Source organism: Nothobranchius furzeri, chromosome 11 (assembly GCF_043380555.1).
Source record: "Nothobranchius furzeri strain GRZ-AD chromosome 11, NfurGRZ-RIMD1, whole genome shotgun sequence".
Lineage (NCBI taxonomy): Eukaryota > Metazoa > Chordata > Actinopteri > Cyprinodontiformes > Nothobranchiidae > Nothobranchius > Nothobranchius furzeri.
Window position 1 is genome coordinate 37343707 of NC_091751.1, and position 144179 is coordinate 37487885.

Sequence of the window (144179 nt, forward strand, 5' to 3'; positions counted from 1 at the left end):
AGCTGACGGGTACCAGCAGTCCAGGCAGAACATGGCTCGGGTGGTTGCCAAGGCAAAAACCCGGGCATGGGAGGAGTTCGGTGAGACCATGTAGCAAGACTTCCCTACAGAGAGTCTTGAGTCTTGAGAGTGTAGGAAAATAGAACATACGATCAGTCTTTATGCAGATGATATTTTACTCTTTCTCCAGAATTCTCAATCCTCTCTCTCCCATTCAGTAGAACTGATAAACTCTTTTTCAAGAGTTTCAGATTACTCTATAAACTGGTTAAAATCCACAGTTCTACCAATTAATTTTTCTTTTGTCAATTTGCTTAATACACAATTGGAGTCAGGGAATATCACATACCTGGGAATTAACGTCTCTCCCAAGCTGACAGATCTAACCAAACTAAACTACATCCCACTTTTAAAGAAAGTGGAAGATGATCTTGCAAGGTGGAAATCCTTACCGATATCACTCATGGGGAGGGCTGCTACAATTAAAATGATGGTCTTACCCAGAATAAATTACTTATTCTCGATGATCCCAAACAAACCACCAGCTGACTAGTTTAAATCTCTGGACTCCTCAATTACTAAATTCCTTTGGCAGGATGAACCTCCACGAATCAGCTTAAAAATGCTTCAGAAGACCAAAGACAGAGGAGGACTGGATTTACCCAACTTTTACAATTATTTCTCAGCCAACAAGCTGCAATATATACCAAGATGGTTGCAAGATAACCCACTAGATGAGTCTTGGTTAGACATAGAACAGACACTTTGCAATATGATAGAGCTTTCAGACTTACCATTTATTAGCTCAAGCATAAGAATACATGAAAGCTTCAAAAGTATTAGTATCAGCACCTCTCTGACAGCATGGTGGGAGTATCTAAAAATGACAGAGTCTTCACTAGTACCATGCAGACGCACACCTATCTGGAATAATCCTGACATTTTGCAAAATAACCAAATGATGAACCTTCCGGACTGGAAAAATAAAGGAATCCTATACCTGGAACGCATATATGAAGGATTGGACTTCATCCCAGTTAATCGAATAGTCTCCCAATTTGGAATGGATACGAATAGCTTTTTAGAATATCACCAAATTAAATCTGTAGTCAAACAAAAATTTAAGCTGAATAAAATGGAATTACAAACACCACCGAGGGTATTTGACTTCTATAATCTCAACCCCCCCAAACTACTGTCTAAAGTATATAAGACACTGTCCAAAATAGACGATAAAATTGCAATCCCTATTGAAAAATGGGAGGTGGATCTATCAGTTAGCTTTGACCAGGACTTCTGGTCCCAAACTTGTTTAAAAATGTTTAAAATGATCAGACACCCCCATTTACAATTAATTCAGTACAAAATTGTACACAGAGTACACAATACAGGTCATCGGATGTTCAAGATGGGGTTTGTGTCGTCTGACACCTGTACACACTGCACAAACAACATTCCTGACAATTACATTCACGCACTGTGGTCCTGTCCACCTGTCAAGGAATTTTGGGGTAGAGTATGTGAGGATCTGTCAAAATGTCTGAAATGTCATAGCCCAACTTCCCCCTCTCTTTGTTTACTGGGAAACCTGGACGATGTCCCGATTGAAACATCTTTGGTTCACGTGGTTCTGACTGCCATATGCATTGCTAAGAAAACTATCCTCTTGAATTGGAAAAATAGAGAAACTCTCTGCAGTAACCAGTATAGAAATCTTTTTTTTAGATCATATTACACTTGATTTAGCCTCTGCTTCTACTTCAACCCAATCTCTCTGGGCTCCTTTGATCGGTTCCATCACATAGCGATGATGGGGGACCATTGATATTGTCCTGCGGGATGATGTGGGTGGGGGGGTGGAGGGTCTGAGTTTGGAGTATCCGGATGTTCCATGGAGGTGGATTCACTGGGGGTGTCTGGGACTGGGGGGCCGTTGCCCCCCTCTGGAGGTGCTTGGGTTGCCTCAGGGGGTTGGACTACTGGCGGGGCCTTGGGGGTCAGGTCCTGACATGTATGCTGCCGGGAAGAAGGCAGGAAGATGCAGCAGTGCCTGGCCCGGGTTCAGGGGCCTCGGGTAGACCATGGCTCCTCTGCTGTCCCATCACAGGGGAGGGGGAGGTCCAGGAGGGGGAGGACCCAACCTGGATGTCCAAAGCTTATATATTCTGGAAGTTGTGCAAATGCAGGGATGGGCATAGATATTCTACGGTGGTGGGGCTGAGTTGGTGCCCTCGGACTCCGTGAGGCTCTGCAATGCTGCTGCTTTGGGCCCTGGCAGGATGGGCTGGGGTCTCCATGCCCTGGGTGGCAATTTGACAACAGAGGTGCCTATTGGGGCCAGTGGGGGAGCTGGCTCCCTGGAGGGCTAGGCCAACCAGCCATTCCTCCCCATCCCCGCATATTTCTCTCCTCCTGCTCCCTCACATCATCACACAAACATGCACATAGGACCATGGGCGGTGGACAAGTCAGGGAGTGATGGTATGGACCCCATTTCCGCATTCCTGTGGCAACCTGCCCCCCAATTTTGTTTGCACCTAATACACTTCCACAGACGACATTCCACGCAAACACATACTTAGGGCCTTGGGAGTGAGCACACTCAACGACAGTTGGCAGGGGGATTTCTCAGCCTCCTCCCGGGTGCCGGTGCCCACTTCCAATTTTAAACTGCACTTAGACACCGAGGGCTGTGGGTGCAAGTGGGGTGGTGCGGTGGCATCAGCTGGCATAGGCCAGACAATGCCCACACTGCCCGCTCTCCACAGCCATGGAATACCCCTCATCAACACACAACACTATATTGGAGCAGGCGGAGGGAGACTAGGAGTCTTAGCACACCTCTGTTGATCTGGCCATATGGATGGGGTCTGGGGTGGTGGGTTTCTGTGCTCAGCGTTGGGCTTGGAAGCCTGCTCATCAGCACCCCAGAAGAAAGGGTCAAACTCTGGTAACCGGTGATGGTTGTACCCAATGTGCAGCAGTACCGGGACCAGAGTGAATAGCGTGTGTATGGGGAGCATGAGTGGGTGTCCGGCGTGCATTTTTGTAAGTCTTTGGTTGTATGTGCATGTGTGAGCATGAGGGAGGGAGTGTGTGACTGTGTTTGTGTATGACTGTATATGTCAGGTGGGGCCTTTGACTCCTCTCTTCTCCTGGGACTTCTTTTGATGATACAGATCTTCGTCTCCCCTCCCCCTGCCACACCTGGTGTGGGGTGTGGTGCCTTGGACTGCCTGAGTGTTTGTGGCTCTCGGGTCAGGGGGTTTAAGATTTTTGGCGTCTGCCTGATCAATCCCAGTGGCTGCCTGGTGGGGTCTGGGTCCCTGGGCTCTGCTGGGTCCCCAGCGGGGGTGGTTGCCCCTGGGTCCCGGGTCGCTGGGTCCCGGGCTCGGCCGGCTAGGGGGTGGGAGGCTGCGGGCGGGCCTGTGGGCTTGCCGACGATATCTCCCGGGACTTTGCCGGCTGCTGGTTGTGGCCCCCCGGGGCTATCCTCTGCGCCTCTCGAGGGGAGCAGGGGCTTTTCTGGTTGCAGTCTCCCTGGTGTTCCTGTGCTCTGGGGCAGCTCCTGGATCTCTGGGACTTCGAGCTCCCTCCGTCTCCTGCACATCTTTTGGGGGCAGATCTTTGATCCCTCACACTCTCTATTGGACGCTCCTATAGAGAAACCTTACATAAACAAGCGCGTGTACACACACAGGTGCTCACATGGTGCTCTCAAAAGTATGGACTTGGGCACGTTCAACACATGTCTTAAGGCTATGGTGGGCACTTAATGCACTGTGATTTATTATCGTGTGATTGTTCAGTTAAACAATGTTGATTATATATTTCTTCATCAAGTTGACGCAGTGATAACTGGATGTTGTTGTATTGTTGTTGTGTCCTATTTTTTTTCTTCTCTCTTTCTGCAGGTCTAGAAGCAGACTCTTGTTCATTATTGTTTACTTTTGTGGAACCCCCCCCCCCCCCCCCCCCACACACACACACACACACACACCTTTTGTCTCTTCCTTTCTCTTTCACCTCTGACTCTTTGTCTGGTCGGAATTACAAAGCATTCAAAAACAATAACAATAAAGTTTTAAGTATCAGGCGTGACATTAAAAGCAGATGCTTTGATGCTCCACCTGAGAGTAAATCTGTAAGGCTTGTCACCAGCATTCAGACATCAATTCTGTTTGCTTCACAGCCAGACAGGACACACAAAAAAAAAAGAAAAAAAAAGAGAGCCAGTTCTTTTGGCTCAGCTCACCAAAAAGAGTCGGCTCTTTCAGCTCCTAAGTGGCTTCTGAGATTTTCTGTTGCGTAGAGTACATTTATAACCAAAAAAATGAAAAACTATATGTAAAATGATTTACTAATGTAAAAAAATGCAACATATCAAATATTTATCATTTCTATGGATTTCATAACCGAACACTTTAAGAAATGTCCACTTTCCGACTGCTAGCGCTCATTTTCTCACTGTCTTCGTTGCACTCTCCTCTCGCTCGCATTTTTCCTCCTCCTCATTCCCTCGCATCTCCCTCCACTCGCATGTGCTCTGTGTGTGGACAGTCTGGACATGCAGTTACACATGTTGACCAATCGCCTGTAGCTTTCACCAAAGCAAGAGGGGAGGGGGGGGGGGGGGGGGGGATGGCTCCCAATGACGAGCCGGCTCCCGTCGTTCATTTCAAAGAGCCGGCTCTTAGAGGCGGTTTGTTCGCGACTGACACATCACTACTGTACTGCTCTCAGTTGGCGCTAGGCTGCCTGAGAAGAGGTAGGATGTCTTTGGTGTGTTCTTGCTGTGTTGAAATTCTAATTCCATCTTCTAGTTCTTTTTAAAACACAGTAAGGTTTTATTTACCTGCAACGCTTTGTTTGCGGCTGCAAACTCGTCAGGCTGACGCTGATGGTGGTGTCACTTCCTTCTCCATTTATCCGCGGGCAGCAGAGGACGATTAACCATAGCAGAGGAGAAACCGCACGCCAACTCAACACACGAACAATAGAACATAGAAAGGAGTGCGAGAAAGAGGCAAGTCGAACTACTAACTAACTACACACACACACACACAAAAAACACACACACAAAAGCAGAAAAACAAGAAGCAGAAAACACAATAAAGAAGTCAGCCGTAACAGATCACTGCATAAGAGAAAACCATATAATGGACTGGGACAAAACAAGGATGATGAATGCATGTGTGTGGTAGACTACACACACAGCATTACTTTGTATTTGATATCAGTTGAGTGTTTCACCACCAGGCATCTAGAAATCCGTGTTTTTATAATGTGGCCATGTGGTCCAAATGAAAGAAAATATTCCTAAATTAAGGAACAGCTCTGACCATGCACACGAACATCATCTAGTGGTAGAACAGGGGAACTGCAGTGCTGAAGGTCTCAGTCGTCCACATGTGTTCGTCATTCATAAATTATTTTACCAAGTCAATGATTATGTCAGTGGAAAAACTTTTTTTGTACAACTGGTGCTAAAACCAATAAAAGACACGTGACAGATGGAAATCTGACATATCATGACTAATCTGTGTTATTGGAGGATTCAACAGAGCGTGCTCTCTGGAGGGAACACGTTCTCCGTGAGCACTCTGATCTCAAAGGAAATCCTTCTGCTATGCTGGGATTTGGGATCCTTTGTGGCGTGACAGACAAACCTCACGAATCTGATTCCAGAGAACCCCCCAGAACCTCCTCTGCTACCCGATCATACACACGTTGCCAAGGTAACCAGACTAAATGACAGCTCTGAGATTACATTTCCAAATAAAACTAACTCCAACCAGAACAACTCCTTAACAACGCGTTACTCCACAATTAATCAGATTTCATCTTTTATTTATTCCTGACAGGAACCTCTCCTCTGTCCCAACCACGTTTATAACTTCTGCTACTTGTTTGGTTCTTTTGCGCTTAGGCAGCCAGTGTCTCGATCTCACTGTCAATAAAGTTTTTCTTATTTTTCCAGGGAAAAAAAGAGAATTGCCTCACATGCTGAAGACATAGCATGACCAAATATGGTTAATTGAGGGTGTTTCTGTATGTAAGTGACTGAACGGACATGAGCACCTGGGTACGCACTGGTGGGATTTATCATCAAACAATTGCAGAGGAACATGCGTACGAGAGGCCACGCATGTTTCATAAATCAGGATTTTGACACATTCTAAATCTTATTTGTGGGAAGGAATATAGGACAGTTTCCACGAACGTTTGATACATGAGGGCCCTGAATTGCAAAAGCAGAAGACAGAATGAGTTTCCTCCTAGGATGTCCAGGATCAGCCTCATGGAAAGTGTGAGGATCTCACAAAGAGACCTGAAGGTACAGATGCTGCTGCTCCAAGTTCTGAGCTGAGATGGTTCAGGAATGCTGTTAGAATGTTTCAGACATGTCCTTCCATCAGGAGAGCCTGAGACCGACTCAAGAGAAGCTGAATGGATCATATATCAAGGCTTTCCTGGGAATGCCCTGGAATTTCCCCTGGAGGAGCTGGTGGAAGCATTTGGTTAGAGGGCAGTCCAGACATCCTTGTTAGGATCCGGATAAGCTGAAGATGATTAGAGAAGATCCATCCATTTTCAACTGCTTATCCAGAGTTGGGCCGCGGGGGCAGCAGCCTAAGCCGAGAGGCCCAGACCTCCCTCTCTCCAGCTACTTGGGCCTGCTCCTCCGGCGGAATCATAGGCATTCCCAGTCCAGCCGTGGGACATAGTCCCTTCAGCGTGTCTTGGTTCTTCCTTTGGGTCTCTTCCCAGTTAGACATGCCTGTAAAAACCTCACCAGAGAGGCGTCCTGACCAGATGCCCGAGCCACCTCAACTGGCTCCTCTCGATGTGGAGGAGCAGCGGGTCTACTCCGAGCCCCTTCCGGATGATCGAGCTTCTCACCCTATCTCTAAGGGAGAGCCCAGCCACTCTACGGAGAAAACTCATTTCAGCTGCTTGTATCCATGATCTCGTTCTTTCAGTCACTACCCAATGCTCGTGACCATAGGTGAGGGTAGGAACGTAGATTGCCCAGTAAATTGAGAGCTTCGCCTTCTGACTCAGCTCTCTCTTCACCACGACAGACTGGTACAACGCCCGCATCACTGCAGATGCAGCACCAATCCGCCTATCGATCTCACACTCCATCTTTCCCTCACTCGTGAACAAGACCCCGAGATACTTAAACTCCTCCACTTGGGGCAGGACCTCATCCCTGACCCGGAGAAGGCATTCTACCCTTTTCTGATTCAAGACTATGGTCTCAGATTTAGAGGAGCTGATTCTCATCCCAGCTGCTTCACACTCGGCTGCGAACTGCGAACTGAGACCCGATCCTCAGGCCATCAAACCAGATCTCCTCAACATCTTGGCTGCACCTAGAAATCCTGTCCATTTACAGAAGCCTGATGAGAGAAGATAAATAAATTAAATAACAGAGACAGATATTCCAGAACAGTGGTGCTAGAAGGACGTTGTGTATGGAATAAGAAATTCCCTGGAAGATGGGACCAAGTCTTTTAGTCTTTTCTGCCTAATGCCAAACTGACAACAGCATCCTGGAGTAGCTGCTATCGGCTGGTGCCAGGCGCTGGTAATTTGGAAAGACACGATAACAGCAGTCCAGTCACTGACAAGACAGTGACTCAGATTCTGATCCGCTTCCCTAATGAGGAGGAAAGGAATCCTGACGCCTCACAGAACCAACCCACATGGATGGAGACAAAAAGTTTCTACACTTTTCTAAAGAACTTTCCAGAATTACTAATCTGCAAAAATATCAGTCTCATTTAAAATCACATATCTGTATAAAGATGAGCAACTGAAAGAGACAGAAGGATGGAGCTGGAGGAAGAGAACATAACGACAGGATGATAGGAGGACAAAGTGGTGGGGGCTCCAATCATCAGCCTTTCAAACTCACTCCTCCATCAGGAAACCAACCATCCATAATGAATCACAAGTCTCCTAGCAACAGCTGGAACCTAGCAACAGGATCTTAGAAACTGCAACAAACTGCCTCCTCTCTGCATTTCAGCCAATAGGGGGAGAGATGTCTGACTCAGGGCAGCCAATCACAGGGCAAGGGGCCGGAACCAGAGGGGAAGGGGGCGTCGCTTCTCACACAGCTGATAGGGCACAAAAATGAAAACTAACACACACACACATCATATCACAACGGAGGAATTCAGCAGACCTGATGTTTTCACATCATTAGGATGCAGGTTTCATCCTGATGAGGGTTCAGTGATGTAAACAGAATTTTCCTTCTGATGTTCAAAAAGTTTTTCTTTTCTTAGAACTACAGGTGCAGGGCCCGTTCATCCTAAACGTACAGAAGGAAGAGCTGCAGGCATCTGGAGGGATGGGAGGGAGAACTGGTGTGTGTGAGTTCAACAACTCCAAACATAAAACCCACCAGCAATTAGGAACGTTTAAGCTGAGAAAGCTTCTGAAAGTGAACCAAAACGTCTGTAGGAGTCCAAAACAAGTCCAGCTGTCTTCACTGGAACTTGGTGGGTGAAAGAAAATGGACTCATACTTAAGATGAGATCAATCTAAACTCAACTAATAAAGCAGAGGAGATATTAAAAATGCTCCTGGGCTAAATTTATCTTAAAGAGGAAAAAAAAGCAGTTCTCTGACTTTAATCAATAATAATCAAACTCAACACCTCTATGCAGTCTGAAAATAACTCATCATCCTCCTCTTTTGGTTTTCGGTTTGACTGACGAGCTGCAAAAAGGAAGGTCAGGACTCATTTTTCATTCTTCCATTTCAAACCAGGAAATGAATCAGCAGATAACACACACCTTTGGTCCAGAGAACTGATAAGTACCAGTTTTACATGATGCAAGCCAGAAAAAGCTTCAACAGCTCAATTCATCTTCTTATTCTCTATGCTTTGTCTTCACAAGCCTGTGTGTGTGTGTGTGTGTGTGTGTGTGTGTGTGTGTGTGTGTGTGTGTGTGTGTGTGTGTGTGTGTGTGTGTGTGTAGAAATCATCATAACAGCTTTTTAGAAAGTCTCAGCACAATGTAAAAGTCATAAAGCCATTGCTGTGACACTAACATGGAGTGGACTTGCTCTGTTTTGTTAATGTTTTATACAAAAATATTGTTTAAAGGTGCAATATGTAAGAATGATGTAAGACTGCCAGCCTGTGGTCAAATTTGGTCACTGCAGTCCCTCTCTCACTCTGGCTGTTGCCAGTTACAGATCAGCACCAGAAGATTCTAGATAAGAAGCAAAGAAATTTTTCTATTCAAGTCTATTTATATAGCGCCAAATCAGGACAAGAGTCGCCTCAAGGCACTTCCCACTCCAATACAGGTCAGTTCATTAAGCCAGTCAGTAAAAAAAGTTCCTATATAAGGAACCCAACAGGTTGCATCAAGTCATTGACTAGTGGCAGAGTCTTTACAGCAATCCTCATACTAAGCAAGCATGTAGTGACAGTGGTGAGGAAAACTCTCTTTTAACAGGAAGACACCTCCAGAGGATCTTGGCTCAGTATAAGCAGCCATCCACCACGACTCACTGGGGATGGAGAAGACAGAGCAGACACACACACACACAACATATACAATAATTAGTGTTTCCATGGTTACATTGAGATTTCTGAGTAAATATTCTATTTGGTGAAAGAGAAACTTTATTTTATTTATCCTAGTGAATCTATAAATAAAAGTCACACACAGTAGGTTGATAAGCAGACAAATACATTGTTATATCTGATGTTAGCACTCTTGGGTGTTTTACGGTAGGGAGCCCTTACCACACCTATTATGGCACGTGTCACTGGCCCGCGGAGCATTTTTATGTGGCCCGCGAGATAAATATCAAAAATATATTAAAACTGACTCGCTGGCTGATTTTACAGCAAAGACTACAACTCCCATGATGCTTTGCAGCATTAGCGCGGAGCCGAAGCACCCCCTCCTTTGTGTTTTTTCCAGCGTCTGCTGCCGGTGTCTGCAGTTCCGCTGTCTTGGACAAACTAAACACTCCTCTCACTCAGCGCCGAGTTTACTCAGCTATTTGCTGATGTTGAAGCCCAGAAACGGAGATTTTAACCGCTCAGTAACGTGTTCACGACTGAAAGAGAAAGTTTTCCAACTGACTTCCAGACAGAGCTGATATAACTCCAGCGACCAGCGACACGCTCAAATCAGCATGACTCTGTGGCTGCTGTCGTTTTTATTTTTCCTCCCTGACACACAACAACGTGGTCAAGCTGCTCAGACATGTTCAGCAGCACAAACCTGTGTGAGCACCTGCTGTCATCTAATGTTGTCATTATTATGATGAATATGAACAAAGCCTCCTCCTCAGCTCAGAGCTCCTCAACCCCATGATGCAGGTATCTGGCTGGAAAAGGTGAGCATCACAGTAAATCAGTGGAGTAAACTGAGCTTTAAATATTTTGGTTTTATGCTCTTTTTCTGCTCCACAACATGAAAGTAAACAGGTGAGATGTTGCATTTTCATTTAATAAAAAACTATATTTTTATTTTGTTGTTGGCCCGTGAGAAAAGATTTAACCTACAGTAAACAGGAAGTGGAAAGGCTGCAGATAGATGAATAGAATAGAAAATCCCTTTATTGTTCCTCAGTGGTGAAAGCTAGATGTCACAGCAGCGATGACACGTATTACAGGAGAAAAAAGGAGAATAAAAAATAAGAAAAATGAATAAACAACAAGAAAACATAAATCCTGAATAGATTTTAAAAATGCTGAATAAACCACAAGTAATGAATACCACTGATGCGTTTTATTTAACATTGACTTGCTCGTGTGTAATTTGGTTATTCCACATTCAGTGTTAATCAAGCCCCCTCAATGCGGGACAGAAATTGAGGCCAATGCGGAAGTGAAATAAATTGCAGTTCCACCCTCATCCGCTGGGGGCTGGTGTCAGAAGCGAGCAAATCCTCATTGACTCCCATGTTAAAAATACGAATTTCACAGCAGAAATAAGCATGTTTACAGCCTGGTACCAAAACATGATTTTGGTTTAAATGATCTAGTTTACACTCATGACAACTCTCAGGGAGGTGAATTTTTTTCTCACTCTTCTATTTAAGTGTATTAAAAGTCTAAATTTCTGTATAATTAATGAGCATCAGACCCATGTGACCACAGAGCTAGCTCCAGGGAAAGGCCTCAGCCTGAGCCTCGGTCTCGCCTGAAAACTGTTGCGTCATTTTCAGTCTCTCAACTTAGACCATTAGTTGTAGCGTTTGTGCGTTCTTTTTTGGATATTATTTGTGCAATTTTTTGACAAAATGACTTGCTGTGGCATTAATTGCACTAATAGAGCGTCCAAGGAGTCTCCACTTCATTTTTTTCGGTAAGTAAAATTATATTTATGTATTTTAGGTCACTGCCGAGCTGAGCTTAGATTTTAACATGTACTGTTTAACCATGAAATTTAAATGTAATAGGGTAAAACCCAGTGCATTTAACATAATGCTGCACTTTAGAAAATGGGTTGAAATATAACATGTTGGTGGAGCTGGATTCCGACTATCGGCTTGTGGAGCTCTCGGGAGACCGATGTTTTCCACCCGTTTCTCCCCTGGCTTCGCAGCTTCTGTTTGCTGCGCGGAATGCCGGCTGTTTCTCCCTGCAGCTCGGCTCATTTCTGTCTGATCGCGGCTTCTGTTTGCTGCGCGGGCTGCCGGCTTGTGCAGCTCTGGGATGGAAACCTTTCCACCCGGTTCTCCCCAGCGGCAGCTCTGCTTATCTCAGATCGCAGTGGCGCTTGTCTGCTGTGCAGCTGCCAGCTTCTGGAGCTCTCGGGAGACCTCTGTGTTCCACCCGGTTTTACCCAGCGGTCAGCCCGGCATATCTCTGACTCAGAAGCTCTGGTGTTGTGCACAGTTAACTCCGGTTGTAGCTAGGTTGCTACCTCCGTTAGCTTAGCTCCCACCTCCGCGTTAGCTTTGGGTTAGCTTCAGGTTAGCTTGTAGCTAGTTCGACCGGGTGTCGTCAGTTGATCCCAGCCTTTCAGCCACACCCTCAGCTCCACCTCGCTTCCCTTTTCTGGAATTGTCTGGGCTTGACGGAACCTGTGACACGGTCAAAATGGTGGTGGTGGCCACCTCCCATTTTTCTTCAAAAACGTGTTATTGGAGCCTATGGAAACCCATTTTCCATATATGTACTGTATATGTCGATGGTGTTAATGCAAAAACAAGTTTGCTTCCAAATTAAAGGTTCAAAATTGCATGTATGTTGATAAAGAAAATATGCAAATTTGCCGTCACTTTTTCAAAAAATATTAAGTTTGGCCCGCGACTTCGTCCCAGATTTTAATTTCGGCCCAGTGTGAATTTGAGTTTGACACCCCTGTTTTACAATAATATTGTTCTGGTATTGGAGAAAGTACAGTTTGTCGTCTTGCTGTTATATTTCCGAATGACTCGTTAAAAGGAAGTAAAACACCACTATTGACTCGTTACTCTTTTTTCACTGTAATATCAAGTTGTTGGTAATTGGAAAAGTAGCTGGAGATATCTTAGAGCCGACTATTTGCTTCTAATTCAACTTAGCGTTGTTAGCTCAACGTTAGCCTCTAGGCTACTCCACCGAGTTTGGAGTAAAACATAAAGATGCCGTGGCTTCATGAGGGTACAAGAAAGAACTTCTGGATCGCTCCTGTTTCCTGGCTTTGGTTCTATAAACAACTCTGGAGCTTTATACCTGCCTCTGGTGTCAAATTACAAATGCCGGCACAGCAGTTAGCTCGCCAGAGATATGGCAACATCACAAACTCACTGATATAAACAGTAGCTATGTCCTGCTATCTTTTTAACGAGAATAACCAACAACCCCCCAGCCAGGTGACAATAAAATCCATTTCAGTATAACCTTCCAACATGACTGAGGCTTGTAAGTAAATGTAAAATTAATGAAAACAACACTGAAATGGGAAACTATAACTTTTGTTCAATGAAAATGTGATCTTTTATGTGAATTTCTTGAACATTCTCATGTTCTCAGACAGATAAAATTCAACAAACTTCAGATTAAGTATTTGTGCTTAAGTTTCTCTAATCCAAGGCTCTACCTAAAACTGGGTTAATTCCTTTAAAGTTGAGGTTTTCAGAAGAAACAAAATGATTATTTGGATTTGAAAAAATAATTTTGACACTAAAAGTAAAAAAAAAAAAAAGCCCCAAATACTAGATTCACACAAGATGAAATAAACCCAAAATTTCTGCCAGTAAACACAGAGCTATGGAGCTGTGCTTTGGCTCATCAGCACCAAAGAATATGTAAATTCACATCAACGTGTGAAACTCATAAAATCAGAAGTTAACAGCAGCTGTAAGATTTTAAAGCATACAGTATTAAACACAAGGAGAACCAGCTCTGCTGCAGTCTGACCAAAACTTTTCACGTCTGATCAACTCTGAACTGAACATCAACCCATTCATCTCAATGTTCGATGGCCCAGTTTTCTCTCAGTGTCTGAATATTATTAAATAATAATTGTTACGTACGCTTGCCACTAGATAGCCCCCGTAGCTCCCTCCTCATCCTGTTCCCTTTGAGCTGTTCTCCATTAGTCGCAGCTGTTCTCTATTAGTCATACCTGGTCACTCTGTTAAAAGGCTGGCCTCTCCTTTCATTAGGCGAGAAGGTACAGGGTAGTGTAGACTCTTCTTGAGTTTATACTATTCTCTTCTCCCCGTGTGCTTCTTTGGTAAACCTCGTATTGCTTGTTCATTTTCGACTACACACTCATTTAAGATTTTGGATAATAGGATTTGACAATTTGGCCCTTTTGACTTTGGAACGTATTTGACCTCGACTTAGGATCTCCCCCAGAGCTTTAGGAAAGCTCTTGTTCTTCTCGGTGTGTATCCCCATCCCCTCCTGGGTTGGCACTTTCCGTTATCCCCTTTTGTATATAGCTTCTTGTGTTTTGTATATATGTTGATAATATCCTTTGTAAATATTTCGTTTGTAACAAAATCTTGTTTTTATGCGACACTGCACTTTGTTACTATTTCCCCCGCACACCAATTTTGTTACTTTCCCATCCTCATCTCTCCTAGAGAGCCGGGGTCATAATATAATACTAACACGTGGGTGTTTGCAGGTTTGTTTTACTACATTAGATGTAAAGAAGCATCACTCGTGTACATCAAGAGAAGTCAACTCTGCATGGAGGCGAGCGAGTCACCCAGTTGGCATGACGTTCAATATGATGGATCACATTTGGACTTGTGGATATTAAATATATAAACCTTTTCTCTCACCTTGTTGAGAGAAATCTGAATTGTAAATCTGCAGGAGTAGCTGAAGGGTGCTGCAGTGTTTCAAAGGGACCCAGCGTTGTTTGTGTGTGAGAGGTGGAACCAGTGAGAGTGTAATGAGTCTGCACAGCCAGATGTAGAGCAGGGAAGAAATTCTACAGAAGAAAAAAGATGGTGAACCTTTCTCCCTGGTTCATGGTGTAGGGTTTGAGAATTGAGTGCTTTAAGAGCTCAATATATATTACCTCTACTTATGACCCATAAGCTGTGATACTCTATCTAAATATAGAATATCATCCTGCTTGGTCTTTACTGTGTTAATCAGAGGATTCTAGGATTCTTGTTTATTCAGGGATTGTAAACACCTCGTTTTGATTCAGGAAAGAGTCAGGTTTATAAAAGTAAGAATTTATTTTACAAACAATTAAAACATGACAAGTTAACTAACATTTACTGTGAGTGGATGGAGCTAGATGTGATGTATGAAACCTATGTGTGAATGTGATGTTATCAGAACTTCCATATCTAGGAGAGCTGAGTTCTGGATGTAAAAGAATTTGGTTGTGTTAAGCTATGAAGTTGATTATTATCAAAAGCACATCAGACGCTATCTGTGTGTCTACATACCCACTCGAAGACCCTCGTGATAGATCCGGAATGTCGAAGTCCTCGGATTTCCAGGCACCGAGGTCCGTAGAAGAAACTGCGGCGCTACCAGACCGGTCTTAGAGTTGTCTCCAGGTCACAACAGACGGATGGAACCGCGCGTCTGGTGGAGTCTAATCAATATCAGCTTGTTCTGCAGGAACTGTTTGCTGAATCAGCTTCACAGGTGAAAAAAGATTTTGAGGATGTGTCAAAAGCTTTGATGGGTTAAAGAGGTATTTTGCTTCAGATGGCCAGTCTGAAGCTTTTCATGTTATGATTTGTGTAGCCAACCAGAGGTTGGCAAGTTGAGGAATGGTTACCAAGACAACCTCAGAAAAACGTTTTACTTGATACTGGATGCACTGATCTGGGGTAAAGGGCTATCTATGTGTCACACGTTTAACTTAACTTTACTTTGTCCTTGTGTGCGTGCAAATGGTGTTGACCTCGTCATATCAACATGCTGAAACATATATAAATCTTTCAAAGTAATCATAACATAACATTCATTTCAAACTTCATTCATTGAGCACAGATTAATGAAACATTTCATTATATTATAATTATTATGCGTAGCAATAAACAAATGTTTATTTAATGATTATCTAGCTTATAAGAGTTAGAAGATCATGTTTATGTTTATTTATTTGGCAGACGCTTTTATCCAAAGCGACTTACAATTTATAACCTATAGGGCATGTTATGATCTGTGGGGGAAACCGGAGTACCCGGAGGAAACCCATGCATGCATGGGGAGAACACGCAACTCCACTCAGAAAGGCCGCAGCCGAGTTTTGAACCTACAACCTTTGTGCTGCGAGGCAACAGTGCTAACAACTGCACCACCATGCAGCCATATTTAATTTAAGAAATCATTCTTTGATTTAGCAACTAATCTGAGCTGTGAGTTTTCCTTGTTCAAAGGCATGAAGAATCCTGTAGGACGATAAGGGAAGCCTTGAGGAGAGAACATTATTGTTGACAATTCGTTTTCTGTGTTCAGAGCTGCAGAGCTCTGAGCTCCATGGAGCTGCAGAGGATGGGATGAAGGCAGGCCAATTTAAAGGGAACCAATGCAGTCTCGTGTCTCCTTTTGACCAGATGTTGAATGTCAAACAGTACCTAAAAACTGACCATTGCTGGACGTTACAGTGGTTAGAGTATCTGCTGCTGGTTTTCTTCCATGTAAATGGGGATGGGCGTGTCACTCAAGAGGATCTAACAACTCACCTGCAAGACTTCTAGCCTGGACCGGTGCAGGCTGGTGGAAGATTACATCAGTCTTGGGCAGATTTAACCTGAAAAAAAATTAACATAACATTGTTAGGTATTTTTAATGTATTACCATCTTAAATGTTCCTTTTTAAGTAATCATATGTTAATAAGTAAGCCACAGAGTTCTTTCTCCTTTCCTCTTACTGTGGAATGCGGCTGATAAGCCCTGATGTTTGTCTGGTATGCTGTGGGGGTTGGTGAAGTAGCCTGCCTAATAGGTATCCAAGGTTGCTGAGTTTCTGGCTGTCAGTCATAAATTAAGACTTCCTTTGTGGAATGCTCTGCTTGGCAACAGGGAAGCTAGCAGCCACCCCTGTAACTTGAGACTTCCTTTTTAGAAGGTCCCGCCTTAGATAGAAGTAACAGTGTTATTGGTTAAGTGTGGACACTGATGGATTGTCCTTTGTCTGTTTGCCTGTGTTTCAATAAAACCAGCTCGAGAGAGAGAACACGCCGGAGTTAATCGGACAAGGACCTTGGACAGGCTTTTGGCCGGTTGCTCTCCGCTGCCTCTTCACAGCATAAAAAACCTACTGACTTCTCACCTGTGTGGTTCATTTCAGGGTTCAATTTCAGAATATAAAAATACCCAACACACATTGTTGTGGGAGTTTATGTATATGTGCTTTATAACACGTCTGGTGAGTGATCGTACTGTTCTCAGAGCTAACTCAGTGTCCAGAATCAGACATGTTCTAATAAGAACCGGACTTAGCACCAGTTCAGAACCGGGTCAGGTCTGCTGCAGGAGGAGCTGCTCGTCAGTGTCCCTCCTGCGTTTCTCTGCATCAGTGCTGACATTACTAACTGGCACAAAAACTTAACCCGAACCAGTCTGTGACATTATAACACACACAACACTCGCTTCGAGCCTGTTGCAGTGTGGACTGATTGTCTAAATTACATGAACCACGGCCACATCTCTCTTACTTTGTAATTATAAATATAGCAAATATAGTGGCTTACTTACAGGTAAGGAACAATCTTTAGAAGCTGTTAAAAGTAATTATTTTGCGTACTCACCTCAAATTGGGCCCAAAATCTTCATTTTCAGGAAGCAGCAGGCAAATTACCGGAACGGCTTGGACTAATTTGTGAATTGCTCTTCAAACCAGCATAACCCGGTTCAATCTCCATCCCGGTTAAAACTCCGTCAAGTTGGTGAAAGAGTAGCATGTGAAAAACACGTAACTACAATATTAACAGCTAAGCTACTAGAACTAAATAATTATAATACTTGAAGCTTTGCTGGGATTCTGACACAATGCTAATGCTACAAGGCTGCTTGAGACCGTGGCGCTTTTATAACCTACAGCCACAGAGCTGCTACATAGTACTGTTCTTGGATACGTTGCATCGTTCTCGTTAGCCACTGGCTAAAACAGACTCAAAATAAATGTTTTCTATACTGTTGAGCTGAAGATGGCGCTAGACTGACATTTTTAGACAGAATTTAGTTTTCAAAGAAAATGCATCAAAATGTAAAAATAATAACTACACATGTCTACAACACTATTAGACACTCATTTATACTAGTTATCAGCTAAAAAGTTTATTTTGATGTGACTTGCTCATTAAGTGACAGTGTGATGTAGATCTGTCATGATTTTCTAATCCTAGAGTTTCACCATCTATTTTTATCAGAAGCTAATGGAGCAGATAAGTGTAGGAGGCTATTTTTATGTTCAGCCTGTATGAAACACTCAGAGTTACTGAATATATTTCAAAAATAACTATAAAAAAGTGGTTTCTCAATTAAGTTGGTCTTTAAAATCAAACTGAAGGAATACTTTGAAAAAGCTGATGAGGACTTATGTATGTGGATGGGTTATTGACCTAATTAAAAAGTCTATAGCATATTTTGCCTCCAACCAAATTCTCCTGATGTTTCATATTTATTTCCACATTCTGAATGTAATAGATCAACCTCATTCAACTCTGGAGAAAATGACAATTCAATTCAAATTCAATTGAAAGATACTTTATTAATCCCAGAGGGAAATTAGAGTTTCAGTACACACAATTCTAAGTTCAGACATACATAGGTAAAGACACATGAGAAGAATTGGTGACAGTGGTCATTCACAACCCGAGTCGCGCCACCTTAATAGAGAACAGAGGGGTTACATGAGGATTGGATCAGGCGGAGGAAAAAAAAGGCACTTCAGAGTTACCCTCCACAGGGAGGGCAGCTTTGCTATGCAAAAAACACCTCAGACAGAAATGCAACAGACTTCAGACATTACACAACATAAATGTCCACTAGGTGGGGTGGTAGGGTTTTGGGACTCTCCACACGTCAGCAGAAGCAGCCGCGATAAGCAGCGCTCTTCATCTCATTCTGGAAAGGGGTGGGAGGTCGTTGGGTTTACAGGGCACAGTGACTCCTGGAACGATTCAGCGGCCTTCACAGCTCGCAGTCCCACCCAGGCTGGGATAGGGAGACAGAGTTGCACATTCCACATTTCTTCGGGGGGGGGGGGGGGGGGGGGGGGGGGTATTCGATTCAGCCTCACAGGCTCAAGGGCACCAGATTCAGATAAGAAATTGTTTTGGGGCCAGACAGAGATAATTTCTTCTCTGTCTTCCGCTGGTCCTCAACCTCTCAAAGTCCAATAATGGCGTAGATTAATTTATCCCATTCCGTGCTGATTCGTCCACTCGCTCCTTGATCGCATCCATCTTTTGTGCCAACGCATGGATCTCTGCCAAAGTTCCAAGCTTACGACTCATCTCGACAATTACATGAGTCTGTGAATTCACAGCGCGGTGCAAACCATCTCTGAGCTCCAGGAGTGAGCCAATATTCCTCGACAGCTCATTAATTTTCCGGTAAGTCAGGTAACCTCCAAGGCCAAAGAGCAGGAAACCTGACACCAACACCACAAATATCCAGGCATCTTCAGAAACCTCTACAGACAGCTGAGATAGGCAAATCAGGTTCCACTGTTTCCAGGAGTCCATGATGTGCCCAACTGGATCTTTCCCAGAGGGGCACCCGGGAGCCCCTTCTCCCGTTGTCATTGTTGAGAAAATTTTGTCAATCCCGTTGAGTGGCCAGCTGACCAGGTCCATTTTTAATAATTTCCAGTTTCCAGAAAAAATGTAGAAGCTCTGTACACCCAAAGACAGAGAATGAGCCTTGGGGATAAGATAGGGGGAGAGGAGGAAAAAAGCATCTGTACTCTCCAAGAGCCGGAAGTAGAACTGGCAGAGGCTGTGACCAGCGGCTGCCTACAGATTTTTTCTGAGATAAAGTTATCTGCCCGAACACACAGTAGGACTACAACTCATCACACTTTTCTGCCCAAGGGAACAAAGTCAGTGAAGCATAGAGCAGAATCAATCAGCTGATACAGATGCCCTGTGGAAGGATTGGAGGATTGGAGGCGACCTTAAGGCTGACAGAGTGCACACAGGTGTGTTTACATGTCTTATCTGACCTGAGAAAGCAGCAGAGATCACCTCAGGGGAGCTGGAGAACATGACAGGTGAGAAGTACGCCTGAACTACCTGCCACTGTGATCCGAACCCAACTAATGGTCTCACACAGAACGGACAAGCGATTCCCAATTTGCCCAGAAAAAGAGAGAAGTGTTGGTTTCCTAAACAGCATAGGCTGTGTGTTTTTGTTTAAATCCAGTGTGGGCAGCAGGAGCGAGGAATCAATTTCTACCATTTATTTCTCCTTTGATATGGAAGTAAATGTCAGAGTAGCTAGGAGGCTGGATGTGTGCCGAAGCATAGATCAGACCTGTTAGTGAGGAAACACCCAACTGACCGTCTGTTCCTGGACTCGTTCCATGGCACGTTTTCTCTTCAAATTAAAACTGGATGCTCACCTAAAGCTGATCAACTATTGGAGCCAACCCAATTGAAAAAACAAAGCATTATGGGTTAACATAGAAAGCTGGCAGATATGGGCAAGATGGCAGACGTATTGAGATGCATCAAAGGACATCAGATATTGGCTGTTTCTCAGTCACCAAACTCGGCGATCCTCAGGTCTTTGTGAAACATCATCTACGTTGGCCCAAGATCCAATCCTGAGAACGCTTTCATGCAAGTATGCTCAGTTCCCGGATGTGTTCTTGCTCCGCCCCCTATATCGAGGATGCATTTAATGCATCCTTCTATGGAGGTGGCCAGCAAGGCATCCCACAATGCATTGCGTTGCAAACTGTTGTGCTTTGAATGGCTGAGGAGAAAGCTACTAGCTGTAGAGTTTTATATCAGAAATACAAATAAAGAAATATTGTAAATAATCGTGTGTCACCTGTAAAATTTGCAGTGTATTTGTTTTTTTAACCCACTATCAAAATAAAAGCAGTGGTGTCCTAAATAGCTGTTTTGATCATAAAAAAGAAACTTTTAGCTTCAATTACCAGCGTGAAATGCTGGTATTTTTTTTTATCAATTTTGATTCAAAGTGGGCCAAATCTTATACAAATATGTATTCATTGTTATTTTGTTACTTAGGGGACAAATTAAACTTACTTTTATGCCAGGTCATTTTTTTAACACGACGGAGTACAGTCCTGTTCCTAATGCCGTCCTTGTGCTCCCGTACTCGGTAGAACGGACCTTCTGGTGTCCTTACCGAGATCGTACTTGTATAGTACGCAAGAACGTTCTAGCGTCCTGAGTATTGAGAAATGGCTCTTTAATCTCTGAAGTTGAAACCGATTAATCTAGTAATCTAATTTTAGCATTCCGGAATTTTAATCTAGGGCTGCCAAAAATAACTCTGGTGACCATAAATGGCCCACGGGCCACTCTTTGGATTCCCCTGGCTTAATCTAAGTAGTTTTCAGGCCTGATTATTGGAGGAAATCAGCTGATTCAGCTGCTGCAGACAAATAAACCACAGAATAAAAAGGTTTTCCGGGTTTTCGTTTGGGCTTCCTCTCTCCTTTCCTCACACTCGCCTCGGTTCTCCATCACCGCTCAGGTTCATCTGCAGCTTCCTGCCAGAGCTTGACCGTTTTCTTGGAGATGGTCCAGATTCAAATCAGGCGGTGATGGACACCGACCCACTGTCCCGACTGTCTTTTCCGTTTGTGTGACATCGGTCTGCAGACTCAAACCGGAAGTCATTGGTTTCTCCTTTACAATCAAACTCAGGAGTTTAGGTTTCTCTGCAGCGTTTGGTGGTAAAATGAAACTTATTAAAACACTTGAACGTTTTGTGATAAAGTCTAATTCTGGCATTGCATAAATTTAACAGATTTTACAAGATTTTTTTTTCCTTTTCTCATCTCCATTTAGTTTTTGGACCAGCTCTGTTCTGTGAGGATATCCAGAATTTTAAGATTGGAACGCTTCCTTTCCTGCTCTGGCTGAGCGTTTTGTATCATTGTTGGAAGGTCAGATGAGTTTCTGAGCCAATTTCTTCTGCTTGAGATTTTCCTCTGAATGGACTGTTGTGCCTCACAAACATGTTGAGTAAAGTGTCTGGAAATGTCATGTATTTTTTAATATCTGGTGTTTTATCTCTTTGGGTTTTGCTACCCGTCTTCTTTGGGTGATTTCATGGATATTTGGCTCCAGAAACCTGATATAAAATATTATATTGTAAAATAACATCAAATAATATTATTATATAAAATAATTAAATACAATAAAATAATATATAACATTATACTATATTATGTAGTAAATTTACTAAAAAATGTAATGAATAAAATAAAACTAAGTGGTAAATCTTGGAAATCCTCACAAGTCCGCCCTGACAGCAAATATTCCAAAATTGTGAAAAATAAAATTCCCATAATGCTGCTTTTAATATTCCTAATCCCAGATTTAACCCATTTTGCGGACACATAAAACTTGAGGTTTAAGCAGCAATAATCTTGGAGAATTGCAGTGACTCATCCTGACAAAATGACTCCTTTTGTCCAATCAGTCAAATCAGCTCATATGAACTAAATAAACCACAAAAGTTAATTTTGCTCATTGAAACACAATCCCACCTGAAGACATCTTACGCCTGGTGTTCATCACATCTCATTACCACCTCGAACCTCTTACATCTTCCCCTTTAATTGCTATTCTGTGCTTCATCTTCCTTCCTCGCCTCTCTCTCCACTTATTTAATTTGATGTCACCTTAAGATTGCAGAGGAGAAAGTTAATTATGCAGCATTTTGAATTATGAATTGCAATCGTTTTTTCTCCTGCGGTCCGAAGCTGTGATGAGGATCTGGGTATCAAAGGTGCCATGTTCAGAGGAATCTTTAATATCAGATGAGTTTAATATGAACTTGATGTCTTGTGGCAGAAGGAGACATTTATTCCAAAACTATGTATAAATGAAATATGGAAGGGGACACGCTGTTGGGAATCTTTAGGTTACATTTTCTTTATGCTTAGGTACAACAGCTTGATCTTAGGTCTGCGTGGTTGGTAGCACAGCAAAAAGATGCAGGTTCGAATCCCAGCTGCTGCCTGGTGTTTCTGCACATTAGATTAAATATCAGGTGTGACTTTATTGTCTTAAAGCTGCGAATATCTATGAACTATAAAAAGTTCATTTCATGGCTGCAACTCTTTGAGACAAATGTTGTGATGTTTTGCCCAAATGGGTTTTTAGCTTGGTTGTGCCTCGTTCGTGTGTGTTTTGCACGAATGCCAAAAATGTCATCATTTTGTCGTAATGTCAACACTTGTAACGTGTAATTCAGTGTTAATCCAACTTTTTATCTATGGGGGTGGGGGGTGGGGGGGGGAGGTGTTCTTGCATTTTAAGGCAACATTTGTTTCGGGATGCAAAACAGTAAAATAAATCCTGCAATGCACACCTGTCCCTCTGAAAGTGAAAACTACACCTTCACAAACATTCCCCCACTAGAAGAACTTCTGTTTCAGTAATGTACAAGTGAACGGGACTGAATTTAAACCGATTTTGTGAGTTTAACTATCAAAATTTGCACAGTGAAGCTCTGAAGTCTGAAAAACTCTAATTTCCCTCTCTAAGTGGTACTTTGGTGACTGCAGACACCAACGGTTTGTGCTGTTCACAGCCCACATCCGACTTGTACACGATTTGAGAAACCTACGCAAACATAGCTGCAGATTTGAGGAGAAATTAAATACCCACATTGACACTCTATACTATTCCTGACCCCCCCCCCCCCCCCCCCCCCCCCAGTCATTTACATTTATATTGAATCAAAAGCCACGGTGGAGAGCAAGTGGAGGCAGCCGAGACTGATTATAATGGGAGATTATGGACCGACTGCACCACCATTATGTTGTGTAATTACAAACTGAGGGAGGAGGAAGGGGATAGGCTGGGGGGGGGGGGGGCTGGATTCCCCAGATGCCAGGATCTATTTCATTTAGGGAAATAATGCCTCTCCGCTTTTCCCCTCCAATTACTCTACCTGTAAATATCACAGAGACCCGGCTCCCCCATCTGTTACAGCGCTTTTTATGGGTCACAATTTATTGGAGACAAATATCACACAAGGCGTTAAGGAGGATGTGCGAGGTCCCCCTTAAGGCTTTCACCGCTGCATCTCCACCCGCTTTAGGGCTTCATTTGATTGCATTGATCCGCTGGCGTAATGCATGTAGGATTACCGGTCATGCACTCAGGAGACGATGTAATGGCTCTGACATAATGTAAAACCCATTGGAGAAGACCATCTATTCAGTTCCTCCTCATAAAAGCGCTGCAGGTGAAGGAGGAGAGTTTGGTAAACCCATCGACAGTTTGACTGATTCCTGTTTTACACAAAAGCAAAGCAGATTCGTTGTCGGCTTAAAAAAATAAATTATAGGAAGAGCAAATCAATTCCACATTTAAAAATTAAAAGGGAACTAATCTTCTAAGACTATTAACTCGTTTAAGACCAGCAGCTTTCATCAAACCCACTGAATTTAACTTGGCTTAATTGAGCAGTTTGACACTAAAAGTGTTTTTGAGCGGCACTCATCCTTCATTAGAATGGACCTGCGCTGTTGTCTTTAAAAGGAACTCTGGCTATGAGGATGTAATCGTCCATCTTTGACCTAAAAGGCCCTGCTCTATTTGCTCTGCCCAAGCAGAAACACAAGTTTCTGACACAAGCCTAATCTACAAGATATGGGCCAAGGCCACTCATGCTCTGTGCTCTTATCTAAACTGTTGCTTCTAGGACAGCACAAGACAGAAGAACTCTTTTAGAAACAGAACTATTTCTCTATTAAATAATAATTAAATAACGTCTGTTAGTCCAAATAATCATGTGAACCTAATGTTCAATCAATCTGTGAAATGAGAATATTAATTACTTGATATTATAATCCTATGATACTATTTTAATAAGTAATATAACTTTTAACTAGACACTAGACTGATCACACGTAATGTTAAAAATCACATGACACATTCCTTTTTCTGATCCAATCAGAACCTTCCAGATCTGACGCGAGGCGTGGTTTTGATGGTGCTTGGTAAATCCCCTTTTGTTGTCAAAGTCTGATTCGACCATAAATCAAAACATCCAAATCATAAAACTATGGCCCACGTCATCTTAACTTGAGTTAAAAGCGTTCTAGAGAAGTTGTCAGAGTGGCCAATCCGTAACTTTTCTCTTAAAGCCGAAAGAACCTAACGACAAGCTGGATTAAATCTGCTGCATGTTCCACCTGCTGCAACGGTTCCTTCATAATAAAAGCGGAACCATCACGACCCTTCAGGGTCTCGCTGACGCCAATAAACTGTCGTGACCTGGGAGTAAAGACTGGAAGGGTCGGCAACTGCTGCATATCTACAGGCGTCGGTTCCAAGAGGGTCCAAGCTGGACCCCCGACATTCCGGATCTAAACGGGGACTTCTGTTGGGGTACGTAGACTGACGGCGTCTGAATGTGTGTATTAATCTCAAGCCAAAGCTTAGAGCGAAACACCATTTCACTCCCACTCAGAACTAATAGTCTCTTCAGATTTGCTGGTTCTGAGCATATTTCACACACACACCATCCTCAGTCTTACTCCACCTTAGTTCATCATCACATAGTGTTTAAAGTTAGTCTTGTTTAATTTGTTTAGAAATAAATCTTTTAACTTTTTAAACCTGACTCTCTCTCTTTCTTAGAGTTGATACAAAGTGTTGGTCAATCCCTGCAATAAAAAGATCCAATCTTCTGGTTAAATTTACTCAGTGATCCATTAAGGTGATATTTCATATTTTATGATATTTCACATTCCATGGTTTCTAATTAAATGTAAGAGCATCTTCTCTACAAGGATGTGTATGCCCTAATAAGCCACAAAATCTTCTGTTGTTAGAAACACACAAAATATTGCTCTTTATTTATAAATCTTTAATATTTAGTACATTTTTTGACATACGTAGGACGCCATGTTTTCCGCACGCAATGTACTCTGGGGGCGATGACGTATATTGGTTGCTCTTATAAGAATAGCTATTGACGCTAGTGTTTGTTTACGCGCTCACCGTATTAATAATGAAGTAAAATGCCGCATTGTGCTGCTTTTCTGCTAGAGCGTAGAAGTGAAACAGAAGAAAACTTTTCTCACTCACCTCCGGCGAGTCCAAAGCAGCCAGATTCAGTTCCAGAAACGATGAAGGAAACATCGCTGAACATCCACAGGGGAAATCTTTAGTCATCCAGCTGATTCCTACAGCACCCCTAAAGTTTTCAGCTAGCCTCCCACATGGTTTTACAGTAGCAGTGTAAACTCATCCAGTTGCGTGCAGGATTAATTTTCCTAATTGACTCAATTTCCTGCACCTGTGAAGGTGGGGGACCGTCAGCTTGCAGAGGGGATTTTACAGCTGCAGCTCTCTGCCCATCTCCAGCTCATCTCTGTAGTCATCATGTTGCATGCTGGGAGCAGATAATAAAACAGGAACAAGCACTGAGGTCCCTAAAACACAAACTGCTGCTGCTGCCAAGGTGAAAATCCGATCTGAAACTGTTGGATTTAAAGGACAGTGAGAGAAACATGACAGCTGAGGAGTGAGAGACAAAAACAACAACAAAAAAAAACCTGAAACACGTGAGGCTAGTTCTGATTGTACAATGGCGCCATCTAGAGGTCTCTTAGTTGTTTCACCATAAAACCTTTTCAGCTGCTGGCGCAGACTCGCTTCATCTGCTTTTGAATATTCAAACAATAAAGCAAAATATCAACATTTAAAAGTATGTTTTCGTTTTGCGTTAAATTATACGTTACCAGCATATACGTGTTCTGCTTTTTGCAGCAATGAGTGAGCTCACGTTTGACGATAGGAGCTGAAAAGTAGTTGAAAATAATAAAATTACCACAAGTTAAATAAAAATGTAATTCATTTTCGTACGCTGACGGTTAAAAAAGTCAAAAACAGTTCAAACTAGTAGATAAGACTTCTGGAAGCACCCCACAATTCCACGTCTCACACCCGGGGGGGGGGGGGGGGGGGGGCAGTTACTTCCGGAAGTAAATAATTAGCTCCAACGCTGTTTCCGGTGTGTCTTTTGCAGAATTTACAGTTGAACTTTCACCTGATGAATGGGGTTTCAAATTTTCAGTGGAAAAAACTAAAAGTATGGGGTTTACAAAAGGCAAGAAAGTAATGGAGAATTTAACATTGTATGGAAAAGAGTTGGAGCAAGTAGATAAGTTTAAATATTTAGGAGTAATATTTGATAAAAAGTTAATATGGAAGGATAATATAAATGAAATAGAGGAAAGATGCAAAAAAGTAATAAATATAATGAGATGTGTGAGAGGATATGAGTGGGGGACTAGTGCTCAGGCATTAAAATACATGTACAGTGCAATGATACGATCAGTGATAGATTATGGGAGTATAGTTTATAGTTCAGCATCTAAAACATTAATGAAACGGATTGAAATCATGCAAAGTCAAGCATTAAGAGTGTGTTGTGGAACAATAAAAACTACACCTATTGTGGTACTACAGGTAGAAATGGGTGAGATACCAATAGCTTAGGATAAAACAGATAGCTTTAAATTATTGGGCAAGTATACAAGGGCGTGAGGACAACAAAAAGGGCACTGAGTCCGTGTTGGGAAAAAGAGAAAATGAAGAAGGAATATGGTAGCTGGAAAGTGCAAGATTGGGCAAAAGAGAGTAAGATCCGTGATAAAGTACAAATTAAAAAGTTTTTATATACAGTTAATCCAAAATGGATATTTCCGGAAGTGTGTGTTGATTATAGTACTTATGAAGCAGTGGAGGGAAAGGAAATTGGGATAAAATTACATAAAATAGATTAAAAAGCTATGAGTCTTTTGTGCAAATATTTACAGATGGATCAAAGGAACTGGTAGGGGGAAAAACCGGTTTTGCATTTGTAATACCACATATAGGAGTAGTAGTTAGGGAAAGAACTCCAGATCATTTGTCTGTGTAGTGGAGATGATAGCTATATTATTTAGTCTTCAATGGAAAGAACAAAATAGAATTAAAAAAGGAATTATATGTACTGATTCGTTATCTGTAGTAGTGTCCGTTGAATTAATGTCTACCAAGAGTCGAATAGATGTATTATAAGAAAAATATATGAGACCATATTTAGATTAAGGAAATTGGGTACGGAAGTTAAATTTTTATGGGTACCGGCACATGGAGGAGTGGAAGGAAATGAAATGGCAGATTATTTTGCAAAAAAGGCAATAAGAGAGAGAAAAATAATAAATATTGCATATAGTCCCGCTGAAATTAAATCTACCATTAAAGCACATATAATGGAAGAGTGGCAAAGAATGTGGGAAAGGGGAGAGAAAGGAAGATATTGATTTCAGATACAAGGGAAAGTAGGAAAATGGGAAAATATAAGAATGAATAGTAGAGATCAAAGAATAATATCAAGATTAAGAATGGGACATACTGGGCTTACTAATACGATGCATCTGATAGGGAAACATCCCACACGTTTGTGTGGATGTGGGGTGGGGGGAGAAACAGTGTAACATGTTTTATGTAACTGCATAAAATATGAGAAAGTAGAGGACAACTCAGGGAAAAATAAAAAAATCATGGGAGGTGGAGTGATAAATGTAAATAATTTTTTAAATGGTGAAGAAAGGAAATATAAGTTGGTTATTGAGTATCTAAAACACAGTGGTTTGTTGAATAGAATTTAGTTTTTTTATATTTATATTTTATTTTTTTACGCTCTTACTCCGACTCACACTCCAGCACAGTAGGTGGCGGAAATGTACCTAGCAGTTAAATGCCACCCGCCAATAAACACGAAGAAGAAGAAGAAGAAGAAGAAGAAGAAGAACTTTCACCTGTTTCTGTGTTGTTCTCTCTCCCCGAAACATCAGACTTATGAGTGTCGTTATACCTCGAATAGAGCAGCTTTCTGCTCGGGTTGTTCGGGTTCTAGGCTGCAACCCGGGACCGATGACGCTGCAGGGTACCAACACATACCTGGTCGGAACCGGAGTCAGGTGAGTGCTGACGTATCTACGGTGCTGGGTTCTCTAAACGAGTCTCTAAAGGGGGGCTTTGGATATTATTTTATAGCTAAACTTTCATTGTTTATGTGACATCCTACACCCTTTCTTTGACTAGTTTTAAATGACCTCACACCAAACTCAATAGAAAAATCCAGGTTTTCTGTTTACTGAGGTCCAATCAGTTTTTTGCTTTTCTTTTGGAAGCCATTTCACCATTGTTTGTACATATTTGTACAGTATTTTGTCGCAAATCCTCTCTCTGGACAATTTTTGAATTCAATTTAGAATTTTGAAAGTAGACCAAGGGAAAGTATAGTCACCTTATCGTGGTGGAGGAGTTTGAGTGCCCTAATGATCCTAGGAGCTATGTTGTCTGGGGCACTTAGTGCCCCTGGTAGGGTCTCCCATGACAAATTGGTCTTAGGTGAAGGGTGAGACAAAGAACGGTTCGAAGGATCTTTCATGGCGGTGAAAACGAAGAGTCGGAGTACCCGGCCCGGAGGGTTACCGGGGTCCCACCCTGGAGCCAGGCCTGGGGTTGGGGCCCGTGAGCGAGCGCCTGGTGGCCGGGCTTTCGCCCATGGGGCCCGGCCGGGCCCAGCCCGAACCGGATACATGGGCTCGTCCAACTGTGGACCCACCACCCGCAGGAGGAACATGAAGGGTCCGGTGCAATGTGAATCGGGTGGCAGACCAAGGCGGGAGCCTTGGCGGTCCAATCCCCGGACAAGGAAACTAGTTTTTGGGACATGGAACGTCACCTCGCTGGCGGGGAAGGAGCCGGAGCTTGTGGCAGAGGTTGAGCGGTACCGGCTAGATATAGTCGGACTCACCTCGACACATTGCATTGGCTCTGGAACCCGAGACCTGGAGAGGGGTTGGACACTCTACTTTGCTGGAGTTGCTCCGGGTGAGAGGCGGAGGGCTGGGGTTGGCTTTTTGTTAGCCCCGAGACTCTCTGCCTGTGTGTTGGGGTTTACCCCGGGGGACAAGAGGGTAGCTTCCTTGCGCCTTCGGGTCGGGGAACGGGTCCTGACTGTTGTTTGTGCGTATGGGCCAAATATCAGTTCAGAGTACCCACCCTTTTTGGAGTCCCTGGGACGAGTGCTAGATAGTGCTCCATCAGGGGACTCCATTGTCCTGCTGGGGGACTTCAATGCTCACGTGGGCAATGACAGCTTGACCTGGAGGGGTGTGATTGGGAGGAACGGCCCACCTGATCAGAACTCGAGCGGTGTTTTGTTATTGGACTTCTGTGCAAGCCGCAGTTTGGCCATAACGAACACCATGTTCGAACATAAGGATGCCCACCGGTACACTTGGTACCAGGGCAGCCTAGGTCACAGGTCGATGATAGATTTTGTAGTCATATCATCTGACCTGCGACCGTATGTTTTGGACACCCGAGTGAAGAGAGGGGCGGAGCTGTCAACTGATCACCACCTGGTGGTGAGTTGGATCAGATGGCAAGGGAACATGCCGCGTAGACCTGGCAGACCCAAACGCATAGTGAGGGTCTGCTGGGAACGCCTGGCAGAAGAACCTGTCAAGACGGTCTTCAACTCCCACCTCCGGCAGAGCTTTGACCACGTCCCGAGAGCAGTGGGGGACATTGAGTCCGAGTGGGCCTTGTTCCACTCTGCGATTGTCGAGGCGGCTGTTGCTAGCTGTGGTCGTAAGGTGGCCGGTGCCAGTCGTGGTGGCAACCCCCGTACCCGCTGGTGGACACCAGAGGTTCGGGGAGCCGTCAGGCTGAAGAAGGAGGCCTACAGGGCGTGGCTGGTCTGTGGGTCTCCGGAGGCAGCAGACAGGTACCGGATAGCCAAGCGGGGTGCAGCAGTGGCAGTTGCCGAGGCAAAATCTCGGGCGTGGGAGGAGTTTGGTGAGGCCATGGAGAAAGACTATCGATCGGCTCCAAAGAGGTTCTGGCAAACTGTCCGGCGCCTCAGGAGAGGAAGGCAGCAACTCGCTCACACTGTTTACAGTGGGGATGGGGAGCTGCTGACGTCAACTGAGGCTATAGTCGGACGGTGGAAGGAATACTTTGAGGAGCTCCTCAATCCCACCAATGCGCATTCCGAGGAGGAACCAGAGCTGGGAGGCCTGGGGATGGACTGTCCGATCTCGGGGGCAGAAGTTGCTGAGGTAGTCAAACAACTACACAGCGGCGGAGCCCCGGGGGCGGATGAGGTTCGTCCTGGGTATCTCAAGGCTATGGATGTTGTAGGGCTGTCATGGTTGACACGTCTCTACAACATTGCGTGGTCATCGGGGGCAGTTCCTAGGGAGTGGCAGACTGGGGTGGTGGTCCCCATCTTTAAGAAGGGTGACCTGAGGGTGTGTTCCAACTATAGGGGGATCACACTCCTCAGCCTCCCTGGAAAGGTCTACTCCAAGGTACTGGAGAGGAGGGTCCGATCGATAGTTGAATCTCAGATAGAGGAGGAGCAATGTGGTTTTCGTCCTGGCCGTGGAACTGTGGACCAGCTCTATACCCTTGCAAGGGTGATGGAGGGGGCATGGGAGTTTGCCCAACCAATCCACATGTGCTTTGTGGATTTGGAGAAGGCTTATGACCGTGTCCCCAGGGGCACCCTGTGGGGGACGCTCCAGGAGTATGGGGTGGGTGGCTTTCTGTTAAGGGCCATTCAGTCCCTTTACCAGAGGAGCGTGAGTTTGGTCCGCATAGCCGGTAGTAAGTCGGACCTGTTCCCAGTGAGGGTTGGACTCCGCCAGGGCTGCCCTTTGTCACCGGTTCTGTTCATCACATTTATGGACAGAATTTCTAGACGCAGCCGTGGTGTGGAGTGTGTCGAGTTTGGTGGCAGGAGAATCTCGTCTCTGCTTTTTGCGGATGATGTGGTCCTCCTAGCTTCATCCAGCTCTGACCTTCAGCTCTTGCTGGGTAGGTTCGCGGCCGAATGTGAAGCGGCTGGGATGAGGATCAGCACCTCCAAATCTGAGACCATGGTTCTCGACCGGAAAAGGGTGGCTTGCCACCTCCGGGTCGGGGGAGAGGTCCTACCTCAAGTGGAGGAGTTTAAGTATCTCGGGGTCTTGTTCACGAGTGAGGGTAGGAGGGATCGGGAGATCGACAGGCGGATTGGTTCGGCGTCTGCAGTGATGCGGACGCTGAGCCGATCTGTCGTGGGGAAGAGGGAGCTGAGCCAGAAAGCCAGGCTCTCGATTTACCGGTCGATCTACGTCCCAATCCTCACCTATGGTCATGAGCTTTGGGTAATGACCGAAAGAACGAGATCGCGGATACAAGCGGCCGAAATGAGTTTCCTCCGTAGGGTGGCCGGGCTCAGCCTTAGAGATAGGGTGAGGAGCTCGGACATTCGGGAGGGACTCGGAGTAGAACCGCTGCTCCTCCGGATCGAAAGGAGCCAGTTGAGGTGGTTTGGGCATCTGGTCAGGATGCCTCCTGGACGCCTCCCTGGGGAGGTGTTTCGGGCATGTCCTGCCGGCAGAAGGCCCCCGGGTCGACCCAGGACACGTTGGAGAAGTTACATCTCCAATCTGGTCCGGGAACGCCTTGGGGTCCTGCCGGAGGAGCTGGTGGACAAGGCCGGGGAGAGGACGGCCTGGAGCTCCCTAGTTGGGATGCTGCCCCCGCGACCCGGACCCGGATAAGCGGAGGAAGACGAGACGAGACGAGACCAAGGGAACACTATGAAAAAAACACTGTAGTCTTTAGCGGACAAAAACGTCCCATTGACTTCCATTCAAACCACAGTTTTTGTAACATCTGCAACAAATAATCATGCTTTCTGTGATATTAGGGTTTCAATTTGGAGAAAAGTTGTCAAATTTATGATTTTTACTGTTTACCACCACATTCAGTCATTTCTTCATATGTGGCCCAAAGTCTACACATTTCTTTAGATCTTCTGCTGTTTGTATTTAATTCAAAAGGCCAACCTGACCTCTGATAAGTAGATAAAAGACAGTGTGACTCGCTTACTGAACTTCAAAGTATAGAAAACCAAAACAATTAGTATGTCTATGCACCTGTCTGGAGCTCCAGCCAGGTGAACAGTAAAAATCATGAGTAATCAAAGGGTTAAAAATCCTCAAAATGATGGAATTTTTTATGTTTGAGCAGGGCTGAAGTTGTTTAAAAGATCTAAGAAAAAAAGCACAAAAAAAAGATTAATGTATACATTTTTATAGCCAACTTTTGTACGTTCTTGCTGTGTTTGTCTTCTAATTCCATTTTTAGTTGTTTTGAAAACACAGATAAGGTTTCTCTTTACCTTGCTGACGGATTCGTTATATAGTGTTTTTTCATTGTTGCTCTTATTTTTACTGTTATGCCTCTGATGTATGGTAGGGTTATCACTGGTTTTGGTTCTCGTCTTTCTGGGTTTCTAGTTCTTTGCTTAGGTTGTTCTTTTCTTTCTGTTGTTGTTTGTTGTTTTCCTTTGTTTATTGCCCATGTCGGGTATCCGCAGGTCTTTAAAGTGTGTTGTATGTGTTTGTCCTCTTGTTTACGGTCTCTCTCTTCTGTTATTATGTTTGCTCGGTGATATAATGTTCTGATTACTGACATTTTGTGTATGGTGAGGTGTTCTGATGTCCATAATAGATATTGGTCTGTGTGTGTTGGTTTCCTAAATGTGTTTATGTTTAGGGTCCCGTCGGTCTGCCTGGTTATTTTCATGTCCATAAATGCTATGCTGCCTTCTGGTTCTGACTCATAAGTGAATTTTATGTTGCCTGTGTCGTCAATGTTATTCAAGTGTTGTGTTAGGGTTTCTGTTTGTCCTTTTGGTTCCAGTATGTCATCTACGTAGCGTTTCCATAGTTTTATTTTGCAGTTTGGGGGGGCGGTGGCTATGGCTTTTTGTTCTAGATCTTCCATGAAAAACTCGCACAGGGTGGCTGATAACGGGTTACCCATGGCGAAGCCTTCCAGTTGTTTGTATATTGTGTCATCGTATGTGAAGTAAGTGGAGTTAGCCACCAGTCCTATCAGTTGTGCTATTTCATCTGCTGTGAGGTTTGTTCTTTTGTGTAAAGTCTTGTCCTGTCTGATTCTGTTAACTACTATGTCTACGGTTTTTTGGGTTGGTGTTTTTGTGACGTCATGTGAGATGAGTATGTCGTTATCTTCTATTGTAGTCTCTTTTTTTTAGTTCTTTTGCCAATTCTGTGCTGTTTTTGCAGTGTTGATCTGCGTTACTTAATAACGGGCTGATGATTTTGCTGATTTCTTTTTCCATGTTGTATGTCGGTGTACCTGTGCTGTCTACTGTTGGTCTAAGTGGAGTATTTTGTATGTATTTTTGGTCTTCCGTAGATTGTTGGTATTATATTTGCCGTAGGAATCCAGTGTTTGTACATTTTTTTCTGTTATTTTGCCTTTTTCTTGTAGAGGCTTCAGTAATTTTTTCATGTTTTTCTTAATGTTTTCTATTAGTTTTTTTTTAAGTATTTTGTATGAATTTTTGGCCTCTACCATCTGTTTCATCTGTTGTTTATATGTTTCTTTGTTCATTACTACTGTGGTTCTTCCTTTGTCTGCCTGTAGAAAAATTATCTGTTCATTTTTGGATAAAGCTGTCATGGCTGATTGTTCTTCTTTTGTAATATTGCTGTGTTGAATTTGGCAGTTTTTTTTAATCCCAACTACATTATTTCTGAGTTCTGCCTTCTTTCCCTCATCTGTGATCTGTTGACATGCTAGTTCTGTTGCTACAATAAATTCATCATATGGTATTTCTTTTGGTGTGACTGCAAAGTTTAAACCTTTTTTTAATATGCTCTCCTCTGCTTCTGTTAGTTCGTATTGTGAAATGTTACATACCCATGAGCTTTGTGTGGTGTTATCTTGTATTTCTTTTCTCTCTTTCTTGTTGATGAGTTTGTTTAACTTCTTTATGTGCCATTCTTTTACTTTTATGAATTCTTTTTCCTGTTGTTCCATCATGTGGCCTTTAATTAGTTCATCCATTTTTTTCATCAAGTTTGTAATTCCTTTTCAAGTCCAGGTGTCTTCTTTCCAGTTCGTTATCCACTTGCTTCTGTTTGGTTGCAACATTTCTTGTCCTTTCTTTGAGTAGTGCTCTCTTGTGTTCTTTCAACAACAGAAAGAAAAGAACAACCTAAGCAAGACAAGACAAGAACCAAAACCAGTGATAACCCTACCATACATCAGAGGCATAACAGAAAAAATAAGAGCAACAATGAAAAAACACAACATAAACACACCAACAAAGCCATACACAACAGTTAGAAACAGACTGGTACACCCAAAAGACAAGATACCAGCTGGACTTAAATGTGGAGTCATTTACGAAATCCCATGCAAACTCTGCAATAAAACAGACATAGGGGAAACCGGACGCCAACTCAACACACGAACAACAGAACATAGAAAGGAGTGCGAGAAAGAAACAAGTCGAAGACACACAAGAGCAGCAAAACAAGAAGCAGAAAGCACAATAAAGAAGTCAGCCGTAACAGATCACTGCACAAGACAGAACCATATAATGGACAACACAAGGATCATAAACAGCGAACAACAGAAATACAAAAGATGGATAAAGGAAGCTATAGAGATAAGGAGACGTGGATGTGGGACCATGAACAGGGACGATGGAGTTTACTCATTGGATCGTGCATGGGACTGCATCATCGGAGAGGGGAGAGCGGGCAGCAGAGGGCGACAACGTCATCTGCTGTCTGCCGATAAACAGAGTAGGAAGTGACGCCACCATCAGCGTCAGCTCTGAAAATGTTTGCAGCCGCAAACGAAACAGTCAGCAAGGTAAAGAGAAACCTAATATGTGTTTTAAATAAGAACCAAAAATGGAATTTTTATAGCCATTTTTACCAGCAGACGTTTTTGTCCTCTACAGACTCAAGTGTAGCCTGGGGTTAAGTGGTAGGTGTAGATATATAAGTTGTTTATTTTTGTTTTGTTGCTTCTTTGAGTTCTTCTTGTCTGTTTATTCTGTTTCCAGACGTGTGCTCATAGACACCGGAGAACCTGCTGTACCCGAATACATCAGCAATCTAAAGAATGCACTGGGCCAGTTTAACACCAGCATCCAGGAGATCATCATCACACACTGGCATCTCGATCACACTGGAGGAGTGGAAGATATCTGCAGAGACATAACTGGTCAGGACCGTTTCCTGAGTTTTGTGTGTGTTCAGTAATCTCTGTTGGTTATACGTAGATATGATTAGCAAGCTGTAAATAAAAAAAACACTATCTGACTTTTCCTGCAGGGTCTGAGGTCCGAGTCAGCAAGCTGCCACGCTCCACTCCGGTCACAGAGACAGCTGGGAATAAAAACTACTCTTACCTAAAAGATGGAGATGTTATCCAGACAGAGGGAGCCACTCTCAAGTCAGTTCAGTGTTGCAAAAACAGCCAAAAAGAAAAAGAAAACGTGTAAAAATGCTCATCACATGAAATGATTGTTTTGTGTCTGTTTCAGAGTGCTGTTCACCCCGGGCCACACTGATGACCACATGGCCTTGCTGCTGGAGGAGGAGCAGTCACTCTTCTCTGGTGACTGTATCCTGGGTGAGGGCACAGCCGTGTTCGAGGATCTCTATGACTACATGAAATCTCTGAAAATCCTGCTGAACTCTAAAGCTGACCTCATTTACCCTGGTGAGTGTGTTTGGCATTCTGCTGTGCTCTTGTTCTCCAAATGCATACATGTTTATGTCCACATAAGAAACTAGGGATGTGTGTTGGTATAGTTCTGGCAATACTGAATCCAGGGGCAGCAGTAGCTCAACAGGTTGAGCGGGTTGTCCAGTAATCGGAAGGTTGCAGGTTCGATCCCAGCTCCGGACAGAGAATTCTGCTGTTGTGGTCGGCAGCCTCACCTCTCAGTGCGCCCCAGGGCAGCTGTGGTTACATCGTAGCTCATCACCATCAGTGTGTGAATGGATGAATAATGCATTGTAGTGTAAAGCGCGTTGGAGTCCTTACTCTGAGAGGTGCTATACAAGTGCGGGTCATTTATCATTTATCAATATGATACGTATCACGATACAGGGGGGATGATACGATATATTGCGAAACATTGAGTCAGACGATCTTAGCGATTTTTTTTGACTGAATTTATTGTAGGAAAATTCAATAAACAGTCCCAACTGATGCTTAACGTGTTTAACATGACGTATCTGAACCATAACAGAGGCATTTACACTTCAGTGGTGGAAACAAAACCCATTGCACACTGCTGTCAACTAGTGGTCAGCATTTGAATTGCACAAAGAGAAAAGAAAATACACAAATGTTTGCATGGAAATTCTTCTTCTTTATTCGATACACAGCTTTTGAATATTGATATAATATTACAGAAAAATATCATGATATATTGCCATATCGATATTTTCTTACATCCCTATAAGAAATTGTTGTGTGGCAGATGCATTGAGGCAGTTATGGGTTTAATAAAGAGAGGTGGTTGGAGAGGACTTCATATAAATGCACCGATTTCAGTTTTCTTGACTGATTCACATAAAATCAGCAGATGTTCCTCTTTAGAAAATCATTATTTCCTGTTTGCAGATTTGTATACCTGTTGTTTCCTTTAAATGGGTTTTAAATGCCTTCCTGACAAATGGAAACAATCTAACTAGATCACCTCATCACCGAGCTTAAAATGTTTTATTCTGAACACGACAAACTTTTGCTTTCATGATGAAATGCGCTGAATAGATGCATTTTTTTTATATAAATTTGAATAAAATGACCGTTTTGTGTTGAGAGATCAGCTTTTCATTTCATTTTAGAACAGAAAATAAGATTTTTATGGAAAATATTTGGCATAAGTAGCTGAATTTAAAAGCATACAAATATCCTGTAATTTACCTGTTTTCATAGCATGATCCACTTTTATTAGAGGCCTTGATGTCTTCGGGCTGCTCTCTGTGCAGGACACGGGCCCGTGGTTCAGGATGCTGGCACCAAGATCAAATACTACATCAGCCACCGCGACCAAAGAGAACAACAGATCCTGACTGCCATTCAGAACGGAGCAGGAAACGCCTTCTCCTCCATGGAGCTTGTCAAGATCGTGTATAAGGTCAGAGTCTTTCATCCCGGTGTGAGAAGTGAAACACACGAGTGAAACTGTAGCTGTAGGGCATTGTTACGGTCAGTATGGAGGGTTTTGGTAAGACTACAGACACGTATCTAAGCAAAATATGTAAATGTAGGTTAACTTTATCTGTGAAGGTTTTTGAAACCTGCACAGGCTTCAGCCAACCATGTACCCACAGCAGGAGCTAAACACCAAATCCTTCTTATGCATTCTCTGCAGGACACTCCTGAACACCTGCACCAAGCAGCTAACGTCAACCTGGTGCATCACTTGGAAAAATTGGAGAAGGAAGGCAAAATCATTCAGGGTATGTCACCTCATTTTCACACCCGCTGTAATAATCCAGAGACTTTGTCATCAAAGTGTGTCAATTCGTTCTTTCTAGTGAACGACTCGACTCAGAACAAGTGGAGGAGTCGTCTTTGATGTGTGAGATAAAGCTTCTACCTGAGGGAGGAAGATCCGCCTGGTCTGGTTTTAGAATCTACACAATCACATCACATCATCCTTAATGATCAAGATGTTGTTTTGGGGTTTTCTGAGCTGAAGCTGGAGCTTTAGCTTGTTTAAAATGTGTGTAAAGGTGGACTTTGATGTTCTCAGGCTCCCGTTTGTGCACCAAACCCAGTTAAAGTTTACATTTAATATCTGAATCCAGGATATTTTCTGCTTCATGAACAAAAGCTGTAGCTTTTCTGGTCTTCCACGCTTGAGCCTGACCTCTTCCTGAGTCTAGGTGTAAACATACATGTGTGTGTAGGATTTCCTTCATTGTATGTGCAGGATACGTTGTCTCACATTTCGTTGACTTTAGCTATTTATGAAGTCCTGAAGATCATTACTGTCTAAACATTTGTTGGCGTTCCAGCCACGTTTGTTTGGCCGGCACCTCCCCGTCACTGATACGAGTTGGCCTGATCTCAGAACAGCTTTTACCTGCTTGACAGTACATTGGTGGCTGAACAGGTTACCAGTTTTGTGTGTCCACACAGGTATGTTCTCACCTGGTGACAGTCACAGAATAAGGAGTATGCTTTTAACAGTCCAGTTAGAAAAACTACGTTTGTAGGCCTACTTGTAATTAATTGAGCTTATTTGGTTCTGACGTGCAACAGAGAAGCTGCTTCTGTTCACCAGGTGGCAGCAGATGTTAAAAACTTAAGAAAAGAAAAGGACCCAAAATTATTGTTGGAGATACTTTTCATGAAATAAATGAACAAATTACAAAAATAAGTTTGTATTAAAGGCTGTTTATGGCTTATTTATGCCTGGTGTGACTTTGTCTTTCTTGTTTTCATAAATAAAAAAGTATGGCTTTTAAAATGAGTCCAGCTCAACGTAACCTCCAACTGTCATGACAAACTAAAATATTGAATTTTCCCCATCAGGTCTATTGTGTGACCTGGTGAACTTTGGCCAGCCCTCCAGCGTCTAATCGGCTTCTTATTGACTCCTGGCAGCGACACAAGCCGCTGCGTGCGACTTTCTTTGTTATTTTTGTACAAATTACTTTAGACTGTGTGTTTTACGCCGTCGGCGTTCCTGGGGGCTGATAAAAGTGTTCATGAGGATCATTTAGAAACGAGAATCTTTATTTTCGGGTTCCTGGTGTTAAAAGGCGGTGATGAGAAGTCTGAGGCACCCAGGTGGAGGTGGTGGTGTAGCGGGGAGGAGGAGGAGGAGGAGGAGGGGGCTCTGGTGAAGATAAGCAGCCTAGGAGCCTCGGAGCCAGAGGAACATGGCGGCTCCGGACGCTGCCGCTCCGTCCCGCCGCTGACCGACACCTTACCGAACACCTCCCGGTACTAAAAGCCGCCCATGGCAGCTCAACCCTCAGGTAAGTTTCCTGTCGCTCTCCGTCTGACTCCGCTCTCACCCCCACGCAAAGTCCAACAGCCGGTGCGTTTTCACGCAAAGTGCTTCTCAAGGCGGTCTGAACGCGAAGCGGTCTGGTTTTATTTCCTTTACGTAGCGTGACGTTTATGTGATTTTTAGGGGATGATAACCATGGAGGGGACACTAGTATTCAGGAGATACCGCTCCTGGTCGACAGAAGCGACACAAGTGGTTGCACGTGCCGTTCGTTTCTCCGCTAAAGTTGCTGCTAACCGCGCGCTGCGCTTTACTTCGGTTCATGGAAACAAACTTAGCTACACGTACTGAGGACATTTCCGTTTATTCGGTGACAAGTTCTGTTGGCTCGGACTTCCTCAACAAGTCAGCCGTGACAGCGAACAGCGGGAATGCCACGACTTCCTGTCTGGTCTTTCAAAATAAAAACTGACGCTTCTATTTTAAAAGGTTAAATGTTACTAGGTAACGTGTAAGGGTTAATGGATTATTACAGGTCACCAAGGAAGGAAATATTAGGCTAGTATTATCTAATTTCAAAGACCCATCTTGATGAATGAAATCCCGAACAAGACACTTCAACCTATTTCAGGCTACTGATATTCTGTACAGAGGTAATGCCTATTGAGAATTTCTCATTTTTTTCCTTAGCTGGGCTATTTCATAAACAACATAACTCACAGAATAAAATTAAATGATCAAATTGCTTCACAATAAAATGCAATTACACAGTACAGGGAATTAAAAAATGTATTAAACTTACATAAATAGTATACTTATAGTATCCCCCCCCCCCCCCCCCCCCCCAAAAAAATATTGTCTTGGATCTGACTTGCATTAGAACTCAGAGTTAATGAGGTAGTGCTGGTGGTGGCCAGAGGGACCGGTGGCGCCAGTTCTCGGCAACTTCACTTCCATCAGTGCACCCCACGGCAGCTGTAGCTACATTGTAGCTCACTAGCACCAGCATGGGGATGTGTGTGTGTGAGAGTGAGTGACTGTGTTGCCTTGGGTTTGTAGGACCCTAAAAGGCGTTCTATCAAATACAGGGCACTTACCATTTATCCTTTGAATAGTTTCATGTATGGAAGTAATTTAGATTAAATTCAGAAAAGTGTTCCAGAGGATTCAGCCTTTAATGGAGATCTTAATTTATGCATTTACTTGGAAAAAAATTTCAGCAGCTTCCTGTAGTACTTCAATTAATCAAGAGATTTGAAGGATTCTCAGGAAGTTTCTAGAAAGAGTTTCAGGTTTTTAAAAATATTTTATTTTTGTTTTCAGTTTAAGCATTTAATTGCACTAGAAATTCTAAGAAGGATTAGCAAAAGGAAAATTTACATTTTCGTGTATATATTTATACATTCTGTTTCAACAGGAACAGGATTGTTTGTGGATAAGGCTGCTGTTAGTGGTGGTGACCTGCGCCATCCAGTACATGACTTTTGAAACGTTTTTCAATGAAAAATGAGTGTTTTGCATTCTTTGTGGCAGCTGGTTAGAAGTTCAGTATGCATGCTCTTAGCTGACAGTTTGCATGCCACAATATAAATCATGTGTACCGCAAAGTATGTGTTCCTCATTTCTCCAGTCTGTAATATTATGTACTTTGTGCATCAAACAAGGCATCATTTCCTGTGACCCATCTATCACTTTTTTCCTACATGCGTTCTTGGATTTCCATATTCAGACCGTTGTGTAACATGCTATTCATGTTTATGCCAAGCAGAAGTGAAGTTCAGCTCTGAGCCTTTTGTTAATGGAGGTGCAAGAATGTGTCTATTTGCTGTTGTGCAGGTATGTTAATATTAGGAACCTGTCCGTTTGCCTACGTGACAGGTGCCACCTGACTCCACTGAATGTGTTATCTTTGAGGGCTGGACTTGTGATTTTTTAGGGCTTTTTAAGCTTATTTGCTCTTCCCTGCACCCAAAGCTGAACTTTGAGAAGGATTGCAACACGTAAGGCACATTTTAGAGTTTATGTTTAGTTTCTTTGTGGGGTTCTTCTTTTCTCTGCAGGTTTTTACATTTAGAAGTTTGTGCATCTTGGATTATAGATTTTATTTAGAGTTGTGGCGCTGCTGTTTCTCTAAAGATTTAGTTGCATTTAAAGGTATTGTATTACCTTTTGTTTTAGGTTGTCATTGCGGTTGGGGACAATATTTCAAATTACTTTACAGTGCTGCAAATATGCAGGAATGTACTTAAGACTGAGATCTTAACTGAAGACTGGCACCTTGCCCAGTGTGGGATCCTCTGTGGCTTTAATTCACTACGCCATGTGAGAGATCACACAATCTCATGGCGAATGACAGTCTGAGGGGGAGGAAGAGGAGAAGGGAGGGGAAGGAATGGATGAAGGCCAGACTGCAGTTCTTCATAGTCTGCATGTTTTGGTAAGAAAAGCAAGTCCACATAAGCACCAGGGGCCTCATTTAACAAGCTTGCTTACGCACAAAACGGGGTCGGAAAAATGCGTAAGCAACTTTCCACGCAAACTTTGGGATTTGTGAAAGAAAACTTAGCAGAAAAATGTGCGCAACTGTAAGTTGACTAAGGATCTGGCTTATACACATTTTGGACATGGAGAGCACCTGCAGTGCTGCTGCTGAGAAGGAGAAAATTATGAAATCCTGCAGCATTATCACTTGTACTGCTTCGTTTTCACACAGAACAAGCCCCCCCCCCCCCCCCCCCCCCCCACACACACACACACACACACACAGCCTGAAGCGCAGAATACTGAATGCAGAATATCAACAGGGGGACAGATTGAGACAGAATGTCATGCGTCTGTGACAGTGTGTGTTCTGTCACTGTGACCTGATTGATCATACGCCCTGGCTACTTCAACAAGGGAAATCTCCATTTGGCTGACTGGTTAGCACGCGTGACTTTCACCCGGGAGTCTGGGGTTCGAATCCCGATTGGACCATCTTTTTTTTTATATCTGCCACAGATCTCTCTGAAGAATTCACAACATTGACGGCTTCAGCAACGCTGTGCCACTCCGTGGATCTTCTCTTATTTGTTTTGCAAAAGCACTTCCTTTCATTTCTCCACCTCACCCACAGGTACCTCAATTTCTTCTTCTGTGAAATTGCGATTCCTCGATCTGCCTTGATCTACGGTCGCCATGTCATTGGCAGAGCGCTGCAACAGCCGGCTTATGTATATGCATGAGATCCACAAGGCACTTTGCATTGACTATTTATGGCAGTAAGGGGGGCGTGGTGAGGGCGGAATGTGACTAAAAAGCAGCTGAGAACCTTTCTAGATAGTTTCTGATTTATGAAGCGGAGATTGCGTGGAAACGTCTAACCTCCCAAGAAGAGCAAAAGCTTGATTATATTTAAAACTGTAGCATGAGCACATTTTCAGTTTTCCAGAATTATCAATTTACATTCTAAAAAGACAATCATCCAGCTAGTTACCCAAATGTTTGTTAGATGATACTTTTTGAGGTTCTGCTCTGTTACAGAATCTGGAAAACACAATTTTATTTTTGTTCACATTGAGTTTGAAACTTCAGTTGTGCAGCGCTGCTCGAAGCTGTTGTCTGTCCCAGGGTAATTTAAAGAGCAAGTCACCCCCTACCAGATTCTTACTCAACTCCCACTTCCTGTTTGAAAAATGCAACAAATGCTGTTGCCTAGCAGACCGAGAGGGCGGAGCCGCTAACAAACACACACACACACAGGCTCACAACGACATTGTGACATCATATGGCACCAGGTAACGTTCCAGAGTACCTCTTAGCCAATGGCGACGGCAGATTTAAATTCAAATGCAGTGCAGAGTTTTTACCAGACAACGGCAAAACACTGACAGTTTTAGGCAGAAAATTTAAATTTTTACGAAAATGCACTAAAGTGCTAAACTATTGACTACACGTGTCTGCAGCACGATTAGACACGCATTTATATAGTTTATCAGGAAAAAAAAGTGGATTTGGGGGTGACTTGCTCTTTTAAAAATAAGGAGACTAAAGCTGGGCCTCAAACTGAGCCTTGGGGGACTCCTGTTAATATAATCAGAAAACAGGATTTATATCTTAGGCTGCTTGATGTTAACAGTCTTAACTTTCAGCAAGAAGGTTGCAGGTTTGAATCCAAGCTACTACCGTTCTGTACAGATGTGCATGATCTCCGCATGTTCTCCGCATGTAAGCAGGCTTGAGTATTCTCTGAGTTCTCTGATGTCCTGCACACAGAGAGCATGCATGTCAGGTTAATAAGTTACTCACAATTGTGAGTGTGTGAATGATTGTTTGTCTGTGTCCCCGTGATGACAGGACACATGTCCAGGTTGCCCCCTGCCCCCTGAGACCCTACCGAGGTGACTGAGTGAACTGCACAAACACACCAGGTTCTGTAGAAAAGTGCTTCGGAACCACAGTGAACCCGTCATGCTGACATCCCCGTAGACTCCTGAATGATTGACAGGGTCACGTGCTTTAGACAGATCAACAAGCAGCAGCAGAGTGTTGCTTCCCATCCAAGACATTAAAAAATCATTAGTTACCAACACAGCTGCTGTTATGGGAATATTTCTGTTCCTGGAGACTCAGCGTCTCAGATTGGTTCTCACCTCATAGATCTCTGTCCTCACATCAATCAATAAGAACTCACAACCTTCAGCATGGAAGCAAAATAACAGTTTGTTATACGCTAAGTTGCTGGGAAATCATTAAGTCTGCAGAGCATCTGTCGATTTGTATTATGTTCTTGATGCATGATGGTAAGGGGGGTGTAGATTTATAGATTATGTTCTTAGTTTTTATGAGGAATCATCAGCCACTCCTCCAGGAGGTGAATATTCATGTTTTTCTGCTTTTGCAGAGAAACTTTGCTCAACTTGTTCACCTTTCCATGCTGAAGCACAACGTGGGCTGGACACTTAGGCATGTGCTTGCCTGTCTACTTATCTATGTTTGTTTATGTCTAGCCCTTTCTGCAGCCACCGGCTAACACACACACACACACACACACACACACACACACACACACACACACACACACACACAGCTGCCACTGGCTTTCGGTCACGTAGCAGAGACGGTCGTCTTCCACGTCTGATCCTCCTGAGACCAAGTGCTCTAATTAACCACTACACACACACACACACACACACACACACACACACACACACACACACACACACACACACACACACACACACACACACACACACACGCACGCTGGCAGAGCCATGTCATGACTTCTCTGGAAGCCTCCTGTGGCACCGGAATCACTGGAATATTCTCTTGGATCCAGCAAGAGGATGGAGACGGTTGGGGGTGTGGATTTTGGAGTTGGTCAGTGTTCCCGAAAGTTTTTGCTCATTTTATTAATTTTGTTTAACAGTTCCAGCAATATATGCACTTGCTTTTGCCATAATTTAACGCACATGACGTGTCTAAGAAAGCAAATAGGTTTTAATGATCAAGCCTGTCAGAATAACAACAATTGCATTAAATGCAGCAGCAGGTATGCTGTGTCACTTGGAGATGTGTGCACATGGACTTTAATCCATTTTAGACAGAAACTCCGTTTACTGCACTTAGCCTGAGGCCTTTAGTTGACTCTAGCCTACAATAAAGTGATCATCAGCAGGACCCAAACTGTCCAGATTTTCACCAATTTATCGAAGAAACTTCAGGTTTAAATTTTAGGTTGTGTTCTATGGAAACATAATCAAATTTGATTTATAAAGCACTTTTTGCCATGACTGGGCGGCCATATTTAGTCCAGTTTTAAGAGGTTAATGTTTCCAATAACAACCCAACGAGGATGCTCGACATAATTACAGAAGGTTTTGAATTTCACAATCAGAATCAGAAGGTTTTATTGCCATATGTGCGAGAAATCACAACATTAGGAAATTGCTGTGGTACTTGGTGCAAAACGAAAGATGATAATGATAATAATAATATAATAATTAATACGAGTTAATTAAATATAGGGAGTAAAAATTATCATGATAAAATAATTTAAAGTGCCAATAATTAGAGAAACGGCTGCTATATGCAAGACAGTGTAGGTACTAATCAGAGCGGAACAGTTCAGGTACAAACACAACAGCGGGTCATGTGACTGAAACCAGTCGACTGGAGTGGGTAAACCTAGGATTGTCATTCATGAGTCCCAACTGCTGAGGTGAAGAAACAGTTCTTGTGGTGAGAGGTTATGGTCCGAATGGATCAGAGCCTCCTGCCAGATGGGAGCGAGTCAAAGAGACTGTGTCCAGGATGAGATGGGTCAGCTGTGATCCGACCTGCATGCCTCAATGTCCTAGAGGTGTACAGGTCCTATATGGAGGGGAGTTTGTAGCCAATGACCTCCTCAGCGGAGCGTACAACACGCTGCAGTCTTTTCATGTCCCTGATGGTAGCTCCAGCGTACCCCATGGTTGGACGAGGTGAGGATGGACTCGATGACTGCGGTGTAGAACTGCCTCATTGACTGTACTGGTAGGTTGAGTTTCTTCAGCTGCCTCAGGATGTACATCCTCTGCTGGACCCTTTTTATGATGGAGGTCCCACTTGAGGTCCCGGGTGATGGTGGTGGCCAGGAAGCGATATGAGTCCACCATCGTGATGGGAGTGTCAGACAGGGTTATGAGGGGAGGGGGGCTGTGTGCTTCCTAAAGTCCACAACAACCTCCGCTGTCTTCGGGGTGTTTAGCACCAGGTTGTTGTGGCTGCACCCAGACACCAGCCGTTCCACCTCCTCCTGTAGGCAGACTCATCCCCGTCGGAGATGAGTCTGTTGACGGTGGTGTCGACTGTAAACTTGATTAGCTTGACAAACTCCTGGTTGGAGGTGCAGCTGTTGGTGTACAGGGAGAAGAGCAGAGGGGAGAGAACACAGCCCTGAGGGGAACTGGCGCTGATGGCCCACAGGTCTGAAACATTTTTCCCCAGCCTCACTTGCTGCTTCCTGTCCGTCAGGAAGTCGTTGATCCACCTGCAGATGGGGTCAGGCATGTTCATCTGGAACAGTTTGTCTAGGAGGAGGAGGAGAGAGAGAAAGCCCACCCAGGTACGTAGGTACCCGCGGAGTCCAGATGCTGCAGGATGAAATGTGGAGCTGTGCTGATCATCTACAGACCTGCTGGCTCTGTAGGCAAACCGTAGGGGTCCAGGAGGGGGGCTGTGAGGGCTTTGAGGTGGAGGAGATGCTTTTAGTGAGTAGTTGAAAATGCCTGTAAACACTGTTTATTCTAAAGCTGTAACTCAGAAACACAGATCTGTTCTCCGTAAACTGAGCCCCGTCCCCAACTCCGTTAAAAACCAAAACTGGGATGTTTCTGTCAGGCTGATGACCTTTCCCAGAGCCAGTGGTTTGTGACGTTTTATGTTTATTTCTCTGCTGCCACAGCGCTGGCACACACGGTGTGAATAAATTCACAAGAAAATGTTAGAATGGATCAAAAGCCTTTTTAAAACCCACTCCGGGAGGCCGGTGTGAAAAACGGGATCCACTGTTTAAGGGAAACATCTGCGCCATCTTTTAACTTTTAGTCATTATTGCACAAACATCTATGAAATCAGTGATAAATCAGTCACATTTATGTGAGAAGCATCATGCGTCACTGTCTGTTTTGAGAAAAAAATCAAATAAATGAACTATTAAAAAAACTGCACATTTTTCTGTTTTGGGTTCTGTTTTTGATCTCTTGTTGAGCATCGGTGTAAATAGACCCTCTTTAATAAATCAGACCCAAACAGTCATGCTCTTACAGTAATCGGTGCATTAGTCTGCAGGTCCTTCTTGTGTGCGGACCATACGGAGAGCTGTGCAGCATTAAGCAGCAGACCTGGAGCCAAGTGCAGCAGGTTGCATAACAAGTGCTAATTTGGTTAGCTGGACCTGACAGCGGCTGTAATTCTCCAGCACTGTGACAGCAGGGCCGAGTTAGAGAGAGAGAGAGAGGGACTCCATAGGCCTCCAGTGGGATAAGACGAGCTAATAGCATAACGAGCTTTAACAACAAACGCAGGCTTCTCCAGATCTAACGGAGATGTTCTTCACCACCTTTTATTGACAGGGACTCGCTGCTGATAGTGAGACAAGCTGACTAAAGTCCTTATGTTATTCTGTTTTGCTAATTTTAAAAAGTGAATGTCTTAGAAAGTTAAAACCTTTTAAAAGTTTTCCAAACCTCTCTTTTCCTCAGATGCAGCAGAGGCCCTTTGAGGCTGTCGCAGCTTCTTTTGTTTTGTTTTTGAGCCTCAGTCTCACTTTTGTGGCTGGAGGGTGCGTGCTGAGGCATCTGAGGATAAAAACCTGCTTGTAAAAATAAAACCAGTTCTGTGGCAGAAGGCAGACTCATCTTTCCTAAATTTCCATCTTCATGATTTGTTTTATGTTTTCTGATTTTAAGTTATTTCTGTTTTAAGATCTTTATAATTTTTGTTTTGATTTTGATCTATGAAGCACTTTAAGATGCTCTGTCTGTGATGAGTGCTATTTAAATAAAATGACTTAATAAAAACTGGAGACTTTCACAAATTTTATCAAATTTTGAATGGACGAACAAAAGTAGACAGACTTTTATTCATAACTGATCTTCTTTTATAGTAAAAATGTTTCTATAAATCAAAAAAAGTGGTTTTCCAGGTGGAGTTCAGTCTGCATGAGCTGTTTGTTTACGTTCTGATGATTTCTGACCAGGAGGGCGTGAGTGCCGTTAACTTCTGATATGTGGTCACACTGTAAAGCAGCTCTTCGCCTGTTGTAGCTATGGATGTCTGTGTTACCATAGAGCTGCTAAGTAACAGAAATTAATCCCAGTCAGGAAGTAGGCCTTCTCTCTGCGTGGCTCTCAATGACTCGCCATGGCTCCCTTGTGTGTGTTAGAGTTCATACACCACAATGTTGAGTATGCAAATAATTTAACAGTGACGCCTTCCATTAAATCTACATTATGATACCAGTGGCTTTGTTTGGAGAAATTGAAACGTTGGGGACGGTTTATTTTCTATTTTCATCACCTATTGCTGAAAGACTTGAAGCTTGTTCTTTGCCGTGGACCAGACTGGAACAAAATGCCCAGAAAGTCTTTATTGGATGAAAACCTACAAATGTTTTACTCCCAGAGTCAGTCCAAATAAAATGGCTTCCACAGTTAATCTCAGCCAACCAAAAAATGGCTGTAATCTTTCAACGTTACAGATATTAAGCAAAGATTTGTTGTGACAGTAGCTGGAATCCTTCACATGAAGTGTGTATGGGGAATGCTGAGTGCAACAGATAATGTGAGGTAATCCAGATTGGACCAAAACAGCTGTTTGTTTCCCAGCATTAATGTAAGTAGGGATGGCCGATATTATCAGTCTAACATTAATATCGGAACATCTCAGCATTAAAATATCGGTATTGGTTTTTACTCCTTGTAATGACTCAACTTTTGCAAACATGCACATATTGGGCTTAGGATCACGCATTGCATTCTGGGACATGGCAGCCATGCTGATGGCCTCAGGAGTGTAAACAAACTGTTTAAACAAACAGTACATCCAGAGAATGAGCAGGTTTGGGATCAAAAGTAATAAACAAAAATCCCAAAACCGATGTTAAATATACAAAGGTACACTAAATTGGGAAGCCAGGGATTGATATGTGGAGAAAATATTAAATGGTTTGGATCCATATGAATGACCCAAAGCTAGAGCACCGACGACAGCTTGTTACTGCACAGTTCTGCATAATGGACGTTTTCGGTTTTCTTGTTTGTGTCCTCATCTGGATGTAAATGACCAGATGAGAGGTATACATTTCACTGGCTTTCTAGTAAAACAATCAAACTTGTCATCCCATAAGTGTAGCAGAAGAAGCTGTGTTGTGTTTCAGTGTGCCCGCATTAGTCTACCTGTGTGTAGCTTATGTGTTGGTATGCGTGTCACAGTTAAAGGAAAAAAACAATGTATTAAAAAAACATATACGTTCTCTAATTTACTAGAATGAACGTGCAGAGAACACACTCATAAAGACTGGGAAACTCTGGAAGGTGATTTAGGTCGCCTTAACAGCTGTGATCCAAGCCAACCGACAGGACCTTTTTATGTCAGGGCTGCATGGTGGCACAGTGGTTAGCACTGTTGCCTCGCAGCACGAAGGTTGCAGGTTCGAAACTGGGCTGCAGCCTTTCTGCATGGAGTTGCGTGTTCTCCCCATGCATGCGTGGGTTTCCTCCGGGTACTCTGGTTTCCCCCACAGATCACAACATGTCCTATAGGTTATAAATTGTAAGTTGCTTTGGATAAAAGCATCTGCTAAATGAATAAATATAAACATAAACATGTCAGATACCTGGTCTCTGTGGTTATGTCTCCAAGCAGGAAAACGGTGAAAAGTTTGCCCTTTTTCCAACTTAAAGCTTCTTTCCAGAGTATTTATCTTATCTGATGGCACCATCTAGTGGCTGACAAGCATATCACATAAAAAGTCTATTCCTCTGTTTAAGATCGCGACTTCACGTTTCCGTTTATAAATGTGCTTCTTAGCCAACAAACGGAGCTAAAACACGCTGTTTTACGAGTATTATTCTCATGTCATGTTGTGTTTTCATATATTTATATTTTAGAGACTTACTTGTTCGTGAAAAGTTAATCAACTCTGCATCAACCGAGGTATTCCTTAAATTTGAAGCAAATAAGCGGTAGTCTAATGCTATTGGTTAGTTCTGGTTGGTGCTCAGTTTCCTATTGATTGGAGCTCTGCGGGGCAGGGGGCGTGCTTAGCAAAAAAAAAGACGTATTGCTTACATTTGATCACAGTACATGATGAGATAATCACTTTTACGGATTTCTGAAAAATCATACATCATTTCTGAAAGGGGGAAACTCCGGAAAGCAGCTTTAATTTCCCTGGTGATCGCATTTTGCATTGTTGCTCCCCACGACACCGAAACGATTTACCTTGGTTGACTAATAACCATTTAGAGAAATTATAGATTAAATTAAACAAGACTCGGCATGCTGTTGTCTGAAGTGACAAGTAAGGAGGCTTCCAACATGATGGCCGTGCCAGAGATGACTACACAATCTCAAGCCTTATTATGCATCAAACTCTTCAGCATCATCTCCTCTCTCTCTAAATGTTATAATATGACGGATCTGAGGTTTAGGTTGTAAAATATGTTAGTTTTATTTGACAAATATGTGAAGAAGTAGGAATTAGCTCAGTGTAATGAGTATCTGCTGTCCATTATTAAGTAGCTATGTGCAGCTAGCAAACAAGATCTTTATAATTGTTTTATCACCATAGCTGCAATTTACAGAAAAAGAAAACATGCATCGGCATCAGTTTATATTACTGTTCCGGAAGAGTAAGACAATATTAGTATATCAGATATCGGTAAAAAAAAGAAGCAATTATCGAGCATCCCTAATTGAAAGAATAGAATATCTTTTTAATTTGGAAATACAGTTGACTGTGTTCAACTAAAATAATAATTCACAGTCAGGATAATCATGCCGATCCTTCATCAATGACCAAGAATGAGCCCTAATGTTGATAAAAATCTTATCAGATCTTCCTGCTGTGTGCTGTGCGCTAAGAGTGCTCTGCCCCGCTCAGGTCATCAGACCTCTCTGATCATAACTCAAACATGTTGAATCGTCATGGTATTATTTCTGAGGGCAAACAGGTGTGCTGCCTTTGAGTTGTAGCCAATCAGGAAGCAGTGTGACAGAAGCGCCCTGCATGCTCCTCCTCCAGCATGTTTATTTACTCCAAAATCATGTTTGATCTCGCGATATTTCCCAACTGCCCTGGAAATATTTGTGTGTGAGATTGGAATGTGTGTTGTGTGTAGAGTTTGCTGTCTGCACACCACACACTCCTGGACCAAACTGTCATTTTTGTCATTTCATATTGCCACATGTGGGGTTTCCCTTGTTTTTAAAATCATCTGAAATGTTTAAAGTCCTGCTGCGTGTATGGGTAAAAGACGAACCTCCTATATCAGCATCAATCAGATGGATTCATGTGCAGAAACTGTGCTTTGTGTTACCGTGCACAGGGGGGCAACATTTGTGCTTCTGTGTGTTCCCTTGTGACATTACCAGAGCAGTTGGACAAACATCAGCTGTTCGTCCCTCTCACTCGAACACTGATAAACTCCCAAACATGCAGCTTTCCCAGCGGCGGCAGGTGTGCGCAGGACTTTGTGTGGTTTAAGCGAGTCGTGTCCAAGTGACTGAGAAGGCATCATGTGACTTGTGTGCACACCCAGTGCAACTGCTAATGATGTAAACCTCTAGGGGAGTAGGCAGCAGGTGTTTGGGATGTGGCCAAAAATTGAACTTCTTCGTGTATTAGTCTTCATCTGGTGTTTTTGATTACAACAAACTGTCTCACACTTGAACACAAACATAAATATTGAAGACTGAAGGCCTTAAAGTATGGTGGTCCAGAAGGTTCAGTGCAATACAAGAGCCACAGCACATCCTAATGTACAACAGTTAATAATGAAAATAAAAATAAATGTATTCAAAACTGGAGTAGAAGGCAACAGGACATTACAGTAAAACCAAACATGCTAGGACCCTAAAGCTGCTTTAGCGAATCTACAGAGAAAAGCTGTTAATATGGTGCAAAAGTCCATGTACTTCAGTAATTCAACTATGAATGAGAGGGTGGGCAACTTCAACCTCTTTGGTCCTTATCCAGCATGTTTTAGATGTTTTCCTGCTCCACCACACTTGATGTAGTAGTTGTATCACCTGTTCAGCAGCTCGTCAAGCTCTACAGAAGCCTGTTAATCACCTGCTAATTAAAATCAGGCGTGTTGAAGCAGTGAAACAACCAAAACATGCTGGATAGCCGGCCTTGAGGACCGGAGTTGCCCATCCCTCGTGGCTCAGGAACACTTTTCAGGTGTTGGATTTATTCGCTGAACAGAGTGTGACACTTTGAGTCTAGAATATTGAACCTTTTTTACAATATTTTAATTGTCTGAGATTTTTAATTTGGGTTTTTATAAGCTGTAAGCCATAATCATCACAATTCCAACTAATGAGTTTCACCTGTATTTACTTACATGCACTTAATTTGTTTTCTGTATTTATTCATTCCTCTATTTTATTAGATGTATAAAATTCTCTTCATTTTTTCAAAAAGAAAAATTGACCCAAGAATAGCGATTTTGTTGACTTTATTTCTGTAAAGGGGATTTTGACAAACTTCAGAGGTCAAGCATTGCTGCCACCCCCCTGGGCCTTTTGCCCTAGCCTAACCAGCCAGCTCCATGCTTCCTTATGGAGAGCATGAGCCTGAGAACTCTCCTATTCAAATAACCCCACTCCCCAAGATTTTTAACTCAGCCAATCAGCGCTGAGCAGCATACGTCACACACCACAACGCCGAGTTTCTCATGAACATGGCATCTGAAACGGAGTTCGCTGTGGCTCTTTCCTCTATTCTAAATGACTTGAACGTCTATAAAACCACAACAAGAAGAAGCGCTAAAAGCCTTTCTTCTAAAGAAAGATGTCTGCTCTGTCGCCAGACACCATTTTGGACTACAGCTAAAAACTACAGTGTTGCGTGGCACGGTTGGCATTTCTGCTTTTTTTCTGATTGGTTACTTTTGAGCTACATGTGCTGTTAAAACGTGAAGGAGGGGGTAACATAAAAAACATGACAGTGGGTTTAAAATGGGTTTAATTGCCATTAAAGGTTTTAAAATAAGCAAGCAAACAAATGGAGAGCATTATAAAAATAATGCAAGATGAAAATTTCTCAAGAAGGTTGACAGTTAAAAGACAACTTAACATATAAAACACCTGGTTAAAACTTCGTTAAACGTTTCACCGAACTGAAGGTGTTTTAAAACACAACTAAGTTGATAAAAGTCTAAAAACCAAAACATTCCTCAGCAGCCTGAAGGACAGGAGGAGGAGGGGCGGTGTCGGGCTGGTGATCCCGGCCCCTGCACCTGAAGTGGCCAGGCTGGTGCCAATAACAAACTAGCAAGTCCCGCCCCTCATGTGCCTCTCTGCCTGTAAGTAACCAGACTAGTTCTCTGGGTGTTTCTCAGTGTCAAGGCGCCTGGCCTTGCGAGGCGATGTCTTGCGAGGCCAGGCGCCTTGCTTACGAGGACGCTGTCCTTCCTTGGTCAAAGAGAACGGTTAAATGGAACAGACTTGCATCACGTGACCACGGCTTCCACGGCGGTCACGTAACGTCACGTGACACGGGAGATAGTTATATTTTATATGTATTAGTTTCAATTTAAATAGGACAAGCCTTTTACTTTTTAAATTGTGTACATGTTTATTAAATTAAAAATATAAGTGCGTTACTACCCGCTAGCCACCGAAACTGCAACTGCTAAGCAACTCGCCAACAATAGATAACTTCTTTGGATCTAAAAAAAACATTTTAAATTAGTTGACTTACTTTTAAACTTGAATTGTCCCCGAAGTAGCTGCCGGCTTCTGATCCGCTGTCCTTTTGAAAACACTGCGGTGGACTGGAGAAAGAACAGCAAAGCCGTTTACAAGAAGGGACACCGCAGACTGCACTCCTTGAGGACGTTTAGGCCCTTCAATGTCTGTAACAAGATGCTGCAGATCTTCTACAAGTCTGTTGTTGAGAGTGTAATCTCTTCAGCCATCATCTGTTGGGGTAGTATCATCAGAAGCAGGGACCTGAAAAGGCTCAACAGCCTAATAAAAAAGGCTGGTTCTGTTCTGGGGATGACTGTGGAACCACTGGAGGAGATAATGCAAAGAAGGATTCTCCAGAGAATCAAGAAAATTATGGACAACCCTGAGAATTCTCTTCACAAGACTGTCCGACAACGGAAGAGTGTCTTCAGTCAGAGGCTTGTTCAGTTTCGCTGCAACACTGACCGCTACTGGAGATCCTTCCTGCCAACAGCCATTGTAATATACAATAACTCTTTGACTTGATTATTATTATTATTCTGAGCTACTACAGCAATCAATTTCCCTCTGGGATTAATAAAGTATTTTTGAATTGAATTGTGTATTGTGGGTAATTTTTGGCCAAGGCTAGGCTACAAGACACCTCCCGTGTGTCCTTGCTCAGCTAGCTAAACGGCTAACAAACGGAGAACACATACCTCGGTAGAACATGAACACTGGAACAGACTGGAACACGTCTTGGCGGCTCTTGATGACGTATCTCCTAGGCAACCGGTGCGGGGCCAAGACATCAAGGCAAGGCTCCTTGACATTGAGAAACACCCTCTGTGTAGAGGACGAGTCTGACAGGCCAGGCTACTTTTGCCCCGTGTAATATTTTCTAGGTCCACCTCTGGCTTTGGTCTAATGGTTCCCAAATGCTTTTGTCTCTCGTTAACTTAAGCTATGGCGCAGATATTAGATTATCTTCAGTTTTAACATAATTTCCTGTTGACCACAACTTCAGATAAATGTATTTTTACTTCTTTGGTTATTACCTCAGCTGTAGCTTTTGTTTTTGTGCTGTGGCTTTTGTATTTCATTGAGCTTCCTGGGCCACCGTAAAGGTTAAGTAAGTTTGTTATTGTAAACATCGTGTGGCCAATCAGATTAAAGGCAATATAAAACTTTACCATAGTTCTTCTTTTCAATTCTCTTAAATGTTAATAAATTAGGAAACACCTCACCAGTGTAAGAGCTTCAGTAATGGTAAAGACTTTAAAATATACTTGGTTCATTTAAAATGAATTACTTGAATTTGGAAATGGAGTTTAAAGCTGTTTTAAGTGTAGTGTCTGTTGATCAGCCGGAGACACATTTGTAATATTTTTCAGAAGAAGGATCCGATCGTGTGAGGTGAAGTGAAACGACAGCATTGCTGACACCGAGTAAGCAAGTCGACCCTTTCCGAGTCTTTACTCGGAGCTCCGCAGCAGGATATTTGATCCCAGGAATTCCCGTCAAAACACATCTGTAATAAAAGAACAGTGAAAGTGTCGTGATTGGAGAAGGATCCAAGTTTTCTTTTCTCAAAACATCAGCTGTTAAAATAAACACGGAGGAGTTCTTTCATAAAATCTGGTGTTTGTAAAAGTGAACCAAAGCCAGTGGGAACTCAGTGAACCCGAACCAGCACCATACTGGTCCAGCTCGGCCTCACGCAGCGAAAAAGCCCTCAGTCAGCCGCGTTATCTGGGAAAAGCTACAGGTTTTTCCTGTTTGTGTTGGCAGAAGTGGGATTTCCAGTATTCCTAGTGGGTGGTGATTCAGGTGAAGCCCAAACTATTTCATTATAGCTGACATATTGATCAAACACCTGCTCTTACATCCGATCCTGGGTTTGGCGGTGAGAATGAATCCAGTCCTGTATGGGAGGGAGGTGATGCAACCGTAGGTCACGCTGGTGACCGAACAGCAGCTGAAAAAGCCCAAAATTCATCAGCAAACAATGTTCTTATTAGTCTGGAAAAATATTTACACTCCATCTGGGAGAGGTCAAGGTTAGAAACGGACAAGCTGTCAAAAAAAAAAATTCAAAGCAGTCAATCTAAAAATTTTTAGCACAATAATAAAAATCTGTAGTTATTTAATAAATATTTAGTTTTAAGGTGGATAAAATGAAGCTTTTACGGTCCTAAACACAGAAACAACAGGTCATGCAAGTCCTAGAGAGGGAGGGTTTTTCTAGACACCGGCTAATGGGAGGGAGGTGTGTGTGTGTGTGTTTAGTGGGCGGAGACATGGAGGTGTGAGTGAGAGAGAGAGAGGGAGAGAGGGGATTTGTGGCTTGTAGTTGGTCAGCTGTCAGTAGATGCAGATGACACACTCGCATGGTAATCTCAGAGGAGAGCGAGGGAATACAAAACGTGGATATGACTGTGATGTGTGTGTGTGTGTGTGTGTTTAATGTGAAAACCAGTGAGTCGCCCAGCCGGCATGAGGTGTTTAGCCGGTTCTTGGCTGGTTATGGACGTCTTTAAAGGTAAGAGTCACGTCCAGTCCTTCGGAGATCAGATTTAAAGGCACCAGAAGTGCGTTTAAGCTCTCGCTGAGGCACTCTGACTGGTTAAAACATGAAAGGCTGTTTTAAACATCTATGTGGGGAAAACTGCCAGTGAAGGACTGATGTTGATTTAATGTTTTGTTTTGAATCTCAAATCATTTGACCTAATGGAAGATATGTTTTGTTTATTCAGACCACTCTTCCCACAGCTTATTGTGTAGCTTTATTAATAAGAAAAAGTTAAAGAAAGCAGCTTTAATTGTTAATATGAACTTTTTATATGTTAAATGTTTCTGTGTTTTTAAACCATGATGAGTTGGACGCTCAGTCGGTGTGTCTGTCTTACTTAGACTCGGACTTTGAGCAGTCATGAAATGTTATTGTGTGTGTGTGTGTGTGTGTGTGTGTGTGTGTGTGTGTGTGTGTGTGCGTGTGTGTGTGTGTGTGTGTGTGTGTGTGTGTGTGTGTGTGTGCGTGTGTGCGTGTGCGTGCGTGCGCGTGCGTGTGTGTGTGTGTGTGTGTGTGTGTGTGTGTGTGTGTGCGTGGGGTTATGAGTGACTGGTCACACACAGAGTGCACAGTCAGCAGGCCTGAAGCTGCGCTGTCACCTCAGGTCTAACCAGCCCACTGTTTACTCTGTTTGCTCCACGTCAAAAACAACTTGTTGAAACTAAACTCAATTAGCAGCAGGTTCACAGAATGTGCAGCGATGCGTTCAGGGGCACGCTGCAGGTCAGATGCTAAAACGGTTTCAGGTCAAAGGTCAAGAGTTACAGAGGAACGAGTTTAAAGTTTACAAATGTTTTAGGGTGGGAATTAAAGCTGTGGTTGTTTTGGGGTACTTGAATACACTTTTATTTATTTAGGGGTACTTGAATACACTTTTATTTATTTAAAGTTTAGTTACATCAGTTCATATTATAAAAAAAATAAACAAATATTTAAAGTTTTATCACAGAAAGTTTTAAACATGTAATGTTTATCAGAATGTCTCTGTTGTGTTTGCGAGGGTACTGAGACAGTAGTTTTTTCCTAGTGAATACAAAAGCAAACTCAATAGTACCCTGTGTATGGATCATAGGGGTCTTATTGATGATACATTTTTAGATGCTGCCTTAACAGAAGATATGGTAAATAATGGTGAAATGCAGCTAGGTCAAGAAGGTGCCACAGAGCTAAAACTCAAGATTCAATTTAAAGAGAAAAAATTTAACTTTTCTAAACTTAGGTTGTTTGATAAAATGGAAGAAAGAGCAGAAAAATGAAAAAAGATGTATGTGGGTGTATTTAATGATCAAAATAACTATAAATTGGTCATTTTAAACCTGCTAAATTCCTCTTTAAATATTGAAAATAGCTTTTTTGTACAAGTCTTTTAGTGTCAAAAGTTAAGGTCATCCAATCGATATTTTAAACCATAACTTTTTGATTTATCCCGCGCTTACGTTAAAGGTGGAGAACATGTTTGTCTGGAACATTTTTGCCATATTGCTTCAAATGCACTTGACATATTGATCACAACCAGTAAATTCAATGTTTTGTGAAAAGGGAATACTTGTAATCGCCTCTGAACTTGGCAATCCTGGAAAAACCTCATTCCATCATTGGGTACGTTCCATTCTTAGTGATTGGATCCTCATCCATCCATCACACTGCCCTTGGACCGTCCCTTCCCTCTCTGCAAAATTTGCACATTCTCAACTTGGAGCAGCTGAGCAGGAAGCAAAGCCTGAGCTGAGCTAGCTATATTAGCTAGCACGCAAAATTATGTCAAAAAAAGGTATTAACAACGGGTTGAAAAAGTAAGGTACCATTATATTTTTCTGTTTGACAAGTTCCCGTTCTTCTGTAGCCTGTGGAGATGAGCTCTCTGAACAGACATGGAGTCCCTTCTGGAAATGATCCAGATTCATTTTTCGCAGAAGCTTTGCAGTAGAAGTTGACAAGTCATTTAAACAAATAAAAATAAGTCAAAATGAATTGGTATTTAGATTATAATATATAATGCTGCTGTTTAACTGCAGAGCAGTATGAAGAGGTTTCCTGCTAAAGTGGATTTTGTTGGACGAGGACCATATTTAGTATCTAAACCCACCAGAACAAAGAATCTCTTTAATGGAGTCACTCAGCTGGGGCTGTATGCTAATGTTCTCACCAGCATTGGCTGCTGCTGCATGGTGGTCAATCAGTGAGCTGTTGGTGGATTTTGACCCTCTGGTCAGGATAACTATGTAAAACTCCTGCAGCAGCGTGACGTTTCCTGGCATACACCCAGTTCATCAGTGAGCACTATATAATGAATTCCAGTTCTCATCTGAGCTCATTGTGGTTCCTGTTGCACCAAAGTGTTTCTGCACTGTGAAAAACCATTTTGCGCCTTATGTCACCAAGTCAGACCACCATCCTTGTGTTACGACACAACTGTGAGCTGAAGAAATGGTGCTCAGGAGTTTGTGTGCAGATTGAGACACTGTTTAGTTCGTGTTTCCCGTGCAGTGCTGCAGTTGTTACAAGCCATGAGGAGGTCTCTGGTAACAAGCAAAGCGGCTCTCCTTCCTTTTCTCTCTTCAAGTTTCACTCTGATTTCCTGAGTGTACTCTCTCATGCATGCTGGATTATTTTGCATATTTAGGAAGCCTACTGGGGTCACACACTCTGCTTGCACTGCAGTTTGTGATTGTAGAAAGGATCAGTAGTTTAGGTTGTGTGTGACGTTATCTGCTTTTGGCTTTTAGCTTGTTGTAGTGTATCTGTACATAAGTGTGTATATGTGTGTATGCGTGTGTGCGACTCCCAGCTAAATAACATCCGGACAGGCCTGTTCAATGTTATTGATTCAGGTCTATAATCAATACCGCTCTCTGATTACATGAAGCTGCACATGTAGAGTAACAAACAGTCTGCAAACCATCCATAAAGTGTTTCTTTTCAGGTATTTTTATTTTGTTTATCTGTGAAAGGGGGTTTTCTGCTCTAAGATCAAACATCTGATATATTTAAAGCTGTTTTTTGTTCCTATTGTATAGATAATGAAGCGTTCTGTTTTGTATTAAAAAAAGAAATAATTTTAATTGATTTTGATTTTTGTCATGGTTGGCACTGAAGATGAAGAGTAACAAAGACTAGAGAGCACAGCAGTCCTCCGGTGACACAAAGTCGTGCCGTATACAAACACCAATTAGTCCTATTTGCTAGGACAAAGAAAGACGTGGCGGGTTTGACCTTTGAGCCCCGAAGAGCAGCAATTATTGAAGTGGGTCAATTTGTACAACTTGGATCTTATTTGAACTTTCTCTTGAGCACACAGGCTTTCCATTCCAGCACATCAGTGAAACTCTGACAGTTCATTGAAACAAGGTGCAGGGCGAGGACAGCCCTTTAGTTTCCCGTTTGTGTGTGTTACATGGACTTTATCAGACATGGGTGCACCATCAAAGCTGCAGTATTAATAAAAATATGCAATCATTTGTTTTTATGCACATTTAGAAGTTGTGCATGGCAAAATGTTAAAGAGGACATGCCTTGTCTCAGACAGCAACTTGACATCAAGCTAACACATCAATGGAGCATCACCATAGCTCCAAACAGCCCAGGTGTGCATAAACACACTGGACCTGTACTAACACACACACACACACACACACACAAACAAACCCAGCATGTGCTGCAGGTTCCTCTTTGCCGGTGAAGCCCGTGTTCTTAATCCAGTCTCAGCAGGTATTATCTCTGCTTTGCTGGTGCTCGAGTGTGATCGGAGAGCTGCGTGGCTTCTCTCTCCTCGCTTTAACAGACACTAAAAAGCGAGGAGGGGGTCCACTTCCTACTCCTCCACTGGTCTCTAACTCCTGATGTGGTTTGATTATGTGTTTCTTCACTCAAGTTTCGGCCACATGTGTCCGTGTAACTTCCATTCATGGGTTTAACGTAACTGCAGTCAGAGACGAGTTCAAAGAAAAGTTGGTCATTTCTTTCATTGTTTATGAAATGATGAGCAGACTGAAATTATGAATACCGGAATGAAGCAATGAAGGATTAGCCTCACTTTAAAGTACAACAGATAAAACATGTACACACATCATTTTCTACAATGCGCAAAAACCAAAAACTTCAATTTTTTTTATTAACAAGTTTTCAATTATTATTTATCAGTTGGTTTCCATAGTGAAACTAAAAGACTTTAAAACAAGGTTCTGGAAATGCCGTGGTGGGAGGACAAGTCCCTACATGGGATGGACCACTGACAGATAACTGAAGTGGCTGATATGATACAGAAATCCCATCAGGAGCTGGTCTGAAGGACAGCACAGAGGCACTCATCATGGCTGCACAGGAACAGGCCCTGAACACCAGAGCAACAGAGGCCAAGACCTACTACACCAGATAAGAACCAAGGTGTAGGCTAGAGGCCCCTGGGACAATCCACCACAAAACTGCAGGGTGGAAGATGCTGGCAGGGAAAGCTCACATGGAACTCTACAACCAAGTGTCTGGCATCGTGTACAGGAACATCTGTGCAGAGTAAGGACTGGAAGCCCCAAGGTCAAAGTGGGTAACACCCCTAAGGTGGTTGGGAACGAAAGAGCCAAGCTCCTGTGGGACGTCCAGATCCAGACTGACAAAATTGTGATGGTGAACCAACCAGACATTGTGGTGGTGGACAAACAACAGAGGACAGCCATTGTGTTTGATGTGGCCATACCAAGTGATGCAAAATCAGGAAAAAATAACACAAGAAACTAGAGAAGGACCAGGGCCTCAAAGAAGAACTTGAGAACCTGAGAGTGAAGACATCAGTGGGGCCTGCGGTCATCGGGCCAGTAACCCCCATGGAGGAGTGGCTAAAGCAGATCCCAGGAAAAACGTCAAGACATTTCAGTCCAGAAAAGAGCAACTCTAGGAACAGCTAAGATACTGCAGAAGCCTCCCAGGTTTCTGGTAGAGGTAAAACACTATTGCAGCGATGTGAAGTTTCGAGGGATTTTGTGATCTCGAGTTGAGCGTGGAGTCAGATTCTCCTGGTGGGTACTGGCATGCAACAAAACTCACAAGTGAACCGTTCCACTCTGCTGATGCCTCCAGTGTGAAGTAGGGGTTGTAGACCACACGCAGAGGGTCAGATGGAGATTTTTACTTTCTATATATTCATGGTAAATGAAGGTTTACAACTGGCAGACTAACTTGTGACTAAGTGGCAATGTTGCAGACATTGGGTTTAAAAGAAGAATATTCCACTTTAGATCAGATCAGATGGTTGGAAAGGGGCACGCTGCATGACCCTCATTGCACTGATTGCTAAGCACCAGCCTACTTGTTAATTTAGTCATTTTAAGGCAGAAAGAGTCATAAAGCAGATGACTTCATGATTGGAGCTCGTAGTTTACCTGTGGTCTGATAGATCTAGCATTCAGGTTGAAACGATCTGCTTTAATAACAAGAATAGTTTTTATAAATGAACTTTATTTTGAGAACCATGTGTACAATTTTCAGATTGTTTTAAATATTTTTAAAATGATTTTTAATGTTGCAAATAATGCATTTGTATATTTAAATGTAACAATACTAACTTTAACGTAGTTTATGAAAATTGCCATTATTTAATATTTTTGTCAGACCACATTTTTTAATTCAGGGATACATTTTAAGCACTGCCAGCCGGGAGGTAGAGCAGGTTGTAGGATCAATCCCAGCTCCAGAGAATGCTGCTGTTGTGCCCTTGGGCAAGACACAACCCACTTGGCCTGCTGGTGTTGGTCGGCGGGACTGGTGACTCTGGTGTTCGGCAGCTTTGCTTCCATCAGTGCACCCAGGGCAGCTGTGGCTAGGTTGTGGCTCAACTTCACCAGTGTGTGAATGGGTGAGTGACTGATTGTGTTGTGAAGCACCTTGGGGGGTTGTAGAACCCAAGAAATCACTATACAAACGCCAGCTGTTTACCTACAGTGGGGCAAAAAGTATTTAGTCAGCCACCGATTGTGTAAGTTTTCCCACTTAGAATGATGACAGAGGTCAGTAATTTACATCATAGGTACACTTCAACTGTGAGAGACAGAATGTGGGAAAAAAATCCATGAATTCACATGGCAGGATTTTTAAACAGTTTATTTGTAAATCAGGGTGGAAAATAAGTATTTGGTCACTTCAAACAAGGAAAATCTCTGGCTCTCAAAGACCTCCAACGTCTTCTTTAAGAAGCTTTTCTGTCCTCCACTCGTTACCTGTATTAATGGCACCTGTTTGAACACATTATCCGTATAAAACACACCTGTCCACAGCCTCAAACAGTCAGACTCCAAACTCCACTATGGCCAAGACCAAAGAGCTTTCGAAGGACACCAGGAAAAGAATTGTAGACCTGCACCAGACTGGGAAGAGTGAATCTACAATAGGCAAGCAGCTTGGTGTGAAAAAATCAACTGTGGGAGCAATCATCAGAAAATGGAAGACATACAAGACCACTGATAATCTCCCTCGATCTGGGGCTCCACGCAAGATCTCATCCCGTGGGGTCAAAATGATCATGAGAACGGTGAGCAAGAATCCCAGAACCACACGGGGGGACCTGGTGAATGACCTGCAGAGAGCTGGGACCACAGTAACAAAGGTCACCATCAGTAACACACTACAACGGCAGGGAATCAAATCCTGCAGTGCCAGACGTGTTCCGCTGCTGAAGCCAGTGCATGTCCAGGCCCATCTGAAGTTTGCCAGAGAGCACATGGATGATACAGCAGAGGATTGGGAGAATGTCATGTGGTCAGATGAAACCAAAGTATAACTTTTTGGTATAAACTCAACTCGTCGTGTTTGGAGGAAGAAGAATACTGAGTTGCATCCCAAGAACACCATACCTACTGTGAAGTATGGGGGTGGGAACATCGTGCTTTGGGGCTGTTTTTCTGCTAAGGGGACAACACGACTGATCCGTGTTAAGGACAGAATGAATGGGGCCATGTATCGTGAGATTCTGAGCCAAAACCTCCTTCCATCAGTGAGAGCTTTGAAGATGAAACGTGGCTGGGTCTTCCAACACGACAATGATCCCAAACACACCGCCTGGGCAACAAAGGAGTGACTCCGTAAGAAGCATTTGAAAGTCCTGGAGTGGCCTAACCAGTCTCCAGACCTCAACCCCATAGAAAATCTGTGGAGGGAGTTGAAAGTCCGTGTTGCTCGGCGACAGCCCCAAAACATCACTGCTCTCAAGAAGATCTGCATGGAGGAATGGGCCAAAATACCAGCTACTGTGTGTGCAAACCTGGTAAAGACCTATAGTAATCATTTGACCTCTGTAACATAACCTTTGTTGTCAATAACAAAGTATTGAGTTGAATTTTTGTTATTGACCAAATACTTATTTTCCACCCTGATTTACAAATAAATTCTTTAAAAATCCTGCCATGTGAATTCATGGATTTTTTTTCACATTCTGTCTCTCACAGTTGAAGTGTACCAGTGATGAAAATTACTGACCTCTGTCATCATTTTAAGTGGGAGAACTTGCACAATCGGTGGCTGACTAAATACTTTTTTGCCTCACTGTATGTGTTTAATATAATGTTGAACTGATGTTCACCCAGTTTTTGTCCTTTTTTAGGAAATCATTCAGTGAATCTTTCTTCCAGCTTGAGGCTCTCATCCTGACCCCTTACTGGACTTTCGGTGTTATATCTGCAGAAATCTGCTCGTAACTTCCATCACTAATGTAAATGACTGTTTAGAGCATCTAAAGTCTAAGTTAGAAATGATGCTCTGATCTACTCTTGCATCACAAGCTGATTCACTGCAGTGCTTGTCTGAAAGGCGTCTCTAGAAATACTGTTTCTGTAAGATGGGAGGAGATTCAGTAAAGCTGCAGCTTAATTAATGAACTCATTTCATTTCTGGGGATAAAAGCTTTGACATTTACTCACTGGAGGTGTTATCACATTAAGCATAGTGAGGATTTCCTCTGTGCCACTATCAGCTTTAATTTGGTGCCGTCAGCCATTACATAAGGCTGCACGGCCCATTTTGTGCCTTGCATGAACCAAACCGTAACTTGTGAGAGCCGAAGACCTGAAGATGACTCGTTACTTAAATAACTCACATGACGACTGATTTTGAGTCCAAGGCTCCTCATAAGTGCTTGGTTGTACGTAAAGGGGGTGTTCCTTATGAACAAGCTTTATCTTTGGATAATTGCTGCTAAAAAACAAGCAGGGTTTGTCGTTTTTATCTTTTTCTCCCCACCTAACCTCCACCCGGGTGAAATCTGACACCCACCTGTGCTTTGCTACACATCAGCAAAAGGAAACGGCAGCAACGTTCTTCGAAGACCAACCCTGAACGTGTCTGTGGCTAAAGAACGTACCAGCGGGTTGGTACCGGGGTTTTCGGTTGAACATATTCCAGTTTAATGTTCATTTCAACATAAAGAATCGCTCTTAAAATTAAAATAACCTTTTTAAACAAAAGGTGACTTTTGACTGGTAAAGACTTAGAAATACACAGGCAACAAGACAAAGAAACTGAGAAGCCATGGTTTCTATTGGAGACGGGGTCCACTTAAGCAGGCAGTGATCCATCCTCAGCTTTAATTTCTTAATGGCAGCATTGACCCTCTGGTCCCGTCCCTCCTCTCCAGCTCAAATTGTTTTTAAATGACTTCGGTTTGCAAAGCTCTCAGCTCCTCTGATTGCATTAGTATCGAGAGAGCAGGATAAAGGCTTTTGTTGCAGCCTGCATTAGTGTTAGTTTATTGTGCATGTGTTTACACATGCACAGGCCTCGGGTATCGATGAAAATATTGAAGTAATGCAGCTGTGAGTCCTGGAAGGTTTGTTTTCATCTTTGAGATTTACTGAAACTCAAAGAAGGTTTTGGTCATCGTTGTTAGATTTAAACAAGATTACTGCCACTTAAGGAACTACTCAGTTATGTAGCCCTTTGGAGTGTGTTACTGAAACAAACACCGTCTTTGTGCACATTAATAATAAACAAATCTTTGGTAACACTTTTACACTTTTAGAAAATGGGATTTAGTGGTTTGAGATAACTTTGTTCTTTCTATGATTTACATGTGTGTGTGTGTGTGTGTGTGTGTGTGTGTGTGTGTGTGTGTGTGTGTGTGTGTGTGTGTGTGTGTGTGTGTGTGTGTGTTAGCAGAAAAGCTCTTGAACCACAGAACAGATCGTGACTCTCATAAAACATTAACTGAGTTTATGTTCATTAGTGATCATTGTTTGAAGTGAATCCCATCCAAGATGGCCCCCCGACAGCTTATCAACCTTAGCTAAAACTAAACCAGCGTTAGCTCAGTCAGCTTCATAGCTATTGAGCAAATGTTTGGTGTCCTGTTAGCTGAGTCATCACGGTCAGATACGCCAAATATTACACATTGCTTTTATTCTTCCCGTCCTTTTTCACAACCGTTGGTGTCAGCATGGTTTTCCTGTTTGCAAAACATCTCATGAGCCACTGGATGGATTTTAATGAAACTCCCAGGAAGTAATCATTACAGAAACATCTACAACTAGTTAACTTTTGTAGTCAGGTAAGTTCAGGCCGACTGCTACAGCCAGCCTACCGAAGCAAACACAAGAATGGCTCCAACAATAGATACAGCAGAGCTAAGAGTCGTATACAACACACACTTGGAATGCTAAAAGATTATGGACTATTGCATTTAAAGATTTGATCTTGGGTGTCAGAAGAGGTTGTGTTGTTGGAGAATCCAAGTATTGACCAGACCGCGGGAAAACTAATTAAAAAAACAGAAGTACTGTGGTAGAACAGGTAATGGTATGGATGACATCAACAGAAGGAACAAGCAACAAACGATGAGCTCTAAATACAGAAGGAGGAGTGGAGACTGAGGTGTGAACCAGTGGAAACGACACCTGGGAGGGGAAAAGGCAGGAGGGAATCAGGGAAAGGGGAAGTCTAGAACCAGAGACAACAGAAACAAAATCAGTGTTGGAAGCAAAGGCCGATGTTTGTTTCTTACCTAATTAGTTCTACCAAGAATTAAAGCTGCTTTAATCAAAATCTACAATGTGAGGATGGTTAGAGCGTTTATCTTTAATAAGTGTTGTGGGCGATGCACCATCAGCATAATTCACCATGTCGGTACTCCAAACTTATAGTTGACGTGACCTTTATGGATCCTGCAAGAAACAATGTGCATTCAACACATTTGCAGTGAAGATCATAATTATCGTAATTGTGGTCAGAAATGTAGGTCAGAACCCCCCCCCCCCCCCCCCCCCCCAACACACACACACACACACACACACACACACAAAATAAAAACTAAATTATTTTGGATAACTAACATCATGTGTCTCCTCATGCAAAGTTAAAGCCTGAATGTTATCTGTGTGAAATATGACCACTTCTTGATTTTAAATTTGGCCAGTTGTCCTAACTACACCTCAGATCTGTCATACATCATCATTATGAGCAAGAAGAGAAGGGTTTCAGGTATACTATGTGTACGGTATATAAAGAAAGGAAAAGCCAATGATTTCCTATATTTAATTTTATTATCAGCCAATAATAACAGATAGACCTATAAATGTGTCCTGACAACCATCGTTTGTCGTCATGGATGATCTCAGCAGAAATCTCTAATAGGTAATGTTGTGATATGATGGATTATCTGTGTAGCATTCTGCTACTGCACAGAAGAACGGCGCCACTGCTGCTGGGTAGCTTTCATTTTAAGAAGACAATGTGAGAGTGATCCACAGCATCTTTGTTTTGTTTCTTCAGCTCTACGGCTGTCAGCTGAACTCAAGCCGTGCCCAAGCAGAGCTACACAAAGGAGCTTGTTTTGTTTCAGTCAAATCTCAAATTCAACCTATCATTAAGCCTGTGAGCAAATTACAGTTGTGGTCAGGATTAGATTCTGTGTTTGCAACACAAATAACCTTTTTGATATATGTGCTTAAGAGCTGACGGACACCAGCCTACACATGAGGGGCCGCGCTGCTGGGTTGTTTGACTCCGAGTATTTACCGCTGGTTTCAGCAGACGCACGTGTTCAGAGGGAATATCTGCACTAATAACAAGTTGTGTAATTGTGTTTTGCTCCAGGTACCTGACCTTAACTTAAGTCATGAGTCAGTGTGTTGGTGTTTACCTATTTCTCACCAAGGGGTGATAATGAATGGTTTCATCTGCCTGTTAAGGCTTCAGACTTAGCCACTTGGCCATATTTGAACAGTGAAATGTGGTATAAAAGCACAAGGAGCTCTTTCAGACATCATTCATTGCCACCAGATGAATGAAAATGAGCACATTTTTTCAACGGGCTTTGGTTTGGAGCCTTTCTGGGAATTGAAGAGCAATCAGGGGATCTCCTAAGACCTCACGCTAAATTTTCAGGGCATTTTCTTTGCACAACACAGTTTTCCTCATGACAACTATTTGGCTCCTGGTAATCAGATGATTGGAGTCACGGCATTTATCAATCATGGACTTGCTGTGTGTTGAAACCAGGGTTTTGTATCAGTAACCACGCAGAAGATTAGCCATGACAAGAAGTGTCGGTGGCTGATTGGTGCTGATAGCATCAAATTATCAAGAACTTGGCTTTAGTTGTGAAAAGCATTATCACAGCAAGAGGCCTAAACAGCTTTTAAACAATGTTTCATGCACTAGTTTTATGTATATTATCACCTTATCAGCCGTTTCCTCCTCCCCCTGCCCTCTGCTGTGGTGTAATTAGGCCATTTTCTCGTCGCCCTCAGGCCAGATTATTTAGAGCAACAAATGCTCCACCTCCCATTTTCTTCCTCCTGTCACCCTATCCTCCCCCACTTTTAAAGCTTTTCTACTTGACAAGTGGAGAAAACACTTTTCCCCACAAACTTCTCTTGTTTTCATCCGTTGCATTTTTCATCTTTCAGTCTTTTCCATCATTTTTTGTTCCTGTGATACTTTCTGTCTAATCTGCGTGCTTTCCCTCTGCCTCTCAGTTGTTTTCCTCTGGCTTATCCCTCTGTCCTGCCTTCATCTGGGCAGTATCAGTCCCGCTGACCGGCCGTTATGCAACAGTCAGGTGATGTGCTAGCCTGTTGAAGGGCCTTAAGGCCCGTTGTCCCAACGGACTACCCTGAATACAGTTGAAGCAGCTGTGTTATTTGTGAAAAAGAACATTTTTATAACCTGCTGATGAAATGCTTTTCCACCAAAAAGACTTACCTCTCTTGTAAGTTGTTTGTTGTTTGTTTGCTCAATGGAAGGCACGTCATTCTAACTTTTTGTTAACCAGTGGTCAGTTTTCTGGCCCAGGGAGACCACCGACAGGACTGAGTAACCTTCCATTTTTGCAGCTGCTCACTTCGATGAAGGTCCCAGCCGAAGTCTGCCTGGTCTTTTAAAGGATGCGGCCCCTGGACACAGCTACCAATGTGAAGTGGAAATTAAACTAAATGTAAAAGTGGTCATAATGTAGCATCGTTTTACTAAACCGGTTCATCTGTGCCGGGTTCGTGTCTCTTGGTCCATATCAGCAAAGACTGGGTCATCTTCTTTGGTTGACTTATTAGCAACCAAAGATGACTTAAAACCTTCCTGGTGTTTGTGATCAAATTGTGAAGCTGTAACCAGAATATCACCCAGATACGGTTGGTGGCAAATTCAGAACATTTGCAAGGAAGTTTTCAAAATGTCTCAATCTTGGTAAGGGTTCTGGGTTTTCTTGTAGGATCATCCATCCATCCATCCATCCATCCCTCCCTCCCTCCCTCCATCCATCCATCCATCCATCCCTTTTTCAAAGTGGGGTCGCGGGGTCAGCAGCCTAATGGGCTCGACACACGGGAGGCGACATCGCCTCTCCTCCATTCATTTTCAATGAGACATGCGTGACAAAGCGATAATCGCGGGTCTCCCTCCTACTAAGCAAAACGCGAAAAACGTGCTTGTGAAATTTTGCGATTGTGCACGTGTCGTGCACAGGCGACCCAGCGACGCGATCCCAGAACGTTGAAATATTTTCTACTTTACATCGCTGTCGCTCGGACGAGGACCAATCAACGGAGGTTTCATTTACTGACCAATGAGCGGACAGGATGCTCCGTACACCTCTGAGCAAACATGAAGGAGAAGTTGATTATTATTATGTTTTATATAGTAAAATCAGAAGTAAGATTTCACATAACTCTAGCAGCACCTTGTGAAACATCATATCTACCGCTTTATTAACTCTGAACCGCTTAAATAACCTTAATTCCCTCCAACCTGACACAGCCAAACAAAACAACGGAAGTTTCAATTTTGCCATGGAACAGAACGCATAGACAGCTCTGCCGCTGCCGTGGGTTGCCTCCCGTGTGTCAGGTAATAAAAGCGATGAATTTCGCTGATAGTGGTCGTTTGTCGCCTCCCGTGTGTCGAGCCCCTAAAGCTTGGTTTATGCTTGACATTAACCAAGCTTGACTTTGTATATTCCGCGTGGAATTGAGCATTTATGGTTCCTTCCTACCTTCTGCGGCTTGTCTCCACTTTGAGCCAATATTAGGGCTGTACGATATTAGGAAAACCTGCGATATGCGATAACAGTGATTAATATTGTGATATTACTTGCGAAAAATATAAACATAACTCTGGAACAAATGTAATCAAAAACAAAGAAATAAAAACAATGACTAAAAACATAAAAATGAGAAAAGCAAAAGATGTGAGGAAAGGAAAAGGAAAATAAACAAGAAAAGGCAATCAGTGGATCCCGGGAAAAGCAGAATCAGCAGAAAGAGCAGAACAAAGCTAACTCAGGTTTATAAAGAACTTTTATAAAGGAGCGCTTCTGGGACTCATCCTGGACTCTTTGAATGGGAAGATTCAGTCGAAAAAACAAGAGACACTCCAAGGCAGTTTCAAATAGAAAAAGTTAAAAAGCCTTTATTGTAATGGCTAGGTCACATGTGGCCTTTTTAACACTCCAACGCGTTACGGCGAATGTAGCCTTCGTCAGAGAGTCAAATTTGAGAGTGCCTTGGAGTGTCTCATGTTTTTTAAAGCTAACTCAGGTGTTTGCTAACCATCAAAATTAAGTGCCGTCCACCTCGTTGGCGGGCATCTGACCTTTGAGAACCCACCCAATTGGCCAAATGGGTGAAGAGCTCTATTTGATTTGTTAAAAAAAACATCAACTTGATGCATTATGTGTAGCAAACATTTGAGCTGACCATTTATTGCTATATTTATCTGTTCTTTGTGAAATGCATATTGAGCATGCTGATATCGCCATAACGATATATTAGCGATACATTGTGCAGCCCTGGCCAATATTCTCCCAGGCTGTAGGGGGCGGCATGAGGCTCTACGGCATGCATCCAACACAGTTGTTTACAAAATGTTTTCACTGCGTCCGCGTCTTTTTTGTCTCGTGGTCTCAGACTCAAAGGATCTTCAGACTCTCTGATAATTTCCTAACACTTCAGTCAGCAATGTCACATGCATCTGGAGCTTGTCGGGAACCCTTCTATGGGTTTTCTGAGAGTCCAAAAATGTGAGAAAACTTTGGGAGGGTTTGGTGACCACATTACAAATGGAATTTTAGTAAACAGAGATGTGATAAAGACATTGCATTTGTGGACCTTTCAGACCATCTCTTCTACTGTGAGCACATTTTTAAGCCCAGCCTGCTTGATTCAAGAACAAATAAGGAAAAAGCTGCATTTAGCTGTGGATTGTTAGAGTGTTTATCTTTAATACGTGTTGTGGGTGATGCACAGTCAACATTTCAACATAATGTATTGTGTCGGTACTCTAAACATATGGTGAAATGACATTTATGGATCCTGCATGAAACAATGCGCATAAAACACATTTGCAGTGGACATAATAATTATCGTAATTGTGGTCAGAAATGTAGGTCTGCCTTAAAATGGGCGTTCACAAACCCTGTTATTTAAAAACGTGCTAAAACGATAATATTATGGCTTAGATTTGCAGGAGAACAAGACAAAAACTATAATTAGTGACAATCTGTTTGCCTGAACTGTGATCTACAGTCATTCATTATACTCTCAAGGAAAGTAGCACAATATTTTGGGCAAGTCCCAGAATGACATTGTTAAGGAGAAGTTTGGGTTACGGCAGCGTGGCTGACTGAAGTAGGAGTGGATCTGATTTGGTTGTAAAGGTGGAACGGAGCCTCCGATCGCAGATCAGTAGCTTGTGCTAGATTAGAGTCTCCGCTGGCGTCTCAGTCATCTCATTTTTGTCCCTCTTACTGCGCCATATGGGACAAGTCTGCCAGCATGAGAGGACCATATGGCAGCGTTCTCTGCCAGTCCATGTTTCATTTAATGTTGTGTAACTTTCACTTTCTCTTATTTGGAATCAAGGAAAGTAATTTGAGGATGAGAGAAGTATTATATCAGAGCACATCAAACAACACAAATAATAAATAATCCTAAAAGACTGAGCTGGGAAAAGCCTACAGGAATTATTTCTGTCTGAACTTAATTACGGACACCCACTGAATTCCCACTGGGCTGCCCACTTATTGCCTCCAGGCTCATTACACTGGTACATTGTTGTTTTTTCTGTTAGCCACTCTCCCAGTTTGATAATGCACTGTCCGGGTTGTTTACATCCATGGAACATTAATGCTTGTTTATTTAATTTCTTCTTATTATGTTTAATAATGCAGCAAACAAACAACCACTTAACTTTTTATTTCTGTGTCAGTCGAGCTCAACCTAACCCTACGCTGCAGCGGTGCTTCACAAAAGCACTCGTGTAGATTAAAAGCTTCCATTTAATTAAAAAATCTGTTGTCTGAAAATCTAAAGTGAACACTTGATCAAAGGAAGACAGATGGCTTTATTTCAGCTTCCCCTCTGTGCGCATAAACAAGGAAGTTACCTTACTGATTCCAGCTGTTCTGCCTCCACTAGTGCTCCCTGCCACAGGACAATAAAGTCCGCGGCACCGCCCCCGTGCCCCCTTTATACCGCCATCGCGTAATCAGTTGTAAAAAGGACATGATTGTGCCACATTACTCCAGGTTTGGCCACGATACTCCAAAATTGCTGGCATTGTTTTCTAAAAGAAGCTTGAGAGGCATTCACATCCAACGTGCAATACTGTTTAAAAGAAATCAACCAATATTTCAAAATATCACCCAAATGGCTACAAAAAATTCATGAACTAACTTTCTGTTTTCTTTCTTTTTTGTCGTTTTCAGGTGCTGCTACTTGCTGAAAATGAGCAGTGGTGGGGCGGACACCCCGGAGCCCCCCAAAGGGGAGGCCCTGAAGAGGAAAGACTGTCAGTCAGACCTCCTGGGACCCAGGTGAAAGCCTTCTACTTGCCTGCTTTAGCTATAGCTACCTAAACAGCCTCAGTTGGGACAAAGGACTGATGAGCTAACCGCTAGTCAGAACCTAGCTGCTGCTGTTTTAAAACGGCTCAAATCCTCAGTGTTAAACATACGCATTTCTGTCACTTTCACGTCACTAGTTATTTATGTGAAAATTACAAGTGTAAGCATCAGAATCAGCACACAAGTGGGCCCCTCTGGTGCATCAGGTCCAAAATGACGGTGATGTAAGGGTTTAAAATGTCACAGTGCATTATGAGATTTAGAGAATCAAAGGTCCTTTAGGCTGAGGAGGTGCGCTTTGGTCAGCAGTCCTGAAGGGAACACTATTTCTCATAACAGAGGCTGTTCAGAAACCTTTTTACACCAGTAGATTACATGGTGGAAATATCAGCGGGACTGATGAATATACAGGTGCTGGCCAGTAAATTAGAATATCATCAAAAGGTTGAAAATATTTCAGTAATTCCATTCAAAACGTGAAACTTGTACATTATATTCATGCAATGCACACAGACCAATGTATTTCCGATGTTTATTACGTATAATTTTGATATTTATAGGTGACAACCAATGAAAACATCAAATCTGGTATCTCAGAAAATTAGAATATTCTAAAGGCCAATGAAAAAATGTTTGTTTCTCTAATGTTGGCCAACTGAAAAGAATGAACATGAAAAGAATGTGCATGTATAGCACTCAATACTTAGTCGGGGCTCCTTTTGCCTCAATAACTGCAGTAATGCGGCGTGGCATGGACTCGATCAGTCTGTGGCACTGCTCAGGTGTTATGAGAGCCCAGGTTGCTCTGATAGTCGTCTTCAGCTCTTCTGCATTGTTGGGTCTAGCGTATTGCATCCTCCGCTTCACAATACCCCATAGATTTTCTATGGGGTTAAGGTCAGGCGAGTTTGCTGGCCAATCAAGGACAGGGATACCATGGTCCTTGAACCAGGTGCTGGTGGTTTTGGCACTGTGTGCAGGTGCCAAGTCCTGTTGAAAGGTGAAGTCTGCATCCCCATAAAGTTGGTCAGCAGCAGGAAGCATGAAGTGCTCTAAAACTTCCTGGTAGACGGCTGCATTGACCCTGGACCTCAGGAAACAGAGTGGGCCAACACCGGCAGATGACATGGCACCCCACACCATCACTGACGGTGGAAACTTTACACTGGACCTCATGCAACGTGGATTCTGTGCTTCTCCGCTCTTCCTCCAGACTCTGGGTCCTTGATTTCCAAAGGAAATGCAGAACTTGCTTTCATCAGAAAACATAACTTTGGACCACTCAGCATCAGTCCAGTCCTTTTTGTCCTTGGCCCAGGCGAGACGCTTCTTGCGCTGTTTCATGTTCAAGAGTGGCTTGACACACGGAATGCAACACCTGAATCCCATGTCTTTCATGAGTCTCCTCGTGGTGGTTCTTGAAGCGCTGACTCCAGCTGCAGTCCACTCTTTGTGGATCTCCCCCACATTTTTGAATGGGTTTGTCGTCACAATTCTCTGCAGGGTGCGGTTATCCCTAGAGCTTGTACACTTTTTTCTACCACATTTTTTCCGTCCCTTCGCCTGTCTGTTAATGTGCTTGGACACAGAGCTCTGCGAACAGCCAGCTTCTTTAGCAATCACCTTTTGTGTCTTGCCCTCCTTGTGCAAGGTGTCAATGATTGTCTTTTGGACAGCTGTTAAGTCAGAAGTCTTCCCCATGATTGTGGTGCCTTCAAAACAAGACTGAGGGACCTTTTAAAGGCCTTTGCAGGTGTTTTGAGTAAATCAGCTGATTAGAGTGGCAGCAGGTGTCTTCTATATTCAGCCTTTTTAGAAAATTCTAATTTTTTGAGATACCAAATTTGGAGTTTTCATTAGTTGTCACTTATGAATATCAAATTTAAATGTAATGAACATTGGAAATACATTGGTCTGTGTGCATTGCATGAATATAATGTACAAGTTTCACGTTTTGAATGGAATTACTGAAATATTTTCAACCTTTTGATGATATTCTAATTTACTGGCCAGCACCTGTAGACGCTCCGGGAAGTCTTCGGGTCGTTTCGGTTTTCTTTTTGATGCATAGATGCACAGGGACGATCAAAATAAATTCTATTTCAGCGCACAGTTTAGGATTCATCGTACATGATAAACATGAGTTCAGGGCTCATTAGGGGGACTCGTTTGTGTGGGAGGAGTCACAAAGAGCGATGCTACTGCAGCGTGTTGCACCGAGGTTGTGATCCTCGTTAATGTCAGGTCGCAGAGAGGTCAGGAAGTTAATTTAAGGTTACTGGGGAAGCCTTTGTTCCACAGAAGAGAGCTGGTCACCACACTGAAACAAAAGCCTGTCAGACTCAATGTCAGTCATGTTTCCACAACCACTCCAGACAATTAGGCCCTTTTCTTTCTGTGTTTCATTCATGACTCGTTTCTGTCCCGCAGCCCGAAGAGGAGTACAGAGCGGCGGAACAGGGAGCAGGAGAACAAATACATCGAGGAGCTGGCAGAGTTGATCTTCGCCAACATCAACGACATGGACGACCTCAACGTCAAGCCGGACAAATGTGCCATCCTGAAAGAGACGGTGAAGCAGATCCGACAGATCAAAGAGCAGGGTGAGATCCTCAGTGACTAGGGTGTGTTTGCACGTCGGAGCTGCACCACGGTTGTTCTCGGAGGGCCATCCTCTAGATCTGTCACCCGGCAGAGAAAGGACTCCACTCCACAGAACGAGTCCTGTCTCTACTGAGGTGTACAACAGAATACGAGTATTTGTGTGGCTTGTTTTCCATCCTTCCATCGCCTTCTCTTCTTTTCCTATAATCTCTCCTCTGTTTGTTCTCTGTCCTTCCTCCTCATTCCTTCATTTCTTCCTTTAACATCATTCACAACAATCTGTTCTTATTTTAATAGTTTTTTTATGTTTAAATTAAGTCAAAACTCCTTTCCTATCTTTCCACCTTCCTCCCTCCGTTTTTCCTAACGTATTTTCCCATCTTCTCACGCCTCCAGCAGCCCCAGTCTGCTCCTTCCATCTTCCCTCCCTCCATCACCCATTTCCTCATCTCCTCGCTTCAGCTTGTGGGCCTGCAGTCACTCAGTTGGTGTCCATGTGTCATGGCTCTGTTTGCGCCTGAAAACAACAGCTGAATAAGCACACACTTGCACACAGGGATAACACGCACGTCACACAGCTGCACAGTCACCAGCAGAAACCTGCTATTGTTGAAGCTCTTTTAACAGCTGAGCAGCAGCATTTGAAGGTAAAGGTCCTCTGACGATGTGCTCACAGATCCCAGAATTAAAACATTCCCGCTGCAAATGTGGACTTCTAATTTGTTCCCAAACCGGCTTTCAGAGTTGAGGTCTTCTGGGTCCTGCCTCACCAACGGCAGGATGGAGTTACAGGATGTAAAGTGTTTGTGTACGCTCCTAGTAGAGCTCCTGTTAGCTCATCAGCATTATGTTTGTTGGCGTGGCTGGTCTGTGGGTCTCCGGAGGCAGCAGACAGGTACCGGATAGCCAAGCAGAGTGCAGCAGTGGCAGTTGCCGAGGCAAAATCTCGGGCGTGGGAGGAGTTTGGTGAGGCCATGGAGAAAGACTATCGATCGGCTCCAAAGAGGTTCTGGCAAACTGTCCGGCGCCTCAGGAGAGGAAGGCAGCAACTCGCTCACACTGTTTACAGTGGGGATGGGGAGCTGCTGACGTCAACTGAGGCTATAGTCGGACGGTGGAAGGAATACTTTGAGGAGCTCCTCAATCCCACCAATGCGCATTCCGAGGAGGAACCAGAGCTGGGAGACCTGGGGATGGACTGTCCGATCTCGGGGGCAGAAGTTGCTGAGGTAGTCAAACAACTACACAGCGGCGGAGCCCCGGGGGCGGATGAGGTTCGTCCTGGGTATCTCAAGGCTATGGATGTTGTAGGGCTGTCATGGTTGACACGTCTCTACAACATTGCGTGGTCATCGGGGGCAGTTCCTAGGGAGTGGCAGACCGGGGTGGTGGTCCCCATCTTTAAGAAGGGTGACCTGAGGGTGTGTTCCAACTATAGGGGGATCACACTCCTCAGCCTCCCTGGAAAGGTCTACTCCAAGGTACTGGAGAGGAGGGTCCGATCGATAGTTGAATCTCAGATAGTGGAGGAGCAATGTGGCTTTCGTCCTGGCCATGGAACTGTGGACCAGCTCTATACCCTTGTAAGGGTGATGGAGGGGGCATGGGAGTTTGCCCAACCAATCCACATGTGCTTTGTGGATTTGGAGAAGGCTTATGACCGTGTCCCCAGGGGCACCCTGTGGGGGACGCTCCAGGAGTATGGGGTGGGTGGCTTTCTGTTAAGGGCCATTCAGTCCCTTTACCAGAGGAGCGTGAGTTTGGTCCGCATAGCCGGTAGTAAGTCGGACCTGTTCCCAGTGAGGGTTGGACTCCGCCAGGGCTGCCCTTTGTCACCGGTTCTGTTCATCACTTTTATGGACAGAATTTCTAGACGCAGCCGTGGTGTGGAGTGTGTCGAGTTTGGTGGCAGGAGAATCTCGTCTCTGCTTTTTGCGGATGATGTGGTCCTCCTAGCTTCATCCAGCTCTGACCTTCAGCTCTTGCTGGGTAGGTTCGCGGCCGAATGTGAAGCGGCTGGGATGAGGATCAGCACCTCCAAATCTGAGACCATGGTTCTCGACCGGAAAAGGGTGGCTTGCCACCTCCGGGTCGGGGGAGAGGTCCTACCTCAAGTGGAGGAGTTTAAGTATCTCGGGGTCTTGTTCACGAGTGAGGGTAGGAGGGATCGGGAGATCGACAGGCGGATTGGTTCGGCATCTGCAGTGATGCGGACGCTGAGCCGATCTGTCGTGGGGAAGAGGGAGCTGAGCCAGAAAGCCAGGCTCTCGATTTACCGGTCGATCTACGTCCCAATCCTCACCTATGGTCATGAGCTTTGGGTAATGACCGAAAGAACGAGATCGCGGATACAAGCGGCCGAAATGAGTTTCCTCCGTAGGGTGGCCGGGCTCAGCCTTAGAGATAGGGTGTGGAGCTCGGACATTCGGGAGGGACTCGGAGTAGAACCGCTGCTCCTCCGGATCGAAAGGAGCCAGTTGAGGTGGTTTGGGCATCTGGTTAGGATGCCTCCTGGACGCCTCCCCGGGGAGGTGTTTTGGGCATGTCCTGCCGGCAGAAGGCCCCCGGGTCGACCCAGGACACGTTGGAGAGGTTACATCTCCAATCTGGTCCGGGAACGCCTTGGGGTCCTGCCGGAGGAGCTGGTGGACAAGGCCGGGGAGAGGACGGCCTGGAGCTCCCTAGTTGGGATGCTGCCCCCGCGACCCGGACCCGGATAAGCGGAGGAAGACAGTGAGGAGTCGAGGGTTGCTGCACAGGCATTTAGATCCTCCACTAGGGGGCAGTAGACATGTACACAACTGGGGCCTCATTTATCAAGCTTGCTTACGCACAAAATGGGGTCGGAAAACTGCGTAAGCAACTTTCCACGCAAACTCTGGCATTTATGAAAGAAAATTTAGCGGAAAAATGTGCGCAACTTTAAGTTGACTAAGGACCTGGCTTGCACACATTTTGGACATGGAGAGCACCTGCAGTGCTGCTGCTGAGAAGGATAAAATTATGAAATCCTGCAGCATTATCACTTGTACTGCTTCGTTTTCACACAGAACAAGACCCCCCACACGCGCACACGCACACACACACACACACACACACACACACACACACACACACACACACACACACACACACACAGACACACACACACACACACACACACACACACAGCCTGAAGCCCAGAATACGGAATGCAGAATATCAGCAGGGGGACAGATTGAGACAGAATGTCATGCATCTGTTACAGTCAGTGCGTTTACATGCAGCCAGTAACCCTTTTAAAACCCGAATATTCACAATAACCCTGTGACCCAGGTCCTTGTAAACACAGCCAAAAACCCGGATATGCTCATAACGGGGTTTTTAAAAACCCGGTTACTACACCTGGGGTAACCCTTTTCTAACCCGAATGTTTGATCGTGTAAACGCATATCGGGATATCCCCATAAAAGCGTGTGTTCTGCGCATGCTCTGTTCGCATGGAATCTTGGTCTTTTGAGTAGCGAGACGTCTTGTATGCGCCAGAACACCGGAAGTAAACAACAAGTTGGGGGCAAAATGGTGAGTCGCGGCTCCGCACCACACTTTTGGAATGACGAAGAAACTAAAGCGCAAACAAACGCGGTCGCTATCTCTTCCGAACTGGGAAACATGTTGTTTTCACGGATACTGGAACAAGAAGAACCGGAAATGACGCATATTGTGTCTTGACGTAGTCCATACGTCCTGACGCTACCCCAACGTCCGCATTTAAATCAGGTTATGCAAGTTAGGGGTAACTCTTTCTATTTATGCTTGTAAACGGGTTATTCTGATCAACTCAGAAACCCGAATACCGACCTTAACCCGATCATAACCCGGATATTGGCTGCATGTAAACGTAGTCACTGTGTGTGTCCTGTCACTGTGACCCGATTGATCATGCGCCCTGGCTACTTCGACAAGGGAGATCTCCGTTTAGGTGACTGGTTAGCGTGCGTGACTTTCACCTGGGAGTTCGGGGATCGAATCTCGATTGGACCATTTTTTTTTATATCCGCCACAGATCTCTCTGAAGAATTCCCAACATTGATGGCTTCAGCAACGCTGTGCCACTCCGTGGATTTTCTCTTATTTGTTTTGCAAAAGCACTTCCTTTCATTTCTCCACCTCACCCACAGGTACCTCAATTTCTGCTTCTGTGAAATTGCGCTTCCTCAATCTGCCTTGATCTACGGTCGCCATGTAATTGGTGGAGCGCTGCAACAGCTTGCTTATGTATATGCATGAGATCAACAAGCCACTTTGCATTGACTATTTATGGCAGTAAGTGGGTGTGGTGAGAGCGGGATGTGACTAAAATGCAGCTGAGAACATTTCTAGATAGTTTCTGATTTATGAAACGGAGATTGCGTGCAGCTATGCGTACTCCATGTTTGATAGATCACAAACCTACTTGGTGTAAGTACATATTTTTTTTGCTGAGCTTAAGGCCTAGTCCACACGTAGCCGGGTTTTTTTTAAAAACGAATATCCGCCCCTCCAAAAACTTGCATCCACATCACCTCGTTTTTAAAAAAAAACTCTGTCCGTACCCAGATAAATACGTTGTTAAGGACATGCCAGACCTGTAGGCGGCAGTACTTCCCCCGTTCTTAACCTCGTCCTTCGTCTGTGGTCTTCCGCAAGGAGCAGTAATTCCGCTTGCAAAAACAAACAAGCAAAAAGCGCTTGGACCATTGATAAGGCAAGCGCAGCTCTGAGGGCATCCATGCTGTCAGCTAGTGTAAACACAGGTCGCACACATGATGTCAGCATTTTTTTTGTCGCGGAAAGTGACGTTGCGGACCTTAAAACTCCGGTTTTGTCTGTCCACACGCAGACAACCAAAACGGAGAAAACTCAGATCTTCACTTTGGCCGGAGTTTTTAAAAATTTCGTGTGGAAAAAAACTCCGTTTTCGTGTGGATGACGGGCCAAAACGTAGAAAAATATCTACGTTTTGGCAGATCCCCGGCTACGTGTGGACAGGGCCTGAGTTCGGTTTTAGTAAGGATTCTATGCAATGTTTGATAAATGAGACCCCTGAACATGACAGGTTTCAGATGAAAGTACTAATCCTGGTACTCCATCTTGTTTTAGGATTCAAAAATGCATTTACTTTATTGTTGTTGAATTCGTGCAGCGTGGGGTGTCGAACGTACCAATACGTTCATTTGCAAACGAATCTGTATTGTTTTAATGGTCACGCAGAAACTGTTCATTCTGAGAAAAGCTGGTTTAACTCGTCATGAGTTTAGACACACCACCTAAAGTTAGCATGTCCCAACCCACTTCAGCATCGGAAATATATTAGCTAATGCTAGCTGCAGAGCAATGCTAGCCTGAGCTACTGCTAACATTCCAATTCAAACATATGGTTAGATCCCAGATAGTTCCTTAGTTTGTCAATAGAGTTATCTAGTCATGGCACAGTCAGCTTCAGGCTGCATCTTAGAGTCATCAAAGTAAACCAGCCAATCAGCACGCAGCTAATTTCATATTCATGCCCTGGTCACGCCTTGTTTGGTTGTAATGCCTTGTGAATGTGCTTTATAAATAAAATTGGATTGGAATTGGATTGGAAATGGTCGGGTGTTTGTCCTTTTTTACCAGGGCCATTTTGAACCCAATTTCCACCAGTTTAAAATGTATTTGTTGAACTCCTTTAACCCTCTGGAGGCAGGTGTTGCAGATTTGCAACAGTTAAAACCTACCTACCTGGTTACTCCACATGCGTATTTCATGAGCATTTTTTAACTCAGAAGTACCCCTGAAGGGCTTAGTTGTTCGTCCTTTTATCAAAACTTATTTAGAGCCTGAGAGGGTTAAAATCAGAGTTGATTTTAGTGAATCTGATGTAGAAGAGGTTAATGAGCAGTCTTGTCTAACTGAACCCACTTCTAAAGTGTGCCTTTTAAAAACGCATCTGATTGTACAAATGTTACCTTACAACTTTTACATTAGTCCTCTTTTTTGCAAATGTGGACTTCTGAGGGGTCCTGTGGGACATGTAAGCCTGTCCCGATTGCTACATATACCTGTAGAAGGATCACTGATCATCGTCTTGGAAGAAAGCCAGACTTTGATTCTGAGACAAAGTCTAATCAGTCACTCAGAATCTTTCAGAGGAAAATAATATCCTGATCACATTTATAGAGTAAAAACCTCCCACCCACCCTGCACCGTGGTGCCGTTCCAGGCTTTGGAGTGACACGCTTTTTTAACGGCTGATGACTCCACAGCTCCGGTCCCACTAAGGAATGCCAGCTATGTGGCCTAATGGGGCCACAGGAGGCTTAACAGCCCAGTGGCACAGCCATGAAGAAGAACTGCTCTCTAGAATGTCTGAAAACTGTGCAGGACATTAGCGGTGTGGTGATGCGTTCAGTGTGAGTAAAACAACACGCTGGCTAACGTTTCATCGCAGTTTGTTCTCTTTATTTGTCTTTGAGCTGCTGATAAGCTGGTTTAACTACATCAGTCATGAGGAACACATCCACAACATTTAGATAATTACAAGTTTTTCCTCTCTTTCTGAGCTTTATTGTTATTTGTTTCATCCAAAAGCAAAGCTGGTTGAAGAAGACATCTTCTAGAGCTGTTTGGTCTCCAGTTCACTTTAATTTTTTTGTCCCTTTTCCTTTGATGTCTCTTAACAGAAAAGGCTCCGGTGGCGGATGCTGAGGAGGTGCAGAAGGCAGACATCTCCTCCACGGGGCAGGGCGGCATCGATAAAGACACGCTTGGCCCAATGATGTTGGAGGTGAGTTTCAACAACGATCCTTCTCCACACCAGGAAGAAGAAAGTTTAAAAGCAGTGAGGATTTATTTCTCGTCTAATAAACAAGTTTCACGTTGACTCTTAACGAGGTGTACCTCAAGGATCTGTACTTGGCCAAGAGAAATGTTCTGAATAAACACTATTTCACCGTGAAATATGGAAATACTTTCCTATAAAAGGAAAGAGCCATTTGTAGGTATTACTAGGAAAACTTGGACCAGTTTCATTCTTTTTTTTATATTACTTGTGTTTTTGGAGTTTTAGAACAAATAGTTTAATTAGATTATAATTCAGATTATTGCAGTTCAAAACCATTTACTTATATGTACTCCAAAACAAGTAAGTTAAATAAAACAATATGTTGGAAACATAAATACTATAAAAATATACTATCTTTTACTTTCAATTCAGTCCAGGTGCATTTCTAAAAATGTAAATTATAATCCAATTGTTTGTAATTCAGTCATTTATTAAAAATAAAATTTATTTAGGTTATCTGTTGCTAATTAAGTTTAGAGTAAATTTGGTTCATTCCACTTTTAATATTTATCCAATCAAACACAAAGATAATGTGTCATACTGAATCAGTTTTGCTTTCACTTTTATATTTAAGTGTCTTTTGCTTTATTTGGTGTTTTATTGTGTCTAACCTGCAGGTCTTTGGTCAAAGTCTGTCATATCTATTAGTTTGCATGCAGTGAACTATTTTTTTAAAGCTTTGTAGAGGAAATGATATGAAATGTCAGAGCCACAGCAGTTTAGCAGAGGAAAATGCACATTTTAAATAAGAAACCTGACTTCAGCAAAGCGGCCATTGTTTTATGATGCTGCTTAAAACCTTTGGAGCCTGTTGGTGACTGGAGTCAGCGTCACACGCAGAGATAGGTCAGAGTTCCTCTGGCCTGCAGGAATGTCGTCATCAAGCTGGCTGGAGTTTCTATGTGTGCACAAGTGTGAGGTGACGTTTACCATGGGACCCACTGAGGTATAAATACCTTTGGGAAAATCCAGATTAGAATAAGACACACACACACACACACACACACACACACACACACACACACACACACACACAGCGTTAGCAGCATTTTCAGCGTCTGCTCAGAGTCTAAAAGATAAACATCAATGTAACCAAGAACATTTCCATTCTATGCAAATCCACCCTGGTGCACGGATGGACGTGCACTAACAATGCAGTTTGCACATTTGTGTAGAAAAAGATGGAATGAAAAAGAACAAAAGGATGGAAAAGCACATGCAAACAATACTAGCACGCCTGATGTGGGAATAATGCAAGTTAATCAGGATAAAGAAAACATTTCATTTATTTCAGAATGAGAAAAAAAACACATCAAACATCCATAGTTTGGGTTTATTGGTTGTTTTTTGGTGTTCTTGAGTTGGGAGGATATTTTTAGTTTATTTTGAAGGTCCTTTATTGTTTGCATCAGTTAAATCATGATCTTTTCCATTCCTGCCTGCTTCGTCACTCATCTTCCCCTTCTCCCATCTTTCAGGCTCTGGATGGTTTCTTTTTTGTCGTCAACATGGAGGGCAACATAGTGTTTGTATCGGAGAACGTCAGCCAGTATTTGTGTTACCAGCAGGAGGAGTTGATGAACACCAGCGTCTACAGCGTGCTGCACGTTGGAGACCATGCAGAGTTCATCAAGAACCTTCTTCCTAAAAGTCTGGGTGAGACCGTCATGTAGTTAAAAGGGAATCAAATGTGGCAAACATTGTGTTTATGTGCTTTGCCAAAACATTCGTTATCAGGATTCTGTCTTTCTGATTTCCTCATCAATGGAAAGTTTCAGATGAACCCTTTAACTTCCACACCATGACAAAATCAAGTTTCCTTTTCATTTTTCAACTTCATTCAGAGCATTAACAGTTGTTTGTTGATTTAATCATGTAGAAATGATCGTTCTGATAATAATGTAAGCTAAAATGAGTTTAGTGGTGAAAATTCCCCAATTTCTTTAAAAATTGTATTTAATTTTTATTTGTTTTGGTTGCATTGAGTGCATGTTGCCGTAGGGACTAAAACAGGTGTTGACCAGCCAGGAAAAACACTTGTGCAAAAGTCCCGTGCAAAAGTAACAGGACATAATTTGATCAATAGTGGAATGGAAATCACCGGGGTTTGGTGCCATGTTTGAGTTCAGCACATTTAGAGTTTTTGTAAAACTTCAGAAAAAAGTGAAATCTGCTCGATGTGCTGGAAACTCGAAGTTAAATGTTAGGCACAAATAAAAGTCCTTTAAAAACCTGAACCGAGGATCGATTCTGAACCAATAAGGACAAGATGGTGGTGTAGCTGTTCGGATCGTGGTTTTCAGTCACGGGTCAGATGGTTTTTGGGATCAGCAGAGAGAAAAGAAAACGACACATATAGCTTTGCTCTCCCTTTATTGTGGAGAACACTAAGTGCAACATTTTTCTGTTCATTTAGCAACTTGCTGCAGAAAATAGGAAATGCAGAAAGGTCCAATTGCAGATTAAATGTTAAAACGGCTTGCCATAGTCGGTTCAATTCCAGCATGTCCTGCTTTCACTCATTTCCTCACCTTTCTGAAACTCTGTTTATTTTTCTTTCTTCCTGTTTTTGTCCCCAACAATATTTAAGGTCCCATCACATTAATGTAATAATTGTCCTCCCTCCCTCCCACCTCCCTCCTTTCACAGCGATCAGAGGTACGTGTGCACAGCACTATGCCATCAGGCTGGGTGTGTGTGTGTGTGTGTGTGTGTGTGTGTGTGTGTGTGTGTGTGCGTGTGTGCGCGTGCGCGTGCGTGTGCGTGCGTGCTCATTTTAGCCGTTGGTATCATCATGTTTTACAGGGAAGCAAAAATGCTCCCATACATGAGACTTATACGATGCAGGAGGTTTTTCAAGCTCCTCCTTTTCCATCTCCTCTCCTTCGCTGCCATGACCACCGTTGTGCCTTCCTCCATCGGATTGAACAGGTGGCGCCTCGGCCCTCCACGACCAAATGGCGGACCGGGCGCCTGCCGAGCCATAGATAGATATCCGTGCGGATCACAGATCAATGATGATCCGTTGCTCCCCTAGTTAATGAAGATGTAACGACAAGAAAGCTTGGAGGACAATTCTCATGAACAGATCAGACAAGTTTGTGTTTCCCAGATAAGTGTTTTGTTTAGAGACGGATATGCAGCATTCCTGCTAAAAGAGCGTATCTAATCTATGAAACACGCTGCTGATGCTTCCAGACTCCTTTACTTGAGTTACACTCTCACATCTACAGTAAAAATGTCGGTTTTTTTCACCCGTTATTTCAGAAAAACTTCATTTTGCAACACAACAACCTAAAATACCAAACTACTCACCGCAGAATTAAAAGTCAAAGTCCTAATTTTTTATTTTATTGTTTTAATCTTTTATTTCATTCACAATGTATAAAATAAACACAAACAAATACAGGATACATTAACATATTGAAAAAAAAAACATTTGAATGAAAAGGAGCAGATAGAAGAAAAAATCTTATGATTTTTGCCCCTTTTTACGAAATAAAATTATCCGTCAAACAAACAATATAACCTCAGTCACTTTCTAATATTTTCATGTCTAATCTTTGACATTATAATTCACCTTTTCATAATTACTAAATACATTAGATTTTATACATTTTTTAAATATAGCAAGTGAAGTTGATTCTTTAAATTCCTTGTTAATGGCATTCCACAATCTTACACAACTTTAATCTGGCACAATCCGAAGGTAATAATAAAACATCATCAGGGGCATGTCAGCCTCTCTAAAGTGTCTTATGTAAAAGCCAAAGCCTCCTGGTTGAGCTGCTGTGGCCCCCAGACTCTGGACCCCCCCCCCCCCCCGAGATCGGAGGACTCTGTGGTCTCCTTTAACCTCACCTGTTCAGGTTTTGGTGTGACCTTCATCACCGCTTTCTCCTTATTCTGCTCTTATTCCGCCTTTCCCGGGATCCACTGAATTCCCTCTCTCCTATTCATTTTCTCCCTTTTCTTACATTGTTTTCATCAGAATTAATTTTTTTTTCACATTTTAAACAAATTTTAAACATTTTCTAAATCTGTTTATACTTGATTTTTTAGTTTTTGCGAAGCGCCTCGTGATTTTTATCTTGAGATATAGAAAAGATTGTTTTCTTTCTTTCTTTCTTTCTTTCTAAAACTCGTCTTACCTGTCCAATAAAATGGTTCAACAGGATTGATGAGCTGTTGGCTCGTCCAAAAAGAGCTTGAATATATTTTAATTATAGCTTCAACCTCCTTAATCTTCCTTATTTCTGTTACCCTTCAAGTCTCTGTTGATTCAGTTATTACTTATTTGAGCAGAAACACTCAAAAAGTTTGTTTCCAAATAACTGAAAAATCCTTTTCATACACTTTTTATCTTGCTGTGGATCTGGAATATTAGAGCGTTTTCCAAATTTCCTCCTCTGGTTTTCCAGTCAACCACCGCAGCGCTGACTCCTCCACCAGGAACAGCCACACCTTTAACTGCCGCATGTTGGTCAACCCCCACGCTGACGGCGAGGCCCGGCTGACCCCGGATCAGCCGGACGCGGCGCAGCAGAAGTACGAGACCATGCAGTGTTTTGCTGTTTCTGAACCGAAGTCCATCAAAGAGGAAGGTGAAGGTAAACATTTCCTTTCATCTGCTGGATCCTTCAGGCGGAGGACTCGTGCCGGTATTCCGCTCTGTTTGGATTTTTCCCTCTTTGCATCAGCGTTTTGGTTTGTTTTGGATACGTTTCCGTGTATTTTTCGATCTCTTAATAATTTCCACGGGGTTGCTTTTCCGCTGCTCTGTGGAGTTTTTGTCGTCTTCTTCATCTTTCTGTCCCGTTGTGATTTTCTGTCACTTTCCCATCAGTCTTCCCAGCCCCGCCCTCCGAGTCTCCCGTGTCCTGTCCTCCTTCCATCACTTCTCTCCACTTTCCCTCCCTTCCACTGGGAGAGCCTAATTAGTGTGTTGTCAGCTTCCCATCTAATCCAATCACACACACATGCACACGGAGGAGAAGACTGCATCTGCCTCTAATTTTAGACGTCTGACAACCAGACACCGTCTTCGGCCCGAGGAGGATCTCTGGTGGACCGACTCGGGGCTGCAGCCTGAGCTTGTGTTGGAGCACATGTGTGGATTCTGCTAAGATTTCCACGTCTGGGATTTATTTAGGGTATTTCTTAGGAGCAATGTGTGTGAAAATGAAAAAAAAAAAAATAATAATAATAATAATCTCCATTAACTAAACAGGAAAAGGCTACATTTGATGGTGTCTCCATTAAAACCAAACGCCTTCATACGTTCAGATCTGAAGCTTGTTTTTGTTAAAAAAAACTTTCGGTAACACTTTAGTTTAGGGAACACAAATGAACCATTAATAAGCTGCCAGTTAATATCCATATTAGTGGACTGCTAAGTCTGAACTAGTGATTATTAAGCACTTATTAACAACTTATTACTAATGCCATAATTCTAACATTAACAGGCCATAAATTAAGAGTTGTATCATTCATAATGGTTTGTTAACTGAAAGTAAATGGTTTGTTGTTTATTAACACACATACCAATGAGCTCAAATCAATATGTGGCTTTTAAAGAAGTAATTCAAGGGGAACATATTCTTGCCTTTAAGTGGTTAACTAATACAGAACTACTAGTAATTAGGTAAGAACAAAATCTGACTTTAGAAAGGGGAACATTTTCTTGCTTACAAATTAAGTTAAAGTTAAAAGTTTAAGTCCCATTAGTTGTCACACACACTGATGTGTGTGCGAAATTTGCTCTCCGCATTTGACCCATCCCCTGGGGGAGCGGTGAGCTGCAGACACAACGGCGCTCGGCAACCATGTGGTGGTTTAACCCCCCAATCCAACCCCGTAATGCTGAGTGCCAAGCAGGGAGGCATTGGGTCCCTTTTTTTTTTTTAAGTCTTTGGTATGACCCGACCAGGAATTGAACCCTGATCTCCCAGTCTCGGGGCGGACACTCTACCACTAGGCCACTGAGTGGTTAATTGATTGTTGTTTAGACTCTGTTAACATGTGGAGTTTGGTGTTTATGTACATAATACCAGAACATAATATTTTTGGTTATTAATGCCGAATAACTATTCCCCTTGAATTACTTCTTTAAAAGCCACATATTGATTAGAGGTAATTGGTAGGTGTGTTAATAAGCAACAAGCCATTTACTTTCAGTTAACAAACCATCATGAATGGCTTATTTTGATAAAACTCTTAATTTATGGCCTGTTAATGTTAGAATTTCGGCATTAGTAATAAGCACGTAAAAATAGCTTAATAATGACGATCTTTGGTACGTTCTTGCTGTGTCTGATTTCGAATTCCATTTTTGGTTATTTTTTAAAACACAGAATAGGTTTATCTTTACCTTACCTTGCTTGCTGACAGTTTTGTTCGAGGCTGCAAACATCCTCAGAGCTGATGGTGGCGTCACTTCCTACTCCATTTATCTGCAGCAGAGGACGTTGTCGCCCTCTGCTGGCCGCTGATCTCACATGATGCAGTCCTATGCACGATCCAATGTGTAGACCCCATCGTCTCTGTTCATAGTCCCGCATCCACGTCTCCTTATCTCTATGGCTTCCTTTATCCATCGTTTGTATTTCTGTTGTTCGCTGTTTGTGATCCTTGTGTTGTCCCAGCAAGCAAGGTAAAAAGAAACCTTTTCTGTGTTTAAAAAAAAATGAACCAAAAATGGAATTAAAAATGACTGATTCAGACTTAGTAGTCCACTAATAAGCATATTAATTGGCAGCTAATTAATGGTTGATTTGTGTTCCCTAAACTAAAGTGTAACCAAACTTTCTTTTGATTTCATGATTAAGTCGACTCCATCATTGGAATCCTAAAACAGAAACACGGTCTGATGTTTTAGTGACGAACTTGCGACATTTTGGAAACTTTTATGCTAAACCCTAAAAGTATTTCCACTATTAAGTCTCCTCCTGATTTATTATTCTAACGGCTCTTTTATGAGATTGTTTTCAGTCAATAACAGAATTATTTTGTGCAAATTTAGATTTCCAGTCATGTCTCATTTGTGTGGCGAGAAGAGTTCCTGTGAAGGAGAGGCCGGCGATGCCGGCGTACGAGAGCTTTACCACACGGCAGGACCTTCAAGGTAGGTCCAGACCATGGGGTGTGCAGTCTGTGGTTCTGGGGCCGCTCTTTGCTGCTTTTCTCCGGTCCTGTCTCTATGACGGAGTGCTACTGATATCATAAACAGGCTGGCCAGTTTGCTGTAACCTGATCTGCTTGTTCCTCAGACGGTGTGATATTTACTCTGAAACCCATCTGTTATTTAAACACATCTGAGCAAAAAGATGAAGAACAGTAAAAAGCAGTTTTACACACAGATTAAAATAACTTCTACAAAACGATGGCAAATTATTCTGACTACAGTCAGAACTAGAAATAAAGAAACAACTCGTTACTAAGTTTTAATCTGATTATTTATAAGGACATTTATTTTGGAGGGGTAGTAATACATTTTCTGCAAACGAGTCCCCACTTGGATATAACTAATGAGGACACACACATCAAATTAATAAAATCATGTAGTTCAGAGCCTCCAAAAGCAACACAGCTCATGCCCGCCTTGGTTTATCTTATTATTGAGGACACCGCTGACTTTCCCGCGCTTATTAAACGCCACCCACGGGCTCGGGGATCTCAGATAACGAGAGCGGTTTTTGAGACATCGTTTTCACACATGGATCGGCCACCACAGAGTCCAGACCTTAACCCCATTGAGAATGTGTGGCTCTGTGCAGCGGTCAGACTCTACCATCATCAGCGCTAGATCCTGGTAAACGTTAAGGCAACATGGATGGAGATAAATCTGGTGAAGCTATTTGAAACAACGCCACAGCGAATGCGTGAAGTAATCAAAGTTACCAACAAACTATTAGAGACCTGTTTAGTTGTGGCGACTTTTGTGGGCCGGACGATGTATAAAAAGGCCCCTTTTCCCTCTTCTTATATGTGTGGTTATATCTAGACCCTAAATAAAGTCAATACATTTGATCCTCATCTAACTGAAATATGTCATTTTGTTTGTTTTTGTTGACAGAATCACCCATTTAAGTCTGTAACAGTTTCCAGAACCTGTGAACTTCTTTATCAGAACAAACTGACACATTGCTGATCTCCAGCTGCTGTTTTACAAAACGTTAAAGCGAATCTCTGCAGAAGGTCAAACGATTCTCCCACTGCTTTGATCTTTTTGGGACTTTCATAACTAAAGACTGGGGTCATTTAGATTTACAGAGATAGTTTTTGCATCATTTTATAGTCTTAACTTGACTATAGGTGCATTAAACCCCACGTCTCCTTAGATCTGACTCAGGTACGGGTCTCAGATTGTGCTGCAGTATCAATAACCGTGTAGCGGTGGAAGTGTTTGACGTTACCTGGTGCTAAAACTCAGTTAAATGAAGCCTGTAAGTCTGATCTCATCGTGTCCAGGTAAGATCACGTCACTGGACACCAGTTTGCTGCGGGCATCCATGAAGCCAGGCTGGGAAGACCTGGTCAGACGCTGCATCCGGAAGTTCCACCTGCAGAGTGATGGAGACACATCCTTAGCCAAGAAACACCACCAAGAAGGTTCATAAATGATAAAAGCTTCCCGGTGATACTTTGGCGAAAAGGTGAAGTCATGGGTGAGTTTTCTAAGTGTTTTTCTGTTTGTGACCTTCCAGTGATGATGAACGGCCACGCGCTCAGCCCTCTGTACCGGTTCTCCCTGGCGGATGGCACCATGGTCTCCGCTCACACAAAGAGCAAACTGGTCCGGTCTGCAGCCACCAACGAGCCGCAGCTCTACATGTCCATGCACATCCTGCAGAGGTATCACTCGCTCCTCGCTTACACCAGTATGAAGTTCCAGGACCCTGAGCTTCCTACTACAGCCTCATGTCCCTCTCCATGTACAAACTAACCAGTGGTTAGAAAACCAAAGACCTAGTTCTCCACAGCAGACAGAAACAGCTGCATGTCCAAAGTTCTCTGCTGCAGTTTTCCACACAAAGAGACCTTTCTGTGTTTTTGTTCTTCCAGGGAAAACCAGGGAAGCATGATTTCTGACATGCCCAGTGGCCAGGAAGTGGGCAAGTCGCTGACCCCGACCAGCCTGAGTGGGACTTTTCCTTCAGCTGATGTCGGCGTCACCAGCAACACCCATCACTCCACATCAGCTTGTGGCCCCCCCGGGCGTGGTTTCGGAGCTGCATCAGGATGGGCGACCACGCCTCAGGGAAACTGTCATCCTCTGAAGCTGGGCAGCCCTTCAGCCCACGGAAACCCCAGCATCACCTCTGGGGCCCCCAGTGCCATGTTGTCACCACGCCATCGCCAGAGTCCCAGCATGGTGGCGAGCAGCAGCAATTCTAGCAGCCCTCACCTCCTCCAGCATCCTCCTGGCTCTTTTTCTCCTGCAACCGGTTTGCACTCACCACCGTCTGTGTGCAGCAGCACAGGAACCAGCCAGGGGTTTAACTCCCTTAGCGCACTGCAAGCTCTCAGCCAGGGCCACGGGATCTCTCCCATCACTGAAGAACAGCATCCAGAGTCCCCTGACCAAAAACCAGCAGCTCTCCGGAGTCCCCCACACAGCTCCAACACTGGTAACCAACTCTCCAAGAGCAGTCCCAGTTTAGAGGCTGACCTTTTTGGAACTTTTGAAGAGCAGGAAGAGTTTTTGTCATCCCAAAACCAGGATGGTGCCCTGGGTGAAGGGAAGGATGGTGATCCCGATGCCCCGGGAGGCAACGAAGAACTTGGCGATGCCTCAAACCAGCATCTAAACACCAAAAGCCACACAAAGCTGCTCCAGCTCCTCACCACTAAGCTCGAACCCTCTGATCCCTGCTCTCCTACAGAGCCCATGGGGGATGAGCAGAACTGTAAGGACCAGCTGTGTGGGGCCGGCGGGGCCGGGCATAACAACCAGTCCACCTCTCTAAAGGAAAAACATAAAATCCTCCACAGGTTGTTGCAGAACAGCACTTCGCCAGTAGAGCTGGCCAAGCTAACAGCTGAGGCTACTGGGAAAGACCCTGCTGGTTCAGAGTCTGCTTCTGGGGACAGCATGGCTGCTCTCAGCGAACTCTGCACCAAACAGGAGCCGGGCAGCCCCAGAAAGAAGGACAATGCTCTGCTTCGTTATCTTTTGGACAGGGATGATAGCGGCATTCTAGACAAAGCCATCAAGATGGAACCTGCCGAACGACTGAAACTCGCCAGCATTAAGACGGAGAAGCAGGACATGGGGTTTCATTTGCCAGATCAGGTACGAATTTCTTAGTCATCGTGAAAATCTTTCCAAATGTTAGTTTCAGTTGAACCTGTGTGTGTTACACTTTTACACTTGTCCTACTTTTCTAAAGCTAAAATCCAAGAAAAGTGCCAAATTCAGTCTAATTTAGCAAAAAAAGGGCTAAAAACAAACATTCAAATCATAAATCTCACTCCCCAGCTACTAAAATCAGACAAAAATAGCCTAATATAAACAACGACACATGAAACTGTCTTTTATTTTTATTTTTTTTTACTAAAACCTGGTGGAACACAGAATGAGCAACGTTCACTAGCTCAGCACGATAGGAGCAGATTAATGTTGAGTAAAAATGAACTTCTCAAGGCTGACTTTTGGAATGAGTTTCTGACGGCATCACATTTAGAATATTATTATTATTAATCAGAGGAGCTGAAAAAGCCCAAATCATCAACCGTCCACTGCCATGCTTGATAGTTGGAATGAGGTCTTTGTGCTGATTTTCTGAGTTTAGTGGAAAACCACGAGTCAGTGTGTGTAGCTCAAGTTCACTGCTTTAGCTAGGTGTTTCCTTTCAGCAAGTGGTGGGAAAAGGCTTTTTGTTTCAGTGTAATAAAGATCATTAGAATGTCACTGTTAGCGTGTGTGTGTGTGTGTGTGTGTGTGTGTGTGTGTGTGTGTTCAAAACCCTCTTGCTCTTTCCCTTTGTTACACAAGAAGACAATAATAATATTTTCTAACACATATTTGAGTGTTGAAGCACACCTGCTGCAGTTATTAGTTTATTTTTTAGGTTTTACTTTTTGGTTTTTGTAAAACTGACCTCCAGATTCAGTTTTTTTTCTTGGATCTTTAACTAAAAACAGGACGTTTCAGACTGTTTTATGCAGCGTGAGCTCTAAGTGGTGCACTCACAGAAGGAAACCTGGTTGTTGTGGTTGCTCTCAGGCCTCGGAGCTGGAGGACCTGCTGGATGACCTGCAGAGTGATGACCAGCAGCAGCACCTGTTCCCCACCCAGCCTCCATCCTCTTCATCTTCCTCATCAGCTGTGCCACCTGGCTCTTCTGTGGATAAGCAGACCATCATCAGTGACATCCTGCAGATGAACGACAGCAGCAGCTCCCCCAGCCAGCACAGAGCCTTCCCCCCCCTCTGCCCTGCGAGTACGGCTGGTGTTTTGATCGTTTTGCAGCCTGAGAGTCGTTTTAGTTGATCAAATCTTGAACCGGTTTCTTTCAACATGTTTGTATTTTGGTCCCGGCAGGTTTTAACGGCGCCAGACTGGAGCAGCCGAGTCAAGGTGCTCCTCCAGTCAGGAGCATGTCTCTAGATGGCAGCATGGGCACAAGTCCCACCAGGTCTTTCCCCCCTCAGCACAGGAACAAAGCTCCCTACTCCTTACTACAGCAGCAGCAGCAAGGCATGATGGGAACTCATTCCATCATGAGCAACCAGGCTGGGATGGCCAACACAGGTCAGGCAGAACTAGTGGTTTTATAAGTGTTTTTATTTCCTCGATTCGGAAATGATGTCAGATTTCATTGTTCTATCAGGCATCCGGGGCTCCATGCAGCAAGGTTGGGGTCCCCAGGGGTCATTAGGGTCCCCTGTGGGGCCAATGATGGGGCAGGGGGTTAGTCGCATGGTCCCCAACATGAACCACCCCCTCGCTAGAGGCGGAGCACCACCTGCATCCAGAGCCATGGCCAACATGGGGATGATGGGAACCGGTGCGAACACAAGCTAAAGTCGTCGCTAACATGGCGTGTGCTGATTCTGATCGTGTCTGTGCGTCTGTTTCCCGTGTAGACCTGGACATGTTGGCCCCTCCCTACCACCCTCAGCAGGCGCCGCCCAATCAGACGGCTCCGTGGCCCGACCGGATGATGATGGATCACTATGGAAACCAGAGCAGGTTTGGATTTCAGCTTTTGGGAAGAGTTGGTTTGAGCTGAGTTAAGCGTGACTATACGTTACCTCGCAGGCCGCTGTATGGCGTTCCCCATGAGGACAGTTGCTGTGGTTCGGGGCCTGAAGGCCAGACAGATGAGGGTGCTCTGCTGAATCAGCTGTGCTCCGTACTGAAGGACTACGAGGGTCTGGAGGAGATCGACAAGATGCTGGGAATCCCCACACTGGCAGGACAGGTGAGCTTCCTTCTTCTGATTGACCATGCCTGCATGCCTTGTGTACATCACAGCTCTAAAACCCCTCTGTCCCCCTACAGGGCCCCCTGTCAGACCAGGACCAGTACTTGGGCTCCTCAGAGCCTCCACCCAGCCTGAAGCCTCCCCTCTACAGTCAACACTACGGTGGGCCGCAGAGCTATGGTGGTATGCCTCCAGACGGCGGGTATCCTGCTCCGTCCATGGGCCACATAGGGTCCCAGAGGATGGGACCTGCAGGTTACCACCCCATGATGAGGATGCCTGGTGGCGTCGGACCTCGGCCCCCTGGCATGAGACCTGGGGGGTCCAATTCAATAGTCCCACCTCAGCCCAACAACCTGAGGCTCCAGCTGCAGCAACGACTCCAGGCCCAGCTGGTAGGTGGCATCAGACTTTTTTCTTACCAACCTGTTCTAGTTTTTCTCCTGCTGGTGATGATAAAACATTAGAGACCGCCATAAGAGGTTTCCATGAGTGAAAATCATGCGACGGTAAAGTGAACATCAAAATATGAGTCAGACTAAACAGAAAGGAACAGTTTTTAGTTTAAAGAGATTCAACTTTCCACCTGAAATCTTAAAACTCCTGAAAACTTTACTTCTTATTAAGAAATGTCTTTCATGGTACTAGTCAGCCACTTCGAAGAGGGATCCACACACACCCTTTTGTCATCAGAACCTTTTGACCTCTTTTGAGTGCATATTTTGTGAGTGAGTTCAGGCTGTCCCCTGGTGGAGGAAGTAGGTTTAACAGTTTGAAAATGATCAGATCATTTAGACTTGAAAATCAGATAAAACGTCAAAATAAAAGTAAATGTCAGGATTACAAAACAAACCAGGAGTTCACGTATCAGAACCCATCTCAGCTTCATAATCAGGTTTAAGCCATTTATTATAAAAGAACAGTTAAGACCAGTGTTGGGAGTAACGCTGTTTAAATATAACGGCGTTACTAACGGCGTTCTTTTATAGGTAACGGAATAATCTAATTACTTTTCCCACCGTTGCAACGCCGTTACCGTTACTGGGGACGGAAGGTTGTGCGTTACTATGTGCTTGTCGAACGTTGAGCAGCAGTGTGAGGCTTTCTGACCGCCACACTTCAGCTGCAGCCAGGGAGAGAGAGGTGTCGGTAACGCACTTACAAACACGATGATGACTGGCCGGGTGGGCGGAGACCCTCAGTGTTCTCACTGTCTCAGTCACTGCCTGCTGTAGACCCAACAGAGCAGTGATGTGAATAACGCCGTTTAAAATAACCACGTTAATAAAAAATAAAAAAACTTTCTGTAATGAGCAAACTAATTAATTACCGTCTTCTTTTAACAAAACAATCGTTTCTGTTACTGATAAGAAAATGCGTGCGTTAAGCAGCCCGGTGTGTTGAAGCCGTCATCAGCTGATCAGGAGCTAAAGAGGTAGATGTTTTCATCCAAGCGCATCACGGCCCGTGAAGAACGAGGAAGACGTGATGAATATCTACAGCTGCAGGTGGGAATCTGCAGCAGCGAATCTGCGGGTCTGCAGCCGTGCCCTTCTTAGCGTGACAGCGGGATGTCCCGAAGGTCCGCTCACCTGTTCACCGCTCAGACGTCCCGATCTTCTACCTTCCTAGATGATCCAGCTGTAACCTGTTTCTGATCATGTCTTTAGTCCCGCTGTAACACTGATGCACCAGTCCCAGACGTCATGGAGCTCAGGTGTTATTAGAACTACCTGTGTGTGTTTACCACCCAGCTTCAGCTCTTCTGTGGTTGGGTCTGACCCAAGTTAGTAAATGTGAGTCCTCCATCAGGCTTGTGCCTCTTCTAGTGTCTTTTTAAAGGATTTTATTTATTTAACCATTACTAGATTAGCAGCAACAGAAATGCTGCTAAAACACACAATTATGTGAAGCTAGAGAAATTAAAACGCTGTGCAAAATTACATTTATTTCTGTAATTTAACTAGACTGAGAGACCATTTAAAGGCTCGGGAACCTTTACAGGTGTTTCTATTTGCAATTTTAAATTTTAACTGATTGGGGTCTTGTTAAATATCACACAGTGACCTTTTAATAGTCTAGATAAGTGTAATGTTCCTGTTAGTAGTCCCTCCTGTTAAGTGCTTATTTATTTAAATTATTCTGGGTTTATAAAAAACATTTGGACATACATTTTATTATGTTCCAGTCATTAGTCATTTATTTCACTATTGTAATAATTCTTGTATGCTTTAATGAAAAAAGTAACTAAGTAGTTATTTTTCTTGGTAACTAGTTACTTTTATAATCTTGTAACTCAGTTAGTAACTGAGTTATTTTTTGACAAAGTAATCAGTAACTATAACTAATTACTTTTTTAAAGTAACGTTCCCAACACTGGTTAAGACGTCAATCTGCAGAATTATATCTGATCAGCCAACTTTTGCAAAGTATTATTAGACACCAGATCTCTTGCATAATAATGCATATATGTATTGTATATTTAGTAGGTGTGTATTGATTTGCTTCTACATAACATAAAAGTATCACTGCCCTGAATGCCAGTAGTGGGAGGAGAGTTACGCTATTCATCTCAACCGAATGTAAAGATTTCTGCATTTATTTTAGCTTTTAAATGCAAATTTCTGAATTAAAGGGCTTGCTAAGACTATGTTAACCAGGTTTGTGTTCTGTATTCACCAAATATATTGTTAGAAATACACAGGGACTTCATTAACTCCAGGATTTGAAAATATAAAATCCTGGACAGAAAATACAACAAATGTCAAATCCATCCATTTTCGGCCGCTTATCCGGGGTCGGGTCACGGGGGCAGCAGCCTAAGCAGGGAGGTCCAGATTTCATCTCCCTAGCTACTTGGACCAGCTCCTCCAGGGGAATCCTGACGCATTCCCTGGCCAGCCGAGAGACATAGTCCCTCCAGCGTGTTCTCGGTCTTCCTTTAGACCTTCTCCCAGTAGGGCTTGCCTGGAAAACCTCACCAGGGAAGCGTCCAGGAGGCATCCTGACCAGATGCCTGAGCCACCTCAACTGGCTCCTCTCGATGTGGAGGAGCAGCGGATCTACTCCGAGCCCCTCCCGGATGACCGAGCTTCTCACCCTATCTCTAAGGAAGAGCCCAGCCACCCTGCATTGGACCACAACAAACCGGTACAACGCCCACATCACTGCAGACGCAGCACTAATCCACCTATCGATCTCACGCTCCAGCTTTCCCTCGCTCATGAACAAGACCCTGAGATACGTAAACTCCTCCATTTGAGGCAGGACCTCATTCCTGACCTGGAGAAGGCCTTCTACCCTTTTCTGATTCAAGACCATGGTCTCAGATTTAGAGGAGCTGATTCTTTTTTGACCAATTTAACTCTTTGAAATAATTGATGTTGTACCATCCTCTCTAATCCTGTTTGTTCTCTAACGTCTGATTTTCTGTCACTCAGAACCGTCAGCCAGTGGTAACCCAGATGGGTGCAGTCTCCAACATTAATCCACCTCTAAGGTCTAACGTACCCACCCAGGTCAGCTGCTCTCACCTGTAAACACACACACACACACATCTCTCTCTCTCTCTCTCTCTAAACTTGGTAGATTTTGTGAATTTTTTTCTGCTGCAGGGGAATCTCAGCGCCCAGATGCTGGCCCAGCGTCAGTACCTCAGCAACCATCTCCGCCAGCGTCAACAGCAGCAACAGCAGCAGCACGTACACCAGCAGCGTGCCATGATGATGCGTACGCCGGGCATCAACCTGCCACCCAACATGCCCAGTGGGGGTGCTGCTCCCACTCCGATGCCCATGGGCGGCACCAACCCACGGGTACCACAGAGCAACATTCAACGGTTTCCCTACCCAGCCTCCAGCTACGGTACCGGCCTGCCCTCTCCTCCTCCTCCTCCTCCTCATCCCGGATCCTCCAGCCCCTTCTCCTCCCCTGTCTCCCCCAGTCATCTCCTGGCAAGCCAGGGCATGATGGGAAATTTAGGTGGGCAGTACAGTGGTGTAATGAGCCCGTCATCACAGCACAGTGCCTTCCAGTTCAGCAGCTCAGGTCTGTGTGTTCTTCATGGAGGATGTGGTTCTGCCATCACAAATCTCTGAATCTGCTTTTCTGTTTATTTTCATTTACTGGATAAAAGTAAATCTGAATGAGGAAAAAACACCTGTAGCAGCTTTTTTATTGCTAGTCGACTATTGGTGGCAATTTGCTGCATTTACCATTCTCACCGTAAAACTGTCTTTGGTTTTTGTGTTCCCGCCCCTGCAGGAATGAGCCAGCAGCACCAGGACCCGGCGTCGTGCTTTCCATGTGGGGCTGCCACTCCTCAGAGCCCCCTGCTGTCCCCCAGGATGGGGCAGGGTCAGAACCCCATGATGCAGCAGAGCCATGTCCAAACCCAACCCCCGACCACTAACCAGGGGGGTCCCCCCAGCTACCAGCCAAGCACCGACCTCAATGGGTGGTCTCAACCTGCAAACATCTCCACCAGCAACAGGTAGCAACAGATTCTGATGTTACATCTCTAATCAGATACTTTCTGAATGCTTACGAATCAGCTGGTCTTTTCCCAGTGTGTACCCCCAGCAGTCCCAGTCCCAGTACTCCACACAGCTCAGTGGTGGGATATACAACAGCTGCACCATGAACCTTGGAGGCTCCATGTCAGGGCAGATGGGCGAGCAGGTAAGCTTCCATGGCCGTGTTGCTTTTCCACGCCTCAGCTGACCAGAAACAGTGATCTAGTTTTTCTTTATGTTGTTGCTGCAGCTGACTGACAGCAGCCTCACCCTGGAGCAGCTTGCAGAAATCGACATGTTGACCCAAGAGAGCGACGTCAATTCTGTGAGGAAAACTCTGTTTTAAGGATTTGATTTGATTTGTGTTTTATGACCAGACAAACACCTGCTGGGTTTTAGTCCAGCTCAATGTCAGAAGTCTGAAGTCCTGTTTGGCTTCTATTGTCCTAAAAAAAAGCTCTGCTGATCTTTACAGATGAATAATGGCTCTGTTGGAAGACCTGTTGCTATAAATGACATGAAGGAAACTGTTCGTTACACCTGGAGATGACTCTAGGCTCTTATAAGAATGGAGTCCCTCAGGGCTCACTGTTCAGTAGAGTTGGGCATCGAGCATCGATTGGAACCGATTCCAACTGTTCATTTTCCCCGGAATCGCTTAAAGTTTTTGTTTATTTTTTCGATTCCTAGAATGCCGACCGGAAGAGGAATCCGCGGCCGATCTCCATGAAAAATAAACGTGATCTGCAAATTATGATCAAAGCTTTTCAGCTGATCACACCAGCTGTCTGTGTGCAGCACGAGTCCCTCCTCCCCCCACCCAGATATAAACAAACGTGTCTGCCGAACTTTTACTCCGTAATGTAAACTTTAACTCCTGCAGCGTAGAGGAAACTTGTTTAAGTACGTCAACACGGTGGATTTAATAGAAGCTTTAAAGAACAAACTCTGGATGGTGTGAGGTGAGTTAGTCTCACTGCAGAAATAAAAACACACACAGAGCGTCAGCAGTCAGACGCAGCCGCTCACCAACACGTGTGTATGTGTGTGTGTGTGTGTGTGTGTGTGTGTGTGTGTGTGTGTGTGTGTGTGTGTGTGTGTGTGTGTGTGTGTACCTATGGTGTGAACCAGTTGTTAATAGCTGGCCTAAGACTTTCTGCCTCTCTGTCCTGTTTGCTCCGGTTGAAAGACACCCAAAACCACACCCCCTTCACGTGGTCACACAAACACACAAGTTTGCTGTGTGTGTTTGTGTGGTTTTCATGCAGTGTCTGTTTACGAACACATTTGACTATCGCAGAATTGTATTTGCTGGTCGGTTTCGCGCCAAACCGGCCCGCCAAGTTGTCCGACTTAGCCCTTTGAAGCCTGCTGCTGCCGAGATGATGGCGGGCAGCTCGTGGAGCAACGCTCGGATGGCAGGGAGCGGTGTGGAGGTAGCCTGGAGAAGGGGGTTCAGGTCCCGTTTGGGAGCCCGAAGGTCTGCAGCCTCCGAGGACATCTGTGAGGATCCCGCGCAGCTGGGCTGCTCCGTGTCAGAGCAGGTTCCGCTGGTTCCAGGCGGGCATCAAAGAAGTCCATGGCCTCCTCCAGTGGGACAGTGTCGGATGCCGCGAATTCGCCCTCAGAGATGGTGGTGAAGTAATCCACACGCCGGAGCTTCTCGGCCACCGGCAGGAGCTCGCAGAAGTGGCAGGCAGCCTGAGGTGTAAGGATGAGGCTGGCGTGTCTAGGCCCAAGGCAGATGTCGCGTCTGGCATGGAGGTCACCGGGCATAATGTATGCCGTGTTGCAGGACTGGCACAGTCTGACTGCTTCGCTCGTCATGGTGTAGTAGTAGTCAGGTCTGTTGAAGAACTAAATGGAGACGATCCTTGGTCCTCATACCTCTTTATAGGACCAGGGCCCACCTGATAGGCGGGAGTACATTAAAGCTCTTCAGTCATTGGTCGTTGTCGGGGACTAACTCCCAATAGACTAGGCATAAAGGGCGGAGCCATACGACATAGAACTTCTCTGGTCCCATCCCAGTAAGGAGCCAGGTGGCTCACATTAGAGTGATTGCTGGGTGGCGTGAGTCATCTAATAAAAGGCAGCGGCCTGCTTTTTCAGCAGGACAGCTTTGGTATGGCACTTCAGGTGCTGGGGTAATGAGAAACCCCAACTGCTAGCAGCGATTGTAAGTACTCTCCCTCCTGTGTTGTGTGGCATTAGCTAAAGCTTGTTGCTCCATCTTAATGTGTTTTGTATCGTGTGATCGCAGACTGGAGCTGCACATGCTGTTACAGCATTAAACTGCACCCAGGTACTCCTAATCAGTTCTCTGCCCATGTGTGTGTGGCAGCCGTTTTAAGGCTGATCTGACTCAGCCGCGCTATGACCGTAAGTCTTTGCCTCTGATTGGGGAGGGTTGTACTGATTCAGGGGGACCATGCCAGTCTGTTTGCACTGTGGCTGCCCGTCTGTGTGCCGAGAGCTGCTGTTACATGCAGCGGTGCCACCCAGAATAGCGGAGCGTTTGACGGCGTCTGCGGTGCACTGGCCCTCCTGCTGCTCCATCTCGTCATCCCGCCGTGACCAATCTCATCTCCAGAGCCGGTTGTGGGCCCAGAAGACTCCTCACTGCTGTTCTGTCCGTATGGATTTGTTCCACATACAGGATTGGTGTTAATTGTTGGGCGTTGGACGCCTGGTTGCCGGGGCAACCACTAGTGAACCCCGAGCTCTTAAGCTCAAACATCATGTTTTTAGTTTAGATATTTAATAAAGAGTTGCTGTACTACAACTGTATCATCTGTTCCCTCTGTGATTTTTTTTTTACCTACGGGCCTTCTACCCTTCCCTGGAGCGGTTAACCCAGGGCGGCGTTGTTGCAACCACCTTTTTAAACATTTATTCCTTTATCACAACTACCTCTTGCCACAATAGAATTAAAATTCATGTTGAAGTTAAGATTATTTAATCAAGTAGGACCTGTGGTTAGCTAGCTCATGTAAAACATGTCATGTCTTCAAAGATTTGGAATCGGAATCGTTCAAAATCAAACTATGCCCAACCCTACTGTTCAGCCCATGTTATTTTTCAGTTACTGTGATCTGAGTTTTCTTAAGGGTTATGAAAGCCAAAGTTCATAATTATTGCTGTAACTAGACATTTTCCAAGAAGGCATCTATTTTAGCTTGATTAATAATTATTATTTTGTCCCACAGCGTTTCAGCCACAGCTCCTTTGTTTACTTCCTAATGAAATGAATGTAGGTTTTATTGATAACGTCTTTCTGATTATTATTTTTGTTTTGCAGAATTTCTGCTGACCATGACCATGGTCAGGAGGAGGGAACTAGGGACCTGTGTTGGAACGCTGGAGCCCACTCGAGCGTGAAGATGCCGAAGGGAGTGCGGCTCCTGTCGGCCCACTTTAAGGCACAACAGATGAAGGAAAAACCGACACATGCAAACTCTGATCTGCAGTCATTTCCTGCTTCATATTTTATGCAACAAAAGTCAGAAACTACAGAGAACCAGAAAAACACAGTTGTACAATAATCTCAGAGGAGAATGTAGTTTCTGATTCAGGGTTTTGTGGGACACGTCTCTGGCAAACCATCAGTTTGTGCTTTACAGTATTTATCTGTACGGTGTTCTGTAGAAACTCGCACATGGTGCTAAATCAGCGGAGTCGAGCTGCTTTAAAAACAAACAAAAAGCAGATTTTTCATATTTACTCCAAATGAAGCAAGTCTCACGGACCTGGAAAACTTTTACTGATGTCTTTAGGAACTTACACATTTCCTTCAGATTTTTTATTTAAGTTATTATGTTTAGTTGAATTCCACACACCAGCATCTTACTGTTCGCTACCATTTTGTACCAATTAAACAAAGCAGACACACCCTCATCATTTGCAATATGTTTGCAATCACACACTGGATTACTATCAGTAAATATTACTGGCACTTATTTAAACCTATAAGAAAATAATAAACACTGGAATTTGGAGCAAATTTGAACAGGTTCCAGACCAAGAGCTTTTCTTTTGAAATGTGAGGTTCGGGACCTTTTTTAAATAAAATAAGTTGATGTGTTTTTGTTTTTTTGCAGTAAATCAATCTCTTGAACTGTTTTTAAAATCTTGTCTCTGGTTTTTTAACTGAGGTTGTTGCCATTTGGGGCTATTGATGTCAGAAGTGAGCGTTTTTAGTCACTTCACGGCCACAATCAAAGCAACTAAATGTGATCTTCTGAAGCAGGGTATAATTGTGCGTGTGCGTGTGCGTGTGTGTGTGTGCGTGTGTGTGTGTGTGTGTGTGTGTGTGTGTGTGTGTGTGTGTCTACTGAAACGTAGAGGTGATTGAAGGAAAAATCTGTTTGTAAACAAACAATGTAATGGTTCTATTTTAGAGCCAGACTGATGACAACGGTGACAAAATTCTATATAAATATATATACAAAAGTATTTTAGTTATTTATAGTTTTGAAGACGTTTTAGAGATTATTTGTATGAAAAAATCCAGTTTATCTTTCAGAAAATCTCATTGGTACTCATTGATGTTGATTGAAAATTAATATATTTGAATTGCTGTAGTAGACAGGAAATGTGCCCCTATTTAATGATTTTGAATAAAGATGAATGTGTATAGATGGTCTCATTCATTTGTATTTAATCCCTTTTCCCAAAGTGGTTTTGGTGTTTGTTTGTTTTATCCACCTTTAAGGCGCAGAAGTGAATGGTAAATGACCTGTATTTTATATAGTGCCTTCTAGAGTCCTGGAACCCCCCAAGGTGCTTTACAACACAGTCATTCACCCATTCCCACCCTGGTGGTGATGATCTACACTGTAGCCACAGCAGCCCTGGGGCACATTGACAGAGGCACCACCTGTCCCTCCGACCACATCCAGCAGGTAAGGTGGGTTAAGTGTCTTGTCCAAGGACACAATGACAGTCTGGGCTCAAACCTGCAACCTTCCGATTACGGGGCGAGCACTTAACTCTTGTGCCACCATGGCCTCGTGCATCTTTTATCTGTTGGATGAAGGACAAACGCACAAGTTTAGGTCTTCACTATAATCTAGAGCTGAAATTTGACTAAAAGCATGATTAATGTGGCCGTGGCCGACGTCACATGTGCACAGGCTGCAATAAAATCAACTGAGATTTGATTATTGAACAGGCAATATAAGAAAACTGTTTACTTTCCAAAGTTGGCAGTTCGGATAGCATTCTGCACCTCTGTGACAATTTTGGTGGATTCTTTTTCCAGGAACTGACAAACATTCCTGCTGGTGATCATTAGCAGTGTTAGCGCCAGGGACAAATAATAATACAGCACACTCCAACATGCCAACTAGACTCTTGCCTGCACTAATATTTAGACCAGGGGTGTCCAAACTTTAAAGCCGAGGGCAAAACCTGTTAAGTTTAGGCTCCTCGTCAACCTTAAAAGTTTTCTTTTTTATTTAAAAATCATTTTAAGGTCAATTTTTTTTTCATTTTAGTGCTCTAAATATGTCCAAAACATTCTTATTAGTAATAATTTGAACATAAACATTGTTCAGTTTCAGTGGCGATCTGCATTAACAGCTAACTGAGGTGTTGCAGAATATATGTATATATATATATATATATATATATATATATATATATATATATATATATATATATATATACACACACACACATTCAATTCAAAAATTCTTTATTAATCCCAGAGGGAAATTGATTATACATGCATACAGTACAGACCAAAAGTTTGGACACACCTCATCCAATGTGTTTTCATGACCATGGCAATTTACCAAGGGGCCAACGAGTGCTAAACACCTCTGGGGACTCCTTCAAGACTGTTGGAAAACCATTTCTGGTGACTTCCTCTTGACGCTTAAGAGAAAACCAAGCGTGTGCAAAGCAGTAATCAGAGCAAAGGGTGTTTTTTTGAATAAAATAGAAAATAAAACATGTTTTCAGCTATTTCACCTTTTTTGGTTAAGTACATAACTCCTCATGTATTCGTTCATAATTTTGATGCCTGCAGTGAGAATCTCCCAATGTAAATGGTCATGAAGATAAAGACAACACATTGAATGAGAAGGCGCATACAAATTTTTGTCCTGTACTATATATATATATATATATATATATATATATATATATATATATATATATATATATATATATATATATATGGGGCTGTGCAGAGACCTTTGAAGGGGCGGGTGCTCAAAGTAAAAAAAAAAAAAAGAGCACATATAGAGCAAATTTTTTAAACAGATTTAAGATCCAACAAGTTTGAAAATTCTGATAATGAGATCCTTGGGTTCTAACAACAATATAAACTAGGAAAAATATGCAATTTAGTGTCATTAATTGAAGGTAATGTTAGTTCAGAAATAATTGCTTTAGTTTTTAAAACTGACTTGTATCTAGGGATGTTACAACCATTTGTCCAAGTTGTTCGATTTTTGATTATCTTCCAATACTGAGTCCTGTTCCGATACAAGGGAGTAATGCAATGTGTTACAAAAAAAAAGAAGATAATGGAAGAACACACAAGTTGTCCTTCTGTCAGTATTTGTTATTTTACTCATTTAGCCTTAAAAGCCACTCATTCAGGAAGTACATTGAACAGTATTCCAAGATTCTAAATAATTTGTCATTGCACATGTGCACAACAACACTGACTTTGCGCTCACTAAAGACAGCTCATATAAGAGGTGGTGAAATATGAGTAAAAAAAAAAAAAGTAGAATACATGCAACCATGTGAAGTTATCCAGTGTGATCTGCAGCTCTGTTGGCTGGGGTCTTTTCCTGTCTGTAGGAAATTCCTGATCCAATTCCATGATCTCATTCTGAACTTCACCCTAAACCTGAGAGCTCTGCTACCAACCTAACAACATCCTTTACACAATATCAGACTGGATACCACCTTCTCTCCTTATGAGGGCACACACACACACATGCACACCTCTTTTAACTTCTATTCATTTTAGTGACTCCACCATGCCTAACTCATACCCTAACCCTAACTAATGGAGTTCTACTCCTAACCCTAATTTAAACTAATCTAAACTAAAGGTTAATTCACACCATACCTCTAAAACACATTTTAGGATAGTCAACATTGTGTGGACCAGCAAAATGTCCCCACAACATAAAATTGTCCCCATGTTACAGTAAATATTTGTCCACTTAAGCATATTAAGACAAGTACACACACACATTCACACAGAGTTGACATTTCATACCATTTCCAGAATACTGCACATACTATTCCATAGGTTTTCTTCATGGTGCTGATTTCCCTCATTATTTATTTCTAGTGTTATAATAACAATGTAAAAGTTAATAATTAAAATACATAATAAAGTAATAAAACACATGTATTTATTCTCATATTCACTTTGAACCATGTCTTCATGGGCGGGAGAACATTCATCACACGTTTAACCCTCTATGACCAGAATTATAACTGGACCACCCTGTATATTTTTTTGTGCTATGGCTGTAAAATTGTAATAAAAAGTGCTAAATGTGTGTAACTCAGTAAAAATGCAGCTTAAACGTATAAAAAATAATAATTAAATGGATTTGAATTTTTTTCATATTTATTACTGAACAGGAACTTCAAAAGGACTAATTTCAAATAAACTATTTAAATTCTGAACGGTGTTACAAAGCATGAACCCTGGCCTCATGTTGACCAGTTTATGACTGTTTCTATTTTCTAAATTCCTGACTGCAGCCCTGTCAGTGACCACAGGTGGGTATACCTCTGGTTCAGAGAATGGCATGGAGTAAAATAAATATGAGGCAACATAAGATAACACTCATTCATTCAGGACTGCAGATGTGAATTAGCTTCACGCTAAGTCTGGTACAATGCATCACATTTCAATATTTATGTTTAATACTGTACATGGCCCTTAAATAAACATTCATCACAACTAGCTACATTCCTACCAGCATTATAAAGATCAGTAAGCCACATAAAAGGTAATAACATGTGAAAGTTAAACATTTCATGACATAAACTTAACTAATAAAATTCTGCACCGATATGAATTTCTATTTTCAGCTAAATAAATATTTATTGTATATATATTAATAATGCTGGAATGAAGCTGAATCATTTAGTAAATGGTTGAGTGTTCAAATAAAAACAAGTGTGACTGTAATCTGTCCCTCCTGTGTCACCATCTACAGAAACTTCTGGAACACCTGACCAACCAGGTGGATTTTCTGTGTGACATTTCCATAATGTTATAAAAGCTGCTGATGCAGATGATCAGATCATCTCCTCCGGGTCGTTCTCCGTTCTCCCGTCGCGGTTCGCTCCGTTTCTGTCTGTGACGCTGCAAAGCCGGTTTCTCTCTAATTGGAGTAATGTGAATTACATCATGTAATACCTCGTTAGAAAGCTCGTTTTATGTCCTTTTGAAACCGTTGGAATTATTTTAATTCGATCAGTCATTCAGAAGTTATGACGCGGAGAAACTAGAGTGAGAAATAGCGTGGTTCTTGTGTTTCTCCAGTTATCACTTCAGAAGAAGTCTCATGTTCGCTTTTTCTGATATGCTAACTGCTCGACACACACACACACACACACACACACACACACACACACACACACACACACACACACACCACAGACTCAAACCTCTGCACGTGCCTGATTTTATATATATATATATATATATATATATATATATATATATATATATATATATATATATATATATATATGTATGTATGTATGTATACACACACACACTTCGCTGTGTCCTGTTGTAGTTGTGTCCAAGGGGTCTTCAGCCAAGGTGGATGCAGGTTACGTTGTCCTGTAGGTGGGCTCAGGGGGAGCCCCAATCTGTCGTTTCAGTTCCAGTTCTAGTACCCCCTCAAATACAGCTGTCTCAGTTGTTCCATCAGGTGCTGAGAGTCGGCCCAAGTGCAGGGCCATGAGTACAACCACCAACATCAACAATGTGGTGAACCCAGCAAGCTCAAAGCAGTTCTTTATCTTATCTTGATCTTATCTTCACCGGGTTTGAAAGACGGCACCCTAGTGGTGGTCCACCCCTTTGTAGCCGGACTTCGTTACCACCCTAGTGGCAGTTGGTTGATAAGCTTGCAATGGGATCGATGAATCCAAGATGGCCTCTCAGCAATCTTCACAGTAGTGGGAGTAATGAGGAGTACTTCGAATGGACCTCTGGCTGCCCCATCTGTTTCGCTTCAGCACCTTCATCAGAACCCAATTTCCTGGTTTCACGACCTGTGGCGAACAAGCACAAGAAAATTCTGGGAGATCACAGTTGATTTTGAATTGTTTTCAGCAACAATCATCTAATATTTGAGGTAATTCCATCCAGGTAGTGTAGTAATGTGAGGAAATCGTTATCAGTCTCCCCTCCTGTTGAGGCATGAGGGAACTTGTAATTACTAGATCACGTTAGCAGGGGGCAGAGTTGTGCAACACAGTGTACAAAAAAAAAAAAAAAACCAAAACAACTAACAAAAAGCCATAATCCATGTAAAGAAATTTGAAAATAAACACTAAAAGTGATTTACATCACCTAGGAGTAACAGGAGAAACAGTAGTAAATGAGCTGTAGCAAACATTTAAATCCAATGAAATCAAAAGAATCAACCCATCTGGGAAAAAGGGAGAGCTTGTCAGCTTCCCCAAACTAATAACAAAAAAAATATACAAAAATATCATGGAGTCTACATGCTCATTGTCATTATGCCAGAAACTTTCACCTATACTGACTTCATAGTTTAATCTCTTTGCTTCCAACACTGGAATCAACTAACAACAATACCAGTCCTAATAATAAAAATAATATTTCAAATCCATATAGATTCAGTAAGGTAAGGTCACTTCAGGGTGCATCACAACGTGCAATGTCCCTCAATAATGCTACTCAAATAATGTGTAAAATTCGTCATCAGGAGATAAATAAATAAATAAATTAGAGCTACACAAGCGAATTTGGACAGCGGAATTATCCAAACAAAATAAAACTCAGTATGTTAAATTGAACAATAGATTTTTCTAAGAAAAATAAAACTCATTTGTCACATAGATTCAGCGAATGATCAAAAATAAAATAAAGGATGGTTTTTAGATACACACAACCCCAAAGGTGTTTGAAAAGATGGTAACCATTCCAGGAAGGGAAAATATGTTCTAAACAAAAGAAAAGAACAAATAAAGAAATAATTCACAATTTAAAAAAAAGTGTACTCCATATAAAAATGGTCATACTACAGGAAACTAGAAAGTGCTTGGGGAAGAACCCTAAGTTGCTAAAGGGTCAAGCAGAGGAGTCTAACTCAATGTGATTATGAACAACTAAAGGATTTATACTCAGAAAACAAAAAATAATCAAAAATTAAAGACTGACAAACGTAAAAACTGCTAGATTCATATGTAATCAGGTCATTCTCATATTAATGTGACCATCACATAGCAGTTGTCAGGTCATCATGCTACTGAGCAAATCTACTGGGCCATTCCCATCTGTACCGGGTCGGCCCGGGCCGGGTAGCCCCAGTCGGCCCCAGCTTGGCCCGGTTGATTCCACACATCCTTGTCTTAAGCCCATGTGGGCTGATTCTACCCACCAATCAGAGGCTTGCTCTAATGGAAGGTGTGAATTTGCTGTCAGCAGTGGGTGTGTTGGCCCTGGTCGGCCTGAAGCAGACCCCCTCGAGAAGAGGGCTGAGAATGAGCCTTGGTTGGCCCGGAAAAATACCAGGCCACCCAGATATGTAAACAACCTACGCTACCCGGCCCGGGCCGACCCGGTACAGATGGGAATGGCCCATAAGGGTCATTTAGAGCAAGTGTCATCTTAGTTTGTCTAGCACAGTGGTTCCCAAACTTATTTAGCCGCACACCCCCTTCTATGTCCTGACCATGTCGACGCACCCCCCAGCCCCCACATCAGGGCATGGCTATATATATATATATATATATATAATTTATATATCAGACGTCAAGCTAAACAGACAGGGTTAAAAAAATATGATTGACCTTTTTCCCCATCACTTTCATTTTTTAAATAGTAATTAATAAACATTCGATACCATTACAATTTCCTTTGATTTAGTTTTAAATAAATATTTAGAGTGCCCAGGTAGCACATAAAAAATGCAGTTTAACGGTTTTCTTAAAGTAGGAACGTTTAACCTGTGCGGCCAGAGCGCTCTCCTTCCTTCTGCTCTGCGTAAACCTGAGCTGGTCACCTACTTGTGCGTAATCAAATGTCTGTAGGGAAAAAGATGGAAAAGCTATAGCCATGAGGTTCACTTTTGCCTCAGACCGACTTATTGCTGTTTTATGGTGTGGCTGAATCTGCGATCCGCTGCCACGCGGACTGGAATAACAAATGCTGCAGTAACATGAGTTGTGGTCAGGTTTGAAGTCACTGGCTGGAGCTGACCCGACTTTAATATGTCATCCCAAAATAGAAGCTAATATCTTAATTTGACCTTGAATGAAAAATGTTATAAAATCTCTTAAAAGTTTTTATCACGGAGGAGGCAGCGCTCACTTCTGCCTTCAGTCTGACGGCGTGCCGGAGTTTGCGCAGCGTGCGCGCTTATTGAATCTGTGTGTGTGTGTGTGTGCGCGCGCGCGCGCGCGGCACAGCTCCATGAAGCTCATAGATTATATCTAAAGAAACTGTTTAATTTATAAGAGGAATTTGTACCTGTGATAATTATTATTATGTTCTTTATTAGATAATTATTTTCCTTTTCATGTGTTTTTATGTATTTGTTATGATGGAAATAAATAAATGAATGAATGAATGAATGAATGAATGAATGAATGAATGAATGAATGAATGAATGAATGAATGAATGAATGAAAAAAAGCTTGGTTTATGCTTGACGCATTCACTTTCCGCTTGGTGATGCGGCTCGCAGATGGAACGCGCTTTACATCTTGCAACGTTTAAGTCACCGCGTCTCGTTATTGGCGCTATTTAAACCAATGTTGTAAAATTACTTCTGCCCAGCCAAGATGTGCTCACATGTACACCCGTGAGCCGTGGTTCTGCTGGAACACGTCTGACCTCTGACAGACGCACTCTGAACATCAGATCTTCAGCGCGCTGTTAATAGCCTGAATGGGAATCATTTCTTGATTTATTTTGTTACATCCACAATGTTCTGTGTGTGAGGTTTACAATGCAACTGCATTAGACAGGGTGTTAATTACAATCTGCCAGAATGACTCACCACCTTCAGATTCCTCCAACACCGTTAAAAATGATCAAATACGGAACATAGCGGTGTGCGCAGGCCAGAGTGCTGAAGCTCGGTGCATTGTTATTATGAAGTTAGGGCACATGTGGAGGACATACGCGCAAAAATATACTTGTTTTCAATTACATTTATTGTGCCCACTTACTTTTTCTTAGGCCCACCCACAAATGAGTTTCTGGCTACGCTAATGGTGACATCTGACAGACTTCTCTGAGCTCCGCAGCCATTACACTTTTCACCTCGCGCACCCCCTAGCAGCAGCTCGCGCACACACTTTGGGAATCCCTGGTCTAGCAATAACACTGATGATGAGTCAAGGGCGAGAGCTGCTCTCTCTTTGTTGAACTTGCTACTGGAGAGGCTGAGAGACTGGGTAGGCCTATCAGGATCTGCTCTTGAGTGGTTCTCCTCTTATCTCTCTGAGCACTCCTTTTCTGCGGCTGTCTCCAAGTTTAGGTCCTCCACCACCTCCCTTACCCATGGTGTCCCACAAGGTTCTGTGCTGGGGCCTCTACTCTTCCTCCTATATCTGCTTCCTCTTCAGCACATCCTGAGCTCCTTCAAAGGAATCTCCTACCATCTTTATGCAGATGACATCCAACTGTACATCTCCTTTAAGCCCCATGAGATGTCTAAGCTGCAGTCAAGCTTCCCCGTCCAATGCCGAGCACAGCAACCCACCACCCCAGACCCCAGCCGGATGGCTGGATCTCCCTCCTAGCCTCCAGCCCCAGGAAGCCAAGTGACAACAGAGGTGTGCTAAGACCCCTAGTCTCCCTCCGCCTGCTCCAATATAGTGTTAGTGAGTGTTGATGAGGTGTATTCCATGACTGTGGTGAGCGGGCAGTGCGGGCATCGTCTGGCCTATGCCAGCTGATGCCACCACACCACCCCACTTGCACCCACAGCCGTCAGTGTCTAAGTGCAGTTTAAAATTGGAAGTGGGCACCGGCACTTGGGATGAGGCTGAGAAACCCCCCTGCCAACTGCCGTTGAATGTGCTCACTCCCAAGGCCCTAAGTGTGTGTTTGCGTGGAATGTCGTTGGTGGAAGTGTTTAAGGTGCAAATAAAATTGGGGGGCAGGTTGCCAGAGGAATGTGGAAATGGGGTCCATACCCGCACTCCCTGACTTGTCCACCGCCCAAGGTCCTATGTGCATGTTTGTGTGATGATGTGAGAGAGCAGGAGGAGAGAAATGTGTGGGGATGGGGAGGAATAGCTGGTTGGGCTTAGCCCTCCAGGGAGCCAGCTCCCCCACTGGTCCCAACAGGCGCCTCTGTTGTCAAAATGCCACCCAGAGCATGGAGACTCCAGCCCATCCTGCCAGGGCCCAAAGCAGCATCATCACAGAGCCTCACGGGGTCCGAGGGCACCAACCCAGCCCCACCCCAGCATAATATCTACGCCCATCCCTGCATTTGCACAACTTCCGGATTATAAAAGACATAGGACATCCAGGTAAGGTTGGGTCCTCCCCCTCGTGGACTTCCCCCTCCCCTGTGATGGGACAGCAGAGGAGCCAAGGTCTACTTGAGGCCCCTGAACTCGAGTCAGACACTGCTGCATGTTTATGCTTCGTTTCTGGTGAGCCATGAGTTGCCTCATGCCTCAAGAGGAGGGAATGCTGATAACGATTTCCTCACATTATTACACTGCCTGTATGGAATTACTTTAAATATTAGAAGAAAAGGATTTTTGCTGAAAACAATTCAAAATCAACATTAATCTCCCAGAATTTTCTTGTGCTTTTTCGCCACAGGTCGTTAAACCAGGAAATTGGGTTCGGATGAAGGTGCTGAAGCGAAACAGATGGGGCAGCCAGAGGTCCATTAGAAGTACTCCTTATTACTCTCACTGCTGTGAAAATTGCTGAGAGGCCATCTTGGATTCATCCACACATTCGTCTGCAAGCTTATCAACCAACCAACCAACCAACCACTTTAGCGCAGCAACGAAGTCCGGCTACAAAGGGGTGGGCCACCACTAGGGTGCCATCTCTCAAACCGGTGAAGATAAGATCAAGATAAGATAAGATAAAAATCTGCTTCAAGCTTGCTGGGTTCATCACATTGTTGATGTTGGTGGTCACACTCATGGCCCTGCACTTGGGCCGCCTCTCAGCACCTGATGGAACTACTGAGACAGCAGTGTAAGAATTAATTATACATATTATTTAATGAACCATAAGACATGAGATTCCATTATAAATATGAAATCAATCTTATGGATCTTTGGGTACTTTTAACCAGAAGATTGGAACTTTTTATTGCAGGGATTATGTAACAACTTCATATTAACTCAGAGACAAAAGAAAGAGAGTCAAGTTTTAAAAGTTTAAAGATTTTTTACTAAACAAATTAAACTAGACTAACTTCAAACACTAAATGTATGGTGTATCTAAGGTGAATTGAGATGGAGAATGGTGTAGTGTGGGATGTTGTTCAGAACCAGCAAATCCGGAGAAACCATTAGTTCTGATGGGAGTGCAGGTAATGTCTTCGCGCTAAGCTTTGGTTAGGAGATTCATAAACACATAAGACGCCATTCTGTCAGCCTACGTACCCTTTCGGAAGTCCCCATTAGATCAGGAATGTCGAGGTCCAGTTTGACCCTCTCTGGAACCGAAGCCGGTAGGAAAAGCAGCGGTTGCCGACCAGACCAGTCTTGAGATACTTCCGGGTCACAACGGTTTTGTTGGCATCTAGCAAGACCCAAAATTGGGTCGTGATGGTTCAGCTTTTATTCTGAAAGGAACCGTTGCAGCAGTTGGAACAGCAACAGATTTTATCCAGCTTGTCGTTGGTTCTTTTGGCTGAAGAGGAAACTTACGGATAGGCCACTCCGACAACTTCTCTAAAACGCTTTGAACTGGCGTTAAAGATGACGTGGGCATAGTTTTATACTTCGGATGTTTTGGCTTATGGTCGAATGCAAAGATGACAGATTTACCAAGTACCACCAAAACCACGCCTCCGTCAGATCTGGCAGGTTCTGATTGGATCAGTAAAAGCAATGTGTCATGTGGCTTAACCTTTCGTGTAATCAGTCTCTAGTGGAAACATTTAAAGTTAAATTACTTATTATATTCTGTAGGGTTATAATATCAAGTAATTAATATTTTCATTTCACAAATTGGTTCACATTTTATTATTGACTAACACTTTGTTTGATTAGCTTATTAAAAATAGAGTTCTTTGATTTATTAAAAAGAAAGAGTCCTTTGTCTTCATTCTTCTCTTGGGCTGGAAAGGAAAACAGTTTAGCAGCAGATGCATGAGACCTTGAACAATATCTCATGCAGATTAGTTCTTGCTGAGGAGAGGGGGAAATGACTTTTAGGTGGAAAACAGTTGTTTCATTCCGTTACAGCAGCATTTGAGGGAGTACTAGAACTGGAGCTGAAACGACAGATTGGGGCTCCTCCCTGACCGCGCACCTACATGACAACATAACCTGCATCCACCTCGGCTGAAGACCCCCTGGACGCAACTGCAACAGGACACAGCAAAGAAGAGACGCTGGAAAAGGATAACTACTTCAAGCACCTGCACCCAAATCTCCAGACTGGTTTCATGGTCAAGGACCTGTAGGACCTTTTGGGGACAAGATCAGCTCCTTGACAATTGGACAACCGCCTCGACACGAAATGGAAGGACCCTGGTGTCTTCCTATTGAGAAGTTGAACTTTGCGCTTCATGTTCCGAACTACGTTATTATGCTCCGGACCTGGAATTCAAGGTACTCATCCTGATCAACGGAAGAGGACCCTGACTTCCAAACCTATTCCCCAACACGGACTCTCAGCTGACGGACAAGCCCTTTGATGAAGAACGCCTGGTTTGCCTCAGCTCTGCCATAGTTAGAGCTGCGTAAATTAATATTACACCTTCATTTTTCCTCCTTCACAGAAAGATTCGTCTGCAACTTGGAGCTTTAATCTAAATTCACCTGATGTTTCAATACACCGAACTGATGTTTACTGTGTATTATATGGTTTTGTTAACCCTTCCCAATCTCCTTACAGGAACTGCTAAAAAAACTGTAGAATTGTGCATCACAGTAAATTCATTTCAATATGTATGAAATAGCTTTTCTTAAAGTTATAATTGTGTTGATTTAGCTGATTCTATTCTCTATCTCTGTGAACAGCTGTAAGATATTATCAGTTGTGTTTGACTTATTGTGTTTATTACCCTATTTGTTCTTATTATTTTGCTGATTTTTGTAGTACACCTCATATGGAATGATTCTTTGGACGAAGTTATCAGGATTGAGATTACGATCCACAATAGACAAATGATTGCAGCACCTCATGCTGTGTTCTCACTTCATTGTGTTGATTCTGAACCTTTCTGATTGTAGTGTTTATTTCTTGACTTATTATTTTTCTTGTTTTGATGCATGTCATTTTTGTCTTGAGTACTTGATTTGTACCCTATTGGCCCTCATGACTACCGAGATGATCACCTTTCCTGGTTTACCCCTTTTCTATTCCTTGATTCGTGATTGATGTAGCTTTCATATTTAATTGAGACAAGTGGATAAAACTCATTATGTTACTTCTTTTTGTTATCCTTATTTGGTTTTGTTTTGTTTTGTTGCTTCCCTTTGTTTGATTATCCTATTTAGATAGACAGGAGGGACTGTTAATTCTTGATCATTGATGTCATGTTCTGAGGGTGGAGATGGTGGACCAAGTGTGGTGGTGGGTTTCAGGAGGCAGAAGAGCAGGCAACGGATGAAAAAATAAAAATGATTTAATTGTAGAACGGGAGCGACAGGACAAACGAACATGCACAAAACGACAATGATCCGACAACTGACAGGAGCAAAGAGGGAGGTATATATACACAAGGGAATCAGGAACACTTGGGCAGAGTAATGAGGGACAGGTGAGAACAATAAGGGTAATCAAGGCAGGATAGACACAGTCAGGGAGGCTGGGGCAAATCATGACAGTACCCCCCCCAAGGGCGGATACCAGACGCCCACAAGCCCACACAACACAGGAGACCGGGAACACTTGGACTTGACTCGGACTGGGACTCGGGACTCGAAGACTTGACTTGACGCAGGAACACTTGACTTGACTTGACGCAGGAACACTTGACTTGACGCAGGAACACTTGACTTGACTTGATGCAGGAGCACTTGACTTGACTTGACGCAGGAGCACTTGACTTGACTTGACGCAGGATCACTTGACTTGACTTGACGCAGGATCACTTGACTTGACTTGACGCAGGAACACTTGACTTGACTTGACGCAGGAACACTTGACTTGACTTGACGCAGGAACACTTGACTTGACGCAGGAACACTTGACTTGACGCAGGAACACTTGACTTGACTTGACGCAGGAACACTTGACTTGACTTGATGCAGGAACACTTGACTTGACTTGACGCAGGAACACTTGACTTGACTTGACGCAGGAACACTTGACTTGACTTGACGCAAGAACACTTGACTTGACTTGACGCAGGAACACTGCAGCAGCCAGGCGTGGGACCCAGCAGAGACCGCAGGAGCAGGCGCGGGACCCAGCAGAGAACCGCAGCAGCAGGCGTGGGACCCAGCACAGAACCGCAGCAGCAGGCGTGGGACCCAGCAGAGAACCGCAGCAGCAGGCGTGGGACCCAGCAGAGAACCGCAGCAGCAGGCATGGGACCCAGCACAGAACTGCAGCAGCAGGCGTGGGACCCAGCAGAGAACTGCAGCAGCAGGCGTGGGACCCAGCAGAGACTGCAGCATGAAGGACCTGCAGGCATAGACCCCGCAGGCGTGGACCAGGAAGTGGGACGAAACAGCAGGAGCGACGCGAGGAAACCAGGAGCGGCAGCAGGTACTCGGCAACAGTCCTGAGCAGGTGCACACCGTGACTCGACTGGATCCAACAGGCGGAGACTTGGGTGAAGGGAAGCAGACATGGAGCAGGAAGACCAGCCCTACCACCCCGGAGAATGTTTGCATGCATAGGGGGTTTTATCTCCATCAAAAACTCCAGGAAAAGCAGCTTCCGTGAAAAAACAGGATGGGGCAGAACAGCAGAAGAGGAGAATGGGTTTGACCACCCCGGGAACAAATAGGATGCGCCGAAACCCCCTCAATGGGTCCGACCACCCCGGAAACAGGTAGGATGTGCCGAAAAAACCCTCGAGTCAGAATCTCCCCCAGCTGAAAGGGGAAAAAAAAGAAAAAATAATCCTCCAGAAACAGATGTTGCAGAGCTCACCACAGGTCCAGGTTGGTCAGATCATTCTGTCACGTTGCGAGGGTGTGGAGATGATGGACCATGCGTGGTGGAGCTGACCAGGAGGCAGGAATGCAGGCACGGATAAAGCAGAAATGGGTTTAATGACAGGATACGGCAGGAACGAGAACAACACGACAAACAACAATGATCTGACAAAGACTGGCACAGGGACTCGAAGACTTGACTGGGACAGGGACTCGAAGACTTGGACTGGGACAGGCACTCGAAGACCTGGACTGGGACAGGGACTCAAAGACCTGGACTTGGGACAGGGACTCGAAGACCTGGACTTGGGACAGGGACTCGAAGACCTGGACTTGGGACAGGGACTCGAAGACCTGGACTTGGGACAGGGACTCGAAGACCTGGACTTGGGACAGGGACTCGAAGACCTGGACTTGGGACAGGGACTCGAAGACCTGGACTTGGGACAGGGACTCGAAGACCTGGACTTGGGACACTTGACGCAGGAACACTTGACGCAGGAACACTTGACTTGACCACGAAGACTTGACTTGACACCAGGAAACTCGAACACTTGACTTGACTCGACACCAGGAAACTCGAACACTTGACTTGACTCGACACCAGGAAACTTGAACACTTGACTTGACTCGACACCAGGAAACTCGAACACTTGACACCAGGAAACTCGAACACTTGACACCAGGAAACTCGAACACTTGACACCAGGAAACTCGAACACTTGACACCAGGAAACTCGAACACTTGACACCAGGAAACTCGAACACTTGACACCAGGAAACTCGAACACTTGACACCAGGAAACTCGAACACTTGACACCAGGAAACTCGAACACTTGACACCAGGAAACTCGAACACTTGACACCAGGAAACTCGAACACTTGACACCAGGAAACTCGAACACTTGACACCAGGAAACTCGAACACTTGACACCAGGAAACTCGAACACTTGACACCAGGAAACTCGAACACTTGACACCAGGAAACTCGAACACTTGACACCAGGAAACTCGAACACTGGACACCAGGAAACTCGAACACTGGACACCAGGAAACTCGAACACTGGACACCAGGAAACTCGAACACTTGACACCAGGAAACTCGAACACTTGACACCAGGAAACTCGAACACTTGACACCAGGAAACTCGAACACTTGACTTGACACCAGGAAACTCGAACACTTGACTTGACACCAGGAAACTCAAACACTTGACACCAGGAAACTCAAACACTTGACACCAGGAAACTCAAACACTTGACACCAGGAAACTCGAACACTTAACTTGACACCAGGAAACTCGAACACTTGGCACCAGGAGACCGTAAGACTTGACCAGGAACACACTCGAAGACTTGACCAGGAACACGAAGACAAACTGCAGCAGCAGGCGTGGGACCCAGCAGGAACTGCAGCAGCAGGCATAGGACCCAGCAGGAACTGCTACGTGAAGGACCTGCAGGCATAGACCCTGCAGGCGTGGACCAGGAAGTGGGACGAAAACCGCAGGAGCGACGCGAGGGAACCAGGAGCGGCAGCAGGTACTCGACCACGGTTCCGAGCAGTTGCATACCGTGACTCGACAGGATCCTCAGGCAGGCTCGGGTGAAGGGAAGCAGACCACGGAGCAGGAAGACCAGCCCTACCACCCCGGAGAATGATGGCGTGCGTAGGGGTTTTTACCTCCATCAAAACTCCAGGAAACGGCAGCTTCTGTAAAAAACAGGACGGGGCAGAACAGCAGGAGAGGAGAATGACCCCAACCACCCCGGAGAATGCTAGGATGCGCCGGAATCTCCCAGAGGGCTCGACCACCCCGAGAACAGGTAGGATGCGCCGAAAACACAACACTCCAGGCCAGAATCTCCCTCCGCTTAAACGGGAGAAAAAAGAAAAAATAATCCTCCAAAACAGAATATTAGCTCACCACAGGTCCAGGTTGGTCGGATCATTCTGTCATGTTCTGGGGGTGGAGATGGTGGACCATGTGTGGTGGTGGGTTTCAGGAGGCAGAAGAGCAGGCAACGGATGAAAAAATAAAAATGATTTAATTGTAGAACGGGAGCGACAGGACAAACAAACATGCACAAAACGACAATGATCCAACAACTGACAGGAGCAAAGAGGGAGGTATATATACACAAGGGCATCAGGAACACTTGGGCAGAGTAATGAGGGACAGGTGAGAACAATAAGGTTAATCAAGGCAGGAGAGACACAGTCAGGGAGGCCGGGGTGAATCATGACAATTGACTCAATCAGCTGAATGTAAATGTATTGCTCTATGCCTCTTTGATCATGCTCACTCATTCCGACACCCCCCCACACACACACACATTCTTGACTTCCCACACACACACACAATCTCTCTCTCTCTCTCTCTCTCTCTCTCTCTCTCTCTCTCTCTCTCTCTCTCTCTCTCTCTCTCTCTCTCTCTTCTCTCTCTCTCTCTCTCTCTCTCTCTCTCCCTCTCTCTCCCGCTCGCTATAAATAAACTCTGTGACCGGGTGTTCGGCGCATTTTGCCTCGTGCATCTTGCCACAGTTATAACTGTTTGACTTGTCTCCTTTTTCTCTCCGAATATAGGAAATGGGTTATTGATACACATATTGATAAAATCCATGACACACACACACACACACACACACACACACACACACACACACACACACACACACTGATATATATATATATATATGTGTGTGTGTGTGTGTCGGCATTGAAAATGCAAACATGTGAACTACATCTTTTTCCTTTCAGTGATGAGATCATTGATAGCCCTGTTAGCTGTAACACACTCAAACATGCACACTAACCAGAAAGTTGATCATATTGATAATATTTAACATGATAGTACTATGGTCTGATGCTTTTATTCTGTAGAGGAAACCAAAATTCATAGTGGGAATTAAAAAACTTTTCACCCAGGAGAAAGTTCCCTGATGTTTAAAGTATCTCCAGAACCACTAAACAGCATTTTTACCATAAATAATTCAGATGTTTCTGCTGCTTCTGTTTAGAGGATCTTAAACATGAGACAAACACATTCTATTTACTTTGAAATACAACTAAATATTAGCTATTTCTGACTAATGTTAGGCTGAATATCAGCTTTCGGACTTCAGTGGTGCAGATATTTAAATTTCCATTTTAGGCAAAGCTAAAAGAGTCTAATAAAGAGTTAACTTTTCCTTTCATTATTAAAAAAACATTTTATTCAGAGAATTTAACTTTTTTTATCCTAACACGTAAAAATTTTCCTGAAATGGCAAAATTACAGTTAATTTTTGTACCATTTAAATACTGAAAACTAAGTTATGTTAAACATTTTTAGGCGTTTTCTTACCCACTTCTGCCAATGCTGCTTGTTCGTTCATGCCTCTGTAAGTACATTATTTTTCCTGAAATGGCCTCTGAGTTTTACTTTTCATGTTAAAAGTCAAATATTAATAATATTCAAATGTTTGATGGAAGCCATACTTCCCTACTTACTGCTGTTCTTAGTTTCAACGAGCAGGTGTCGCCATTGTCTAATTTAAATGCAGTTTTGTTGTGATGAGGGAAGTTTATTAAAGCAGATTATAGATTATTGGACTTTTTTGTTAATTTCATGCTATCAGAGCTGTGCACGTGCACGCATGCATGGACAGGTACTTGTTGGCACTTGCAAGTTAGAAACACGCAGTGGATCCTGATCCAACAAGTCTGACACGCCTTCATTTTAAAGTTCAGGTCACATTTTCTTGTTACAACTTCCCATGCGTCACAAATAAGAGCTAAGTACTCTGATTTACATTTAACCTTCAACTAAATGTCACTAAAAAGGCTGAATTCATCATCAGATGTTTGAGGAACCAGAGGATTAATTTTTCATGTGTGTGTGTGGGGGGGGGGGGGGGGGGGGGTTCATATTAATATTTAAATATCTTATTCTATTAGTCACATTTGATAGAAGACTGCAGCTCTGATGATAGTCATGAGTCGTTGGAGCACTCCCTCCTTCCTGGATTCACTCTGAAGGAAGAACCAAAATGTCAGAACCAGGCTGAGATTTTTAAAACTTTATTCATTTCTGCATTCTGGCTCTAATCCAGACCCAGATACCCTCAGGGTGGCCTTTGGATTTAACATAATCTCAGTTCTGCTGTTGAAAGTTTAAATAATGTCTGAAACCTGCTTTAGTTTAAGCTCAAACTGCCCTTTTGTGTTGTGAACGTGACATTATGAAATAGTTTATTTTCTGCTACGGGTGTGAGGGAACCTGCTGTTCTCATTGAGTCAGATCATGTCTGCAGCCCAGGAGGATAACCAGAGGTCATGAACTTTATGAAACGACACAAAAAAAGCTCATATGTAAATTTTGCCTGAAAATGTTATGTTTACTCTCAGAAAATATGATTTTTGTCCAAGGTCACCATGGAAACTGTATCTGAGAGCTTTGTGCCTGTTATCTCTCTGTGACTTAATCTCACCTAATCTGCTGTTCCTGCTGTAGCAATCCAGGTTATTCTAAAGTCTGCTTTCTGAAGAAATAGGTGCAATGATGCTGATAGTGGACCACTTCCGGGTTGGCGAGTTCAGTGTCTGCCTCCTCAGAGAGATCTCGGTGCTCATTGGTGGAGGATACCTGCGTCAGCTGCTGCTACACGGCCAAAGAGGACAGAAAACAACAAGAGGAATCACTCTGCTTCATTTTTAGGATTAAAATAAAAAAGTTTGAAAAAGTTTCATATCTTTTTTTAAAAACTGATTAAAACTAAAGTGGTCAATAAAAACAAAGATGAACTGAACTCAATAAAAAGTTGTGGAAATGAAAACTCTAAAAAGCGTTTCCTGTTTGTGATGCGGAACAGATTACTGACCTTTTGTGTTGGTTTTATGTAAAAATGTGATTTTCATTTTAAAAGGTCTCAGCTGCTAAAGTGGTCAAAGGATTAGAGGATAATATTACTTAACTTTTAAACAGAGTTTTAGAAAATCTGTTTGTGAAAACAATCTCTATGAAAAAAAAATGCTGAAAATGGAGGGGAAAGTCCACTTTGTACTCTTTGGATTAAATATTTTACATTGAAATCTAGATAGAGTCAAATTGATGCTCAGCAGGTCGGTCTAGTCGCGCTCGATTGGAGGTTCAGCTGCCCTAAACAGTCTTGTGCCTGGCCAATCACAGCGCTCTATTGGTTTGGTGGGCAGGATGTTATAGTGACTAAGTAAAAAAAAAACAAAGATGGCGACGACTCGTTAGGCGGCTTTGGCATCAACTGTTTCTAGACTTGGGCTTTTGTTAGGTCAACAGCAGATGGGGGCATTTAAGACCGTTGATTGGAAAAACGACGTATTTGTGTCTTTGTCAAAGAAGTATGGTGGACTGGCCCTTTGACTGACATCCGTAGTGGTGAGGATGGCCTTGTTCGACATGAGCAGCACCACGCCTGGAAAAGAGACGAGAGCAGATGAATGCAGCGGGGGGAGTGGCTAAAAGCCGGCGTTTAAGTCGGACAGATCTTCCTACATGTAGCTTGCGGGTGACAACGGTTGAAGATATCGTGTTAGCGTTCATAATAGTGTAAAACTCTGGTGCCTGTTAGCAACTGAAACACATCCTCACATGCTTGTGAATATCACATATGAAGACATGACTGTAATAATAAGTAAAGGTTGGCAGCTGTAGAGTTTTCGTGTGCTCATAGGAAACGTGACAAAAGAAATAATCACATTTCTCTTTGTGGTCTATGTTTGTCATCATCAATGTAACGTGGTTTACGGAATACATATGACCAACTAACATTTCTCATTCTACCGCTGGATGTTTGGATCAGAATGGGAACCAATCAGATCTTAGATCAGGTGAGAGCCAGGCGTTTCCCGTCTTCAAAATCTGTGGCCGCCTTGATCTCACGAGGTTATCGTTGCCTACGTAGGCATGACATCAGAGCAAGTCTGCGTTGTCATGATCAAATATAACGGCTATGCACTGCGCGCCGATCACCAGTGATCTAATTCACGCAGAACTGGCTCATCTCGAACACGGACCGTTTCACATTGTTTGTTGTCCAATGGAGACAGCTTGAGGGGCGACCGTATATCCCATCATCACACTGATGTGATAATTATTTTATTGCCATTTTGGCCTTTTAGTAATTAGTTTTAACCTTTTTAATCAAGTTTTATTGAATGTGTCACATTGTGGCGAGCGGGGCCAGGAGCTAGGGATACACACGGCTCTAGTGCAACGCTAGGCCGGAACCAATCTATGTGTTCCTCCTAGACTGGGGAGGAGCAAGTGTTTCTGTTCTTACTGTAACAACAACAACTCCACCTTCATACCCAAGGACAAAAATTAAGGACACATAGGTCCACTCTTATGAAAAATGAGCTTGAGACTGGGTTCCCAAATTACATAAATTTATTAACAGAAATATAAATAAAACTTGACACATCAGTGTGTGTGAATGGGTGAATGATACACTGTAGTGTAAAGCACTTTGAACTCCTTACTCTGAGAGGCGCTATACAAGTGCGGGTCATTTATCATTTATCCCACCCCAAGATCTCTAAGGGGCGTGGCCATGTAAGGTGGCTTGCCAGGCTGATTTTTACTTAGACTTGACAAATAGTGCAAAAATAAATCTAACTTCATAACTTTTAAACTGGGACGTCAGCAACTGAATTCCTGTGGAGCAGCGTCTGAAGTCGATGTGGAGATGTTTACAAAAAACTAATTCCTAAATGTTTTCAGTTCTATTCACTACAGTTAAGTTATAAGTTTATTCAGAAATAATGGTTCACATTTATTCACAGAGGACAAGACGATAAACTACTGAAAAGTTTTAATAGTTAGTCTGCTCCAGTCTCTCTGATCTTCTCCCCTCATTAGTTGATTGGACTCACCTGGCCCCTGTTTACCTGCCCATGTGTTGTCCTTGTGTATTTACGCGCACACACACACACACACACACACACACACACACACACTGAGCAGCTGAGCTGGCTCTATCTAACTGAAATAGCAGTTGTACCAGCCACCAGGCCCAGCTGACACACCACGCTCAGGCTTTAGCTTCTACTTCGGCCAACGGGCCTGACCCGGCGCAGGCTCCTCTGTGCCAGCCACCAGGCCTGGCCTCAAGGCTCCAGACTTGGCACCAGCAATTTCGCCTGACACAGGATCGGGTTTCTGAAATGCACCACCAGGCCAGGCCCAGGCTACAGCCTCAACACCTGATCCTGGTTCAGCTGCCACGCCCGGCCCAGGCAGGTTCCGGCCTCCAGCACCGGCCACCAGGCCTGGTCCAGGATCCATCCTTCGACGTCAGTCTCCAGGGCTGGCTTACAGGCAACAAGCTGCCAAGCCTGGTCCAAACTTAAGAACCAGCCACAAAGCCTGGCCAACAAGCTAACACTGTACATTTAGGCCCAGGTTTCATTATCAGCTACTAAGGTATGACTCAAGGAACCATCATCCATCTGAGGCCAGAAACTGGAGCTCTTTTGAAGCTCTTTTACAATCATGGTGACCAAGGAGGTAAAGAAGGATATGAGGAACTGAAAGCTGCCATGAACATGATGGGTGAGCAGCTGGGGACAATATCGAAACAGCAGTGTACCGTTATGGGTCTGGTAAATGAAATTAAGGCACTTCAAAAAATAAATGAGGAGCAGCAAAGCAGAATGAACTTTCTGGAGACCAGGGTTTCAGACTTGGAGCATTACACCCGAATGAATGAAGTGGTAATCTCTGGGCTATCACTGAAATCATCATTCCCCAGGCCTTGAAAGGGGAACAGAGGGAAGGAGGGAATACTGAGCTGGACAATACGGCTGAGGCCCAAGCTGTGGGATAGCTACAAAGTAAGAACATCCAGATAGACAGAAATAGTACTGAAGCTTGTCATACAATACAATCTACGAATCAGAAGGTTGGACGAGTGATTATTCTGCGCTTCTACGATGGCTTCTACAACAGGAAGAAGAAAACTGATTTACTCAGACAAGGCAAGAATCTGAAAGGGACACAGGTTTATATGAATTAACACCTTTCAAAAATGAATGCAGACTTGGCAAGGAAGGCGAAGTATTTAAAAGAACAAGGGAAGATTCAGGCTACATGGACTTCCAATTGCAGGGTTTATGTCAAGATGAATGGTAGGCCAGAGGAAGCTAAAGTCCTATGCATTCGGAGTATGGAGGATCTGGAAAAGCTAAGCTAAGTTTCATATTGTTGTGTATTTGTGCTGCATAAGTAGTTTCTAACGTATGGCTATTAAAAATGTACAGTGGGTAGTTCAGGGATGAAGGAACTAAAATTTGTTCATTTGAACATTTGTAGTTTGAAAAATAAGATTACTGAGTTAAGTTCCATCTTGTCTGGAACAGCTATCCATATAATGGCGGTAACAGAAACACATTTGGAGGAGGCTGTAGAGGATTCGACTGCAGCCATAAAAGGGTATAATTTGTATAGGTTTGACAGAAACAAATATGGTGGGGGGTACTGCATTTTACATCCAGAGTGAGATTCCGGTTAGAATGAGAAATGCCAGGTGCCCCGTGCGCGGGAAAACAGGTAACAAAACTGTTCTGTGTTTTAAAAAAGAACTACAGCATGGAATTAGAATGAGAAATGATCTTGGCATGTCTGGCATTGAAGGATTGTGGATTCAGGTACACATTCCACATCACAACCCCATACTGGCATGCTGTTGTTACAGACCACCGAGTTCAAATACTGAATATTTAAATAATGTATGCACAATGTTTCAAAAGGCCTCGGATATGAATAGTGAGCTGTTTATACTTGGAGATATGAACATTGATTGGTTTTCTGATAATTGCTCTATGAAGAACATTCTGGTGGATACAGCTGCTGTCTGTAACCTTGTTCAGGTAGTAAATTTGCAAACTAGAATTAAAATCAATCAGGACAGGTTAACAACATCAACATGTATGGATCACATTTACACAAACTATTGAAAAATGTTTTAATATCACATCGGTACCAGTTGGTTTCAGGGATCACAATATTATTGCCCTGGTAAATAAAACAAAAATTCCAAAAGTTGGGCCAAAGGCATTTTGGAGGAGAATGTAGAAATCTTTCTCTGAGGGCAACTTTATTAGTGATGTGGAGAATATTCACTGGGGTGAGGTACTGCAACGTACAAATGCAGTTAGCTCTAGATAACTTTTTTGTAAAATTTTTCAGCAATTTGTGATAAACATGCTCCAATAAGGAGAGGATCTGTGAGACTTAAAATATCACCCTGGTGTCAGGAGCGATCGGCTGAGCTGGAGTGAGGCTTTGAGACCCAGGCGCGGAGAGACTGGTGTTTGGTGTCGAAACTGTTTACAGTGTGGGAAGTTCTCTTCCTGGATGGTTTTCAGAGTTGGCAAATTAGGCTTAGTTGTCTTAGAATGGGTTGGCGTCTATCATGAGATGATGACTGAGTGCCGGCTCAGCTGTGACAGGTCCTTAAATAGGCTCAGCGGGATGACGTCACCGGGAAGCGTCGGTGACAGGGATGCTGGGACTTGGAATGCAGTGCCAGCCAGGCCCACAGAGGAGGTTAAGAGGAGGAGTTCATGACACCTGGTTAGATATTGAATTAAAACAGAGTATGAAAATCAGAGATGGAAAAAAAAGGTGGCTGTAGTTTCAGGCAGGCCTGAAGACTGGGAAGCTTATAGGACACTAAGGAATATGGTAACAAGGTTAAATAGGCAAAAGAAAAAACATTATTATCAGAATACATTTCAGCAGTATGGTAACAATGGCAAACAATTATGGAGAACCATAAATGAACTTATGGGTAGAAGCAAAACAAGAAATACAGCATCATTCATTGAAGTGGACGGGACATTTATAACTAAACCGTTTGAAATTGCAAGCTATTTTAATGATTCCTACTTAGGCAAGGTGAGAGCAATTAGGGATGAGATGCCTGTTGCGTGTAAACAACTATCAGAAACGATAATTAAGAATAAAATAATGCATGACAAAGAATGCCAGTTTTTGTTTAAACATGTAGAGGAAGGTAAAATGGAAAAGTTGCTAATAAATATAAATTGTGACAAACCTTGTGGAATTGATAACATGGATGGAAGGCTTTTAAAGATTGTAGCAAAATTGTTAGCCAAACCTCTATGTCACGTTTTTCATTTATGCTTTGATGAGTGTCTCTATCCTGATAGATGGAAGATCTCAAAAGTTATGCCTCTGTCTAAAAATACTAAAGAACCACTAACAGGGCAAAATAGCAGGCCGATCAGTATCTTACCAGTTCTGGGAAAATTGATGGAGGGAGTGATGTTTAAACAGATTCAACATTATTTTAGTGTGAATGGCATTTACTCTGATGTTCAACATGCTTACAGAGAAGGATTTTCTACCAGTACGGCACTGACTACTCTTACTGATGAATGGTTGGGACAGATTGATAGGAAGCTGCTGGTGGGAGTAGTGCTTCTGGATTTTAGTGCTGCTTTTGATATTGTGGATCACGGCATTTGACTTTTGAAACTATCAGCACATGGTTTTAACAAGACTGCTATCAATTTTATGACAGTAGAACATGACTAATAGAAAAAAATGTGTTATATTTAATGGTAGTCTGTCAAACACTGGCACTCTTTTGTGTGGGATTGCCCAAGGGAGTTGCTTGGGTCCTTTATTATACAGTATATTTGTAAATGATATGTCTTTTGCTTGCAGTGAAGCGCACAACTGTATATGCGGATGATACGACCATATCTTTTTCAGCTTCAAGTATAGTTCAGGTCAATATTATGCTTCAACAGGAGTTAAAGTCTATCTCTGAGTGGGTAGAGGGCAATAAGCTAAAACTGAATGTATTAAAAACCAAGTGTATGCTATTAGGCTCTAGGAATTTAGTAAGAAAAACCACCAGTTAGACATCTATTTACGGGGACAACAAATTGAACAAGCAAAAGAGACCAAACTACTGGGCATAACATTGGATCAATCACTGTCATGGACCACACATATTGATAATATTGTAAAGAGAATGAGTGGAGCATTTATGTAATTAGGAGCAATTCTCATTATATGTTACTGGAGACCTGAAAACTTGTTGCACAGTCTCTGTTTTTGTGTCATCTGGATTACTGTTCAGTTGTTTGGTCCAGTGCAGCTAAGGCCCTGTCCCCACGTAGCCAGGTAAAAAAAAAATGGCTACGTGGGGACTAGGCCTAAGACAGACCTTGACAAACTTCAGAGAGCTCAGAACAGAGCTGCGAGGTTGGTTCTTGGTTGCCCGTTTAAAACTAATATCCACTGGATGCATTTTAATCTGTCATGGATGAGTGTAAATGACAGACTAGCCTGCAGCCTGGTTGTGTCGTTACACAAAATCTGGGTTTTACATAAACCTTTTAGCTTGTTTACAAAGTTGTTACCAACCTGTGAGCGGCACGGTTTTAACACAAGGAATGCCTCTGATTTTAGCTTTACTCTTCCATTGCCAAGAACCAATGCACTTAAAAGAACAGTCATTTACAGAGCAGTCACATGCTGGAATTTCCTGCCTCCTCAACTAAACAATAAATGTTCATGATGCGTTTAAAGTGAATCTCAAGAAATTTGTAAAACATAAGCTAATATCAGACAACAGTTACAGCTATTTCAATTAGATTAATAGATTTTAGATTTATAGACTTCAATTAGATTTATAGAATTAACACCCTGACATTAAGACTTTGTTATTTTTATCGTTTTATTGATTCATTGATCCATTTTTAAATTGACTTTTTAGTCTTTTTTTATGATTTTGTTTTACGAGGTTGACTATAGGAGATTCTTGTGTTTTTCTTACATTGTATATGAAATATTGTACTTTTAATCCTACACGTCTATGTGATATTGTATATGTTTTCTTTGTTTTTGTTTCTTTCATCAAGTGGACGTCACCCCAGGAAGAATAGTTTTCACTATTGTGAAGACTAATGGGGATCCTTAAATAAACAAATACACACACAGACACACACACACACACACACACACACACACACACACACACACACACACACACACACACACACACACACACTGTGTTTTTGTCTTTTGTTTTGTCTTGATTTGGTATTCAGAACCCACCGGGCCACCGTACAAACTACGACGATCTTCGAAGAAGAGGAAGAGGCGCGTGTTATGAGTGTGCGCGTGTGTATGAGGAGGAGGGGGCGGTAACCACTGCACTCCTCCTCCCGAGCCTCCCTGCCTCCTCCGGTCACTGCCATCCACTCTGCTCTCCGCTGCAGGTGAACTTACCGAAGACTTGTTAAAGTTTACCGGGAGGTTCTTAGACACGGAGCAGAGATGACCGGAACCATGACGGGACCGAGGCGGCAGGACACCCGCAAGTTCGTGGAGAACCTGTCCGGTGCCGGTAAATCCATCGCGGTTCTGACCAGCGGCGGAGATGCTCAAGGTAACGCGTTGTTCCGTTTGGAGCGCTCGGTTCTGCAGCCGGAGAAGCCGGGACTCAGCGGGAGGGCGGAACAGAATAGGAATAGGACAGCAACCAGTTTTTTCAGGACATCGTATTCTGCGCACTTTTAGAGCACATTTATTAGTTAATTAGGAAAATGCGCCAAAACAAATGTTGTGTCCGGAAATGGATTCATGGGGTTAATCATCTCTAATAATTGCGCATTCCTGAGGAGACGGGAACAAGGTGCGGCTCTTTTCTCGCCGCATTAGCGGGATGGGGAGGGAGAAGTGTCTTAATCCGAGTGGGTCCATGTCTCTAGACAAGTGTCCCCCCCTGCCCTGTCGGTGATAGCCGCTGTCTCCAGCCTGTCAGCGGTGTTACGCAACAGCTCCCGCGCTGCTGCACATTCCGCCCGGATGCTGCGGCAAAACACGGCAGTGAAGTTGTTATTCTGTTCTCAGGAGCATCATCAAGTGAGAGCTGCAGGTGCGTGCGCCCCACCGTGCCACAGACCACCTCACCGGTGTTGTAATCACTTATTTAATGACATGTTTCATGTTTATCAACCAGAAAACCCACCAGTGCGCAGAGTCCTTACAAAAGTCACAGGGCGACTGCATTTGTTCATCAGATGAGAGATGAACCCGCTCAGGCCTCCTGTCTGGCACTAAAGGGGCTTTTTAACACAGAACTGTTGCGTCACCCCGGCTGAGTCACGACTCGTCATCTCACCCAACTGCCTACTTCCGATTTAACCCTTCAAAATAAAGCTGCGTTCCTCCACTTTAGCCTACGTGAGCTTTTGCTTTGAAGAAACCTGGGTTTGATTTCTTGTCACCTTCACTGACTTCCTCTTTTCCCTGTCACTGAAGGTCAAGCAAATAAGGAGAGTGTTTAGGGAAACAGTCCGAAGAACATACGCATTTAGGGAATAAATCTCATGAAATCATGAGCCAGATGGTCAAAATAAAGCTTTATTTGGTGAAAATCAACATTGTTTTCAGTATTTAACTAAACATCATTAATAACCTATTTAGTGGTGATTTATAGATAATCAATGCCTTAATGGCATCCCTGTATTGTGTATGTGTTACGCATGAAACATGTGAATGCATGGATTTAATCACCGGGCTCTTCACAGGCAGAGAACATGTTGTACTTTTGCATCCAGGATGCACATGCACCTCTGACGCCTCAGCTATTGTTGGTCCGGGCTGTCACCCAACACCGTGGGCCTATAGGTTGTTTTTGGAGTGCTCTTTCTCAGTGTCAGAGCCTCTGCTGTACATCACAGCTGGCCTTTGTTGTAGCACGCTTCCTCCTGGTGGCAGCTGCATCAGATGTAATTATAACTGTGTGAAAGTGATGCAGTCAGACTCATCAGGCTCTTCCTGGAGGTTCCTCACCATCAACCAGATTTATCTGCTTAATAACCTTCTGGTGTATTCCATAAGTTCTTCTCGTGTCGCCGCTTCTGCCTCCTCCAACTTCCATTTGACCTTATTTTCTGATTTACATGTTCAGAGAAATGATGCACAAATGAGAAGGGAATTCTGTAAAAGACCAGAGCTGCTCTGGAGGGATCTTCTCACTTTTAATTTTTTTAAAGCTAAAATGTTAAAATTCAAACACAAATGAGCTTAAAGCATTTTTGTGCCTCTTAAAGTTATAACATAAATTATTATAAATATGTTGTGGAGAAAATATTTATTCTCTTATATTTGTCTAAAAAAAATCCAATTATCAGACTGAAAGCAGCCGTTGGACCATCCCACTTTAATTTATTATGTCATCATTTAACAAGCTCCTCCTTGAACCGTCACCTTATCGTGGTGGAGGAGTTTGAGTGCCCTAATGATCCTAGGAGCTATGTTGTCTGGGACACTTAGTGCCCCTGGTAGGGTCTCCCATGACAAATTGGTCTTAGGTGAAGGGTGAGACAAAGAACGGTTCGAAGGATCTTTCATGGTGGTGAAAACGAAGAGTCGGAGTACCCGGCCCGGAGGGTTACCGGGGTCCCACCCTGGAGCCAGGCCTGGGGTTGGGGCCCGTGAGCGAGCGCCTGGTGGCCGGGCTTTCGCCCATGGGGCCCGGCCGGGCCCAGCCCGAACCGGATACATGGGCTCGTCCAACTGTGGACCCACCACCCGCAGGAGGAACATGAAGGGTCCGGTGCAATGTGAATCGGGTGGCAGACCAAGGCGGGAGCCTTGGCGGTCCAATCCCCGGACAAGGAAACTAGTTTTTGGGACATGGAACGTCACCTCGCTGGCGGGGAAGGAGCCGGAGCTTGTGGCAGAGGTTGAGCGGTACCGGCTAGATATAGTCGGACTCACCTCGACACATTGCATTGGCTCTGGAACCCGAGACCTGGAGAGGGTTTGGACACTCTACTTTGCTGGAGTTGCTCCGGGTGAGAGGCGGAGGGCTGGGGTTGGCTTTTTGTTAGCCCCGAGACTCTCTGCCTGTGTGTTGGGGTTTACCCCGGGGGACAAGAGGGTAGCTTCCTTGCGCCTTCGGGTCGGGGAACGGGTCCTGACTGTTGTTTGTGCTTATGGGCCAAATATCAGTTCAGAGTACCCACCCTTTTTGGAGTCCCTGGGACGAGTGCTAGATAGTGCTCCATCAGGGGACTCCATTGTCCTGCTGGGGGACTTCAATGCTCACGTGGGCAATGACAGCTTGACCTGGAGGGGTGTGATTGGGAGGAACGGCCCACCTGATCAGAACTCGAGCGGTGTTTTGTTATTGGACTTCTGTGCAAGCCGCAGTTTGGCCATAACGAACACCATGTTCGAACATAAGGATGCCCACCGGTACACTTGGTACCAGGGCAGCCTAGGTCACAGGTCGATGATAGATTTTGTAGTCGTATCATCTGACCTGCGACCGTATGTTTTGGACACCCGAGTGAAGAGAGGGGCGGAGCTGTCAACTGATCACCACCTGGTGGTGAGTTGGATCAGATGGCAAGGGAACATGCCGCGTAGACCTGGCAGACCCAAACGCATAGTGAGGGTCTGCTGGGAACGCCTGGCAGAAGAACCTGTCAAGACGGTCTTCAACTCCCACCTCCGGCAGAGCTTTGACCACGTCCCGAGAGCAGTGGGGGACATTGAGTCCGAGTGGGCCTTGTTCCACTCTGCGATTGTCGAGGCGGCTGTTGCTAGCTGTGGTCGTAAGGTGGCCGGTGCCAGTCGTGGTGGCAACCCCCGTACCCGCTGGTGGACACCAGAGGTTCGGGGAGCCGTCAGGCTGAAGAAGGAGGCCTACAGGGCGTGGCTGGTCTGTGGGTCTCCGGAGGCAGCAGACAGGTACCGGATAGCCAAGCGGGGTGCAGCAGTGGCAGTTGCCGAGGCAAAATCTCGGGCGTGGGAGGAGTTTGGTGAGGCCATGGAGAAAGACTATCGATCGGCTCCAAAGAGGTTCTGGCAAACTGTCCGGCGCCTCAGGAGAGGAAGGCAGCAACTCGCTCACACTGTTTACAGTGGGGATGGGGAGCTGCTGACGTCAACTGAGGCTATAGTCGGACGGTGGAAGGAATACTTTGAGGAGCTCCTCAATCCCACCAATGCGCATTCCGAGGAGGAACCAGAGCTGGGAGGCCTGGGGATGGACTGTCCGATCTCGGGGGCAGAAGTTGCTGAGGTAGTCAAACAACTACACAGCGGCGGAGCCCCGGGGGCGGATGAGGTTCGTCCTGGGTATCTTAAGGCTATGGATGTTGTAGGGCTGTCATGGTTGACACGTCTCTACAACATTGCGTGGTCATCGGGGGCAGTTCCTAGGGAGTGGCAGACCGGGGTGGTGGTCCCCATCTTTAAGAAGGGTGACCTGAGGGTGTGTTCCAACTATAGGGGGATCACACTCCTCAGCCTCCCTGGAAAGGTCTACTCCAAGGTACTGGAGAGGAGGGTCCGATCGATAGTTGAATCTCAGATAGAGGAGGAGCAATGTGGTTTTCGTCCTGGCCGTGGAACTGTGGACCAGCTCTATACCCTTGCAAGGGTGATGGAGGGGGCATGGGAGTTTGCCCAACCAATCCACATGTGCTTTGTGGATTTGGAGAAGGCTTATGACCGTGTCCCCAGGGGCACCCTGTGGGGGACGCTCCAGGAGTATGGGGTGGGTGGCTTTCTGTTAAGGGCCATTCAGTCCCTTTACCAGAGGAGCGTGAGTTTGGTCCGCATAGCCGGTAGTAAGTCGGACCTGTTCCCAGTGAGGGTTGGACTCCGCCAGGGCTGCCCTTTGTCACCGGTTCTGTTCATCACTTTTATGGACAGAATTTCTAGACGCAGCCGTGGTGTGGAGTGTGTCGAGTTTGGTGGCAGGAGAATCTCGTCTCTGCTTTTTGCGGATGATGTGGTCCTCCTAGCTTCATCCAGCTCTGACCTTCAGCTCTTGCTGGGTAGGTTCGCGGCCGAATGTGAAGCGGCTGGGATGAGGATCAGCACCTCCAAATCTGAGACCATGGTTCTCGACCGGAAAAGGGTGGCTTGCCACCTCCGGGTCGGGGGAGAGGTCCTACCTCAAGTGGAGGAGTTTAAGTATCTCGGGGTCTTGTTCACGAGTGAGGGTAGGAGGGATCGGGAGATCGACAGGCGGATTGGTTCGGCGTCTGCAGTGATGCGGACGCTGACCCGATCTGTCGTGGGGAAGAGGGAGCTGAGCCAGAAAGCCAGGCTCTCGATTTACCGGTCGATCTACGTCCCAATCCTCACCTATGGTCATGAGCTTTGGGTAATGACCGAAAGAACGAGATCGCGGATACAAGCGGCCGAAATGAGTTTCCTCCGTAGGGTGGCCGGGCTCAGCCTTAGAGATAGGGTGAGGAGCTCGGACATTCGGGAGGGACTCGGAGTAGAACCGCTGCTCCTCCGGATCGAAAGGAGCCAGTTGAGGTGGTTTGGGCATCTGGTCAGGATGCCTCCTGGACGCCTCCCTGGGGAGGTGTTTCGGGCATGTCCTGCCGGCAGAAGGCCCCCGGGTCGACCCAGGACACGTTGGAGAAGTTACATCTCCAATCTGGTCCGGGAACGCCTTGGGGTCCTGCCGGAGGAGCTGGTGGACAAGGCCGGGGAGAGGACGGCCTGGAGCTCCCTAGTTGGGATGCTGCCCCCGCGACCCGGACCCGGATAAGCGGAGGAAGACGAGAGACGAGATCATTTAACAATAAAACAAATAAAACTAGCCTCACCATCCTCCAACAGGGGGCAGACACGTAGTGGACTGATATGGCAGATTTCTGATGAAGGTACTAATCTTGATGCACCATCTGGTTGCTTTAAGGCCAGAAGTGGTTTGATGGCAGTCTCAGTGTGACCTTCTGCATGACCTTAGCATGCTCTCCCCATGCTAAGAGAGTTCTCCAGTTTCTTCCCACAGTACAGACGCATGCACCTTAGGTTAGGACTCTGAAGTTGTCCCCAGTGTGTGGCTGGTTGTTTGTCTCCATGTGTCTCTTTAATGGACCTGTCCATGGTGTCCCCTGCCTGGTGACTGCTGGAGTTCAACACCAGCTCCCAGAGACCATGGTGAGGAAAAGTGGTTTAGATGAGCGAGTGAGAGACAAAAGCTAAAACCAGGAGGAATGAAACAGATCATTGTGCACCTCTGCTTCTTCACCAAGATTAAAAATTAGAAGAATAAAAATCCAAAAGCAGCAGAACAAACATTTTCACCTTGTCACTAAATGCATGTCTAAATGCTGTGGTGCAAAAATCCCACGACTGAAAAGCTCCAGGTGGTGGACAACAACCGGATGGGGTTAAAGGTGGTGGTGGCTACATCCGTTAGCTCGACTCCCACCTCCACGTTAGCTTTCGGTTAGCCAGGGTTAGCATCAGGTTAGCTTGTAGCTAGTTCGACCGGGTGTCGTTAGTTGATCCCAGCCTTACAGCCCCACCCTCAGCTCCTCCTCTCTTCCCTTTTATGGAATTGTCTGGGCTTGACGGAACCTGTGACACGGTCAAAATGGCGGTGGTGGCCACCTCCCATTTCCCCTCAAAAACTTGTTATTGGAGCCTATGGAAATGAATTATCCAGTATATATGTCGATGGGTGGAACTCAGAGCTTCCCTGATGGGTTGAGTCCTCTGACCCGGCTCCTGATAAACACGACTCACTGTAAACCACCACGTTGCTCATCACCATCTGTTCAAATCACAGATTCATTCCTTGTACTGATTCCTCTAGAAGTCATTAAGGTTGTGTGGTCCCAACACACTTTCACATGTTTGCTTTGGTCCCTGACACCAATCAGCTCACTCCAGTTCCCATAGCAACACCACAGCTAGCTGAACCAGGTGTTGATTCTCTTTTCCTGTCGGCGGATCAGGACATCATGGCTGCTGCCTTCATCTTAGAGGGTTAGGGTTAGATTATTTAATTAGAATTGAAGCATTCAGGGAAACAGCTGAACAATAGAGTTTATAAACAATAATGCTAATATTTCAACTGATGGATCATTTCCTGTGTTTTAACTCGTTAACTTACTCTCCAAGAAAAAACAAGTCCCATAAGGATTATGTAATATGAATAATGTTATTAAGGTAATAATGTTTAACTTTCTATTTGAAAATCCCCGTAATTGTTTATTTTTTAGTTAAGTTTAGTTCTTACTTAAAGGGGCATTATGGAAGTTTGACAGCCAAAACATGGATATAAATAATACATTTCTTCTTCATACATTCTCCTGCAATGCCCTGGTCCTGTAGAATGAGCCCTGGCATTTTTACTGTGATTGCCTGTTTTTCTGTAAAATCACAGAAAAAGAGAGCTGCTCGGGTCGAGCAGGCTGCTTCATGCGCGTTCACACTCAGACATAGCCCGTAGCATTTGCTATCCGTAGCTTTAGCAGCAGAGAGAGAGGCAGTGCCAACTCAGTGACTTTGTCGCTGTTCCTAACGCCTAGTGATGAACCTAGCTACATTTCTGAGGACCCTTAGCTACTTTCTGTAGAACTTTCTTCTAGATATTTCCTGCAAATTAGCAACAAAATAGCTATTTTCGATTCGAACCGTTCTTTGGTTTGACGTTGTTTCAGCTGTCATCAACGATATAAAAGTTACAGATAATGTGAATGTTCCTAGAGTGTAGCTCACCTTGTAAGATGTCTGACTGCCATGCAGAAGACCTGGGTTTGATTCTCGATGGGAACATAGTTCATTTAGAGTTTCTTTTTTACATTAATGGTATATTTTTTTTACAGTAAGATGCCCACATTTTTATTTGAGACTCGCCGAACGGCATTGAATTCACAGATAAAAAAGATGTGGGTTCAACTTTCATTTTGGAACAATTTTTCAAGCAAGGGAAGGGAATGATCTGAGCATGCAAGAGGACTGACCCATCATAAACCTTTGTCGGCTGTGCTGAAGAGAAAGGTACAGAACCAAATTATTTAATTAATTAGCTGCGTGTTCTTCTGTCCTCTGTCCTCCGGGCCACACACACACACAAACACACACACACACACACACACACACACACACACACACACACACACACACACACACACACACACACACACACACGGGACTATCTCAGCTGTTATTTTCGTTAAGGAGTGTGCACGTACAGCATGCGCGCCTCGTGCACGAGCCTACTATTGAAACTGCTGATACGCTTTTGGCCTGAGGGGGCAATCGCGAGCATAAAAATTCAAAAGTCCGTAAAGTCCCTTTAAATAAAAACATAGACTCAAATGAACTGTAGCAAGCAGCTGACCTGGTTAAAGTGATGATCCTGCTAAAAAACTAGATTTAAAATAAAATAAAATAATTATATAAATAAAAAAAGATAAAATTAATAATAACACCTACAGCTGATGTATTGTTGGAAACAACCTGATTAAAAATGGCTGCAGCAGCTAATCAGCCCAATTAAACACTAATGATGAGTTTGACAGATTGGGCTCAGATGTGGTCGTAGCTGGAAGTCATGTCCAACAAACACGCTGAGCGCTAACAGATCCTGCAGGATTCTGCACAATAACATGACATCAAACCACCATAAGTCCAACTATTCCCAAAACAAGGTGAGTTTGAAACTCTGCAGGTGTTGTGAGTATCATATACTAAAGCAGCGACAAATTCAGGTTTTATCTGAATTGGTTAAGAAGAGCCAACCGGGAAGGAAAAAACACAAAAACAAGAGCTTCCAGGCACAGATGTTATCGCATTCCTCATAGCAGGAAATAGATGAAGAATAGTTTATGTAGGAATGTGGAGACAAGTCCGACCGGTGTTTGCTCTTATATGGAAATGTGCACAAATCCACTTATTGTGTCAGAGTTTCCAGGATTCAGAAATTCTGAAAAGGTTTATTTTGTTAGTGTGGATGTGCCGAGGACAGCCAGATCTCATTATACCGGATCTTTTACCTTCTGGGATGCTTTTGAGACTCAGAGGAAAACGTTGTAATGACTGTCCATAATATGGATTTTTTAAAATGAGGAGTGGCAATTGTTTAAAATGACTGAAAGCTGAGAGAAAATACTGTTTTTTACTCATTCCAGATAAAAAAAAATGCTGTTTTAAGGACGTAAAAAGAAACTTATGTTGGCACCATCTTGATTTATTTGCTTCTATGTTGTTCCCTATCAGGTTTCAGCTAAATAAAATAAAATAAAATTAAATTAAATAAATACAATTTTATTTTATTTTATTGTATTTTAATTTAATTTAATTTAATTGTACCGAAGATCCTTGGATGAAAAAAAGAAAATGAATTGTCGTATTTTAAAAGGGTTTATGTTATTTTTACCTTCATTTCCACCTCTGTGCATTTTTTTCTATTTCCTACAATGTCAACAGAACCTTTCTCAACTTGAACTTTTCTTAAAAACATTTAAAAAATCCTAATAAATAAGATTGTTTCTGAATCAAGTAGCTAATCTTGTACATGAAGCTGTTTAGGGTCAGGGCTCCCGAGCGCAGCTACTGCTGCAGCTCCCCGCTCCCCACAGGGATGGGTCAGGTGCAGAGACGAGTTTCACCATGTGTGATGACTAACGGGACCTCACCTTTAAACTCATGTATGGATTTATTTTTTCTCCATCAGTGATTGAAGGTAAACAGTAGAAATGCTGATCTTTAGCTCTGGCCTTGCTTTTTTCCATCAAGTCCCTGAACGAGTCCTTGTGACCACGTCGGAGGAGAGTATAAAGCTTGATGCTTTGTGCACGCTGCAGGGTCGGAGAAGGGAATGGGCTGTGGGAGGTGGCGTGAGTCCTGCTGGCTGTGAGGAGCAGCTTTTTCCTGCTGTGCTCCAAACACACACACACACTGCCAAAAACAGGTGTCATACCCAATTTTTACAATAATCACGACTAACACGGCTCTCCAGATTCATGCTCTGATCGCTACATATCCTGAAGAGATTAGGCTGAACTTTTAGATGAAACAGTTTCACAGTTGTCTCCTCTGAACTTCCCCAATGAGAGAAATGTGTCAAACCCAGAAAGCAACCAATCAGAAGCTGAGCAGAGATGGAAAAGTTAACAAAAACAGACACGTCTGGCAGAAACAGGTGAGAAACAACTAGGTGTGGCAGGATGAACAGGAAGTAAGAATATGTCAGATTTATTTCTACATCGCTACAATAGAAAGGATCAACACATGTTCTAATAGAACGATCACATCGGTGGGATTTCCTAGAGTTCAGGTCATGAAGTGTGTGAGGCCAAAGCCGACGAGGACCAGAGGGATTACCCCCATCAGCACCACAGGAAACCGTCTCAGATTTACATGTGAACCTTTAATCTCAGCTGTAAAACATAACAACCACTTTCTGGAGTTCTGAAGTTCTTGTTGAATGTTTCTTATTTGCTCTGTTCTGCTGAATCAGATCTTTCCATCAGTGGATCAGCAGATCTACCAGAACAGCCTCTTTTCCTCTGAAACAGAAGCTGCGTAACGCCAGACTCAGATTTAAAGTGCTCTGACCAACTGTTGTGTTTTTGGCGCAGCGTCCTCAGCATCACTCTTCCTGGTTTCCTCCTCTCAGCTTCTCTCTTCATTTGGACCACTTTAATCTTCACGTCGTCTTTTCTGCCTGTGTGTCGCCACTCCCCCGTTCAGGCTGCTATTTTCATCTTTCTGAGAGAGTAAATGGGGTCGACCCCAGAGATCCAACACAAGTTAATCCTCAACGCACGATCACACACCACCTTGTTACGGAGTTTGTGGCTCCGGTCTAGTAAACATGGAAAAATCAGGAGCAATTCAAGCATGTTTTATGCTGTTTGAAGCATTTTGTTCCATTTGGTGTTAAATAGAGACGCGTTTTTCAGATTAAGGATCGGCGTGGTGTAAAATGACCCATCAGGTGTTGTTTTGGGCAAAACAAACAACATGGTTCACTAGTCAGCCTGAAACTGAGATTCTGTAAGGAAGATCTGATCCATAATCCTTACAAAAGTATTCAGATTACCTCTGATCTTTCTGTTTCCAGGAATGAATGGAGCGGTCCGGGCTGTGGTCCGGATGGGGATCTACGTGGGAGCAAAGGTCTACTTCATCCACGAGGTGAGACGGGACTCGGGGTTTAGGAGAGTCTGCAGCTTCTCTAGTAGATTAAATCAATTTTTCATTAAGATGAAGGAGGACTTCAGAGCCCAGAGCAGCATTTTCCAGCCCGAGCTTTTCCTTTCATTAGTTAAAATGAACAAATCCGACCATTTCCCACATTTTGTGCATTTAAATAATCATCGCGGTCACTCATCTTGGTGTTGTTATACACGCAGTTTAATGAAGATGTGCAAATGCTAACAGGTGAAGGGCAAATACCGCAGCAGTATGGAGGCAGCTATAAATGGATCCTGACCTTTGCTGATAGTTAACCACCACATATTTTGTTACAGTGACCCATTAAAGAAATAAATATAAATGTTCAGAAGTTTTTAAAACTAAAAATAATTGTAGAATTTTGTCTTTGTTGCACTAAAGTTTTTGTTTAATGGCTCAATTATGTCTTTAGATTTAGAAAAAGTGCTTTTTTACTATTTAACTTTTAAGACTTTTATTTAGATCACTAGAAACTCAGCGTTTATGTCACATTTCCTTTAGCTTTGACGTCTTTTTCACCACAGAGAGATTTAACCCTTCATAAGTCTCGTTGTCCCCTGCTGGTTGTTGGACAGCTGTGGTTCTGCTGCTGGAGGGTCGCCACCGTCCGGGGTTCGGGATTCCCTTCCCATCGAAGATTTCTCAATTCAGACAGAAAATACGGAGAAACGAGTAGCGAGAGAAGCTGGTTTACAGATCAAACACCAACCTCCGTCCTCTGGGCCGTTAGGGTCTCTGTTGTCCTGGTCCACGTGTCAAATGTCACAAAGACATTCCTGAAGGTGTGGATCGATATGAAGCTGTTTGGGGATCAGATTCAGAACGGCGTTAAGCGTCAGAGACCTGACATGCGGAGCTATCGCTCCTTGAGCAGCTGTTTGTCTAAAGATCAGAACTCCTCATTGTTCTAAACCTTCTTCGTGTTTTCAGTGTTTGGAGAAAATTTGTCCCAACTTTTTCCCTGAATCACCGTGTTGTAAATAAAGGCTAAAATGTGCATGAATCACAACAAATCCAGGTGAACTGTTATCCCAACAGGAATTCATCAGCATGCATTAAACCGGAACTAATCACTGAAGTCAAAGCATCAACATTTCCTCCTTTTCTGTAGCCAACATAAGAGCAGGAACAAGAGCAGGTAGGTCTGATCTGGTCCCAGTCTGGTTCTAATTATATTATCGGAGGCAGGATCCATCCTTCACCACCACAGAACTGTGGATAACCACCACTCAGAGCAATGGAGCTTCCCTTCTGGGCAGAATGTCTTCTCTTCATTCAGTTCAGCAGGTTTTCTGGCTTTGATTATGATTTTAAATGCAGTTCGTGTCCCACAGCCTCCAGGTTCTGTCTCTTTAAGGGCCAACAGCTCTGATTGGCCAGCTTATACGCTTCTTCTGTGCGGGACACAAGCACATCTGACCACTATGATTTCATGAGAATGTTATCTAAAAGGAAAAAGTCTGAACAACAAATCAGCTGTTTATGAGCGTTTATCAGCAGAATAACCTTTGTAACTTAGACCATCGAAACAAAAGTGTAATCTGTAATGTTGCTTTTAACAAACATATTTGTGTGTTAAGTAAAGCTAATTTATTTGGTGTTTGGATGTTTTTATGCTTATGTGTCTTGTTTTTCCTCTCAGGGGTACCAGGGGATGGTGGACGGTGGGGATAACATCAAAGAGGCAACGTGGGAAAGCGTCTCCAGCATGCTGCAAGTGGTGAGCCCAAACCCTCATGCTTATGCTTCAGGTCACATACACACTCCATGTTTCCCTCTGCCCGCTGGAAACAATGACGCTGTTTTGTGCCGAAAGTGGCGACACAAACAAAGTTTGCATTAATGAAGCCGAGTTTTTGTTGATGCTCTAATTATCACTCAGAGTTTGGTGCAATCAGCAGAGGAGTCTCCTCTGCAGGTCGGTGAACACAGCAACTGCACTTTAGATGTTTGAATGAACTTAGTCTCATTGGTGTTAGCAGACCTTTATGTTTATGTTGGTTGTCTGATTTAGAGACATCCAGCTGAGGGAGAAATAAAAAGTTACACAAAAAGGGAAAGGACCCTTTCTGCTCTCTTTAGCTGCTCTGCTGGTGGAGTTTTGGTTTGATTAAGTTTAGGGTTCCTGCTGATCAGGATGCCTGGGACCCCGTGAGCTAATGCGGATCGGTGCCCCTTGTTCTGCTTGAAAAGACCTTCCCGTGAACACAAGGATGTCTCAGCTTCAGCTCTTAGTCATGGCCTCTTCACACGTCCTCCTGCTGGTAGCTTAAACACCAGGGAGGGATGAGCGAGAAGTCCAACCATACGGAAAGCAGCCCCTAAATGGAGGAGGAGATGCCTCTGAACACGATTTAATAAAATGAAAGCAAAGTAACACATGAATCAGACACACCGTATCGACTAACCCGAGATTAAACATTAATCAGGAAGTTCCAGCAGCTACGCCTGCAGTTTAGTAATGACCTTCGACCTCCAGGGGACTGAAACAGCAGAAAAAGACATTTATTACTAATCTCAGTTTTTAAAGCAAATATTGTGAAAAGGTTTCCTCTGAAAATAAACATAATTTAATAAAATAATCATAAGAAATGAGCCCTTTTTCTATGTGAGATGATGCTGTCTCAGTTCACTGGATTCACCGGGAGCATCTCAGTCTTATTTCTGAAACGTTGGGTTGTTACTGCATCCATGTCTGGCTGGTTGGGTTTGTTCTTCTGCCATGGGCTCAGATCTGGGTTATGGCTAACACCATCAGCATTAGTGCACCTGCTTCATACACCTCCGTTTTACAAGGTTTGGATCAAAGCCTGATGATGTTCCCCTGCAACAAAACTTTTAGCTAAAGAAACTGCTGTTTAACTTGGTTAATAAATAACTGAGGTGTAGAAGACACAGCTTTGATTTCACCAGCATTGCTTTATGTCTTCAGGGTGGCACAGTCATCGGCAGTGCCCGCTGTAAAGAGTTTCGGACTCACGAGGGACGTTTGAAAGCTGCTCACAATCTGGTGCAGCGTGGCATCACCAATCTGTGCGTGATCGGAGGAGACGGCAGCTTGACTGGAGCCAACCTGTTTAAGGAGGAATGGAGTGGCCTGCTGAACGAGCTCCTCGAGCAAGGTGATTACACGCTGTAGACAGTGCCCTTTAACACGCTAACTTTACAGATGCCATAGACAATCTTGCTTTGTTGTTCAGGTCTCATAGACGAAGAGGCAGTCCGTCGTAACTCCGTGCTTCACATTGTCGGCATGGTCGGCTCCATTGACAACGACTTTTGCGGCACTGACATGACTATCGGCACTGACTCTGCCCTCCATCGCATCATCGAGGTGGTGGATGCCATCATGACCACTGCTCAGAGGTACACATTAAAACTCATTGCTACAAATACACACTAAAATCTTCAAGCCTCGTGGTTTAGACGT

General features: G+C 43.7%; 3 protein-coding genes across 11 annotated transcripts in view; all 3 read left to right on the plus strand.

Annotated features, from left to right (window-relative positions):
- Positions 1 to 28355: 28355 nt before the first annotated feature.
- lactb2 (lactamase, beta 2) lies at positions 28356 to 38151 on the plus strand. 2 transcript variants are annotated; one of them, XM_015956025.3, is made up of 7 exons: positions 28398 to 28610; positions 35591 to 35751; positions 35862 to 35982; positions 36074 to 36252; positions 37533 to 37681; positions 37919 to 38006; positions 38085 to 38151. In XM_015956025.3, the coding sequence occupies exons 1-7, from the start codon at positions 28489 to 28491 to the stop codon at positions 38123 to 38125; spliced, it is 861 nt and encodes a 286-aa protein (XP_015811511.3). In that variant the 5' UTR covers positions 28398 to 28488; the 3' UTR covers positions 38126 to 38151. The 2 variants fall into 2 exon arrangements, 1 of the variants encoding a protein (XP_015811511.3); XR_011515462.1 differs by lacking the exons at positions 35862 to 35982; positions 36074 to 36252; positions 37533 to 37681; positions 37919 to 38006; positions 38085 to 38151 and adding exons at positions 34715 to 35394; positions 35486 to 35511 and having other exon boundaries at positions 28356 to 28610; positions 35591 to 35728.
- Positions 38152 to 39383: 1232 nt separating this feature from the next.
- LOC107383425 (nuclear receptor coactivator 2) lies at positions 39384 to 102704 on the plus strand. 4 transcript variants are annotated; one of them, XM_015956027.3, is made up of 22 exons: positions 39384 to 39536; positions 72679 to 72786; positions 75247 to 75419; positions 82101 to 82204; positions 83740 to 83917; positions 86683 to 86871; positions 89283 to 89384; positions 90731 to 90871; positions 90967 to 91114; positions 91325 to 92555; positions 93489 to 93705; positions 93807 to 94016; positions 94096 to 94272; positions 94352 to 94457; positions 94527 to 94689; positions 94770 to 95087; positions 98133 to 98210; positions 98307 to 98739; positions 98956 to 99184; positions 99261 to 99372; positions 99457 to 99531; positions 102508 to 102704. In XM_015956027.3, exons 2-22 carry the CDS (start codon positions 72698 to 72700, stop codon positions 102517 to 102519), a joined length of 4485 nt encoding a protein of 1494 aa, XP_015811513.3. In that variant the 5' UTR covers positions 39384 to 39536; positions 72679 to 72697; the 3' UTR covers positions 102520 to 102704. The 4 variants fall into 4 exon arrangements, with proteins under 4 accessions (XP_015811513.3, XP_070397640.1, XP_070397641.1 ...); XM_070541539.1 differs by having other exon boundaries at positions 39414 to 39536; positions 98307 to 98556; XM_015956026.3 differs by lacking the exon at positions 39384 to 39536 and adding an exon at positions 56318 to 56474.
- A 27237-nt stretch (positions 102705 to 129941) lies between these two features.
- Positions 129942 to 144179, plus strand: part of LOC107383427 (ATP-dependent 6-phosphofructokinase, platelet type) — a 39041-nt gene continuing 24803 nt past the window's right edge. For all 5 annotated transcript variants that reach the window (XM_015956032.3, XM_015956034.3, XM_054743454.2 and 2 more), the window contains exons 1-5: positions 129942 to 130178; positions 140637 to 140710; positions 142392 to 142469; positions 143682 to 143871; positions 143950 to 144115. In XM_015956032.3, the coding sequence (XP_015811518.1) occupies positions 130067 to 130178; positions 140637 to 140710; positions 142392 to 142469; positions 143682 to 143871; positions 143950 to 144115 (620 nt within the window). In that variant the 5' untranslated portion in view covers positions 129942 to 130066. The remainder of the gene's footprint in view (positions 130179 to 140636; positions 140711 to 142391; positions 142470 to 143681; positions 143872 to 143949; positions 144116 to 144179) is intronic.

What these genes read in the sequence shown, in the direction of transcription:
- lactb2 (XM_015956025.3), top strand. Translation starts at nt 28,489, where the DNA reads ATGAGTGTCGTTATACCTCGAATAGAGCAGCTTTCTGCTCGGGTTGTT. An exon ending in TTGTCAAGATCGTGTATAAG is followed by an intron (nt 37,682 to 37,918) that starts GTCAGAGTCTTT and finishes CATTCTCTGCAG; the next exon opens with GACACTCCTGAACACCTGCA. An exon ending in GGAAGGCAAAATCATTCAGG is followed by an intron (nt 38,007 to 38,084) that starts GTATGTCACCTC and finishes CGTTCTTTCTAG; the next exon opens with TGAACGACTCGACTCAGAAC.
- LOC107383425 (XM_015956027.3), top strand. Translation starts at nt 72,698, where the DNA reads ATGAGCAGTGGTGGGGCGGACACCCCGGAGCCCCCCAAAGGGGAGGCC. An exon ending in TCAGACCTCCTGGGACCCAG is followed by an intron (nt 72,787 to 75,246) that starts GTGAAAGCCTTC and finishes TCTGTCCCGCAG; the next exon opens with CCCGAAGAGGAGTACAGAGC. An exon ending in CCCCCCCCTCTGCCCTGCGA is followed by an intron (nt 93,706 to 93,806) that starts GTACGGCTGGTG and finishes TGGTCCCGGCAG; the next exon opens with GTTTTAACGGCGCCAGACTG.